The 121,219-nt window shown below is 41.0% G+C and overlaps 4 protein-coding genes across 6 annotated transcripts; 1 reads left to right on the plus strand and 3 right to left on the minus strand.

Annotated features, from left to right (window-relative positions):
- Nucleotides 1-2,768: 2,768 nt before the first annotated feature.
- sin3aa (SIN3 transcription regulator family member Aa) lies at nt 2,769-20,994 on the minus strand. Of its 3 annotated transcripts, none has more exons than XM_063479223.1 (21): nt 20,957-20,994; nt 15,133-15,349; nt 14,660-14,842; nt 14,155-14,261; nt 12,832-13,126; nt 12,459-12,707; nt 11,968-12,120; nt 11,625-11,780; nt 11,408-11,494; nt 10,903-11,021; nt 10,589-10,799; nt 9,889-10,005; nt 9,473-9,711; nt 8,978-9,161; nt 8,271-8,847; nt 7,444-7,613; nt 7,196-7,369; nt 5,932-6,024; nt 5,322-5,416; nt 4,952-5,144; nt 2,769-4,715 (listed from the first exon to the last, which is right to left on the minus strand). In XM_063479223.1, exons 2-21 carry the CDS (start codon nt 15,316-15,318, stop codon nt 4,485-4,487), a joined length of 3,819 nt encoding a protein of 1,272 aa, XP_063335293.1. In that variant the 5' UTR covers nt 15,319-15,349; nt 20,957-20,994; the 3' UTR covers nt 2,769-4,484. The 3 variants fall into 3 exon arrangements, with proteins under 3 accessions (XP_063335293.1, XP_063335292.1, XP_063335294.1); XM_063479222.1 differs by having other exon boundaries at nt 11,408-11,497; XM_063479224.1 differs by lacking the exon at nt 20,957-20,994 and adding an exon at nt 17,839-18,800 and having other exon boundaries at nt 11,408-11,497.
- A 1,989-nt stretch (nt 20,995-22,983) lies between these two features.
- Nucleotides 22,984-53,089, minus strand: ptpn9a (protein tyrosine phosphatase non-receptor type 9a). Its single transcript, XM_063479225.1, has 13 exons — nt 52,498-53,089; nt 39,309-39,452; nt 33,756-33,845; nt 32,403-32,527; nt 31,898-32,003; nt 31,082-31,192; nt 30,096-30,412; nt 29,509-29,596; nt 29,177-29,246; nt 27,041-27,119; nt 26,796-26,946; nt 26,356-26,563; nt 22,984-25,362 (listed from the first exon to the last, which is right to left on the minus strand). The coding sequence occupies exons 1-13, from the start codon at nt 52,528-52,530 to the stop codon at nt 25,172-25,174; spliced, it is 1,713 nt and encodes a 570-aa protein (XP_063335295.1). The 5' UTR covers nt 52,531-53,089; the 3' UTR covers nt 22,984-25,171.
- A 6,953-nt stretch (nt 53,090-60,042) lies between these two features.
- snupn (snurportin 1) lies at nt 60,043-71,871 on the minus strand. The gene is made up of 9 exons (XM_063480985.1): nt 71,787-71,871; nt 70,126-70,290; nt 69,190-69,373; nt 68,689-68,793; nt 63,483-63,579; nt 61,929-62,026; nt 61,666-61,743; nt 61,101-61,181; nt 60,043-61,008 (listed from the first exon to the last, which is right to left on the minus strand). The coding sequence occupies exons 2-9, from the start codon at nt 70,281-70,283 to the stop codon at nt 60,688-60,690; spliced, it is 1,122 nt and encodes a 373-aa protein (XP_063337055.1). The 5' UTR covers nt 70,284-70,290; nt 71,787-71,871; the 3' UTR covers nt 60,043-60,687.
- A 767-nt stretch (nt 71,872-72,638) lies between these two features.
- On the plus strand, nt 72,639-97,849 carry snx33 (sorting nexin 33). Its single transcript, XM_063479229.1, has 2 exons — nt 72,639-75,017; nt 94,772-97,849. The coding sequence occupies exons 1-2, from the start codon at nt 73,598-73,600 to the stop codon at nt 95,023-95,025; spliced, it is 1,674 nt and encodes a 557-aa protein (XP_063335299.1). The 5' UTR covers nt 72,639-73,597; the 3' UTR covers nt 95,026-97,849.
- The last annotated feature ends 23,370 nt before the right edge of the window (nt 97,850-121,219 follow it).

Genomic DNA, 121,219 nt, shown 5'->3' on the forward strand with positions numbered 1-121,219 from the left:
AGAAGTTCTGTGGGCAAAAATGCCAGGCTGATGCCAGATGTCAGAGGAAAATGGCCAGACTCAGCTAACTACTCATCACAATCAAGGTATGCATGTGAGCAGGTGCTAGTGAAGCACATCGGGTTGATCAGATAACCCATATGACATAAAGGTAATGCAAGAGATTTGAAGATGTGGAACAGCATCTCTGAGCGCCTCTCAAAGCCTGAAGCAGATGGGCCGCAAAGTCACACCAGGCACAAAGGGGGTCAAACTTACTACTAGCAAGGAGTAACTAATGAAGTGACCAGTGTGTACTTTTGCTGCACTCCCTCTAATCTATCATATGAGCTAACACCAATTTGGACGTCCATGCAGGAGCAGCAAATATTTTTTATCCAGTCAGTGGATTTGTATTTAAATCCACTGATCTTAACATGTTGCATTTTAGGGTCTAACAGTTTCTTTTTTTGTATTCTTCAGAGTTCATTGGATACCTGGCAGCATTGTGTAAAATGAATTCTGCCAGGTGACAATAATAAATAAAATAAAATAAAATAAAAATGGTCATTTGATCTCCGTAACAAAGAAATAACAAAGTATTCCTGTTGCTATTTTCTGCTTCTTGAATTCCTGCTCCTCTCAATTTAATGGTAAGCTGAATGTTTGGCTTTTTAAATTTCAATCACTTAGGATTCTGTGTAATACGAGTTTCCAAACAACTGAGTACACCAGTATGAATCTTGTCAAATACAGACATCAATCTTGTGAGAGTTTATTGTTTAACCTAAAATGTCTTTTCTCAGTAAAAGTGAGGCTCAAAGTCTAACACCTACTTCCTACAACATCCATCCTGCAAATTAACACAACACATAAATCAAAAGACAGAAAACTTGACTTCATCTGTGAGGCTGCATAATAATTGTCCTTATAAACCCAACACAAGTGACCCCGGGATGCTGGTGGACAGGGTGAGGTCTCCCTCTGCAGGATTTTAGGAGAACTGACAGTTTCATGATGGAATTCTTAAACTATCCCCTTGTGCTAATAATCATGCTAATACATCCTTAGAAAGACATTGTTATCTTAGCAGATGCAATTTCAAACAGCTTTCTTGCTCACTGTATAAAAGCACGCTGAAAGTCTGTGGAGACCTTCAGCCCTATTAACATATCATTTTCCCAGCACTTCCCAGAAGAGCATGGCAGTGGATTATAAAGATTCAATTAGCTACACATTGCGACCTGGATGGGATAATAGAAGGGTAAATTAGCCAATTTAAAAATAATTTAATTATTTAAGTTAATTTGTTGGCTAAAATCTAAAACAGCCTATTATGAGACAGTGAGCTTCTTAGCTGCTGGATCTTTCAAAGAATCAGAGCATGCCTCCCACCTGATCCACTCAGAAGTACATTACAAATGAGCTGAACCCATCTTTAGTTTAAGGAAGCCATGCAATTTTTCCTTTTTTCTTCATACCATCAAAATTTTAACATTTTAAGCACTCACTGTACAACCTGCCACATTTAATATACATAATTTTTCCAGTATTTTTTAACCCTCAGAACTTTTGTACAGGAGACAGCCACGTGGAAGTGGACACGATTTAAAACCAAAGCCTTGCTCTCAAAGCAAAACATTTCTTTAGCCAACTTTAAGCTTAAAAAAAAAGCTGCAAAATTGCTGCAATTTAAAGTCACTGAGTAACAGCAACGAGCACTGCTACTCTGGGTGTTTGATCTGTTTCCTGATAATTCAGTGGAGAAAACTTTAAAATGTGCATTGTGTGGAAATGTAATACCATGCAGGCTAGACGCCCTGTGAGAATAAGTAACAGCATTTGAAAGGTCTAACTTTCCAACCTTACTTCGATATCAGGCTCATCAATGCAGGTCAGGTTTTAACACTTGAATTTAGCTTTTTGCTTAATGGAGAAACAATTATGTTTACATATTCTGGATAATAGTTTGGATATTTCAGTGTGATGAAAGAACATATTTAGAGACTTTTCTGTTTGAGGTGCACTCTGCACTCTGATAGCGTGTCGGCTGTCAGAAATCGGGGGCAGTGATTTTAAGTTCTTCGTCCACGTGTGTTCTCTTTCATAACGGGTCAGGAATACATAACTTAAAAGGTAAAACTTCTCCTGCCTTTTTAAGATGCTGTACAAAAAAGGTCAGCTGATTCTGAGTCAGCTGATCTTACATAGGAAGATCCTGCTTTAGTTAGTGGTGTTTAAAGTGCTTCATTGAAATAGACTGAAAAGTTCCTGCAGCACAGTCAACAATCCTGATTTACACGGTGTAGGTACAAAACCTGCGACAGCTTCTCCTCCTCCAACACCGAGCTGCCCTGGTTATCCCTCATAGGTCAGTAACATCAGTTCAAATGTGTGTGAACATAAAGATCATATACGCATGCAAACTAATGCAGATGGGCTGTATGTCATTAAGACAAGCTTTGATTCCAGGCAGTGTTTATATAGAAATAAACAACTCCAGAGCACTGAGGAGCAACTGGCTGACTTGATTTGTTCAGCCAACTCAAAGGCAAACTGGGGGAGTTTGTAATTTTTGCTGTTGAAATCATTCTTCTTGTTCTTTTTTGTTTTACTTCTTACGGTGCAATACAGGTGATAACGTATTTAGGGAGCGGGCTGTAAAGAAGTACTGAATTTTATGAACTTCCATAATATTTCCCACCAATAAAACTGCAAACCGGAGACTGAAAGATGAGATGAAAGTGTGGAAAAAAATAAATCACTCAACACAATAAAGATCTCTGTAGGCTACAAATGTCATTTTTATTATTACTTTAAATAATGTCTAAATAAAGGGACTAAAGACATGCTCATGTGACTTCTTCCATTATCAAAAATATGGTGTGGGGTGATGTTTGCAGCAGAAATCTATCCAGGGAGGAAAGCGTGCATCACAACGTGAGACTGTGGTGGAGTCCACTGAACTTTAAAATGAGTCCCACCATCACCAAGGACGGTTTCGGCTGTCAGAAATCAGGGGCAGTGATTTTATTGAAAACAAATGTCACACTCAGAAAAGAAAAGATGTTTTTGTTTCAAATAAACGGAAAGACCTGGATACATTTCTACTCCCCTCCCCCACCCCCCATGTTTAACTACAGAAATTAAAAAGCAAAAGACATAAAGGAACACACAAAGGGGGCAAAAACAGCTATTTTAGAATCGACTCCCTTTGGTAAAAACGGTAATAAATGGTCTCGCATTTATCTTTTTCATATACATACTAACTTTAGCCATTTATCACTAAAGTCCACAGTAAGCTTGGAAAGTATTACTAGCACAACAACACAGATCTGTCATAAAAAAGTCTGAGACTATATACACAGTGTATTTACAACATGAGGGCATGAGCAAGATGTGCATGTGTGTGTTTGTGTGTCCGTATTTGAGTGTGTTAAAGCTGGTGTATTGGCGGAGGGCATCTTAAAAAGGTTGACTTCCAGGGCGGCGAGGATTGTGTGTGTTAATAGAACTATATATAATATATATACACAACACATACACTGGAATACATGTCAGTATCTGACATTCACGAGCTATACAATTTTACAGTCTGAGACCAAACAGTGTTGTGAGGCCCCCTCTTTTTTTTTTTCTTTCTTTTTTTTTTTTAAACATTAGATGTAACAGTGCTTTTTTCTACGTTAACCAGACAACGCGGTTTGGAGCTCAGGCACCGTTTCTAATAATGCTGCCATGTGTTTTGGAAAAGAAACTGTAACCCTCTTTCCGTCTGCTTGATGAGACATGATTGTGATTTGGCCGTAACACAGGAATGTCTGAACCAGATCTCTCAGACTTTACCGAGCTCCCCCCAAACCTTCAATCTGGGAAACAAAATTTCTGAACTGTTTCCCCCTTTTTTTCTAAATAAGTGCACTTGTCCATCATATTGTTCTCAGTGAATACTACAGAATAACACTTTCATAAATAAATCCCTGTGTATTTGATTTTGATGGAACTCGATTACTTGGATGGCTTCAGACCGTCTAAGGCTGAACTGAAGCTCAGCCGTGATAAAGTAAAAAAAGCACCACACTCTCTTTTCTTATGTCGCTAAGCTCTGTCGTAAAGGCTCGAGGAAGTTTGTGACGTGGCTCCGAGTGCTGGTAAGAGCTCAGGTCTGCGACTGGAACATGACCATTCCTAAGTTTTGGCACCGAAGGCCCTGGGGAAAAATACATTAAAAAAAAAAAAAATGGGCCCAGCTAAAAACGCTGGTTAAAAAAAAAAAGAAGAAGAAGAAAAAAAAAAAAAAAAAAAAAAAAAAAAAAAAAAGATTTCAGTAATCCTGCCGCCCCGGTTTCAACACACACGGCAGCTAGCTTAATTGTGCTCCCATGTCCGCTTTAAAAACACATTGACGACCCTTCGTCCCTACCTCTATTCCTGACCTGTTTGATATCAGACCTAAAACCCCCAAAAGTCAGTCTGCTTCCGTTTGTCCTCGTGGGTCTGGCTGGCTACGGTGCCTTGCTAGGTGTGCTGTACTTCACACGGTACTTGTTGATGTTCATGAAGTGAAGGACCTCTGGGTTACGGGTGGTGCTGCAGGGCAGTAGGCCTTCACGTCCCTCGCCCATCAGCCACTTGTTGGTCTCGGCGCTCATGTCGCGGGTGACGTGCTCTTTGACCCACGCCTCCACCCAGGCTTGGAAGCGTTTGTGTAGTCGCGTGCTCACCCTCTCGTGTGACTGAGGAAAAACAAGACTGATGTCACGAAACAGATTTGCTACTCACTGAACACAGAAACCTCAAACTAAGCCTAAGCCTTCCGCCCTCACTGACATCTTAGAGCCAAGAGTTGAAACAGAATGAATGGGAGGTCAAAGGTCACTCACTTTCCTCCCTGTATGATAAATACAGGAATGCTGTAACCAAGAAATATTTCTGGCATAACAGCTAAATAACAATACTAGCTGGTAAATACCTGGTGAGCTCGCAGCAGGGCAGTGCGTCGGTACATGTAATCCTCAGACTTAAAGACGTAGACCATCTTGTATGAGTTTAGTTTGAACATGCACTCCATTTTCTCCTTATCCAGCGATTTCTTGCCACCTTCGCAGGCCTCCTTGTCCAGCTGCTCTCGGCCCTTCTGGTACTTCCTGATCCGTCTCAGATTCCTGGTTTAGACAAACGTGATGAGAGTGACTCATGACATCGAGCAGGAATATGTCAGGACAAGTCAATTAGGGTTGTTGTAATCAAAAGCCTCCTGTTTGAATTTTACAGGGCGTGGCCCATCAGAGAGCGATGAAATGTGGAAAAATTCTGTGAAGTGACATGACGTCAGAACGCACCTGGGAAGAAAAACTGGCTTCTGAGCGAGGTGCTCCCTCAGCTCAGGAGTTGTGGAATCTGGGTTTAAGTAGCGTCCCACATAATCAGACCAACGCTGCAAACAGAAAACAAGCACAAAACCCAAGTTTAACACACACATTATGAGTGTGAAAACACGAGCACTGCGCCAGTATTACCACAAGTTTGGCAACAGGTTCTTACTAGTATTTCCACACACTGGTTATCTTGATTACAGGCATTTAAATGACTAGTTTAAGTGAACTGAACTGTGTGTAATAAAATGCCACATTTCAGCAGTGTGGGAATAAAAGAAAAGCTGCTACTGCCATACAAATACTGTTATCAGTGTGAGTACTTAAACAACATTTGTGCAGCATTGTTGCCATTTTACAGTTGATTAGACATCACAGAGCCTCTGTTTATTTAAAGGGGACCTATTAAACATACACACATCATTTATATAATAGCCATGTTTTGTTTTTTTTAATCCTTAATGTGAACAAACCCCCCCCCCCAAAAAACCCAAAAGATTAGATGGATTATTGGCTTAAAAATAGTTCCAGATGCTAATGGACCTTGACACTCAAGATTTACCGTTGTGGTTCTTACCTCGGCCTCCATGGGCTCGTCTGAGTTCTCTTCCTCTGTGTCGAGCAGCTCCACCGTGAGCTGCACTTGTCCTCGGTTTCTCAAAAACATCACCTGAGAAAGCAACAGGACAGACAGTTTAAGACACTTTTCAAATGAAAAATAAGGACTCTACACAGAGGGAACACCAACGATCCCCTTTAAACCAGCACTCTGTGACAGTGGAGAGGAACAAGAAGGCTAAGGAGCGAAGAGAAAGTAAGGACAGAAATGAACATAGTCAGAAAGAGATGGGCTGATCTGATATTTGGATTTCGGCTAAAAACTGGCAAGTAGTTGGACTCAGTGTAGTGACAACAGACCATAAGTCTATGATATTCTCTATCCAAGAGTAAGAAATAATTTAATGTGTCAGATTAAAAAAAATATATCCTGAGGGCTCAGATTACAGGAAATACTGTAACATTTTACTCTTTTATTCCAGTTTTTAGATTTACTGAGCTTCAGATTTTTGAACACATTATAAAAAGAGTGGAAATGGATGTGTTCAGTGGAAGTTTCCATCTCGCTTTCGTAACAAGTCAGTTTGCAGTCAAAGTAAACAGGATGAATGGGTTTTAGGTATTCAACTATAAAACCAGTTGGGTAATTTCTGTTGTTAACAAAATGGGATAAATATTTAATGTAAAGTGAAGCTTTAATGAAAGCGAAGCTGAAAGTAGGACAAAAAGCAAATTTGCTGGTGACAGGTGGCTTTAGCAGCTTTAGTCAATGGAAGCAATAAGTGAGTGCAAATGGTGATCCTTACTCCCCATTACTGCAACCATTTTAGAGGGTAAGAACTGGTTGGTGATTCACACCCTCTTATGTACTCTCAATGAAAAAACCCTACTACAGAGAAGTCATGCTGATAATTACTAAGAAGGCAGATTGCACGTGTCTGTCACAAACCTGGCTGCTGTGTAAATCTCACAGATTTGCCAAGGGAAAGACTGAACGATACTGCTTGTGTTTTAAAATGTGGAGATCATTTATTGACAGTGAATGCACCCAAAATACATAAAAAAGGGAACTCTCCAGTTAGTAAAAGTAGGACGTTCTTCACAGCAACAAATTAAGTTTGACATCTGGACTGTGCAGGAACCAGTCCTGCAGCCTTGTGGAAAATTACTTTTAAGTACCTCTTCTAAACTTTAAATGAGCTAATTTCCATATTTCCAAAGCTTTAGCAAAAGCTGCCGTCATGCCATGGCTAGGTTTGAGAGCGAGCGGCAACTTTATTTACCTTAAAGCAGTTCTCGTCAGACATGAGCTGCTCGGCTTTCCGCTGATAGATCGTCTCTGCGGAGCTCCTGGAGGACTGTGTGGACAAGCTTCCTCCAGTGGCTCCGCTGGCGCTCTCTGCCAGGTAGAGGTCTGTTACCTGGACGCAGATCTCATCACTCACAATGTGCTGGAGCTGAAGGAAAGAGAGTTAGTGACTGGCTGGTAAACAACTACAGCAGCTCTTTCCTTGAGAAAACAGGCCAATACCTGCCGGACGATGCTTTGGATGAGCTTGTCCATCGTGAACGCGATGTAAGCGTGAATGGTGAACATTTCCCTCAGAGAGTCCTCGTACTGAGATGCTTCCATGTTGCCATCCAGCAAATTCCGAACCATCTCCAAGAAAGCAGAGTAGTAATCTTCCACCTCAACGTCCACTGGAGAGAAGAAATATTTAATAAAAACAGATCACCAAGTGGAACAGCATGAGGGGAAAAAACATTTCCACTTTTTGTTACAAAAACCTAAGATAAAACTACTGGAGAGCTTTTCTCAATGTATCTACATGTTACTGACATTTTACTGTTCCTACAGTCACAGCACATTCGTTTAAGAACTGATTTTAACATTTTACATGTTATATTTAAAGCTCTTCATGGCCTAGAGATATACTGGAAATGCAGTCCCTGCAACCAGAGCGCAGCCTGCAGACTGTTTCCACCTCAAGCTAAAAGAAGGTGACCGAGAGTTTGCAGTCGTGGTCTGACTTGCCTGATAAACGGCAACTTGTTTCGTCAGTATCTTCTCTCAAATCACTTTTAAAGACTTCACGTCAAACTCTTGATACGACACTTAGGTCTTGTCATACGTCTTCCATTTTAAAACATTATGCCAAGTGTTCTAAGATTTTACTTTGTGTTTGAACTATTATGTTTTTGTTGAATCTGGTTTTATCGTGTGTGCGCTGCGTTTAAGCACTTTACGAAGATAGCATTGATAGGACCTTTACAAACAGACATGGTACAAAAGTCAGAAAAGGAAAAGCAAACAAATGTAACACAAAATCGGGGTATATGGGGTATACTGTTACTCACTGGGCTCCTTCAGTCTTAGCTGGATGGCTGGATTGTCATTTTTCTCCTTCTTGAGCCCCAGGACTTCCCTCTCCCAGTCCCGCTCTCTGACCTCCTCTTCGATCTGCCGCTCCGCCTGCTCGTACAGCCGCAGCAGACGTGAGCAGAGTGTCTGGTGAAGCCGCAGGAAGACATACCAGTTGTTGTTGACGAGGAAGAGGTTGTAGGCATCGTCGCAGCCGCGCAGCTTCTGCGCTGCCGTGTTGCTGAACAGCAGCTTGGACTTTGAGGGACTCCCGCTGCCCGGGACACCGTTGTGCTTTTTAGAAGCTCCTTCCTCCAGTTCCATCTCCTCTTCCTCCTCCTCCTCCTCTACATCTGAAAGCTCGCCCCGCTGAGAAAACAGCATGTCAGGGATGAAATGATAGATGATCTGTTTGATTTTGTATTTGTCCTCCTTCTGAATGCTGGTCTGCCGCTTCACATGGTGGATGATGAGGGCTGCTGCGTCCTCAAGGATTTGGCTGTCCTCGTAGGACAGTGTCAGGTGGGGGCCTGTGACTGGTGTGGTGGTCTCCTCAGAGCCCTGCTCCTGACGCTGCAGAGCGAGCAAAAAAACCAAACACATAAACAAAACTTCAGTAAAAAATTTTTTTTCTAAAGCAGTGTATAGTAAACCTTTATGCTTGCCAAGTGCTGAAAATGATCACAGAAAGAAAGAAAATGACCTCATCATAGATGCTTTCGATTTCATTGAGCAAGGACTTTGATCGAAGCACTTTGGTGTCATTTTGCTTGAAGTTAATGCCTTGATGGTCGAGAGACTTAAGGTAATACTTCTCGTTCTGCTCCCTCCAGATCTTGTTGAAGCCTCGCTGGGCTTCCCGCCACTCTTCCTCTTTTGTCTTTAACCTGTTTGAAAAGAAAAGTAATGTAAGAACTCCAAATCTGAATGACAATTTAAACAACAATCTGCATCTTTCAGCGCGTGACACAGAGGGAGGTGCCAGATCATTCTGTTTCTCTTAATCCATTTTTGGATCAACCACTCCAACATGATATTTGTGCTCCCTTCCTTGTGTGGATTACTGTGTTTATAAATTGTGGGCCAACTCACAGAATGGATTCATGTTATTTTAATCTTCTAACCTCCACAGAGACCAAGCAACTGTGCAGAGTTAAAGACATACAGTAAATGATTCAGCCCTTGATTCAAGCTGTACCTTTTCAAAACGATGGGGACAGAAACAGCAGGGTTTTTCTTCAAGCCGTCAATGATGTCGGGCGCTTTGTCTCCATATATCCTCTGGATGGCCTTGCGGTGAATGACCTCTGAGGAGCCACCCAGCATGTTGTCCAAGCGGAACTTGGCCTGTTCCTCCGCGGACATGCGGGACAACTTCCGCTGCACCGTCTCCAAGACTCTGATGGTAGCCAGATTGGTCTCTAATACAACATCCAGCTGTTTGAGGACAAGACAGATGTTTTCAGTATAGCCAGTCAGTCATTATTCCAATTTAACTTCAAAATTGGAAAATTTCTGGAAAGGCAAAATAGCATCTATCACAATGTTTTTCCCCCTTCAAGGATATCATCTTTTTGTTGTCATCATTAACACAAGTTACACGTATTAGCTCACCTCAAAACGTTCATCTTCACACCTGTAGATGTGCTCCTCATACTGAGTCTTCTTGGAGCTGACAAAAGTTGAGTCTTCAGACCAAGAGGGGAAGGAGACCCAAGTGTCGTTTAAGACCTGGACACAGCAGGAAAAAACACAAATTAATACAGACGTCAACTCAAACTACATTCATGAGGATGAGGTTGACTGTTAGCAGTAAGCAAAAACGGATCCAACAAACTACAAAAATATGAAATTAACTTTTTTTTTGCAAATCCAATTTTTTTCTATACAATCTTCCAATATCACTCTATAAAGTATTAAAAAGATTTTTTTTCTTATTTTCTGACAGCGTTGCATATTATATTCATATACGTTATATCAACCAAGGAAAGAATTTTCAGCTCATGTACAAGTTATCCCTGTGAGCCTAAAGGCTAAACTCAGTGAGAGCAGAGAAGCTAAATAAGGGCTCTAATGCACACAGCTCAGGCTGTGAGTACAGAAGCCCCTCCCCTTCCTACTGTACAAATCCTGTTTGCAAGTGCGAACCATGCAAACCAATCAACCAGGAAGAAATGATAAGCGAGTTTCAACAGCTACTTTCAGAAATGATAAACAAGATAAATCTAAATCAAAGCAGAAAAAAAAAGGACGACTGCTGTTAAAGAACAACACAGTAGCTTTATGAGCGCCTGGATGTCCACTCCTCTCTCACCTCTTTACAAAGTGGAGTTCTGCCTGTACACTTGGGCTGCTGGTAGCTTTTAGGCAGGGCTCTGTAACTGGAGCCTAGTCTCTTACAGGAAGCATAATCAATCTCCATGGCGATGCCCTCGGTAGCCCGCTCCTTGGGGTATGTTTCAATGTGGGACATTTCACGATACCCCAGGAAGTTTTTGAACCAGTTGAATAGCTCAGGGAATTTTCTGTTTAACAGAAAGATATAAAAAAAAACAACCAAAAAATAAAATAAATAAATCTATCAAATTTACTGCAAAAGTTTTATTTTACGTGATCCGAGTTACTCACCCTAAAAACGGCAGCACCAGCTGCACCAGTTCAGCTCTGGAAATCACCTCCTGGTTAAAGATGACCAGACATCGCAAGAAGTTGTCGTAGGCCTCTGAACTTCGCAAGGCTTTGCGCACCTAAAATATAAAAATCTGTTGAAGTCTTGTGACATAAGTCAAGTTTTTGGGAACAACAAGAACCACCAACACAAAGCCTGTGTTCTTCGGATAAACTAGCAAATAAAGTTAAGTTGCTCTGTGATTATGTTAAACATTGTCTGGACAGAGGAGTGCAAAGGAGGGATAGTGTATATATTGGAACAAAGGCTGGAGAATATGGAGCTAACATGCAGGAGGAAAAGAGGAAGAATATAGAGAAGATTCATGGATCTAGTGAAGGAGGACATGCAGTGGGTTCGTGTGACAAAAGAGGAAGCTAGGGACAGGGTGGGATGGAGGAAGACGATCCACTTTTTAATTCCCCTTTCCTCTTATTCAAACTAAAAAACAAAATACAAACTCACCTTCTCAAAGAACAGAGATTCTGTGCCGACTCCATGCTTGCTGGCCTCTGCCACTGAGGAATCTTTCAAGTTCAGTAACTTCGGCTTCTTCTGCAGCATTCCCAAAACGACATTCAAGACACAGGTTCAATAATTTAAAAACCAAAACTTTCAAACACTTCACATAAAACATGGAAATAAAACCAAATTGGGCTTAGCAGTATGAGACTGCATGTACCTTGATAGGGGGCGTGGCCCCTGGCGTGGGATGGCGACGGATCTGGCAGCCGTTCTGATTGGGCCTCTGCTTGTTGTTGAGCTGAAGCTTTTTGGCAGTGCCACCGTGGTCGTTTCGTACAGACTCGGCCTTCTCAGCAGTGGTCTTATTTAATAGCTATGACGAATACAAAACAGAGATTAAGACACGAGCGCATCAACATGACAGATCACAGACTACGGGGGGAACATTATTCTGAGAGGCTGATTTTAATGAATAAACTTTACCTTTGTGTTTAAGGTGTCTCTAATAAATCTGAACTCATGAGTAGAATACGGTACATTAAATATATGGATTTTCTCACCACTGAACTGTTGGCATCAGGGAGAAACTGCCCAAACTCAGAGAGTAGATCCTCCTGATTCTTGAAGAGCCTGGCCACCTGAGCATAAACCTCCTGTTCAGTCAGAGCTGGTGTGTAGTTTCCTCCAGCCTCCTTGGCATTACGCTGCTCCTTCTGTGGGTGGAGGAACACAAACAAATTGAGTGATTAAAAGTCACTCTACTGGGCTTTTTTAATATTTTTCCTGTCATATATCTCATTACATGAATTGTGGCCGCTTCTGTGTAGTCCATAGTAGAAGCCAGGCTAAAGGACCAAGAGCAGCACTAACAAAAAACAGTAGCTTTCCATACATTTTGACACTGCACGCAGGAACAGTACAGAGCTACAGCAAAAACAGCTGGAAATCAGCATAAAAGGTCCTCTTTAAAAGCTAATTTTAATGTAAATTCAAAATTTAAGCTCAGAAACGCTTTAGAGCTTCACTTTGGCTTTCATTTTGAGACACTGGCCTGGTAAGTATGGAGGATCTCCAGGAAGGCTTTGTAAATGTCGGGCTGGCCCTGGAAGCGGTTTTTGATCTTGTTGACGTAGTTGATGGCATGGTTGAATTCCACTGGCTGGTTGTTCTGCATGGGTGGGCCGGTGGGGGTCCCGCTGAGTGGTGGGTGGAGCTGCATAGGTGGTGAGCGGGGAGAGGTGTAGGCAGGGGTGGACGGATTGCTCTGGCTGCTTGGTGTTAACGCCTGGGGCTGAGGAGGCTGAAACAGGAAAGATTTTAAGTGTACTGAAACACATGCTTCACAGTAAAAAAAAGAAAAAAAAGAAAAAAATTTAAAACCCCACACAACATTCAGTTTCTACTCCACCACATTTTATTCTCACCTTGCTGGTCTTGGCAGGCGTGGGCTGTGTTAGAAGGGGTGGAGCGGTGGTGGTTGCAGACGAGGGAAGCGGAGGCTGAGGTTGGGGAGCAGCTCCCGATATGGGGATATTCTGGACTGAAATGCCATGTGGGGTGATGTGGTGGATCTGACCCGGTGTCGTGACATTGACTAGGTCGTTGGTCTGGACCTCGATCTTGTAGCCCGGAGGCAGGAAAGTGTTGAAGCCCATGATGAGGTCAGGATGACCTTTGAAGAGTTGTGACACTCTGCTGATCACTCCGGGAGTGTCAATACTGGAAACGCAAAAGCAGAAAGAATTTGAAAATTCAGTTATACCTGGGGAGATATCTCGAGTACATTTAAAACCTGGCAACATCTGAGGCATCAAGAGCAGTGTGTACTCTTAGGACTTTAAATTAAACCATATAATGCATCTCTGTAGGTGCTAACTGTACAAGACTTGTTGCTTGTGAAAAAAAATGCCAGCTCGTTTTATGGAGAAGGGGAAAAAAGTAAAATAAACGACTGGTCAAAAACGTTTAATGTCTAGGTCCACGTTAGTGCCACGAATCATTTCGTCTACACAACATTTCATTGTTGTTGTTTACTTCGCTACGCGGCGGCCGCAGCAGCTAGCGAAAGTGCCAACCTAGCATGAAACAAGCTAACTCGAACTAAACTAAGCTATCCTAAGCTAAGCTAAGCAGCAGACTTGGAGGTACTTCTCCCCTGAAATACCATTACCTTCTGTTTGTATGTTTGCAAAAGTGTTTGTTGCTTTTATTCTACTTAACTGCAAACCGTGTCCAAACTCAAGTGACATGACTGAAAAGATCCGCTGACGCTTACTCTAGCTCGCTCAGGAACTTTCCCTCTCAATTTGTTCGCTCAGAGACGCAGTTTAGAAGCGAGAATGTCGTTGCTGTGGTTTAACACGTGTCGCGAAGCTTTTTATTGCAAGTGTGCTAATATAAGGCATCGTCCTCAGCTCGTTAAAAAATATTATCATAATTTCACTCCAGTGCGACCGTCCGTGAGGTTATTGGCTTCAGTATATAGCCGCTACCATTCACGATGAACCGAAAAAACTAATGTAAATAAATTAGATAAATAACCCCAATACTTTTTCCCACTGTATTTAACTGCTCACTTTAATTGTACGCTAATACGATTCAAGCAAAAACCTGCATTATAACTTTCCTGCCATTGAATATTTATTTATTCGTCTGCTCCTGTAGGTAACACGATCAAATTTAAAATTTGCTCTAGAAAGTCGGTCAACTTTTAAAGGATCAATCTTTAACCAAAACCGTGGCCTCACCTTTGGGATTTGAACTCTTTCATTATGTCTAAAAAGTCGTTGTAGACCTGTGGCTGGTTGCCAAACTGCAGCTTCACTTGATCCAAGTAAGACAAAGCGTCTTCCACCTTAGGGAGAGCGAGAGAGAGGAAGGAAAGTCAGCTTTATGTGCCATGATTTTTTTTCCCCAAAACACTGGTACCTGCATCAGCTATAAACTGAACTGAATTTCACAACTGATGTGTGATCTGCCTAAAAAGGGCAGACTTTCTCTACTACCACACATTTTAAATGTTTCAATCTAAGGCATAATGAACCATCACTATGAATGGATCTTATTTGTTTTTACGATCACGGTGCAAATTTAAATAAAAGCTGTGTTTAAACTACCAAAAAACAACAAACTAAAAAGCAAATGACTTAAAAATAAACTAACTTCCAGAGAAGTTCTAATAATGTAGCTTTGTTAATTTCCCCAAACCTCTTTAGCATTTTCAACTGTAAAAGTAAAATTAGATTTACAGACCTTGAGTCTCTGGAACTGCTGCTGGCCCTGTGCAGAGGCCTGAGGAGCAACTGTATGGGTGTGCCCTGACATCACCGAGGGCCCGTGGGACTGCACTGCCGGGCTGTGATGGTGGGAGCCCCCATGGACAGCTGGGCTTGGAGTGTGCCCATGCCCGCCACTGTTCTGGGCCACTGTGGGAACCTGGGAAATCAGAGAGGTTTTATTAAAAGTACAGCAAATAGTACCATGTGGAAGTGCCACATAGTGCCTTAATATTAGAGTTTTATTTAGGTAGTGCCAAATCACAACAACAGTCCCCTCAAGGCGATATAAACTGAGACACATAGACAGAATGTGCACAGTTGACAGGTGGGGAAGCCTGGAGCATGAGTTGTGAGTGCTTAGTAAAGAAAAGTTGCTATGTCCTCACTAAATGATAACTCTTCAAACAAAACGATCAAATAAATCTTGAGTGGGCCAACACGGTGTACCTGATATCCTTGTGGGACGGAGTACTGGACGCCTGCTGTGGGCTGCATGTTGTCAGACACGGCCTCATACACAGCCGGAGCTGGAGCAGGGGCCAGGACACGATGCTGGAAAGCCTCCGCGTTGCCACCGAGGCGCCGCTGCGGGGACGCAAAAACCGTTTCCGGATCCTCCCCACGCCGCTTCATTATGTACGCATACTCGGGAGAGCTGCGAGATCTGTAAATACACAGCGACATATGGAGCCCATTTCAAACTGGCAGACCTCTGAGAAGTTATCAGAATCTATTACATCACACTCACAATTTCATTCAAGAATTTGTGGGAATATATATTTTTTTGCTTGTACTGTGAATTTATAGACACACAAACACACACACAGTGAACCACTTTTCTTGTTTGGCTGTGGCAGAAAATGATTGCATAACCGTCTTCACAGTGCGTAGATTTATTGAAACGTCTGATGCTTTCAGCACCAAAAAGAAGCCTCTACGTTTATCAAGGTCAATAAAATGTGACCATATTGATTCATTAACATGTGATTTGACTACTTTGACAGCATTTTTTTCTCATTAGAAACTATATCCAACTTTTATGCATGAATATGGAGCTTCCTGAGCAGCTGATCGGCCATGTGCACGTTTGGAGAATTCAAGAAAAGCTGGCAGGCAAAGGTGAACTACACACAGGATACAGCACCTTGGAGTGTTGAGTCCCCACTTCGTCTTTCTTTCTTTTTTTTTTGGGGGGGGGGGGGGGGGGGGGTGTCTTTTTGTTGTTTTGCATTGTGCACTTCTGCACCAGTGTTATCCGTACCCTATCTGTACCCGGCACAGCAATAATGCCACAAAGTTACGTTTACTGCAAAAGTTCCCATGTGAGGACGGGGCACATATTTTGTATTTAGTGAATTTTCTATTTTGATTTTATTATGCGTGGGAGAAGCCTGGTTACTGATGTATGAATTTCCTTCTGGATTATTAAAATTATATAAGTTTTTTTTTCTTAAGTTAGTTTTACAAATATTCCTGTCCATATTTAGATTAAAAACATAACACATTTTAGCCAGTATTTTTCAAAGGGAAGAAGACAACTGTACAGGAGTATGGTAAAAATAAAAAAAGGTGTTCACCACTCCAGCAGTTCACATAAAAAAACTGGCTTAAACAAGGACTTGAATCACAAATAATGTAGCTGATGAAGCTACAAAATGTGTGTACCATAATAGTTTAATCATGGGTAATTCACTACTTTCTAATACTGCTCCGTGTACCTGCACTTTATTTAAGTACTTGCATGTTTTGCTGCTTTCAGCTTCTACTTTAGTGTATTTTGGATGGAAATACTAAACTTTAATTTTCGTCAGAGTTCTAGTTTCTTATTTTCTTATTATTATGTAGTTTTCAAATGTATACATAATATACACAGGTAGCGTTAGCTATAATAATACGGCAGTATACAGGCAATTAAATCAGCTGCTACATTAAAGTAATAGCCACGTTAATGAATCGATGAATATGATTTAATTATAGCCCCCCCTCCCCCTTAGCTACACGCAGGCGTTACTGATACACGTTTGGTTGAGCCAAAGTGTATTTTTCTGTTATTTCTGGCTACGGTGCTGACAAAAATACTGGTTAAAATATCTCTACGACAACTTGTGGCTTGTCGCGGATCCCCTCTGCCTTGTCTTATCTGTCCCGTGTCTCTACATGCTACATGGATGACAACGTTAGCATGAACTGAATGTACGACTCGCGCTCCGAGCAGCCAATGAGACACACAGCCTACGTCACCGACAAACAGGTGCTGTGGGAACGTGGAAGTCGGTCTGCCATTCACAACTTCCTCAAGACGACAACTCTCGGTCACTCGAAGGAATGGCGTACTTAAAAAAAAGATAAAAGCGCTAAAGTCAGGCAGCTAATAAAATTCTACACGCGTGTGTCGAGCAAAAGTAACACAATGATAAACTCGAGTGCTCGTGCGCTGCTGCTGCTTCTGACGCTTCCTCTCTGCTCCCACCAGCAGCTGAGTTCCACCGTGCCAGCAAACGAGTCGTTCCGCACGGCCAAAGAAAGCCAGTCTGTGGTATTTACAGACAGAAGCGCAGTGTAGTAACGTTACAGTCCTCCAATATGAAAACGCGGTTGTGTCTATTACACGGTAACAGCCCCACAACCGCGGTTCTCCCGTCCCGTTTACAGGCCTTTACAAGCAGCGACCTCGAGTTACGCTTTCCCCACGCCCGCCATTTAGAGCGTGGCGCAGGAGTTCAGCGCGTTTACACTCCATTTTCCAGCAGGTAAGAGCCAAGAGCAACTCGTACGCAAGGCACCCTGCTGAACGGTCAGGCTAAAATAAATGTATACTGTTTATTTTAATTAACTTTGCTGGGAACTTGTTCTGTCGACGGGAGTTGTTTGCTGTCTGCTAGCAGCTAGCTAATGTAAACAACATGAGTAGCCTGACACCGATCGCTGTCCGGGGCTAGGAGAGGGAAGCACATGCAGCTAAGCCATTAGCGATCTGGTGGGCTCTCGCTGAAACGGCGAATATTTGCTATCGATTTGCCACACTGATGGCTTTAGATCGACTTATGAGTGAACGGCATACAAAGAAGCATCGATCATCTACGTGATCTTGTTAAAACGTCTTCTGACCGGAGGGAGTTAGCTTGCCAACACTAGCTTGCTGAATGAACTCACCCCTCTCTCCCAAATAGCAAGCAGAAGTTCGGTGATGATGGTACGATAATCCGTTCGCTTGTGGTGAAAGGCTACACCACTGACTGGAGAAGACAGAAACTCAATGTATCTGCAAAAAGCAATTAATCGATGGCGTATTACTTGAAATAAACAATTCAAGCTACAAAGTGAGAATCTCCCCTACAAACGAAAACAATCTCCGTTCGGTTAGCTGGGGTGGGCGGGGTTTTCACCCTGGAGTGAAAAGCGGTCCTCCTTTTAGGAGCTATTGGTCAGCCTGTTCGAAGAACCCGGACAAGGGCGGGGCGACGAGTTGGGTTGTGAAATTGAGCTGTCAATCAAAGATTTCTCGAGCAGTTACCAAGCACGCCCTTTTGACTTGAAGCGCGATAATGCCAGCACAGAGCGGAGAGGCTCAGCTGCAATATAAATGGGGAAAGCATAATAGCACCATGTTTAGAGACGAACCTAGAAAGCACAGCCCGTCCATTATTAAAGTATAACACGGTCACGGAGGTGTTAGATAAGGCGCCACATGGGTTTTTATCAAGAGGAATAAGCATGTTACTGACCAGGGAAAAGTTTAAAGAGCATTTGAGAGTTTTTTCTCTTGCTTTGAAGATGAATTTGAACATTAATATTACCAGTGAGACACACAGACGGCAGTTACTGGGTTTTAAATAGCATCCACTGGTGATGTCAAACATAAGACCTGGAGGCCAGAATTGGCCCAGCTAAGACTCCAATCCTGCCCACTGGCCAGCTTTGAGAAGGAATGCATAGATTTTGAACTTTTAACTGTATTTTCATAAGTTTGACAGGTTTTCCAACGATACCCCTCACCCCCAGTTCCATTACTACTAAGCTAAAGTAATTAACTAATAGATAAACAGTTATATTACAGAAAAGTTCGAGTTTCTCCACTATGTACTATAACAATTCTGTGTTTTGTTTTGTTTTTTGGATTCTATTACACTGAGTCCATGGGGGTACAAATACATTTTCTGTGAATTCATGAAAACATTTTATAATTACAGGACAGTCTGGTCAATGAATTGGCAAAACCTTTTCTGTAGAATCTTTTCTGTATTTTTTGTAAAAAAAATTTTTTACTCATCCCACCCACTTATGATCAAAGTGTACAGTATGTTGTCTTCAGTGTAAAATGTGATTGACACCACTGGTTTTGTTCTTTTAACCTCATAACAACAGCAACACATCCACATATATTCCATGTCGTTTACTGCACAACTGATGGATGTTCAATTAATAATAACTACTTAATAAATAAAGCACAAGTGTGATTATTGATATTTCTTTGTTTTTTTTTGACTCAATGGATATATTCATGGAATGATTGGGGCTCTATGGTATGGCTCTTCTAAGATGACGTTTAATTGAAGTTTAGTTCATAGCACACACAAGGCATCAGCATCACATCATACCACATTGCAGCTTTTCTACATGCTATTAATATGCAAGATAGTTTGCAGCATTTTAATGTAAAATATAATGTTTAGATGCAGTGTTCCTTTGGCGGTATTGTGTAAGAGTAGATTTACAGTTTAATATTTTGCAACTTCCCACAAAAAATGTTTTAAGGAGTTGTTTTACAAAAAATAAAAAGTTAGGACTTTTCTGCTGCAGTGGCTGTCATTGTCCAGCAACTATGCATTTAAAATGCTGTGATGGTTGGAGCTACCATAATATAAACATAAATAAATAAATATTTGGAATTTTCGGTCTTTCTGGTTTCTATTTTAAATTAGTTTTTGCATCTATGTATTAATTTTTTTTGTCTGGCCGCTGTTTGGAATACTGCATTTCCCTATTAACGTTCATTAAGTAATCTATCCATCCACCCAACCAATAGATCTCGAAAAACAATTAACTACTTCCTGGAGTTTTGCAGCACGTGACTTTTGTGGGCGGGCTATGCCATTAAGGCTTGTGTCCCTCCCACAGTAAGGGGACGGGGGAGTTGGGGGGAGGCACTGCAGCCAATCGCTGCACGGATCCCGCATTACAAATCCCCTAAAAAGGTGGAACTTCCGAAATAAACCCTCGCCCACGACAGGCGGAGCTGCAACAGCAGCCCGGGATTCCTCCCTCCAGCCCAGGCAGAGGATTCAGCTGCGACCGTCGGCTGCAGCACACACATACACACGCACAGCTTCACTATCCCGAGTTGGTTTCCTCCCCCCCCCGTTATAATTACACCCATCTCCACGAACGCTCCAAATCGAACACAGACGAACAAAAAGCGTAACATTAAAGTGCTCCTCTTTAAGTTCCCATCTGGATGAAACGCGGAGACAGCCCCAGCACCGAGGCGCACAGCTAGCAGGACCAGCCAGCCCCTCTGCACCGTGCACTCGCTCGGTCGACGCTGGCTGCGGAGTCCACAAACAAAAGGGTTCGCGGCACTAAAACACTCACTCACCGCTCACTCGCGGTTTGTTTTACGCGAGTACCGGCGGACTGGGAGATTCAGTGGGGCCTCGGCGGCCAGCACGGCGGCTTTTACGGACAGAAAGAGCCGATCCGGTCGTCCTTACCAAACAATGCCAAAGTCAAACGAAACGAGAACTACGGCGGAGCTGTGTGGCAATACCGGAGCCACGCCATTCTCCGCTTCCCCCCCTCCCTCTCTCGGGTCCCGCAGACAGGACCACCGCGCGTTTTGCAGCTCTTTGTTTACTTCACTAGTCGGGAGTAAAAATGTCTAACCTGTCTCACCACAACAACTACACCCCCTCCCCTCCTTCCCCCTGCCGTTCCATTACACGCTCACACAACGCTGCAGACAAAAATGCTTCGACTCGCAGACAGAGGGGATGCCTCAGATGGTGTCCACACAGCCCCGGGAGGCTGTTTACTGGCCGACATAATGCCATCCCGCACATTTAAGCAGCCAACACCTTATGAAGCTGGCTATTCTGCTGCCGTTTACTCGCGAAACAAGAGCCTCGCAATTCATTTACGCGCACAAAATAATAAGAATGTTAAAAAACGCCACCACTGACACCAGACCGCCCTCAGATCCTTCGCAACAATCACACGCATCGTAACGCAGCGACACTCTTGATATTATTTAGTTTAAGCAGCCGTTACATACCCAGTAAAAAGACTCCTTACTCCGGATTCGTGTTTGTAACAAAATAGTTGGACACGCCCCCTCTCCACTGGCATTGGCGCAAACTGGAAGACACGTCACTCTGCGTTTGAATATGACCCGCTAAAAACCGAGGCAGCATCGCAGGGAAACAGCCTCCTCTCCAGCACACGCAAAACCTGCAGTTCCGATACTGGTGGAGGATTACCGAGGGCGGCGGTGGGGGTGTCAAGCTCATTTTACACCGCGGGCCACACGAAGCTCTACCAGTGAAAGTCGGCTTTCTGTCAGTGTGAAGAACTGGACTTAATCCCGGAGATATTTGAAGGAAGGAGAAAGAAATGCAATGTCAACAATGCTCATCTGGTTTTCTGTATGATAAAGAAATGCTGCTTAAACTGTAAGAAATAAATGTGTGAAATTACTGAAAAGTTCTGTAATTATGCTCATTGCGCAGACTGTTCTGTAATTATAAAGGAAAAATATTTTTGTTTTGTTTTTAATACTGTCTACAATCACAATGGTTTAGTAGATAGTGAAAACAGCAACCTTCCTCTTATTTAATAGTCTATAGCTATATAGTCTATAGTAATCTATTACTACTTACTTTTGGTGTTGTGTGACTGGTTATGGGGGAGCTCTTTATCAACAGGAAAGCTGTAACGCTTGTGAAAATACAGTTAAAACTCTCAAATTTATGTCCTCCTTCACATTTTCCAAAGTCGTTCAGTGGGCCAGACTGGAATTCCTGACTAATCCTGCATTAGTTATTTCTGCACTTTGTAAGCCCCGTATCAATGCTATATAAATGAAGAGATCATATTGTCTCTACGATTGTATTTGTGGCAAGAAGCTGCTTTTTTTTATTTTAAAGCTATGTTTGCTATTAGTTATTACCAATAAAGGCGCAGGGAGAAAATCTGGGTCACTCTGAGGGATCGTTGCTATTTTTGGATAAAAAATAACTGTTCAATTGGGCAAAGATTTGGTCACTGCTTAATTCACATGATTTTTCATATAGACTTAATAGCCAGTTTTTTTAAGATACACTTGTTCAGAATCTGGTAAATCTCTTATCAGCGAGTCATAGGGGCAGCTCAATGCGTTTAGACATGGTCAAGTCAAGTTCAAACTGACATAACGGGGAAGAGAAGTGATTTAAGTGACTTTGGACGTGTCATGGATGTTGGTGCTAGATGGGCTGGTCCCAGTATTTTAGAAACTGTGGAATTTTCTCCATACACATACTAGCAAAGTAACTTTATGAGCTTCTACAATAATGCATTCAGATACTTGACTTGCTTTTTTTAAAAAAAAAAAATTAAGAGTGCTTTTTGAAGCTTCTGATAAATTACAACTGAACTTAAATATCAGTTTGCTCAAGCTTGTGCGATTTGTTGCTTACAATGTAGAGGTCTCAAACTCTTATCAAATGATAAATTTGGTATCAGAGGGTTATACGATTGATTTATTACAGCAAAATGCAGCTGGTGGTTAGAGGCTCATCACTCTCTACAAATATGAAACCAGAGAAGTTGGGTAGTGATGAAAAAAAAAAAATATCCCCAGAGCTTACAGGTGGATGCAGGCATGGTGAAGAGGTTGAAACAACTTAAGCAGACCAAGAGATTGGAAGGGTTTTTGGTGTGAATTGAGGAGAGTGAGGCATACTGGTGTGCACGATGCAATGCAGGTTGAGTTTTCTGCTTAAACTAGCCTGCAGGTTGTGCTCCAGTTAATGTACAGCAAGAACTTTTTTCCTCAAGAAGCTGAGCGCAGTGAAGGGGAACCAAGGCAATAAAGTTGCAGGCCTTATGGGTTTGACAACAGCCACATACCATTAAATCTGCTCTGTTGTGCAGCTTTCAAATCATTATTGAAATCAGAAAAACTGATTCATGCGCACGATGTAAGAGACATCTTTTATTCCTAGCTTTACTTTTATAATTGTCATGTTTTCATTTATGTCATTGCATTAAGTACAAGGCTGAAGCTGTGCTTGTCGACATGATACCATATTCAGTGAAGAACAGTAAAAGTGCAGCTTTGAAAGCCAAGAAACACACCGCCTGTACAAAGACACAGGTTGGCATAGGTTTTTTTATTTAATACAGTATAACTTTAATCACTAGTCATACGAATGATAAACAGGTTATAACAGAACAAATATAAAATTAATGTAGATAATTGTATAATCCTAGCTAATCGTATGAAAACAGCTGTTGAATAATAGAAAAATAAAATAGCGCACATTTTTGTGTTCATCATTGAAAGGAAAAGTCTACAAAAAAAAAAAAAAAAAAAAAAAAAAAAAGTACACACAAGGATGGCAGACAGAAAAAAAACAAAAAAAACAAAACAAACCAAACTTCACTACAAGCAAATTCAATATGAATTCTGTAGCAAAGAACACCCCCCCCCTTCCCTGCCCCAACGCATAAACATAACAGTTTTTGTACATGTACTCAATAATAATAATGATGGCAAGATACTGGGACCAAATGAAAGCACAGATTACATCCACAGTCTGGAGAACTGAAAGCAACAATAATAATGAAAATTATACTTAAGTTTCTGATGCTCACATGGCCCAGAAGGACTTCATAAGATGTAGGCACAGATTTGTGCTTGGTTCAACTATTCTACCGTCGCCGTCTGGTTTTCCCAGTAAAAATCAGCTCGGTTTGTCCCAGTAAAGCACTATGCAGATTTGTATTCATTTTACAGTAAATGGTTTATATTTAAGCATCACTAAATTTACAATAACAATCAAGTTATCCCAGCATCACGTGTAGAGCAAAAGAATTAAGTTTTTCCTCCTCCAATCCCGTTGCCATAACGACCAATCTCAGAGCATGTTGGGAATAGTTATTTCAAAGTGCTAAGACATGTTTTTGTTTTTTTTAAAGAAAAAAAGTATTGCACTACTCATGAGGTCTTAACTGATGTACAGATGCATGCTTAAATGGCATAGTAACTGCAGCATGGGCTGCTCTAAGCAAGTGTGTGAAGATGCATGTGGGGGGCTTAGGAATACATTCCTACAATAATGAAAGCTCAATGGCCCACCTCACTATAAGCGAAGGGGGGGGGAAGGCACGCTCATGGACTGAAATGAATAATGCCATTTGGGATTTGAGAGGATTCATTTTGGATGTGCTTTACTTATTTGGGCTGGAGGAGAATACATTGATGGAATGAAACTGCTTCTATCCTGACTGTGGTTTCACTTCGTGTTTGGTATGACACTCCTGAGACTATGCAAAAGTAGCTCGTACCATCCATTGCTGTTTTCACCAACAACGTCCGCAGCCAAATCGGTCATTAGTCGGTCTTTAGCCTGCCGGCTCCCAATTAGAAAGTCAGTGAAAAAGCACAATCAGTTTTCCCACTGCATTTACCTAAAGCACGCTCTGCATGCCTAAACCGAAGTTCCAGTGGTATAAGCACCCCCCCCCCTCCTGAGGTCTACACGTGAGAAAGGACAGTGGTGGAAAAATATCCCAATCTGACTCTCCCAAAGCTCAAACATTTATCACGACACACTGTTACTCAACATAGACACGCTTCCAAAGTGAACAGCCATGGTAATGGTTCAAGCAATTTTACCCCAAAAATGACAACAACGTCAAGATCTCATTTCCCAACCGCACTGAGAACAATTTGTCCAAGAACACATGAAACAAGATAGCAGCCACAGTTCCGTCTCATCCGAGGTGGCATTTATTATGGCAAAGAAACACTTATGAAACACTACAGCAGCAGTTAAGGAAAATGAAAGAGCAGTTTTTTGGACTGTGTCCATGTTAAAAGGTTCAATGGAATAAACTATTTTTGGGAAAAAAGAAAAAAAAGAAAAGAAAAAAAGATGATCTTGGACCCAATCTCATGCATGCAACACCACTGTGCTGTGCTGAGCAGTTTCTCCACAATGACGTGCATTTTTGGAGACATGTTCAGCAAATAAACAAAAACGTCACATTGCCAGAAATGTCATCATTAAAAACACTATGTCAACAATCAAGCCTTTCATCATCACAGTCTTGGTCTGCCAAAAAACTATGGCCTAGTTTTTATTTTTATCTTTTGTAAAGACAGCATCTGTGAGGAAGTTTCTTTTCCTGGGCTAACTGGTCACAAAACATGGCTTGGGGCTAACAGACTTGACTGCAGGAATCACAGGGCTCATGGACTGGTTTGGAAGGTCATGGCTGAAGCTCACTGATTGGCTGGGATGAGGCCCTGTCTTTGGGCGTGCTCCAAAATGGCATTGTAGCAGAAGTAGTACTGGTCTGGGGTTTGAATGCTGAAGGCCCTCTGTGTTCTCATGCGGTGTACTGTCTGGCACACGTTAAGTGAGCCTACGTCCTGTAGCTGGGACAGACAGATGTCCAGGGCACAGAAGGTACCTGCCGACAACAGCGGGTTAGTGGCAACACTTTAAGATTACAGACACTGAAACGCTATCATGTTGGTTAAAAGCCTTATTCTCATACAGTCTGATAAACATACTCATTCAGGAAAAAAAAAAAGAATATTCAGGTTACTCTTTGCAGGATGTTGCTGTACCAAAAACCTCCTTGTGATTCTTTTGGCTGCTAGCAGATTGCTGCAGCGACCCACAGTCTGCATCATCATGCAAACTTCTCTGAAAATACTTAGCAACTGCTTGCTCAGTGGTAAGAAATTTTGAAGCCATGCAACGCAAACTAGAAACAGAAGGTTTCCCATCAGAGTAAAAGTTGTGGCTTAGTACTGGAGTCAACACCTTTCAAAAGGCATGACTTTTATTTTGGAGACAAACCCTCTCTGTATGAGTATTTGCAGACAGGTAGGCATCTTCTGTGCAAACCAGGACCAACCGCAACAATCTGCTAGTTACCAAAGTAAGGAGAATTTTTGGTGCAGTACTCGCTGTGTGGCTAGTTCACATACTAACAGCCAGCAACCAGTCTCCAACCACTCAGGGAATATAGATTTTGTTTGCGCAACCTGTGGTTGGTGATGGGTTGCTAAGACTGTGTGACTGAGGCCTTTAAGCACAAGCACACCCATCATGTTGGTCACTTTACATGCATCTATTCATGCAAGCCATGAAGGCGCAGGCACCTGCTACAGTATTCTCACCACTAAAACAATCTTGCATCTTTTCAAACGAAAAGATGCAAGATTGTTGCTCCATCTAGCTCTGTATAATCTGTGAACGTGAGCTTCTGGATGACTAGATCATTAAAATAGTGGTAAAAACTGACAGGAACAACACTTGTGTTCAACCCAGCTGCAGCGACAGCAGACATGTCAGTTTGACATCAACTTTGCTGTTGGGTGCAGTTTGTGAGGCACTGCACGGTGGGTATAAAACGGCCCGAAGCCCTAGAAGGTTTTTAATCCCTGGATCTCACCTGTTCTCCCAATCCCTGCACTACAGTGGACCACCATTGGCGGTCCCAGCGGGTGGCCTGTCCACTGAGATCCCAGAGCCTTGACCATTTTTCTCTGTTGTCTCTTCACAGCTCCCAGGAAGTCAATCAGAGTCACTGCTGAGGTGGGGACGCCATAGTCGGGCCAGCTGAGGTACTGGAAATGACTCACTTGTCTCTGTTCACATGTCTGAATACACAAATAAAATTTTACAGGTTATATGCTTTATGATAGAAAATATGTACGACAGAAAATGCATTCTGCTTGTTGAAAACCGTTCAACTGAACCAGGGAGTGGAGTACTTTGAACATTTTGGGGAATGCAAAGAACATGAGGATATCAATCCCACTCTGTTACTGGTGCTTTTCAGGCAATGCCAGATTTTTTGGCCGCAACATTAAGCAAAATGTTTTTTCTCACCTCAGTGTTGTGCAGTTCAAGAGTGGTGTGGTTGTAGTGGCTATGGCGGTCCACCCTCTGGTTCACTACTGCTATGTGGCCATAGACCTCCTGTCCACCTTCCTCCAGAGGCCAGTACTGCCCACACTTTCTCCGACTGCCTTCGTCGGTCCTGCGACAGAGGGTCAGGACGTATTTGACAAAATTAACACCGATTCAACTTCTAAAAATCAAAACAGATACTTGTAGTTCATCAACTCCATTACCTGGTTGTCATGACAATAACAAGGACATTTTGTTCCCAAACCATCCTCCAGAAATCACCGTAGGTCCTGTCTAGTGGTCCTGCACAATACAAACACCAAAGTCGAAGCAAATCAAAATTACAGTGAGTAAAAATAAATAAAATTAAAATCTGATCCCAGCGTAATGAGTCATACTCATTTAACTGCATGGAGTAGCTCCTTAATGAGATACATTAACCCACAATAAAGACAAACATTCAGCTCATTATGTACGACTGCCAAATAATTTTGGTCTTAGCAGTAGTTTCTGAATCACTGAATTACAGCAGTGACATGCCATCGGAAATCAGGATGACATGATCATTTCTGAAAATAAACAGATTAATTCAGGTTATTCCAAAGAACTGGTCTTCATACAGTCAGCAACTGTTACTCCCAGAAGTGAGCAAAGGTTTTCCCAGCATTCTCAGAGGTGACGGCGTATTTATGGACACAAGCTTAAGTAAAATACCACAGATGTCTTCAGGTGCACGGTCATTAGTGTTACTGTTCTTCCCACTGATCTTACAAATGTTCCTAGAAGCCTAGGGATTCCTGTAGTGAAGTAAGAAATGTTGCACTGCAAGTAAAGTTTTGTGCAAGGTTGGGTGGTGAGTGCGTTTTAGTACATGTTGCAAAACCATCAGAAACTGTGGTCGTATCAGTGCATGAGTGATTATTCTCACTCCCGCCTGTTCCAATACAATTCTACCCGAACTACAGTGTTAAAAAGAAATTAAAGGAACACACTGAAAACACATGAGATCTTAATGTGGAAAAAAACACTCTGTACTGTGTTAGGAATGAAAGGATGCCACATCATTGGCTGGAAATGATAATCAATCTACAAAGGGCTGAATTCTAAGAAACCCTGGAAAAAACAAACAAACAAAGGAAAAAAGTGATACAGTTTCATTGCAGCACCTCAAAAGAGTACTCAGTAGTTTGTATGGCCTCCATGTGATTCTATGCATGCCTGATGACATCAGGGACTCACCACCAAACCAGTCACGGTGAACAATATTACAGGCAGCACAACATTCTCCCAATCTTCTCCACACCCTTTCATGTTTGTCACATGTGTTCAGGGTGAACATGCTTTGATCTGTAAAAAGCACGGGGTGTGATGGACCTGCCAATTCTGGTATTCTGTGGTAAATGCCAATCGGGTTCCACGGTGCTAGGCACCTGTCAGGCTCTTATATCGCCCTCATGATGTCTGTTTCTGATTGTTTGGTCAGTCGTGTTCACACCAGTGGCCTATGTGAGGTCATTTTTTAATCACGAAGGGGCAGATACCAGTTCTGATGGGTTAAAGGCCTTCTTCAGCCCTGTCCAGCTCTCCTAGAGTATCTAGCCGTCTCCTGGAATCATCTCCGTGCTATTGAGACTGTGCTGGGGGACACAAACCTTCTGGCAATGGCACACATTGATGTGGAATCCTGGAGGAGCGGGACTACCTGCGCAACCTCTGTAGGGTTCAGGTATCACCTCATGTTACCAGTAGTGACACTGACATAATGCTTTGAGCAGTGTACATACATCCTAGTAACATTTTTCTCCTTGTATTTTTAAGTGTTTATATAAAACCTTACTCCAGAAGAGTTCAAACTTGAGTTAAACTTTACATCGTCTACAGTGTTAGCATGGCTGCAATCTAAATCAAATGACATGGACACTAAACACCCAAATTAGTTCTGCATAAATTCAACAGTGACCCATTCTAGGTAGACCTACATTTAATCAGAAATCTGCAGTAACTTTCTTATTGTAGAGTAATTAGAAATACACCTTTGAAAGTATTAACTTCTGTTATTATAATATTTATTTTATTGGGCAACAAACTGTCCACCTCAGCTTACTGCCATTGTCCACTTATATGCTTCAGTTACATTTATTACTATTTATGACACAGCAGTGGTAGTAACAGTGCCCATTTAGGCTGATGAGCAAATGTCCTCATTTAAAAAGGTTCCCTTGTGGTCACATACTTATTTGGCTGTAGGTTCCACTTAACATTACTGATGATCTCAGTTTAGCTCATTAACAGGACTGCAGTGTTATGCCACTGGCATAACACTGCAAAACAGTCCTTTTAAATAAATTAACTTGTCATACCTTGAGTACCAATGTAGGCATTCTTCTGTTTGTAGCCGTCCATGAAACTCGCATTGATGTAGTCTGATCTCTGTGAGAGCAACAAAACTCGGTCACAAAAGGTCAACAGAATGCCAAACAAATCACGTCAGTTCAATTGTTGGAGCATTAGAGACTTTAGAGGAGAAAATCCAACAGTTTGGTTACACATTTGCTTTATAAGCTAGGTGGTAGGTGTCCAGCTGAGCACTGGGAGTGCAGAAGCCAGTTAGAAGTTTTAAGCTTGACAGCTAAGAGTGACCATGAATGGAACTGATCAAATGAAATGCACATTTTTTAAAAACAGCATTTACCTCATTCTTTCTGGGTTTCAAACGAACTCTCGTCTGATCAAGGCACAACACGTCACCGTAGCGATTCTTCTCCTGATTGTAGGCTGCTCTGTAGACAAAACAAAGGTTTACTGCTGCCGCCTTTTGCGGCTTACAATTACAATAACAGTCGACACACACTGAACTAAAGTTTTGGTTTTCTGGCCATGTGCTACTTAGTTACATGTGACATTGAAGTGAGGTCTATAATTTATAGAAGACTTGAAGAATTTATAGAAAACTAGAGGCCAAGTATGCAAAGTGAGGAAAAAGATGCAGTCACCAAGCACAGCTATACATTCCACTTTATAAATGCCAATAAGGAACAAAACAAAACGTTCTGAAAATATTAGAAAGGTCATCTATTGAAGTCGGGGTTAAAGGACATGCTGTGGAATAGATTACATTACAATGCTACTAATTTTTGTCCTTCCCAGAATGCACGCTGCACCTACAGCATAAAAAGATTACAGGTATTAATAAACTAATCTTTCTGGCAGCTCTGCTCAGCCAGACAGAATCAGATTTTAAAGTGAGCACTGAATGTGCGCCTGCTGCTCTAAACTCACTGTGCACAGTGGAAGGTTCCGGGTGGTGCTTCTTTGCGTAGCTCCTCATACTCCTGATGGATGCCCGAGCGCTGTAGCCTGCCGAGGTGCGTCAACAGCTCCTGCGGGCGCATGGACTCTGGTCCGGGGACGTGAATGGAGGCATCTTCAAAGGGGATGCCCACCAATTCATCCACAGGGTCTATTCTGCCATTCTGGCCCGCCAGTAGCTGCTGGTTCCAGCTGTACGCGTCCAGAGGCAGCAGGCCACCAAGGTGCTGAGGGAGACAGTCTCTGGGGAGGTGCTGGCGCAGCTCGGCCATTTTTACCATTTGAACCTGGAGTTAGGAGAGACGTGGACTGAGATGGATTTGTTTTAACCCCCAAAGAAAACTGCATGAAAGGTCAAAGGCACTCTGCCCGTGAGTTTAACCTGTTAGCACTACCATATCTTGAAGGCAGACTACAATAACTGGATCTCATATAGGGTTTTGTGCAGTTTACATAAATTTGAAAAAACTGCAGTCTTTCTACAGCTGGCATGCAAATAATTGTGTCATCTCACTCAGTTAGGAACCTGCCTATGTAAAATTGACTTCATGATATGGAACCAATAAAAAAAATAAATGCAACAGGATACCATTTGTTTTAAGCCTGCTTTATCTTAAATATCAGTTTTTTCTCCTACTCTTGGCATAAAAATAAATACATCCCGTGCACAGTGGCTCTTAAGAAATCAATGCTAATAAAATAATGACTGGTAATAATGTAGGAGGTATCCTGACTCCAGTGATTCAACATCTCAGGCATGTGTGAGGCAGCAGGATAAGCAGTTAAAGAATCTCATAATCACATGCACAGTTGGTACACTGAATCACTCACTGCCTGCCATTTGAGGAGAAAAAAAAAAAAAAAAAAAAAGAGAAGTTTTTGCCCTTCCCTTTCTTAATAAATTATCATAAAAATGAAGCTGAAGAGCTACTTTGAGAAGTAGTCAAAACATTTACCCTCTCCCTCAGTTTCTCCTTGAGAAGCAGGCTGAGCAGATTGTAGGGCACTCGAAACCACACCGGGGCACCTACGATCAGCACCTTCTTCAGCCTGGCAGGGAACGCCCCCTGGTGGACAAAGATGGTAAATTACAGTAAAGCAAATTCTTTGTTTAGAACTCACATTTTAAATTTTATCCTTATTATATTTATTAATGTATTGTAAATTAAGGGGCAACCTCTCCTGTGTTTAGAGTGTAAACACAGGAGATAGTGCCAAGTTTATCTTATGGTACTTGTGCATCTAGGTATTAAGTACACAGTATGTGTACTGTATGTGACTGAGGACGACAGCTGCTCCAGAGAGATCAATATGTGGGCACAGAATACATCCCGCTGCTGCTGATGTGACCACATAATAGTCTGTGTTATTGACTCCAGCGGACATACTGCTACATGTTTAAAGTGTAACTCACTTAAATGCAGGCAACTGTAAACATAAGTACCACTGCCACTGCATATGGATTAAGTAATACTTTAAAGGCTATCAACTCACACAGTGAGCCACTCATTTGCCTTTTTGGACATTTACTTAAATCCTGGAAGACAAAACATTTATAAATAAATCAGATTACTACTTTCTAAGATGGAAATAAATGTGCAGTTAGCCGTTACTCTAGCCCTGGAAAGGAATGAAGACTTTCAGCTCCTTTAGATCAATGAAAGTACTGTTTACATCTGGTCCTGTGAATAATCCGAGCATGTGCATCTCATTTTTTGGAGAAACTTAATGTTTACAGCACCTATTCACTATACTGCACTGAAATCCCAAACCTTGAGCAAGTTGAGAATCTTCTTGCTGAGGTCCAGCTCAAAGTTTGTGTAGTTGGAGCCTGCCATGTCATAGATGAACACTAAGCCATTCCTCTGAGTCTCGAAGCTGTGACACAAAAACAAAAAGGAAAAAAAAAAAAAATCGGGTTTTTGATATCTTCATTAGGTCATTTAACTACTACCCTGTGCTGTCAAGTGGAACTTATTCCCCACACGGCAGATAAACGTCATTTTGGGGAATTTTAAAGACTTAAACAAGTTCCAGTAAGACTGTCTTTTCATGCACAAAATTTGATTCATAGGATTCCTTCAAAGAAAAGAAAGTTTCACTGAAATAAAGCGAGTGATGTGTTTAGTAAGATGTTTAAAGGCTACAATGCCACACTATGCAGAATTTCAAGGAAAAACAAATACCCAGTACTTTACCCAACACTCTCACCAAAAATTCAAAACAAAATGTGACCGTTTTGTTGCAGCTTCATTCACTGAAATCCACGTTCCTCACCTTTCCACAGCCCGATCCAGGAGGTAGAAGAGGGCCTGAAGCACCACATGGTTGCCTGTCTTGTTGGGGTGATGCAGTTTGGCTGTGTACAAGGCGATGGAGGCCCCTGACGGGTCTCGTACACTCTGAAAATACACAAGCACACAATACTGGCAGGTTATCATTCAGCAGAGCAAAAGCAGTTTGTCACAATTTTCCAGGCAACTGCTGCCCCCCCCGTACTGAATTGGGGATTGTTTATTAGTACTGAGTTCATTCTGTATTGTTTATTGTGGAGTTATGAGCAAGGCGGCAGAAAATAAGCAAGATGGACACGCACACATAGAAATACCAGCCTTATTCTGAATATCTTTATATCTAGCATTCAAGTTTCTCAAATGCATGAATTATGATGCCATTCTTAGAAACTGTGTGGTTTCTGAAGGAGTTTACTAGAGCTAAGTGTGACAACAACACCCAAACAGAAGTGCAAAAATGAAGAATGGAAAAAGAAAAATGACCACAGGGGGGCACTGGTTCACATGCTGGCTGCTGGCAGGCTGCCAGCTCAGAGAAAGGGCTGTCAACAGTTCAACAGAATGAACAATTGTTGTCATTACTGATGCCGCAGGTCTTGGATCTCTTCATTTTCTTCCTGGGGTAGAGACAGAATGCATTTTCTGAGCCAAAGCTGAACTGTGCTGAGAATGGGGGTGCCCGGGGAACCGAGGCTCTTCACTCGAGTGGAGCTGGTGACCAGAGATCCTCCGGAAAAAGCTCCTTTGTAAGTAAATAAGCCTGTATTCTCTGGCACGAGGGCTAAAAATACACCAGACAGGATGTGAAGCCCGCTGCCGAGGCTGGAGAACTCCGACGTCAGGCGAGAGGATGTGCAGCATCAATGCCACTGTGGCACGTCAGCGGGGAAGGAAAAAAGGGAAATGCGGGGAAATGGGAATGTGTGTGCGCGTGTGATTGCATGTGTGTGCGGTGGAAGTCGGCATCTTTGACGGTCACAATTTGGCTGACAAAAGGCCAGATTTATCTCGCACAGGAAACACACTTGGAACGTCAACAAATAGCCTGCACCCCAAAAAGCACATCAGGATGAGGGCTTAGTTTTTGAACATTCAATCTAAGGAATGAAGTAAAGTCATTGTTATTGTTGTTAACGCAGCAGCATTAGAAACCTGATGAAAAGACACACACATACACACTAAACGTCACTGGAATCACTGGGATGAGGTACGTTGTAGAAATTGACTAAACATATACATGCACAATATTAATACACAACATTTCCATGTGGGCACGTTACAGATTACACCTTGAATGAATCTAAAAATGTGGAGGATATTTCAGGAACGCACTTACCAACACAGTGAACTTTCCACTGAGCAGCTCGGACCGCAGAGGCTCCTCCTGAGGCTGAAGTCTGACAATTCCTTCTTTAAGACGCGTTTCCTGAAGAAAACAGATCACAGCAGGTGAAGGCAAGCTGTGGGGCAGCTCTAACAGGCCGTCACTTTGAGGTGAATTCCTTTCTGAACAATAGTGAATCACCTGCCTGGCTTTCCTGCCGGGAGGATTCCTCTCTGCTAGCCCCCCCTTCCACTTTCTGTGGAAAGTCTTAAACTTCAGCTTAGGCGTGTCTTTTCAATTATAGTTGATCTTACAGACTTATTGTGAACAATATTAAACTAGAGATACTTTGGCCAAATTAAAAAGCCTCCTTTAGTTTTAAATGAAGCTTTTCTACAGATTGACGGGAACTGCTGCAGCTCACCGATTTCTCTGCAACCCTTTTATTCCTTTTAAGACTGTAAGCACTCGGGTCTTAATGGTAACGGATGTACAGATTCAGACTTCACTAGACTGCCATTACTCCATGAAATACGTCAGAAGGAAACTGTAGAGTTACATATTAGAACACTCCCTTTCCACAAAAAGCATTCTTGGTTAAACCGTACAGCTTTCCTGAAGTGCTTACTTGCCACTCTAAAGATGATTGAAGATTTATTTATTTATAATTATTTATATAGCACCAACAACAACAGTTGCTTCATGGGCTTTATACTTTAAGGTAAACACTTTAATTATACAGAGAAAATCCCAATAATCAGACAAACCCCTATGAGCAAGCACTTGGCAACAGTGGGAAGGATATACTCCCTTTTAACAGAAGAAACCTCCAACAGAGAGACTCAGAGAGGGGCGGCCATCTGCCATGACTTGATCCAGCTCCAACTATATAATTTATCAAAAGGGAAAGTTTTAAAGCCTAATCTTAAAAGTAGAGAGAGTCTCTTCCCCAAATGGGTCTGAAATCTGCAGGCTCTGCATCCCAGTCTACTTTTAAATATTCCAGGGACCACAAGTAAACCTGCAGGGTGAGAATGAAGTGCTCTATCGGGTTGATATGGTGCTACGATGTCTTTAAGATAAGATGGAGCCTGATTATTCAAAACCCTGCATGTGAGAAGGGTTTTTTTAGTTTTGTTTTTTTAAATTTCAATGAGCCATTGAAGAGAAGCTAATATGGGAGAAATATGCTCTCTCTGCTCCCTGTCAGTGCTCCCACTACAGCATTTTGGATCAAATGAAGGCTTTTTAGGACATCCTGATAAAATGAATTATAATAGTTAAAGTCCTGCTTAAAACTGGCAGTATAGTATACTCACATGTCCACATACAATAACTATAGCTGCCAATGTTTCTTTCTGAACATTGCCCTTAGAAATAAAGTAACAGCTGCTCCAATAATTATGAAACACTACACATGGCTAATATGCACCATCGAGCCTTGCTCTCAAAAACTGACATAGAAGTAACACTGTAAAGCTGGATTTAAGAAATAAGTGCGTAAAGTCCTAAAAACATGTTTAGCGCCATCTTCTGTCAGTATCGAACGTGACGTCATGTGGTTGGTTGGGTCTAATAGACTTGGCTAACATAAACTAATGTTAGCCAACTAGTGGCAGCATTAAGAAAATAATGACACAAACTAAAAATCAGCCTAAGGGGGATCACTTTAGTTCTGTTACTGGCTAAAACAATGATTGGCTGTTCGGATAGCTGTTAGTCGTAATGTTAGTGTTTTTAAAATGAGGACTGTGTGGAGGAGAGCCTTCTCTGTGGTTTCACGATTTTTTCATGATATTTTATCAAGGAAGTGGAGTAATCTGAGATGCTCTGATATTCTGAATGAATCCCGTCACACGTCTTGACAAAACTGATGCTCACCAGCCTCCTTAATGTAACACTTGGCTAGCTTATCTGAAGCTGGTCTACTTGTGGTTAAATAGCTTTTAGTAAAAATTGATACGCATGTTTCTTTAAGAGAATATCGTACCAGTTTTGCACTCCGTCATATAACAATCTGTGGCCTCAGACCGTAAACACAGGGGGTGATCTGCGAGGTGATTTTTTTAAACCGGATACTTGCAAGATGCTACATTTTCTATGACCCACAACTATTAAAGTTTATAGATAGTAGCCCTGACAGCAAAAAGACTTCGGAAAATTTGTCGTGTCCCCATAATTAAACCCCTGCTCATAACCCCCTGCATACTGCAATGCATTTCCTGTTTATTATTTAACATCACAGGGAAAAACATGTTTTTGTGCATTTTAAAACCTCACAGTAGCATCTCAATGTAAAATAGGAAATGAACAAGTGGCAAATTGATCCTTGAGGTTTATCGTTTGCCACATTTGCAGCACTAAACCAGGTTAGATTCTTCATTTTATGGCAACACTTAAAGCCGACCTCTCATTTCTCTAACCCTCCAAACAAACAGCGCACTGGAAACTTTCCCTCCAAGCCCCCTCCCTTCCCCCATTCTCCTAACGAATGACTTGTCCCCAGCCTCGTCCTGGTGCTGACGCAGCATTAAGCTGTGTTAAATGAGCTGCAGCGTGGTAGGGGAGACTAATCCTTCTTAAAGTCACACCGAAGGCGGTCATGAGCGAGCCAGCTACTCACTGGTGAAAGCTACCTTGATGACTGAGATGACTTTACAAGAAAAGGACGGTGCCACAACTACAATCATGAAGAAGTTAGAATTTGTGCGTAACTTGGCTGGCAACTTTTTGTTTGTCGATTTGATAAATGCCATTCTGCATGTTCATATTTGGAGTAGTATTGACATTTAGAGGGTAAAAAACCCCCAAAAACAAAACCATTAACCACTGCTAGTTATTACTGGCTAAGAGGGGGGGGGTCCTGGTTATGCCATTCTCTAGATGCTATTTTCAGATCATTAAGTAAATAATAAGACCTGCAGTAGGACCTGATGCCCTGAAAGTTTCACCTTTATCAGTTTCTGGCTTGATAGTCATTTCACCAGATGTTCTTTCTGTGACACGTAGTGTCAGGTGAGTCCTCAGATTCACCTAATCCTTTTCTCATTTTGACTCACTCTTTGGTGATCTCTCGATATCCCCGCACCAGAAGATTATACAGCCAGCATGCTACAGATATACAGTATGTTTTTAAACTTTTTTCACTGCATTTCTCCCCAGGGAGGTTGCTAAGAGCACAACAAGCAAACAGGAAGCAAAAAAGGAGAAGATCAGCCATGTCTATTTGACATGAATAGCTGTCATTTGCCTTTTATGCTTCAAAAAGGCTCCAAAATACAAAAGACAAGATCACCCCCACCCCACCCCCACAAAGTAAACTTAAAAAAGTCACGTGCCATCTAGTTCACTTGACCTCTAACACAAAGTAGTTACATCCAGCACTATTTTTGTGTTAACATGGTTTAGCATGTACGCCCAACATGTGAAACTTCATGTTCCTCCTTTAGACAGACTTCATAACCTCAGCTGACCAAACCAAAAACTATTTTGATTCGCAACAAGCTTTCTGGAAAGCTTGAAAAGCCTGAATACCGCTTCTTGAAATATCCCCCGATGTAAAATTAAAAAAAATTAATAAAATAAGTGCGTGAGTTGGTGTGTGTGTGTGTGTGTGTGTGTGTGTGTGTGTGTGTGTGTGTGTGTCAGGCCCCGAGGTTTCTGATGCATCTGCTCAGGCCATCTCTTGCTTGGCAACAGCCTCTGAGGAAATATGCTCAATGAAAAGGGGCCTTGTGCTGCCATTTCTGGGCACAGTGAAGACACCCCACACTCATCAACCAAGAGGGATGCTTGTTGTCAACTGCAGCAGATTTTATAAAAACTACACAGAAACCCAGAATATAGCACTAAGTGTACATTTTCTTTGGAACAAGTCAGTAAACTGTAGTTATATGTCAGAAGCAACGTGTTACAGATTCATAACAGTCTGCTGCTCTCAGTTAGAAATCTAAATTTAGAGCAGCTAATAACTGGAAACCATCTTTTCACCAAAACAACTGCAATAAGCTTGAGATGAGTCAGGGCTTCAATTTTTTTTCCTCCTTTAAAGGAGCTAAACCTAACGCAGGGGGCTTGTTTGGTTGCAGTTTGACCCTGGCTGATGGAGGCGCAGCGTCACATATCACATCATTGTCACTAAGGTGTTCTTTCACCTGCTTGTGACCTTAAGCAAAGCAGAGGAGCAGCCTTATAAAAACAGCACCCATCTGCACAGCCCACAGTGACAACACTAATCCAATCTCTGCCTTTAGCTGATCTCACCATTATACCATAAGGATGTGTGCCGGCCTCCCCTTTTCAAATGTGGGATAAATTAGTTTCAGGATTTTTTCTTTATTTTTTTTTTTTAAATATACCTACACTTTGAGATTTTGGAGTAGTCAAAGTGCGAATTAAAACTTGCCAACCACTTAAATTGTGTTTAGTTTGCCCAGCGTTTTCAGTTGAGTTCAATAGATTGAAAACTATTTTGTTCTAAACCTGAATCTGAAATTTATTTATAAAATTTCAGGTGAGATCTGGGGAAGTTTTTTTGTTTTGGTTTTTAATATTGCTGGGAGGGAGAGAAAAAGGGGAAAAAAAAAAACCCCCACTTATACTGAATGTTATCTATTGCGTTTAGGTGTTTCGAGCTCTAGCCACTCCCGTGTGTGTGACACAGCAAACCCAGGTGAAATGAAAGATAACATTGTTCTAGACTTGGTTATGTAAATGAAATCAAAACCTTGCCAGGACAAAGCCAAGAACAGCCTTGTATCAATGCACCCGTTTAACAAGCTTAAACATACATGGCAGGTATGTTTTACACAACCGTAGCACTGTTGATACTGAACTGTTCTGAATTGCATGTAGGACCTGTTTAAATACTATGTACTAAAAAAAAAAACCCCCAAAAAAACAAAAAACAAACAAACAAAAAAAAAAAAACCCCAAAACTTCCAGCTTCATATTCAGTGTATCCTCAGATTTAATGGGGACTTGTAAACTTAGCTGTAGGCTGAAATTACAGTAGACTCCCCTCTTTAACTGAAGGTGATGAATCCACAGCAGCAGAGGGAGGACAGAGGAAAGGGCTGATAATGACTGATGTGAGTTTTTCATTGTATTCTTATGTCAGCATTATCATTTTATTATTTAAATTTTTTTTAAAAAAAGTGTTCCACTGGGATGTTACAGACTTTAAACTGTAGCTCTGTGGCGATGAAACTGTATTCCAATTCTGTAATCTTGGGGGAAAAAACAAAACAAAACACAATTTCCATTTGGATTATGGGAAAATTAGAAAGCAGAATAGAAATGTAAAGATCATATGCATACTTCCACATTTGTATGATCATTGTAATATTAGCACGCATGGCAGATTTTCCCTCGTGTTGTGGAAGCTTGATTAAAAGCTCACATAAATCATTTCATGTTAGCGTGGAAAAAAAAAAAAAAGCAAAAAAAAAAAAGCCAGGATACGCTGCAAGGATGGAGAACTGCCGTTTTAGGTCGCTGAGCTGTTGACCTTGAATATTTGTTCCAGAGTGCTGCAGCAGCATCGTCGTCTCCTGACGCCCTTACCCTGTAACTGTGGAACAGCTCGATGGCTCGGAGGACGTCAAACTTGCGAGCCATGAGGAACTTGACGGCCAATTCCCTGGACAGCGGAGACACTCCATGCTGACTGGTCCACTTGTTGATTTCCTCCAGAAACTGCCTGGTAGCCTGAAACACACACAGATGTTGTCAGAAAACTCTGCTGTCCCAAAATCTGAGGGTCAAGCAGGAAGGAAGTGAAACTGGGGGTTTGAACTTGATACATCCTCAAAGGAAGTGCCATCTACGGCCCCAGAGATTATTTGATGCAATGTTATGGCCTGCTGCAGTGGGGGATATGCTGCTGTACATCCTTGAGAATGAAGTAAAGAATGTAGCAACAAGCAGAAAGAAGATGCAGTAAACATTTACACCAAAATGAACACAAAAGTGGAGTGACACATGCAAATGGACACATGTACATTACGGGGAGACATTTGTTGCTCGAAATAAAACTCGCAGCCTGAAGCATGAGCGGGGGAAGATAACCGAATCCTGCAAACTGGTGTTTATGACATGAAGCTGCTTTAATGACAAGGCTGCACAGACTTTTAATAGTACTTGGCAGTGAAGTTACTTGTCTAGCTGTGGAGCACCAGCTTTTTTAAAAGAAAACAAAACACAACACGGGTAAAGCCGTGTGTCCTGAGCTTGCTCAAACTGAAAGGTGTGTTTGCCTTGTTCAAAGAAATGGAACTGCGTGTCAGCATTATTCTTTCAAGAGAAGATGATTAATTGGCCATCCAACTCTGCATCTGAGGTGAAGATGATAATTGGTTTCTTAGGAAATCTGGCTGCAACTACAGGAAAGAACCTTTAATGGACCGAAACAGAATGGCAAGAAGCGTGAAAACAGCAACTGATGTTATGATTACTGGGGGTTATCTGGCATTAATGCCCAATATTTGCTCCCCTTTTGTGGTCTCTGCTAACAGTAAGGGAAACATCTGGCTCTTTAGCTCCCAAACACTCCATATTTTCATTAGCCTTTTGTTAACTTTGTCTATGTGCCACATGGTGCTGAGCAGGTACAGCCAGCTGAAAACTGCTGCAGCCAAAAATGACACCATGAGTGATGAAAATGAGCCAAAACGCGAACGCTGCATGCACCAACTCCATAAAGCTCTGCACAGCTGCAGGGAACTGCAAACTCACGGCACTCCTCTGTGGGATCGTCACATGTGATACCTATAAATATGTTTTTATAACTTCCTTAAGTAACAAAGTTCTCTCCCTTTTAAAAAGTGTGCTTTCAGCATTGTGATACCTTTAATGTCTTGCTGGCTTCATGCTGCACTTGTAATTTAGAAAAATGTGTTTAACTTCGAGGCCTTCAGCTCATCTTGGAAGTAACTTCTGCATTTAGCCTGCAGTCATTCAGGGGCTTCCTGCCTCTCCCCTCTTATTATATACACTCCCTCAGCCCCCCCTCCCCTCCCACTCTCTGCGTTAGCGAGTCAGCACCAAGTGAATCCTTCAAAAAGGCAACAGGAGGAGGCAATGAAAGCTCACGCTTTCAGAAAACACAGGGTTCCGCTTCTCTGCTCAGGCACGGCAGCAGTGGGGCACGCTCGGGAGACAGGAAGTCAAGTTCAGGGAATCCGCGGCTCTTCAGGAATACAGAACGATCCCTGATGAGCGCCGAGCCTGAAGACAGGATGCCACTGTCTCCCCTCGGCAGAGCTGGTGCTTTCAAAAGCAGGAGGGCCTGCAGCTTTTGCTCTGTTCAAGAGGCCTTAGCATGCAAGGGATGAGGGATGATTGCACCTGACAGGGCTGAGGCCTGTTGACATCCGATTCTCATGGGAAAAAAAAAGTGGAAGGGAAGCGGGGGAGGGTATAATGAGTTATGAGGTTTTCACTGTAGAGAAGATACAATGTGTCATAAAATGTGGGAATGGCCAACAGAGAACAGCAAGGAAAATAAAAATCCTGGAATGAGCCATTAAGATAAACCTGCTGCGATACTTCAGAATGTATGCACTTCATGGTACTTTCTTCTGAGCAGCTGAGGAAAAGCTGCCGACACAAAATTACTGCAAACTCATTAATGTATCCTACACAGAGATGCAAACAAAAAGGGGCCATTAAGGGTCCATTCCTCTAGATGTTTGCCCCGCCACATGCCTGCCTGGAATTCCTGCCACGGAAAAGTGACAACCGTGTCTGCAGATTTCTCTTGTGAATCCAGTATGCCAGATTCCAAACAACAGGGTCTAGGATTTAGAGAGATGGAAAACAAACAAAATAAAAATAAAAAAAATAACAAAAACAATCTGTCCATTATTGGTCCAACAACCAGAAAAACAAGCGAAACCAAAAAGGTCCTGTTTTGGACCACGGAGCTAGGTCCAGTTTACCCAGTGCCCTTTGCAGATCTGTGTGATACACAAGCAGTGGACTTCGGACTAGTTTGTTTTGTTAGATATACCTCCTTCATTAAAAGATACTGGAAATCAGAGGTGGGACCAAGTCATTGTTTTGCAAGTCTCAAGTCTTTATCCTCAAGTCACAAGTCAAGTCTCAAGTAATGTCAGGCAAGTCAGAGTCGAGTCTCAAGTCACTGGTGTAAAAGTCCGAGTAAAGTTACAAGTCTGAAACTTTGAATTTCAAGTCCTTTCGAGTCTTTCAAAAAAAAAAAAAAAAAAAAGAATGTTGCAGTTATATGCTAAATGTAAATATTAGACCATGTAATTTTTAAATCTGTGTTTTTCTCAACACATGACGAAATAGTGAACTTAGAAAATATACACAAATTGTGAAATTGCACCTCTATAAAATGCAGCTCAATTAAACTTAGCTCCAAGAACAATTTTCACCGACAGTTCTGAGATAAGCTGCATGTTATTCTTGGATGCGCTTGTAGGACCGGCTTTAAAATCGCATGACAAAAATATCATACACATTTAAAAAAAAAAACAAAAAAAACAAAAACAAAAACAAAACAAAACAAAAAAAAAAACAAAAAACTGTATCACCAACGTAGCCTGGACAACATTTGCTAGTTAGATGAAGTCAGCTATCTCATCATAGCAAAAGAGAAGGACCACCTACTGTTCTTTATGCAACTTCAACTGTCGGAGAAAGTTGGAAGTTGTTCCATCTCTGTCTGTGATTCTCTTCTTGCATGTTTTGCATATTGCATTTCGGTTTTTTGTTGACTACTTCATAGTTTATGTACCTGAAAAAAATAACTCCTTGCAGCATTTTTGAGCGTTACCCCCCCCCCTTTTTTTTTTTTTTTTTTTTTTAAAATCTGGTTAATTTGATCGGCTGTGCTACAGCTCACGCACACATATGTACAGAGTGTGGTTTGAATAAATGAATTGAATTAATGGTGCACACTTTCTATATAATATGTGTGTTAAATTTTATATTTGGGGTGAAAAATCAAGTCTTTTCAAGTAAACCGGTTCAAGTCCAATTCAAGTCCCAGGTCATTGGTGTAAAAGTCCAAATCAAGTCACAAGTCTTAGAACATTTTTTCAAGTCAAGTCTAAAGTCATAAAATTAATGACTCGAGTCTGACTCGAGTCCAAGTCATGTGACTCGAGTCCACACCTCTGCTGGAAATATTTGCAGGGAAAACTGCGATAAATCTACTCAGCGATAACAAGAAAAAATACAATTTTAACATACTCGTGATGCGCAAGTGGGCTTGACGAGCGTAGTCCTCAGTCAAAGCAAACGCATTTGACGCAACTCGCAACTTTAAAGAAAATGATCCAGATTCATAACATTTATTGGCTTCTTCCTCTGGCCTCCACCTCTCCAGCACATTTCATGACATTCAACGTGGGATGTTTCCTTTGCTTTGGCTCCGAGTACAGCTATTTCCTAATATTACAAATTCTAGTCTACAAATCTAAAAGTACAACAGGTATTTAATATGGGCCTTGTGCTCCTTGTTGTTGCTGCAATGTTAAGCGTTTGTGCTCTTTTGTTGGCCAAAGACAACTTCCTGTCAGATTACCTTCAGGTACACTGAGGTTTCCAAAAACTTCAGCGGTCTGACAGCTGCTCTTAGCCTTTTAAGGACAGCCTGTCAACTCCAGGTGGTGACCCTGTGTTCCAGTAGAAGCCAGTCGTGTTTGGCTTTTCTGCACTGGGGCCATATCCGCCAAGAGTGGAATTTGAGGATGAACCAGTTTGTTTTCATGATAGCGCACCGGATTGCTGTGGAAGACTCACTGCGGAGGAGTGACTTATTCAATTCCTGGAGGATGCATAAATATTTGGCTGACTTGCCCCACTTCTGAAATAACTGGAGATTTTCTTTATTCCTTGAAGTTCAATTATTTAAAAAAAAACAAAAAACAAAAAACAACAACACACCACCAAAAACACACCACTTGATTCGAGCTTATGTGTCCTGCCATAGCCAGAGGGGTTTCTGTGAGCACAGAATGAGTTTGTATCTAGTCACAAGTCATCCTGACTGCAGAGAGAAACATTTTCTGGCCTGACGTTACATAATCCTATTTTTGTTGTGAGTGTTGTTCGCTGGTTGTGGCGGACGATGACACACAATAACTAATTGATCAGATTTGCTGTGGTTGCGACCTGCTGTGTTGGGAGTTAACAGATGAAGTTGTGATTGATTATTAGCGCTAAAAGCAAAGATCCACTTGTACAAACATGTTACAACACCCCACCCTAAAGGGGTCACTGCTACAGGAAATCACTACAGGAAGATGGCTGCTATAGGGAGAAAGGGGCTATAATCAGCAGCAGTCAGGAGTTAACAGATTCAATATAGTAATGAACCATGATATCACTTTCACACCTTTATAATCCTGCACTTTGCATTGTGGAAATCATTACTGATAGCAGCATACTGGCAATGCATTCATTTAGTCAGCATTTCCACTTTGACAACTGAAAGTTGATTAACATACATTATCCTCTACACTCCTATTTTCTGTATGATCCAAATGTCATGCCACTCGATTATTATTATAGTACATTCCCCTACATTCATTGACAACCTTTATTCTATGCTGCTTCAACCCACGTTCTTCTAAGACTAAGGCTCCTGCCACAACTGCCCACCATGCTACTAGCATGCATGTTTTCTTCTGTCCAGTCATCAGTAGAAAAACAGTATTTAGTAAACCAGGATCAAAAACTCTTAAGTGGACAGAAAAACAAACCACTGTTTGCATAAACTTTGCCTGATGAGGGTCTGAGGCCCAACATGTTATAAGTAAAACAAGTCAATTCTTTCTGTGCATGTTTACTTAAAATAAGCTTACAGTAAACAATAATATTTGCTCCATATTGATATAATGGCATCAGAAAGTTGCTGCAGATTTGTCGACTGCACAACCATTATGTGAAGGTGCTCTATTGGATTGAGATCTGGTGATTGTGGAGGTCACCTGAATACAGTGTCACATTCAAGATCCAAGTTTTGTGACATGCTCTGTTATCCTGCTGAAAGCAGCCATCAGGAGATGGGGATGGACATGGTCAGCAACAAAATCTAGGTAACTTAAGGTGTCTAAAGGATGCTCAGTTGCCATTAAGAGACCTAAGTGTGTCAGGAAAATATCCCTCACACTATTATACAACCAGCCTGAAACGGTAATACAAGGGAGATGGCTCCATTTTTTCATATTCTTTATGCAAAATTTTTCCAATTTTTTATTGTCCAATTTTGGTGAACAAGTATCATCTACTTCAAAGTTTAACATGTTGTGGGTTCAGAGATGCTCTTCTGCACACCGTGGATGTAACAAGTGGTTATCAGACAAGCCAACTCACCCTCACCTCAAATTTCTTCTGTTGTCCAATTAGCCTCAATTTCCTCTTTCTTAACTGACAGTTGTGACACCCACGTGGTCCCCTGCCACTGTAGGCCATCTGCTCCAACGTTCAATATGTTGTGGCTTCGGAGATGCTCTTCTGCACACCTCTTGTTGTAACAAGTGGTTATTGAGTCACTGTCGCCTTCCCATCAGCTTAATGTTTTCAGACCAGTCTCTGTATCCCCCTCCCACTTCTCTTCCGCATCCTGATGCTCACTTTGAACTGCAACAGGTTCTTATTGATCAGTTCTTCATGCCTAAAATGCACCGAGTTGCTGCCATATGGCTGATTAGAAACTCTCATTAACCAGCAGTTGAATGGTACATAATGAAGCACCTGATTAATGTGCAAACTATAATTTTCACATGTACCACAATGCTTGGTTATAAGAACTGGTCCTGAATGTTTCAGTACTGACATCAATAATCAGTCCACTGTATTTATAATCCGAGAAGGATTCGTGGTGACTGTATCAGTGTGTCAGCTTATATTTTATGGAAGGATTACTGAAAACAGTGCTGCAGGGGTGTCTGCAGTGTCATGTCACACTTTGATCTTAGGAACAAGGCTGATGCATTTCTTCATCATTCCCCCCCCACCCCCGGATTTCATGGCTGCCCTTCACATGGTTTTTCCAGCATTTATTTGATTACAGATGCCATGCTAATCTATTTACAAATGTAGGACTGCTGTTGCCAAGCGCCTTCGATTCACTTCACTGAGTCCCATTTGGCACGAGTCCATACCAAAACAGGAAGTCAATAACGTCACTATCTCCCTATTCCTACTTTCCCTCACTCTGCTGCTTCCGGGGAGTAGACTCTACTCAACACACACACACACACACACACACACACACACACACACACACACACTCTGTAACTCATAAAGTCCCCCCACCCCCCAACCCAGAGTCTAGTGGAAATACTTTTAACAGCTGCCTTTAGAATGAAGTACCACTACACCAGTGTATACTCCCAAGAGAGCAACCAAACCACACAATACACACACACACACACACACACACACACGGCTGTAGATGTAATGAGGGCGTCCGGTACCCTAGCAGGGGCCCTGGCTCACACAGGAAATGGAGTAGGCAGATAAGGAGCTTTCTGCTGGCCAGATGATGAGGAGTCGGTGGAAAGAGAAAGCACGAGCATGACTGGCACCGAGAAGTAGTATATATGAGAAATCGAGCTTCTGCAAACTCATTGTTATTCCACCACAGTAACTGCACTGCTCTGCTGACGCTGGATTTCGAAATAATTGGGTACGCTTAACAGCGAGATAACTTCAACTGGTTATGTTTAAACCAGAAGCTGATGAAATCTTACATAATCTAATACGACAGCCATACATAAACCCCTACCTTCATGAATGAGTTAGACTGCTGTTGATTCAACTTGAATTTATTTTTAGAGGCAGCAGTCTGTGGTGCTTTTTTTTTTTTTTTTTTTTTTTTTTTTTTAAACTGAATTATATTGAGAAATGTCCTCTACTATCTCGAGTATTATCAGTGACATCAATGAGGTGGAAAAAATACCAGAAACTGTACGACAACCCATAGAGGATCAAACACTGATTTCTGAGAACGGATGGCTATGCTAACTTTACATTTAACACCCCCCCCCCCCAAAAAAAAACCCAACAACTAATCTTTAAATGTAAATAAATGTGGAATGCATTTGTTTGCAAATCATATAAACTCTGTATGTAATTGAGAAAAGCACAAAGACAGTTTTGGGTCTTTGCATTTCATGATGCATGAACTATCTGGACTGCAGGCAGGCCACCTTAGCAGCCAGTCTTACTACTCAACCCTACTGCTGCAATATGTGCAGAATGTGAATGACATTACAGTTCTTGGGTAAACAAAGCCGTCCCAGAAAGAAGGGAAAACCTGTGTGGCAGTAAATGTTTAAAAACCTGTTTATAACATTCATGTCGCCTTCACAGATCTCCAAGTTACCAATGTCAGTGGTCATTGCAGGCTGTATGTTGACAAATTATCCAGATAGCAGCATCCATGACTTCCAAATCAAAATTCCAAATTTTCATTCATCCACGACAGTTTTTCCACTTTGACCTCAGTCCATCTTTTATGAGCTGGGATCCTGAGAAGCTGATAGCATTTCTGGATCTCTCACATTGTGTTTTAACTCACATTTGTGAATGCAGTTTTTGGTATGTCTCCCATAGCCCACGCAGAAATTTTTTTTTTAACTCAGAAGAGCATTTGTTTTTAAATGCAGAGCTGCCCCAGGGCCCAAAAAAGAAAAATCAGGGCCAATAAATATTGGTTTTTGGCCTCGTGTGCAGGGATTTCTCTGGATTCTCTGAATCTGTTAATGATACCATGTACCACAGATAATGAAAAGCCTAAACTTTTACTTTGAGAAACATCCTAGTTAAACTGTTGCCCATGCGGTCTTTTGCAGAGCGCTGAGCCTCTTCCCATCTTCTGACTGAAAAGCCTTACAGGGATGTTCTTTTTATACCCAATCATATTACAAACTAACCTAATTATTTCTGAGATGTTCCACCAGATTCCTCCCTTCCTCCCCCCACAGTACACAGACTTTACAGTCTTTCGTGGCCCCAGTCTCAGTTTATCTGATCATTCATCTCGGTGCTATTTTCAATTACATTTCTATTTACATTTTTACACACATGCTATTTTTTCCTGGAAACAGCCAATACTGAATAGCACATCACAAACACATACTGAACTGCACAACTGTCATGTAGGGCGTATTGTACAGTTGCTTTGTATATCAAGTAGGGCTGATAATGCCTATGCATTAGTGCTGCGCTATACTGCATATTTAGGCAAACTGTATAGGGGAGAGCAATGTGTCATGATTTATGAGATGAGTCACATTTAATTTGAAAAACTCTGAACACATTTTAATGACCACTAAATCATTGATTTACTGTGATCACTTTCCATGATAATTAGCCAACACAACACACCTTTCAGCTTTCCGTGCATTTTGAATGTGCTCCCGTCTCTAAAGGATTTTGGGTCAAATTCTGTTTAATTGTGCGACACGGTATTAATAAAATCGATGTGACAGTCAACACCAAAACGGTCAGACATCCATTTCCAAAAAATAAAACATTTGATAATAAGAATAATTCAGAATTGATAATCAGAGATTTTAATATAATACACCAGTTTTAGGGTGGGCACTTTAGTTATCAAATCTGAGGCAGAGGCTCACTAATGTTGAGCAAACTTTACAAAATAAGTTAAATAACAGTTTGCGAGGAGAAAGAAGAAACATGCACGACACTGGTTCAGTCTCTTTACCACATAGAGGAAGTCAACCAAATCATCAAGCACTTAAAGTAGCATTTTTCAATACAGAAAGTGGAAAATCCTTTCTGTATGCTAGAGCATATAGTTAGGACTGGATCAGGTGATCCTGAATCCTCCCTTTGTTATGCTGCAATAGGTGTAGGCTGCTGGGGGACTCCCATGATGCATTCAGTATTTCTTCTTCAGTCACCTTTCTCCCTATGCTTGCTCATAGGGAGTCATGACTGTTGTAGGGTCTACCTTACAATATAAAGCGCCCTGAGGTGACTGTTGTGATTTGGTGCTGTATAAATAAAATTGGGGGAAAAAAACAAAACAAAACCCTTCTGATCCTGTGCAAGCCATGTTTAGAGCGAAATGAATCCTGTCAAATACTACTATACATATCAATAAATACGTTCTTTAGAGCATCTACTGACATTTTAAGTATGCACACAAAGCTTCCATTAAATGCATGTAAAATTATCCATCCATCCATTCTCTTTCACTTATACTTATTAGCAATGTTCCCTCTAAGCTGCGCATGTGCGCAATTGCGCACTGCTGGCACGGTCTCTGCGCACAGAAAATCTGTGTTGCGCACAAAAAAATCTAACCTGATTTGAAATTAAAATTAATACTTTAACAATTCTGTTTTGCAGTGTTAGTCAGTAAGTGACTGGCTGCTCCTGTATGGGATTAGAACGATGCCACCTTATCCCATAGTCCAGTCAATGATGCGATTCGTATATACGCAGCTAATCAACGTGGTTGACAGGCTATGACAGCGTCCTTATGTGCCGACACCGGTGTTTTAGCTAGCAAAGCGGCGTGGCTGATGTGGAGTGAAGCCACGTTAATGACAACGTGTACAACCATTGGAGATGTGAGCAGGACAGACGGAACAACTGACGGGAAAAGTGTGGACTTTATACCAGTTTTTAAATTGTGTTGATAGGCCACGTAAAACCAGAGTTATGATAAAAATATCTGCAATGTTTGGTTTTCTTCCTGAATACTATCGTTGTTTATACTTACTGCGGGAAGAAACTGTAAAAACGGCGTTTTATAAGGAAAAAGGCTCGAAAGCCTGTGAGCAAAAACAAACTCCACCCCCCTTTCGTATTCGTCCAAAAAAGTACCATGTCGACCAATCCAAAAAATGATATGGCAACGTGGCATCTAGTTGTTAAGCAACGGGGGGGAAGTTTTAGGAGTGACGGCGGTGTTTGAGATGTAAGAGATTTGAGACGTTTAGCGCAAATCTTGTGTAGTTAGTGTGTAGTGTAGTTTTTGTTGTGTGTGTCAGAACAATGAGGCGACTGCTGAATGTTACAGGTGTTACAGCAGTGATACATCTCCTGTTGTCAGGCCTGCAGGTATCAGGCTGTTGTTCTCCTTTATCTCATAGTGGACAGAAATTATTTTTGGAGTGGCACAAATAATTTGTGTGGCATCAGATTTGATGCAGAACAGCTGATTGTTCTGTAAATAGTTTGAAATGTTTTTTTTAAAAACACCTTGGCTGCATTTAAAAAAAAATAGCTGCAAAAAACTTTGTTGTTTGCAAAACTGAGTTACTTTTTTTAAAGAAGTAACTATATAATTAATTGCCCAGCATTGGTCATTATATACTGTATTTTGCAGACAGAGTTACAGGACTCTCTCCCAGACCACAGACTCATAATACAAGTCAGAGCTTTATTTAAAAAAAAAAAAAAAAAAAAGTTGTGTTTTCAAACTTGGAGTTCAAGTTATTTTTACTTCCAATAGTGTTAACATACTACACAGGTCATGAACAAGATTTTTTTTTACATTTTCATTGTAAGTGAGCTAAAGCAGTTAATTAAAAGTAGTCTAACATAAATGTAAATGCTGTAATTTGATTATTTTAATAAACCATGTAACTTGGATGGATTCGATGCTGGCGTGACCACAGTGCACACGTCTGATGTCGCTCACAGTGGTCCAAGGGATCGCTCAGGGAGTTTGTGTGTTCGCTCAGACACGTGAAAAATTAGAGGGAACATTGCTTATTTTAGGGTTGTGGGGAGGCTGGAGTCTATCCCAGCTGCCATAGGGCGAGAGGTGGGCTACACCCTGGATGGGTTGCGTGACTGTCACATGACTAACACAGACAGACAACCATTCAGACCTATGAGGAGTTTAGAATCACCACTTAACATAACCCCACTGACTGCATGTGTTTACACTGTGGGAGCAAGCCAGAGTACCTGGAGAGAACCCACCTAGACACTGAGTGAGAAAAAAAAAAAATCATTATCAAAGAATATGGGCAAAACGGAAGCAACACTCCCTTTATAATTTTGTTGACCTTGACTATAGGTCCACTCTTGCCCGTTTGTTTTCCTCTCTCTGCTGTCTAAACTGTAACAGTGAAGCAGAACTTACAAACCAATGAAAGGCATAAACTGAGCCTCATTTATAACAATATTCAGACTGACTACAGGCTGCTACTGGACGTAAACTTCCTTCCGACTTGCTCTCACCTGGATCAGGAGCTGTACTGTAGACAAACAATGAAGCGCAGAACCGGAATAGAAATCTTTAACAAACTAAAAAGTGTGCAAATAAAGTACATCAGCTCCTTTGCTGGTATATCACTAGTTGCCAGCAGACTAGTGGCTCGAAAAGCTAAAATTAGCAAATAATCTCTGGTGATTTAGGCTACATTAGCTAAGGTTTTTGACACCATTTAGTTTTTCAATCTGCATCACTGATTTGTGTCATGAAATTACCCCTGCATATTCTTTCTGGTGCAGCAACTCAAGTCTTATCTAGAGTATTAATGACAAACCACACTGCTGAAGCAGCAACGCCTCTGTGAGAGACTGAATCATCATGGCACCAAGAACACTGGGCAGTTTTCTTTAGGGGTGGTGTGATGAAATTTAGGGATGCTTGAGCACCCCTAAAAAGAGTCTGAACTCGCCTATGTAAGATACCGATACCGTCGATATTTCGATCTGCACACCTCTACCATTCATGCATAATTCTACTACTACACTCTGTTTTATAGCTAGGTCTGTAAAACATTTCCCATCCTCATATCATTAAATACTTGAAATCGCAGGAATATTCAACTCAAAAATCACAAGTCAAAAAAAGAGCAAACAAGCAAATCTTTACACTTGAGGACCTGTTCAGACATTACCTCAATAAACAAACAAAAACAAAGGCTGGCTGCTTATTTGTCCATCATCTAAGGGATTTATCAAGCAAATCCTTCTGCTCCAATAATCAAGAGTCTCATCATTCCTAGAATAAACGCTCCGTTCTTCGGGCTCCGAGTTCTTGAAGCCTAGAATGAGCCAATAGGCCAATTCCTGTTCTTGGAATAGTTTTCTCAGAATTCTCCCACTTCTCACTACTTCCAAGGCACGAAGTAGAAAAACAGGCCAATAATATCGAAAACGATATGATGACTTAAAGCTGGTGTTTAAGAGTGTGGGGACAGAGTTTGCACGGCTATTTTTACTTAAAGCAAACAACAAAGTACTCAAATATTTGAGAGAAACGCACTTCCTCCATCCTTAACTTAGAAAGTGCGGCGATATGTGCGTTAAAATGTGCTCGGATGGCACGGCATGAGCATGCATGACTCTTTACGCTGAGCCAAGTTTCTACTGTGTACATTTTGTCAAAGACCGGCCAGCGTTTCCGACTCTCGCGGCCAAGCAGTTTCCCGTCAATATCACCGTGTTTAACTACGACACACGAAACAAACATGCCCCCCCTTCCCTTCCATTTTCTAGGGGGGCGATAAAGACAAGCTCGGCCTGTGCTGCAGCCCATCAGCTCAGCCGCTGACAGTGATGCAAAGAGAGCAGTAATGCGCCAGAAATCGATACAATATTTCCGCTCTGCATTCAGGACCGTTTTGGAGCACAGCCACCATTTGCGCACTCGCAGTACACAGGGCAAAAAAAGCCTCCAGGTAGAGTCTCGAGACTGAAAGATTTTTATTTATTTATTTATTGTTAGCCAACATAACCCAGAAACGAAGAAGTGTAAAAGACACGGACTCTCAGGGCCTACCTGCTCTTCCTCCGCTGATAAAGTAGCTGCCATGATTCCCGTCAAATCTTTGACCACTTCTTTTTTTTGTTTCCTTCCCGACACTGGTCCGTTTCATACAGCAGAGGATGGCGGTGATGTCGGTGTGTCTGTCCCTCGTGTGAAAAAACGGGGTTTGGAGGAGGAGGTGGAGGACGAGGGGGGTGTCCCTCTCGCTCACAAACTTGAAGGCATCTAAAAACGCCACAGTTTTCAGCCGAGTGTGTTCGCTCCTGATACCGCCTGCGATCGCGAAGCACGCGGGCCAATTAGCATAAATCTACCAGTCTACAAACTCGAGCGAGCCGCTGATGTGTCAGATTTCACCGAGAAGGAAATTAGAAATGGAAAAGGGAAGGAGGGGAAAAAAGCACGGCGCTCGGAACAGCCTAGACGAGGACTCGCTTCATTCAGCTCGGGTTCAGACCGTGTTTTGCAGCTCCTCCGCCTAACTTAGCACACGTCGGACTGCGGCTGCCCGCTGCCTCCTCCATGCCATGTATCGCAAGTTTTGAAGCTGTGAACCTCGCCTTTATGCTGTGAGACGGTGACACGCGCACGACCCTGAGCACCGCGAGAGACCGCAGGCTTTTCGCTCTGCGTATTGCTGCGCCCCCCCCTGGTGGATAAGTCGACAACATGACGAAAGCACACTGACCTCCGCCTTCATTCATAAAAATAGAAAACTAACAGGAAAAAACGCCACTCTTAGCATCGGTTAAACATAAAAGGATGCTTTACTTGAAAAAGAACACGTGAAAAGTGCGTTCAATGATATGTATTATTATATTATGTTTCCTGTAAGTACAAAATTTGACCTCAGTTAATCTCAATTTAGCTAATTAAGTGAGTAGTTTTGACTAGGGAGGCTATATTTCAAGTGCAATTTATAGTTTTTCAGCATTTATCCTAAAGCACCTGGAACTTTCTATTTTTATAATACTACTAATAATTCTAGCAAGTTTGAATGAACATTTAATGTTTTCTAGAGTTGGACGGATCAATCCAAATATATATAGTATCAAGAGCAATGCTGGCTTTACTTTTCTATCCTCTAAGTTAGGTATGGAGCCCACCAGTAAATTATTCTTTTGGAAATGGAAAAACATAAACCTCAAACATGCACTATGGTACATTTAAACCACAGAAGTTGACCCAAAGTGCATTAGAGACCTGTCTCTGTCACAGTTATGAACATACATGAACAGCTTGAATGTGTGTTTTGTTGTATTAACTAAATATCGTGGAAAGTAATCACAAGTAATCACACCCCTAAATAAGCTGCCTTTATAGGTTAAATGTGTCTGTATCGGTTTTGGTATCAGCAAGTCTGGCCCTGTAATAACTTACTTTCTAATATTTCTAAGGTAATGTAGGTAGGTAAAGAAGCAAAAGGTGTAAACGTCTAGCAGCTAGTGCCTTGCTAGCTGACTGAAAATATGTCTTTGCACGCTAGCTATATTTTCAGGTGAGGATGCAGGGCTATTTTTAAACATGTTAACTAAAAAATAGAATCTTAGTAACACACCTTGTTAAGTGTGAGGAGTTAACTGAAACTGATGGCTATTTTATGTAAGGGCTAGTGTAATTAAATTATTAGCTTAGCATATTTTAGCGTACAAGGTAGAGCTTTGTTAGCCCATCTTCTCTCCTCTGGTAAGACAAAACAATAATTTGAAAGTCTGGAGGCACTGCTCATTTCTTTATATTTTGCTTCCAAGGGTGCACATTTTCTTTTTTTGTTGTTGTTGTCGTTGTTTTTTTGTTTGTTTTTTTAAGTAGTATTGAGCAATAGTTATCCAGGCTGCTAAATTTTTCTTTGGACATTGGCTGGTTTCTCATTCATTTTCAGTCCAGTCATGCTGTTCATACATGTAACAGACAACTTAGCAAAGAACCAATTTTAATTTGTTACGAGCACCCTGTTGCAAAATCATACCAGTTGTTTAAGTTTCCTTAGTCAAATCTATGAAAAATGCCAACGATAACACAGTTTGACAGGCATTAAAATGATTTTCTGCATAAATAAAGTTATTCCCAAAGAGCCAAACACTTGGCATATCATGGCACGGTGTGCAGTGTCTCATAAAAAAAAAGACTAAGAAAATTGGACAAACAGAGGACATAAGAAGAAATAGTTCACCCCCCAAAAAACTAAACAAAACCCCAAACAAACAAACAAACAAACAAAAAAACCTATCCACAGCAGCAAAGACCCGAGACAGGATCTGAAAGATTCATTTGGCTCTGTAGTTGATCCATCCACTGTTCATCAAAACCTTTTCAGAAATGGTCTCAGTGGAGCGGTGGCTGCCAAGAAGCCATTCTTAAAGAGAGAAAATGTGAAGAAAACTCTGACGTAAATACTGAAAATTAGTGGCAACATGTCTTATGAAGAGATGATTCCAGATTTGAACATTTTGGTAAAAATGGTCATCAATAAGCACAGAAGAGGTCATGTAGAGGTACAACAGTGACTTTGTAAAGACATTTGTGAAATGCGGTGGAGGCGCTCTCTTAGTTTGGGGCTGCATTTTAGCCAGTAGTGTTGGACATCTTGTCAAAATCGATGGAATAATAAACTCAGAACAGTACTGTCAGATTGCAGTACCATCTGGAAACCATATGATTGGCATCAGCTTCATTTTTCAACATGAAAACGATCCCAAACACACTGTAAAAACATATCTGGATATTAAAAAACAAACGCACAAAAGAATGGAACGCCATCAGTCATGGATTGGCCTCCCCAGAGCCTCAACCACAACATTATTGAAGCAGTGTGTGATCATCTTAACAGAAAACAGAACAATAGACAGCCAATATCCAAAGAAGAGCTTTGAATGTCTGTCAAGGAGCCTGGAGAACTATTCCTGAAGATACTTAAAGAAATGACAAGAAAGCTGCCTCAGAGAGTTCAAGCTGTGTTGAGGATAAAGGTGGCCATACCAAATATTGACCCTCAAGCTTGTTAGAATTGTACTTACTTTATATACCTTATAAATTCCTCATATTCCATGCATGTTTGCACATAATTCAATAAACTGCTCCACCTATTTCTCATTTTTCTTGCAAAATATAAAGAAATAAGGGGTGGCTCAAGACTTTTGCACAGTGCTGCAGCTAATTTGTTTGTTGGACTCAAAGCTTTATTCCTGATTCAAGAACTTTAAATACTATTAATGAAGGGTTAACATTCCTTTTATTCTTTCCGCCATTGAGCTGGCACTGCGACCTCAAACAGCCTTTTCTCGGTTAAAAACACAATTAATCCAATGAGCAACACCAGAATCACCATTAGCCAGTAAGCACCATAGGTAGGACTAACAGCAATGTCATGGTGTTTGTTGAGTTTGTCAAGCTGTGCATTGCAACTTTCTTAAAGGTACATGCAATCTGAAGCAGAATGTTATTGTAATTTTCAGCCACTGTAATCTGCATTCATAGTGTGCAACTTTGTGCACATTTTTCATCAGCTATGAGTCTACATCACAGATGCACTCCCCAAACCAGCAATTCACATTATTAATGCATTACATAAAGTGGGAAGACACAAATAATAATATGAGCAGGCCCATCCATAATAGTTGGTTGCACTTATAGCAGTTTAATTAGTCAAACTCTCAACTCTTGCTTCCTTCTTGCTACATTATAATCTAGTAGAGTTTACAGGAAATGTATGACATCATAAGAATTAGAAATTACCCAACAGCACGATAAAGTCACTGTAACATGAGCCACAGACACAATACAGGTCTCCCTTGGAATATTATGGGCTGCTCATATAGTTCAGCAGGGAGGTTATTTCGAGCGCAGCCAGGAGATTGCATATACCACGAAGCTATTGAAGGCGATCATTTCACGCCTTTGGGTGTTTTAAAGAGACTGCAAAGGTAAAATGATGCAAAACAAAGTGAGAGGCCGGGCTTATCTCAACATAGGTAGATAGAGAAGGCAGGGAAGATGGCAGAGTGTTTGTCAACGTGCTTCTGTAGGCCATCAAATATAGGAACACTAAAATGCACGATTATTCCCCCCCACAATAAGCAAACTTGAAATACTGAAGCGTGAGAAAGTCTGGCTTGAAAACCAAAGGGAAAAGGGAGTGGACAACAATAGACTTCCTGTGAAACCAGCTGACATCATCCTTTGGGAAAATGTGATTGGTAAACCTTTAGCCCTTCCCCTTCATAGTGTCAATCTGACTAAAAGGAAAAAAAAAGGACGCAGTAAACCGTTTTACATACGCAGTATTGGACGCAGTATTGTTTTACATAATGTGGGTTAATGACACGAGCCACTTCAGGCTTTATACATCAAGTCTAAAATGGGTGCTAAATGGATTTTGCAAACACACAAACACACTTAGCCAAACTCTGTGAACCCAGTGCTGCATGAAGCTGTATGACGTTAGTGCCGTACGTGGGAACTGTGGAGATTTAATGACCTGAACAACAGTTTACACTCTTTTACTAACGTGGCACACAGATGAAGTTTGCTCTCACTGATATTACTGTCAGACGTGCAGAGAGAGAGAGAGATGTGCAGAAGAAACACAAATCTGCTTCACTCCTTAAATGTCTTGTAACAAGGTTTTCGTAAAGATCAGAGCATTTGGGGGGGGGGGGGGGGGGGGGGAGAGACTGACAGCACTATGAAAAGTGTATCTGTGAATTGGCAGGTGCTCGGTTCCTGGAAAGTACTGCTGAGTCATATCGGAATTCTTGCAGTAACCGCACATCTCGCTTTGCTCTGTTTGACATGTCTCTCAGTACAGAGGTGAAAGAGGAAGTATCCGACTGTACTCGATGAACTGCATTTGTCAATTTGCTCTGGATTACACAAGGCGTATTCTTTAGATTTTTGCAGAAACCTTTAACCGCAGATGCAAGAAAACTGGGGAATTAACTCTGCAAACACTTGCAGAAACGTTGCTTTTTTGCAGTTTTTCCAAATTATGGTTCATTAAAGAAAAAAAAAAATTAACTGATTCATCGTCACAAACCACATCATGCTTTCCAGGACTTATCGTGTGTAAATGTGGTATGCTGATCTTCTTTCAGCTGCATTGTACACTTAGTGATCTACGTTTCCCAGAATCAGTCTACCCCAGAGAAGCGTTGAAACGTGTTATTTTCACCTGTCAATGTTCCACGTAGGTGGCGAGAACAATAGTGATACCGCTGTAAGAGCAAGACAAGGAGAAAATTATGTTCTTTTTCCAGGTATAGAAAATGTGAGTGTTGATACAAATACATGACAGTTATGCTGGTCTATGGAGGCATCAAGGAGTGGATATAAAAGTGCCATTTTTATAAGACAATTCAAAAAACGAAACTATAACATGCTGTTTTTTTTTTTTTTTAAAGATTAGCATGCCCTGTTTCAAAGTCTATTTTTGTTACCAAAGCTTTATGCTCCAGTATCCTGTCCCCCTACAGTTGAACACACTTATCATGCATCATCTCTCCTATTATTTGGGTCAACCCACATCACTATGCCAATACAGAGCTGCAGGACATCTTTTTCAGGTTATGTTTTTCAGGCTGGGGAACACAGGATGGTAGAACTTTTAGAACATCTTTAGTAACACAGGACCTTGAAAAGTAAGAGCTGGGGCGCAAAGAACTCTGGGTAGAAACATATGGCACAGGACCATTTTTCATGTCTCACTGTTGCATCAGGAAGGGCATCCAATGAAAAAACTTGGCCAAAATCAAAAATGAAGACATTTTTGGAGGCTTGAGTCCTGTTTACAATTGACATATAATTAATAGCATTTTATAAAAAGATCATCAAACCAAGAGTCAAGCATAGTAATGATAGTGTGATGATTTGGGTCTGCTTTGCTGCTTCAGGACCTGGATGACTTGCCAGGTTATCTTTGTCTAATATTAACATTTCTTTGATGATCCGAAGCATGTAAGTGTGACAAATATGGAAAAAAAAGAAAGCGGGAAATGAGGCAAATAGATTTTTCACAGCACTGAACGTGAGGCTGGACACTAAAGGCCGGGTCGAGAGATCGAGTTGAAAAGGACGTGCAAGAAGGCTAGAGTAGTTTAAGGACAGAAACTGAAATTCGCTAACAAGTGAAGTTACCTTGTTGGGAAGATGGAGTACTCTGAGGAACTGATAAGTGTAGAAAATGAGAGTGTGAGAAAGACGGATGGAGGACAGTTAGTAGATCATGAAGTGTAGATGATTAGTAAATGAAAACGTGAGGGCAGCTACAAAGAGGATGAAGTGGTGAAGTGAAGACATGAGGAAGAGAGTGCAGGCAGGATGTGGTGGGTGTAGACAGGTGTCAGGGGTGATTTTTGACAGAAGGATACAGTGAAAGGAAAGGTTTACAAAGGGGTAACGAAACTTGTTATGATGTGTGGTTTGGACACAAACTGACAAAAAAAATATATGAAAAAACAGAAGGCCGAGCTGGAAGTGGCAGAGTTGAAGAGTTGACCACAGAGACGATTCGTGTAGGTAGTAAAGGAGGACATGCGAAGGGTTGGTATGTCAGAAAAGGAGGCTGGAGATAGGGGGAGATCTGCTGTGGCAACCTCTAAAGGAAGCAGCCAAAAAAAAGATTAAATAATAATAGAGTTTACATTTTTGTTTAAACATTTTACCCAAAATATGAACATTAATGTAGGCCTATAGTAACAGTCAGCAGAACGGCTGTGTGTTTAGAAACCACAACTTGGAGATGGTTACAGTCTATGAAAAATGATCTGCCCATCAAGGAAGTGTAGCAGTATTTCATGGGCTAAGTCTTTTTTTTTGCTGGTGGAAACAGAGAAAAGGTCAGGGCATTACTAAAGTATACATGCCCCACCCTCACTGAATCATGACTGTGGATGACTACTAATTAAGCAACCTTAAATTTAATTTACAGAGAAATTATAAACGAATAATTGAAAACAGAATCGAGGTACTTAAAAAAAAATAAAACTATGGAAGCAAAGGGTGAAAGGTATTCTTTCTTAGAAAGACACTATCAACATCAGACAGCCTAGATGTGGTAACCTCAGGCAATCGTCTGTGGCGTGCCTGCACAGAGGATGTGCTGGCACAGGTTGCTGAAACATAACCCCAACAGACACTTTCACGTCTTTTCCTGTTGACAGTTTCCGCCCTCCTCTTCACGGTTACGCAAATGGCTCAGTAAGCCAAATGTGGCTCAGCTCACAGGAGAAGAGATGCTCATGAATACTGCTAATGAGTGCTCTCTCAGTATTACGAGTCATACACTGGAACATCACCTATACTGACAGAGCAATCAAGTCTGAACTGTCTGCCTAGGGCTTTTAAAAACAACACATTTTATGTATCCACATTAACATGTATATTTTTAAGGTTATCAATGATGCCAGCTTTTCAGTGAAGGACTTATATTACAATGAAATATGTCATGTTTAGCTTGCACTAATATTTTGACAAAATGTCTCAAATCAAACTGATTTAGTCTTTTAACAAAACTGCAAAAATCCAGCAGTCTGTGGTAACAAAGTGAATAGCAAAGCAAAGGCAGATAAAAAAACATTTATTTAGAATACACAGTTTAAAACATTTCCTAAGCAATTTCAAATTCAACATTACATTGTAAAAACCCATGTCCCTGTTGCTGATAAGCACTAACTAACAGGATGTGACCAGTCAGCATTACCGCGCCTTCCAAATTGCTGAGTGTTCATTCTGCAGACTCTGTAGCGTTTGCTCAGCTAATGAGCGAACTGCTCCAAAAATTTCTGCAATAAACCTGCATAACCCTGACAACAGTAAGGATGAGATGCTTCTTTTCAAGACCCTGCTCAAGTGAAAAAAAAGGTAGATCACAACCTTCACTGTGCTGCACTTCGGCCATTTATGCGAACACGTTTCTCATTCTATTCTAACTGCAGCTGCAGACGTATGATGTTAGGAATATGCATGTGGTGAAATACTGCGTGAGCAAAGTCTTTTCTAGAAGGTACAGCCGGTAAGTGTCAGAACGTATTTTCTACAGCACAGGTCCAGTAATCTGCACTCTGAGGACGTCCAGAGCAGTGCCGGATTAAAATTAGCCATGCTTTGCAATTGGTCAGATCTGCAGAACCATTCAGAAGACATTCTAAAGAACCATATATGGGCTTTCACCACCATTTAGAATTTGCATCTCGTTAAGCCTCCCAATCAGATCTCCATATATGCTTCTCGTATTGGTGTCTGTTTCAAAGAGTTCAGAGCGTCCTCACTGCCCTGGTTTGGAGTAGACAGGTACTCTAACTCATAACCTCCGCTTCTGTTGGCCGGGCGGACTTCACTTGATGTTTTCTTATGTTCCAGTATCTGCTGTAGCTGATGGCTGGCATATTCCGGCTTCTTGGTGAGAGGTCCTGCAGGAACTTCTATACCCAGGATGTCAGTGACCATGTAAGGGCGAAGCCAGCCGACCAGAGGGGTGCTGCCAGGGGTGTAGTGGGTCTGCCGATGGTAGAAGAGGAGACCATCCACCTGCAACCGGAAAACCAGAATTAAGGCAAACATGAAACACTGTTTGCATTTAAAGAATAACTGGAGATAAATGATTCACAGTCTGCTCTTACACTGAAGCTGTACTCTGCTGCCAGGGCTGCCTTTATTGATTCTGCTGTGCAGTCTGTGCTCTGGAGCCCCACAAACCGGAACTGTGGGACCAAACAAAATCAGAGAACCACACTGCTAGCTCAAAACACAATTTGCCCTCTTGTCACATGTGAGAATTTGCCTTCCAGTGATGAATCTACTCAATAAGCACTGAACCTGATTTAGCACAGATTTGGCAGTTCCACACAAACACTTAAGATGAATAGGTGGACCTTGAACTCAAGCTCTCTCAGGCTTCCACAAACATCCATAACCTTAAAGATGTGTCACTTTAGGGCGCATTTAATACAGAAATTGGGGGACTGATTTTCTTTTTTCTCCACGGCCTGAGGAGTTCCGCGTTTAAGTTTGGGATTTTATTCAAACCATGTGTGGAAATAATCAGCAAGGCACAACAAACACAATTTAGACAATGTGCGACTGTGTAAACACGTTGCAGTGTCCCAATTAACAAACAATAAACTTGGACTTTAAAAAAATGGAGGCACAAAGAAAAAGGCTTTGATTTGTGGTGCTGGTACACACAGGGTTGCGTTTGGTGATCTCCGATAGGCTGTCGGTCTCCTGGACTTTGGACTGGAGCCAAAAGAAACGGAACTCGGTCTGTTGATGAGAAACCAAGCAGTGAAAACAAAAAACTGCTTTTCACCTTCTGAGCCAATGAACTGGACAACATGGCAACCCCCCCAAAAAACCCCAACATAAGGCACATCTGTGTCCCAGACTCTGCTACTTATGCAATTAGACAAGCATTCCTGGATTGCTGCAAGATTAGAAGACAGTCTTACTGGGCAGTCGTAGACCGGGTGGCCTCTCCAGCACATGACGTCCAGAATGTAGTAAGTTCTGTCCACCTCGCTGTAAATGCAGTCCAAGATTGTGTAGTCTGCATGCAGCACATTACAAAAAGAAGATTTAAACTCTTATTACAACTTCATTCTCAATGAATAAAATCAAATAAGAAGGTATAACTTCATATTACAAAGGACCAGATATTCACTGCTGTGAAAAAGTAGTTACTCTTTTCTTGATTTCTTGTTGTTTATTTTGCATATTTCACAGACTTACATGCTTCAGATCATCAAACAAAATATAATATCAGATAAAGATAACCTGAATAAATACAAAGTGCAGCTTTTAAATAATGATTTCATTTATTAAGGGATATAAGTTAGCCAAACTACCTGACCATCTGTGACCCAGTAATTACCCCCTAATCCTAACAGCTTGTGCAACAACTGCAGCCAACTGTTTGCGATAACTCATAATAATAATTTTGTCTCACTCTTCTTTGCCAAAATTGTTTTCATTCAGTCACATTGGGGGTTTTTAAGCATGAATGGTCGAATGGTCTGTAAAGTCATGCCAAATCCATTCCAGACTTTGACTAGGCCACTCCAAAACTTTCATTTAGTTTGTTATTTAGCCAGTCAGAGGTGGACTTGCTGGTGTATGGCTCATTGTACAGCTGCATAATCCAACGATTTTTTAGACTCAAGGAATGAACCGATGGTCAGATATTCTCCTTCAGGATTTTCTGGTAGAAAAGAGAATTTATGGCTCCACTAATTACAGCAAGTCGTTCAGGTCCTGAAGCAGCAAAGCAGACCCAGAAGATCACACTACCACCACCATGTTTGAGTGTTGGTCTGATGTTCTCTTTATGAAATCCAGTGTTAGTTTTACACCAGATGTAACAGGACTCAAACCTTCAAAAAAAGTTCAACTTTCATTCTGTCAGCCCACTGAATGTTTTCCCAAAAGTCTTGGGGGATTACAAAGATGTTTTGGTCAGCAGTGGTTTTCTCCTTTGAACTGTTTGCTCGGGCTCTTTGTTACTGCTTTGTCAGGTTTTTAAACTTGTCTCTTTTCTGTAAATGCCCCCCTTGAAATCAGGTTTTCTCAGTAATTTCCGCTTTGGTAGTTTTAATCTGAGTAAAAATCTCTTCACAAGAAATGCAGTGCTGCCTAAACTAACGGAAATATCTGAAACTCACATTCCATAGTTTTCCTTTCTTAAATGATAATATCGTCTAATCAAATGGAAATCGTCTGCACTTGTACTTCATACACAAAACTCCAGCCTGACAACTACTTGCCTAATTCCATGTAGTGAGCTGTACTGATTGTCCCACTAATATAGGTGGAGTTGAAAAGGATGTGAAAAAGCTTTGTGATTATCACATTAAAAAAAAGGCCTGGAAGCTGTTTCGATGTGGCTGAAATGAAATAAACTCACAGGTGAATGGGAGAACCTGCTGTTTGCGGAGCACTTCCTCGTGTTGTTAAAATGCCTAAGTGGCCCATTATAGAGATCCAAATACACAGTCGGGCCCACCTACCTTTTCCCATAGCAGAGTTGTGTCTGTTCCCACCAGGCAGCAGGGAGGGGAAACGGTTCACACAATAGCCACTTTTGGTGTACGCTGCAGTGGAACCCTTTAGAAGAAAACCAGAAACAATACAGGAGGGAAGAAACCACTGTTATCATTTCATTTGCATGTCTCCACAATTCTGTCAATGTGAGCATTAAAGAGCAGGAGTTAGAAACGGCTTTAACAATGTTTATGTTCAACTGTTAAAAGGGAGAAAAATAACTAGAATTGTATTTTCCTATTATGCTTGTCCTTATTTTCTCCATACATCAAAGGCAGCTATCAGACAAGTGCAGTGCATTTAGAGCTCCGCATGTAAGGTCAGCTCATTTAAAAGCAATCATAGAGATAATAATTTACATTCACTGGCCACTTTATTAGGTATACATTGAGCACAGCTACACTGCTTCAATCTGACTGGAAGGGAACAATAGCTCAAATTATGACTCGCTACAACCAAAATATGCAGAAGAGCATCTCTTCCGGTCAGCATGACGTTGAGCCTTGAAGCAGAAGGGCTACAGCAGCAGAAGAAGTGTGATGAATCTCAATTTGTGCTGTCACATTCAGTCGATGGTGTAAACACGAAAGCACAGATCCATATTGCCTTGTATCAAGGGCTCAGGCTGCTGATGGTGGTGTAATAGTGTGGGGGATATTTGCGGCATCTGAGCATTGTTTGAGACACCACAGTTGACCCAAGGACTGCTGCTGACCCTTTATAACTACAGCGTAAAGGCAGATCTGACGGCAGAAGCAAGGTGACGTAAAAAAGCAGCGAGTGTATCATCACTGAATGTGTCACAATATTGCATTTCCTTGCAAAATCCCTATGATCAAATTAACTGCTCGCCTCTGTGCAATAAATGAGGCAAAGCTCTTCACATAAGTGTAGCAAGAACTTTTATGACTCATGTTGTCAGTTTTTAATTGTAATGTAGTTGTAATCAGTCATTTAACGCACAGAGAGGTAATCATATAGAGAAGGAGCTCAGTTTTCACAGCACAGTTTCACCAACAGTATGAGGACCACAGTCTTAATCAAGCGTGAATACTTAGTCTCATTCACCCTTCCTCGGGACATGGAAAACATCTTCATCTTAATCTGGCAACCTTTTTTTGTTTGTTTGTTTTTGGTGCTGATTCAGGGAATTCATTGACAGCGAGCTCGAGCCGTGATATAATGAACAAGGAACCAGATGACTGTAGATGCCCAGTCATTATGATTTTCTCCATGGTTGCATCAGAGGGTGTGTGGTTTCAGTAACACTAGTACAACACTAGCTTCTGGGGGCAGTAAGAGGGAAAATGGGGGCAGTTCAGTTTCCTTGACATGACAACAATTTCAAGGAATCTTATCCAAGCATTTGACAGCCTTGCCATTACTCATGAACATCAACATCATCAGGTAAATTGCATATTTAAGGCTAAATCACATAAACAGCTGAGGAAAAAAAACTCCAAGTGCACTTTTTCACAAGAGGCTACGATAGCTGCTTTCACTTCCCTAAACTGATGTCTTGGTGACGATATTGAAATTTCTACAGAGGATATAAGATCTTAAAGGGTTTGTCTGCGGTTGGGTTTTTGACTTTCTCGTTTCTCATGAATCAACAGAAGTCGTCCTGGGGATCACCGCTCCCCCTGCCTCCACGCAACTTGACTCCAATTTTGCTCGTCAATTTGGAGTTTTGTCACAACACAGTTCATTCTCAGAACACCTTCTATTCGACATACTTTTCCTCACTGCTGGTTAATGAACTGCATCTTATTTCAGATGATCTTTGCAAAACAAAATAATAAAGATGAAACACTTAGTGTGCTGTAATCACGCTCCTGATTTTTTTATTTTGTTTTAAAATCCTTAGTTGGTACAGCAGTGCACTCCTGCTCCCTCTTTAAAGCTCAAACTCACTATTTATTTGAGCTCTGACCAAATCATGCTGGTCGTCAACAAGACTTATCTAAAGGAAGAAAGAGGTGTAAAAAGGCATCCACAGGTGAACCTGCAACCTGCTCTTCTCACTGCTCCTTTTTAGGGTTAAAAAGGCATATTTTAAAGTTCAGTTACCAAGTTTTCTAAACTTAATGAGCAATAGTTTTAATGTATATTGGTGATCTCAATATACACCACACTAGGGCTGGGCGATATGGCCTAAAATTCATATCGCGATATAATTTGAAGCATGTGCGATAACGATATATATCACGATATATTCTTTTCTTCTGTATAACGTATTTTCCACACTATAAGGCACACTTAAAATCCTTTAATTTTCTCAAAAATCTAGAGTGTGCCTTATGAATGAATTCTGGTTGTGCTTACTGACCTTGAACCGATTTTGGCGTGTAGAAATCTGTTAAAAAATGTTTTAGTACAACTTTGGTAAGCCTGCTGATGGACTGCTTGATGGATTGTCAGAGCATTACGGCTGCCGTAGTGAGGAGTAATCTGGGTCCAAAACTCCGTCCCCTTCAGGTCCCAAAGTCAAACGAACACTGAGAGTTAAAAACAGTCTAAATTCTTTCATCTTTAATTAAATCATCAGCGTTGCTGCTTTATCGGGTGTAACAATTAAGTTTAACATCCATGCATCCGTGAAAACAGAATTTATTAAATTTAACGGAGTTAGAAGTTAACAGGAAGTTAGCTCGCTAGTTTATACCTAAACATTTCATACCATGTTCTGACTGAGAGATTTTTGAAACTAATTAAAACGTACAGCTCTGCTACCACTTCCAACATAAATGAAGACAGAAAACTAAACAGCAGTGGCGTTTGCAGGGTTACCGAAGTTAGACTACCTGGTATATAATGTTGTGCTACGCGATTGCTAGCGACACAGCTATGTTAGCATAACATTAGCACAGTGAAGCTGGAGGATGAACGGCAACTTTTTTTCCACTCAATAAAAGTTAACGTGAGGGATTCTGGTGGTTAGGGACACATGCAATCGCATAGCAGGATGCTATACACGGGCCAAACTTCAGTCAGGAGAACATAATTTACTGATGATAATGGTTGTAGCCGCTGTGATACTTTCTACCAAAACAGGCGCAGCTTGATGACATCATCAACATGCGCTATCGCGATAGAGCGATATAGTCAAAATCTCTATCGTTGGCCAAATCTATATCGTTTCTATCGTATATCGTTTATATCGCCCACCCCTACACCACACTAATATTGTTTATGACTTCTGCTCTCCTTCTCCATTTTTTTACAGCCTTGGTACAGCCAGGATTATATGCACAGCAGTAGAAGAACACAAGGGAAGAAAGAAGGGACAGAAAGAAAAACTCTAATGTTTGGATATTAAACATGCATATCAGGTATTTTATCTCCTCTGCACCTCTGAAGCTCCCGCTTTCAAACTTGCCCTGCTTTTTTGTTGTTGGCAATAAGGATTGGACTTGATAAGAACTCAGTGATTCCAATTCTCTTATCGCTTCTCATTGGCTCGGTTTTGGCAGTCCTCACCATCGGTAAGCAGCAATAAAGAAATTACATTCATGCAAATTAATTGCATGCTGTGGGTCAAATGTTTGTGCATGTTTGTTAAAGGTATTTCCCCTTTTTGGTGTGATCAGTGTTGGAGTCATTGCTCAAAAAAGTCATCATTAAACATATAACACAGAACGCCTTTCTTAAAAGTAATCCAGTATATTATTTAATCACTACCAGGAAAAACTAATTTTTTATACTGCAGGTTGCATTACTTTCATGCTACTCTGTAAAATAGCTAAAACACCGTTTCATGATCACTATTTAACAATATAAACCTGAGGCTACAACCACACACCAACACAAATCCTTAATGAGGACACATCTCTAAGATCTTTCTCTTAGTACAATACAAAGCTGACCACACAGAGCGAAGATGAAAACCAGCAGAAAAAAGCCATCGCTACAGTGATTCTGCTTTAGAAACGGGAACAGGTAGCAAGGGAGGCTGCAGCCTGACTGCTCATCTGCTCGCTACCTGTTGAAGTTCAGGGTCTGGCTGCTGGGGTCGGCATTCAGCTTTCACTCTGGGTTCTTGGCTAGCTTAGTGTTAGCATGCTGTCTGTGTAGATGCTTGCAAAGAACCGAAGTTGTGTAAGCAGCATAATGCAGTTGTTTCTATCCTTGGTGCAGTTTGCACTTTACCTTTATCTTGTCCTTTTGTACAATAAAAATAATATGTCTATATCCATACCATGGACTGTGTTGCTATTTCCCTCCTCTGACACATGAACTGAAATCAGCTGTGAGTGCAAGAACTGATAAGCAGGACTGATATGCAGACAAACAATTCCAAGGAATTGGACTGCTGGGAAGAGGTTCTACAAGAATTGGTTCTCAATTCCCATCCCTAGTTGGCAAGTTAAATGAATGGCAATGCAAACACAACACAGTCAGCTCAACTTGCAAATTGGGTGATGATGGATGGATGACCTGTGCTGATGACCTACTTGAGCTCAAATCAGCATGCTGCCACAAGTTTAAAGAGGAAACCCACCAAAAAACGCTCAAGAAGATCCCTTCTGATTATTTTGTAGGTATTTTTCAGCTTTTAAACCAAATTCTTCGCTTTATTTTGTCACTTTCTAAATGGAGAAAAGTGGTATAAGCATGACACATATTAAAAACCTCCATGTTGCTTTTTTTAATCATTTCTGGAGCACGCAGTCATCTTTCTAATTTAATCTACTGATTCTAATCTACTGACTGTGACTCTTTATCGCAGCTCGAGGAAAATTCTCCCAAACTGTTTGCCCACACTATTAAGATATTGGGCAGCGTAGCTCTGACAAGGTGGCTCATTTCAAACACAGACACAATCCACATCGTCCTCTGCAATACCACGAAGGCAGCGTTGAAATAAAAAGCAACAGATGCAAAGTACAACAATCCTCTCCAAACACACTCACTTTAGCACTGCACTCAAACTGCAGGAAATACTGACTGCTGTTTTTCAAAGACTGATACGACTTTTGATCAGGACTGGAAGATGACAATCTGATGATTCAAAAATTCAGAAATCAGTAAGCCTTCTGTTTCAGTCATCGCTGTGAATAGTGACTACAAAAAAGGAATGTTTAAAGAGATGCCTTTAAAGTTACTCGCTAGATTCTGAAATTCAGAAACAGGCATCAACATGGAGGCAAAGAAAAGAAGAACGGCTCCTACCTTAGAGGCAACAATCAGAGATCTTTTGCCCACAGGAGAGACCACCATCAGCCAATCAGTGTCCAGCTCTGATGGTACATCCACTAGCCACTCTGATAGCATGAGCTGACGAGGAAAAGGGACATATCACCTTCATCAATACTTTATTTAAGCCTACAAGAATGACAATGAAAATGAACACAACAGTGTGAGTTATTACAGAGTTTCATGTTTGGTGACCAGGAGCCCCACTTTATAATAGACTGTCATGCCACATTTTAGCTAGCTTTAGTATTCAGAAGTTAGTACACCAAAAAAGACACTTTTCTTTCAGACTCGGAAATAAAAACTTTCCCACACAAACAAACTCTTTTTTCCATGCTTTGTTTGTTGGGATCTGGCTGCTCTATTCTCCAGACCAGAGGTGTAACTTTAGGACTCAAGCGCCCTCTGCTGGAAAAGACAGGAATACAACAAAACTTCACACAGAATGGAAGCAATGTCCATGCATCAAACACTGACCTGGTTTGCATAATGTTTTGGCAGCTTCCTCCTCTCGATCTCCATCTCCTCCTCTTCTGTGTTGCCATCCTGTGCTCGTTCTCCCTTCTCCTGTTTCTCCATATCTTCCTCCCCATCACTGTCTGCCCCTGTCCAATCCCCATCAGCCAGACGCCGTGCATGGTTGACATAGTTTAACCTTTTACTAAAATAAGAAATGGAAAAAGAGTCACTGGGATGCTTTTGCATGGCGCAGTGTAAACATATAGTGTTTTACACCTGTTTTAGCTTATCTCCACTGGTTGCCAGTGAGGATTTGAATGGAGTTCAAGAAAAGCCATTCATGGTTTGGCTCTTTCCTACATCTCTGACCTCTTACAACCCGATTCAGCTTCCAGGTCCCTCTGGTGAGCTGATCAGATGCTTGGAAGTGTCCCATGCTTTACATTTACCAAAACAAGCTTTATAAATAAATCTGAGTTGAGTTGGGGCTGTGATGGTATGGGGGATATTTGTTGACACGCTCCTTCCCCCTTAGCGCCAACTGATGCATGTAAAACGCCACAGCTTGCCTGAGTGTTCTTGATGAATATGTTCATCCCTTTATGGCCACAGTTTACTCATTTTCTGATGACACAGTGCAAGGTAACACATCATGTCATAAAGAATCATCTCAAACTGGTTTCTTGAGCATGACGAGTTCACTGTACTCAAATGACCTTCACAGTGGTGAAGAGGATTTGTCTCCTGGACAAAGCCGACAAATCTGGAGCAACTGTGTGACACAATCATGTTAGTGTTGAGCAAAATCTCTGAGGACTGTTTGCAGTACCTTGTTGAATCTGTGCCATGAGGAATTAAAGCAGTTCGGAATATCAAAGAGGGTCCAGGAAATATGTACCTAATAAACTGTCAGGTAAGACTATGTAGATGCTAAATAATGAGCTGGATGATTACCTTTTTTGCCAATCAAGAAAACGCTGCCGTCGCTCACTCTGCTCCAGCACACTGTACTTGCTTTTGTACTGGGCCAGCCGAGGGTGGGGGCAGGCTGTACTGTTGGGCTCCTTGGACACAGCAAAGCTGGCCGAGAGGGCTTGGGTCAGGTCATCCATGGGGGCACTGAAAATCAACACACCAGTACTTATTTTATATTATAAGGAAGAGTGGTTAATAGGTCTCAGAATTAAGACTACAGGCAACCCAGTGGCTTATCTGTTTCTGTGTGCTAGAGCTCTTGTACGGGTTAGCTTGAAAGATTAACAATATGTACTTCAAGGTAGTCATTATATTCTAATGCTCAGTGTTTGTTGAGATGCACCAGTGTTTATGTGCTTTTAATTAAGCAGATATCTTCTGACAGTTTGGTTGCGCATTTAAATTTAAGCCATATTTAATGATTCAGGCCTATCAGCATGTGTTCAAAGATAGTGTGATAAAGAGCGGAAAGAGTTTCGATGTCTTGATTTCCCTTGAAAAAGGGACACATCTACCTATCACTGAATGTTCATTTAAATTACAATGTTGGATTGTAGCAACTTATTAAAACTATATGAAATAATATGACTAGTGTCCCACTTTCTATTTATGGTCACGGTTGTTTTGCCTTTTGGCACATTATTTGGCCTCAACATAAAAGTAAAGTTAAAGTAAATTAAAACATTTTTCTACAGCACCTTTCAAGGTAAATATCAAAAAGTGCTTCATAACAAAATGCCAAAAATAAAACAACATACAGTTACCCATAAGCAAGTTTGTAAAGACGAATTTGTAGCTGCTTTTTAAAAATATCACCAGACCACAGATCTCAGTCCAACTCCCCACCACGCAGTGGCAGATTTAGTTGACTTCACACATAACACTTTAACGTATTTATAATTAAAGTTTGGGGATTTCGTTTCCAAATTAAACTCTTATTTTTCCAAAGCCCATGAGTAATCGTTTTACATATTCATGATCTTAATAATGACGTGACTACTTGTGAATACTTCTTCATAATCTGTACATCCTTAATAATTCATCAGCTAATTTCTACAAATTAAGTATGTCATGGCCGATTATTTGACCTTCATAAACCAGCTTTAGTAGCAATGTTAACATCCAGTCCAATTTGCCCCCCACGATCACCGAGAGCTAAGGATCATCCTGTATGTACTCTAAATCAAATATAGTCTATAGAAAGTGCGGGTACGAGTGACTTTGCTTGTACATCATTTACACACTCAACTAGGACAAACATGTGCTGATTGACGGGATTTTTTTAAATTTTATTTTAAGCTTAATATTGCACAGGTAATACCAATATAATCAAGCACCAAACGCCCTGGTCTAGTGGGGCATCTGTCTAGATTGTACTTCGCGGAAAAAGCCCAGAAAAGCCTCCTATTACGGACTACTACAACTGGCCAGTCACATAGCTTAGCTGCTAGCATTGCATCGCGCTAAACCTGCTAGCATGCTGTGGTTGCTAACTATGCTAGCAGTTAGGAACTCTGACCCTAGCGCGTTTTGCAACAAAAACGTGCTTTCGTACAAACTATACACAAATACTGGACTCAAACGCTATGCAGTAAACTTTATGAGATGTTAGTTTTCACAAAGCTAGCGTAAACAGATACCTTCGACATTCAGGGAGGATGCTGCCGAAACGTCACGCTGTCATCATTTTTGCCGGGTGGCGTTTTTCAGTTGGCCGACAAAAAAGCTCAACCTAACCCGGAGTTTGTTTTTTCACACGATAGAAATGATATCGGTAACTTATGCGGAACTATTACAAAACACAAAAAACAAAACACTCTCAAAGTTATCCTAGCAAATTTGGCGGTGCTATACGTGTTAAATAAATAAAGTAGGGTAAAAACAACAAAGTTTAAATGTAGGGGAGTTAAAAAGTATAATGGAGGCCACATAAACATGTACTGTATATAAATTCAGTTTAAACGCAGCACTTAAATGAGACTATCACGGCTATATTGTTGCTCGGTTGGACAGTCTAACACCTTATGTCTAAGAATTTGTTGAAGCTTTGAAATATATACCATGTCAGCGTTATTGTGGTAGCCAATAGGAAGTAAGTTTCCTAAATTATAAAGACTATATTTAATAGTAGTAAGCATCACTGCAATAACAATAATACACTAAATCGTAATTATCGCCAACATTAAGCTTAAGTATAGTGTAAAGTATAATTTATTATTCTTTTTTATACTTTTTAAAATTTAAGTTGGCTTTCTGAGTTCATAGTTTTTCCATTATTTTCAGAAACCTGGTATTTATTTTCATTATTCAAGAAAAAATATACAAGAATAAACAAAACAAAAAACCCAAAACAAACAAACTAAACTCGAAAATACAAAACTATAATATTCCTGGTAACCCATGACATAAATTGTGCTTGGATGTTGTAATCTTCTGTGTATGTAATGCTCCTTCCCTCCTGGAGGGGGCGGCGTTGAGCCTGTTCCGCCTCTTCCAAACAATATAAAGGAGCTGATGAAAAAAAAAAGGCGAAGTTGCCTTCAATTGTCTGACCGCACGTCATGGAAAGAGTTACTTTGTTGCCGCTCGCAAAGGAATAAACTCCAAGAAATAGCAGCGGCTCGTGGCGTGTGCTGATACTTTGTGGGCGCGGATTGTTTTTTGGCCGTTTTCTGCTTTGTTGCTTTTGCTGAATCCAAAAAGGATCGACTGAAGATGCGCAGGAACCTGTTTACAAGGAACACGCAGCAAGTTTCAGTGTGAGGGAATGCGGCGTTTAAAAATGCACAGGGATACCATTACTCATCCATCTGTTTTTCCTTCACACCGGGCCACTTTGTCCTGGAAGTAGTCCCATCACGGATGGTTTTAAAGCTCGGTAATGAGACACAATTGTACAATAAGTTTACAGCGAGGCTGAAGCCCACTTTGAGAGGATTTTAAAACGACCGTCGGCGCTTGGAGGAGCTCTTCGGTGAAAACACTTTTGGTTTTGAACCTGTTGTGTTTGTGATGAGAAAGGAGGCACGGGGTCCTTCTGTATTGAGAGGCCTATTGTGTTACAGATCTTTTGTAGCTTAAAGTTCTTGTTAGACCTGCTAGTATAATGCAATAATAGATCAACAGCCTCAATGGGCTGAGTATACTAATTGTTACCCTAGGCCTGTTTCAGACTTTTTTATTTTTGGCAGATAGAAGTAATAGTTTTATGTAACTTTTGACAAGCTCTGTGTTTATTTAGTGTCAGATCATTAAATTTACATAGGTCATATTGTGCTGTGGCACACACGATCGAACAGCTGCGATGCCATTTGATATGAGTTTAAATATTACAGTGAGCTAGTGTCAAATGTTTCCAATGTGGCATGCACCGAGACAGCAGCATCGATATAATCTAAGCACTATGTGCATGTAGAATTCTCTGGTTTTGCAGCCACGGGAGTAATCAAAGATGTCAGTGAAAGCCAAAGCCCTCTATACTTTTTTAAGCGAAAACAATGGGGAGATTAGCATCCAGGAGAATGAGGAACTGATTATCTTTGACGAGAACTCAGTGGACGGCTGGTTTCAGGGGGAAAACAGCCGAGGGGAGAGGGGTATCTTCCCTGCATCTTATGTGGAAATTATACGCAGTCGCTCCAACTCTAATGTGACCGACTGCTCCATAAGCCCAGCGGGCTCTTTAGGAAAGGACTTCTCCACTCCAAACACCTCGCTCCATTATCCACAAAATGATTATGACGATGACGATTATGACGACTGGGATGACTGGGATGACAGGTCCACTGTTGTGGATGATGCTGATCACACCAGGAATCCTGGAGCCAATGGACATGCCCCTGAGAACCCGATGACCAACAATCCCAATGTGCACTATCGACCCAAGCCGGCATCCAGACAAGATAGTATCACCAGTTCTAGGAAGGGCAGTATGGTGGGCAGGAACTTGAACAGATTTTCCAGCTTTGTCCGCTCAGGGGTAGAGGCATTTGTGTTGGGTGATGTCCCCATGATGGCAAAGATAGCTGAGACTTACTCCATTGACATGGGTCCCCTGGGGCCCCGGTGGAAGGAGAATCCAAAGCCTTTCTCCTGCTCCATTGAGGATCCCACCAAACAGACAAAGTTCAAGGGCATCAAGACCTACATTTCGTACCGGGTGACACCAAGTCACACAGGGCGTCCCGTCTACAGACGTTACAAACACTTTGACTGGCTGTACAACCGCCTGCTTCACAAGTTCACTGTGATCTCTGTGCCTCACCTGCCCGAGAAGCAGGCCACGGGGCGATTCGAGGAAGACTTCATTGAGAAGCGCAAGAGGCGACTGATACTGTGGATGAACCACATGACCAGTCACCCAGTCCTTTCCCAGTATGAAGGCTTTGAGCACTTTCTCATGTGTGCCGATGACAAGCAGTGGAAATTGGGCAAGAGAAGGGCGGAGAAGGACGAGATGGTGGGCGCGCACTTCATGCTAACCCTTCAAATCCCCAAAGAGCACCAGGACCTTCAGGACGTCGAGGAACGGGTCGACAACTTCAAGGCCTTTGCCAGGAAGATGGACGACAGCGTGATGCAGCTGACACACGTCGCCTCGGAGCTGGTGCGCAAACACCTGGGTGGATTCAGGAAAGAGTTCCAGCGTCTTGGAAATGCCTTCCAGTCTATCAGCCACGCATTCACGTTGGACCCTCCCTATAGGTCAGATGGACTCAACAATGCCATCTCCCATACTGGCCGCACCTATGAGAACATTGGAGAGATGTTTGCAGAGCAACCTAAGTATGACCTCTTCCACATGCTGGATAAGTTGTCGCTCTATCAAGGCCTGCTCGCCAACTTCCCCGACATCATTCATCTACAGAAAGGTGAGCCTGAGAAATTTTAACGTATCAGAGAATTTTCTGATGAATCTGTGCACGAAAAAAAAGCAAAACAAATGCCACAGGAGTCAAAAATCGTAATGATAATTGCATCCATATGCTGGGTACAATTATCAATACGGTTGTTCAAACAAACAAATCCACACACTGGGCCACATAATCAGCTTTTCTGTCATGTCATTTACAATTTGAATTTATCAGAAAGCTGTGCTGAAGGGTAAAGGATTAATTGGTTCAAGATGTCATTTTGTTAACCTAAATTTTGTGACTTATCCATCAGCAATCAGAGAGCCAGCATCAGCTGCAACAAGAAAGCGTTTCATTTTGCTAACTGTTAGGAATAATATACAAAGTGTCTGCTAATAGGAACATGGTGAGCTGACAGCCCACAATCATGTTTTGTTGCTCAAGCCGTGCAGTTTATTTTGTTATGGATGGCAGACGAGGGCAGGCCTTCCATAGCTCCCCTTCCCTCATGACAGACACAGACACGCAGATACACAACACCTGAGCCCAAGAGTAAATCATAGTGTTAGTCTGTTATATTTTTCACTGAGGGGTGAATATTAAGTTGTTTATTTATTTATTTTTTGACGGATGCAGTAATAAGAATCGTTTTAGTAATTTTATGTGGAAAAATGCCAGATATTCTTCAGTTTGAGTTTCTTAATTGAGAGGATTTACTGCTTTTTTTTTTTTTTTTTTTTTTTTTTTTCATCAGTGAAAAAATAAAAACAACAGATTAGTGTAATAATTTAATGGTACAACAGTCAGCCATGTTTACTTGGTTGTCATTGACAAGAAGTGGTCTATGTAGTCAGTGTAGTCACTATAAGAGGCATGTTATCTGGTAGGTTGTCAAGCTAGTGTTACAGTATTTTGGTTCGTTTTCCAGGTTTTAACTAACAAATTAGTGCTGACACACACACACACACACACACACACACACACACACACACTTTTTTATCTCTTAGTTAAGACATTGAATTGATATAACGCTTTCCCTAGCCTACTCTAACCCTAACCATCAAAAATGAACGCCTAACCCTCAACCTTCGTTGTAATTTACCAGTCTTCAGGAATAGTTCTCCAGACTTCTTGAAGCATATTCAAAACAGTTCTTTGCATGTTGCCTACCTTTTGCTCTCAATCTACTTCAGTATAGCTGAGGTGTGTTTAGTGTGTTTGGGATTGTTGACATGCTGAAAAATGAATTAATTGCTAATTAGATGCTTTTAAATGGCGACTCAAACTCTAATGGTCCTTTGGTGTGTTTGCCTTTCCTTTGGTTTTGACAAGATACCTAACACCACTGGCTAAAACACGGCTACAAACCATTACAGAGCCTCTGCCGTGTTTTACAGATGGCTCTCTGTTATGTCTCTCTCTTTAATCAGAGATTTCAAATCTGGTTTCATCCCTCCATAAAACCTGTTCCCACGGACTTTCAGTTCAGTTCTAATTTGGCATACCTTTGCTTTTTCTCGATGTGTTCCTTCCTTAAAAATGGTTGGTGCACATACTATTTTTGTGGTTTAAGATTTTTTCACAGTACTGTATGCACTAGTATATAGTTTTTAGTATATTATTGCTTCTGTTGAAAATGTGAAATACACATTACCCTTTGCACAAGTTTTCAAAAACGATGCCGTTGGATATTAGCATAGAAGTGTGCAACGAGTACATTTATTGACCTGAAATCATGAAACGCACCATTGTTTTGTAACTGTGCTGCTCCTTATTTGCATATGCAATTTTCTGTTTGTGATGCCTAATTTTCTTAATCCTACATGGAGTTCTGGTAAACTTGGAGCTTGTAAAGTTTTACGCCCGAGCAGAGCACAGATAAATCAGCATTCTGTGTCAGCTCTCAAATAAACAACACATCAACCGATTGGAGTTTGTTCAGGAGGAAGGAAGGGGCTGCTACCAGTGAGGAAGGAGGAACGCTGTTGGTAAATGTTATTATCTCCCTTCAAACAGCTGGTGCGTATTATCGCAGAGGTCATTCGTGTTACAATACAGCTAGTTATACGAAAGCACTCCACCCAGGAACAAAAGAGAAAATGTGAGCCGTCTGAATGAAATTAAAGGGCCAGTCCACCAAGACACCCCCCCCAAAAAAAAAGAAAAAACAAAACAAACAAACACGGGGAACCTTTCAACCTCAGAGTATCAGGTCATGCAGATAGTTTCAGTGTTATGTATTGAGATTGGTCGGCCTCTGATATTGAAATTTATAATCCATTCACCTCCACTAATAGACAATATAGTAAACAGAATAAATAGAAGAAAACCGTGTTTACTCCAAAGAATCAAAGTTGTTAGGCCTGGCGTTCATTTGCTCTTTTGATACTATAAGTTCATGTGGAATACCTGAATGGGGGTGATTGACCATTTCAGGTAAGATGTTTTTGTTTAGCACTCAACATTAAGCCTGGATTATTTAAACCACACAGTTTCCAACAAATTCAGATTTTATTTGTGTTTGTGGCATCTGTGCGTACCCATGTGTGTTCATCTACGTATGTACAGCTCCTGCAGGGTGAAGGCTTGCCCAAGTTTTTTAAATAATACCTTTTGAAAAGGCAAATAATGTATTCACTAAATGCTACATGACAATAATGAAACAATATAATGCTGCTTCTTTAGTGAGACTCTTGCGGAACAAATGCCAGTGTTACCATCCTGTTCTACAGCTGTAGATGCAGTAGTAAGTAGTACAGTAGTTCCTCTACTCTTTTGCAGGATCATTGAGCTCGTGTAGCAGCACATGTGCCAGTTCCCTAATGGGTAAAGTTCCCCTCCAGCTTTTAGCAGACCTTCGACTACCAGACATCTGAGTATGCACACTCAGGGGATAGGATCCTATCTGTAGAAGCAGCTAATTTATAACATGACCACTACAACAGAAACCTGGCAACCAGCTTGCCTGCTGGTCAGCAGCGACTAACCTTTCAAAATAAAAGCGAGGAGCCTGTCGACTCGCAAATGGATTGTGGGTAGGTGTCGCTGACAAACAAAATTATATGTTAAAATTATTTGCCTTGTATCCTTGGGCTGCTGCTGCTGATATAACTGGGCTGCCCACCCCAGTAAAGTCTGCGTGTGAGGAAACACTGTTGTAATAAAAGCATGATGTTGGAATCTACATAAAAAGTTTGATTTGGCAGCAGTGTCTACAAATAGTTCTCACCCCTAGCCAGGAGGTGATAAATACTGTAGGACACTGTATTTTGTTCAGGCAGAGACCCTTTTCCCTCTGCTGAGTCTTCCCTGCCGGTCCACATAACTCCCCTTGATGTGACTTGTGTTCTGCTGAACCAGATACAGCTGTGGCAACAGTCGGAACACAGAGATCTGAGGTCGACCTTTTCCGGTGCACTCCTCCTCCTTCATCCCTTATGGCTTTTTCTTTATTCCCTGCCTGCCTTCGCTGAGGTCTACAGGAGCTGATTTTTAACTGTGATCCGTGTCAGGATGTGAACTCCAGGAATTTTAACTGGTGGTGGGCAAGCGGGCCACGAGGGTTGCGTGAGGAGAAGGTTTTGGGCAGTGTCAGGAAAATCTGAGGGTGTGCTCCATTTGTGTTTTTATCTGAATTGAACAGACATTCACTTTTGGTTTCTGCCTTGAAATCAGTCTGCAGCCAAAGCTGCCGCACATGCTTCAACTACGTTTCGCTATCCTTCTTTACATCTTTTTCCCCTTGTCCCACATCTGCCCATATCAGAACTCTCTGACTGGGAAGTTTCCTTGGCTTAGATACAAGAGAAGGTAAATCTATCCTGGTTTCAAATGCTTGATCTCCTAACGGTGCATACCGCTGTGCTTTGAACATCTGCCAAAACAAATCCCTTAGTTAGACCTTGATCTCATTTGAATACAATTGAAAGTCTTGATGTGAAGAGTAAATAACATTGCATTGTTGGACAATAAAGGCCTTCTGAGGGTTTTGTGTGAGGCGGATCTAAGCACTCCCAGCTACAGTTGGGATGCCTTTTACAATCACTTGCTTGTTAGTCATCCTGGCCTCTGAAATTGACTTCGCTCCTTCACTTTGAATGATTGGAGTCATTGTGCTCCCTCAGCGTTCATCAGGTCTTAAATATTACATGTGTGATTTTTTTTTTTTTTTTTTTTTTTTTTTGTGTCCAGTGTCTGTGAGAATTTGGGTAGAGATCATGTTCTGTAGATTCTGTACCTGGCGACAATCACTGCACTGATCTTACACAAAAGCCACTCTTCAGGTGTTCAATACGTATAAAAAGAAAACACAATAGAGTGAAACCAACGCGCTCCACAGCGAGGGTATCGGACCAGATGATCCGGTCACATGTTTTGTAAGATGAGATCAGGGGTGTTGGCTCTGCATGAAATCGGGATCTGCATCACCCGAGAATGACATGTAGAGCAAAGTAAGGCCACGATCACCGTTCAGTTGTAAAACTGAGCTGTTCAGTTTGTATTTTTATTTTATTTTTTTTAAAAGGAGTGGACTTTTTGTCTTTTTGCTCCTTTAGCAGCTGCTTGTAGTTGGATAAAACCTGCTGTGATCCACACCAGATCATTATGCAGTTTGAGAATGAACTAGCTACCCTGGGACGCCTTTAGCAGGGCAAGAGGTTAGTTGTCCTCCATATGGCAACGCATAACAAAACCACATGCAGGCTCTTGCATGCGCATTTTTGAATGAAAAGATATTTTGCTTTCCAGCTCCGGGGAAATGTGTGTGCCAAATGCCCTGTTGATTTGAGCAGATAACACACAGCCATCTAACTTTTAGTTCTAGTACTTATAAGACAATCACACAGCTCTTTGGTTAATATCCAAAGACTTGACCAGGAGCATGTACGGCGTTAATATGATCTGACAAATCTGTCGAGGATTAACATTCCATATGTTGGTGAAAGCCCAAAGCCAAAGGCAGCGTTTTCTGCAGGTGCACAAACAGCAGTCTGTGCAATTAGCCTTGGATTTCGTTAGCATACAGTGGACAAGTTATGGCAGTTGTAATTTGGCCGATTATAGTTCCCTTTTCTGACTGTAGTGACTCTGGAGAGCAAAGGTGTTTTGCTGCCGTTTGCTCACTCATAAATCTTGACAAAGGCTAGCACCTTGGCTTCACACACACAGCTTATCCACATGCTTCTGCATTCCTGTCTGTGCTGGCCCAGTGCAATGTTGTTTCACACTGAAGGAGATCACAGATGTCTCAGAGTCCTCAGTTTTTACCAGTGCCGCCTCCTTTCTTCTCCCAGAGAAGCACAAATTCTGCAGCCTTAGTCCAAAAAAAGGCACAAGTTACAAGTGAAATTAGCTTATATGGAAAAGATTGGCACCGTGTTTAACAGCACACAGCGTGACCGCTAACTGTGAGCGTAATAGCAATAAAGTTTGAGACCTCTCTGTCAAAAAGTGAAAATTATGCTCTACAGATATTCCATAATTCAGAATACCAAGGAGGGTGTGCTAGCCAGGCTGGCTTCTCAAGTTTAAACTTGGCGTGTTAGTGTGTAGCTACAAAGGCTGAGTCTTCTGCTTCGGCACATTGATCAGCATAAGTTTACTGCAAATGTGCCATAATCAAGTTTCAACTTGGCAGGAAGACACTGGTGTTAGAGTTATAAATTTAGAGTAAATGTTACTTACGACTGATCTAGAAATCGCACCAGTACCAGTCGAATATCCCAGTAAGACTGGCCAGTGTCCTAGTGTGCACTCTACCAAGACACTGAAAAGCTCACCTAGATGCAACCATTTTATTGGCATCTGTACTTTTCCTGCTGTGACACATGGAAAACCACACAGCTGGTCACACTGTCAAGCATGGGTAAGAGCAGATTGAATTGTAGAGCTATAACATATGTGCAGTGTTTTCTGTTTTAATTTATTTATTTTTTTAAAAGTCTGGTAAACGATTGATGGTGCTGGGCAAGTTGCACGAGAACTGTAACAATACGTTTTTCCCCTCCTTAGTCGTAAGTTATAATATTTGCTTATTGCTCTGTTTATGACCAGTTCCACTTCACTGGAGTAATAATTTACCCCACAAGCGGAGTCAACTTTTAGTCAAACTTCCAACTTTCAGACCTGACAGGCAGAAAAACTTCCTCATATCTACTTCACTTAAGTTTAGTTAAGTGAATTTAGTTCCCGTTGCTTAGCCAGAGTGCACACATTGGTGGTAGCCTCACTATTAGATCCTGTGTTGTTTATAACTTACTGCTGCTTTGCCATATCAGAGAGAGATGAATGATTTTTAAATGTTTTATTATTGCAACGGCTTAAACTTGAAAATAGGATGACAGTGTTCTTTATAGGGTTTCAACCTGGAAACAAGGGGTGGCCCACTGTTATGTTGGCTAGTGTGAAATTGGCTTACTGTTCCTGTTTACTATTTTTGATAAACTAAGAACAAGACGAAGGTTTATATTTAATACTGGGGCTTTTCCATATATTGTCAAGGATAACTGGTATACATTTTACTGTGATGTCACTGTATAGCTATGCCATGCGTTTATGTTCATTTAAAAAATAAAATAAAAATAAAATAAAAAAAAATTATACAAGCCCAGAAATGTTTGACATTGAGAGCTGTGTGTCATCCTCTGATGATGATTTAGTAAAACTGGAACTACTTCAACAATTTCCAGCACATCGCAATGCTTTCCAAAATATGCAAGAAAACTGTCCCCGCTAAAGGTGGAAATACCAAACATGTTTAACCGCTTGAGTCATAAACATACTGTAGAGTACAATGAGACTTTGATGGAAGAGTTGCTAGCAGTTAAGATGTATGACCCAAAAGCACACAAGTAACTCAACCGACATTGGCTGAAAGACTAGCTAGAGTACTAGCTACAGCACTAGCTAGTACTGTTGCTATCAGCTAATGATGTATGACCCAAACGCATACAAATAACTCAACCAAGCATGGCTGAAAGACTAGCTAGAGTACTAGCTACAGCACTAGCTAGTACTGTTGCTAGCAGCTAATGATATATGACCCAAAAGCACACGAATAACAACCAAGCTTGGCTGAAAGACTAGCTAGAGCACTAGCTAGTTGCTCTCCAAATGGAAGAGCAAATGGTGTATTGTGTGTAATACAGTTTAATATGTAATGTGTAATATTGGGTGTCAGAAATATCATTATCACACATTTCTGTGATATTTTCTTTAGGCTTCTACTCAGTGCTGTTTTTACCTGTTCATCTGACATCACCTATGTCCATAAATCTAGTTAGGCTGAGTCATTGTTTGCACTGCTGTATCTGAAGGAGGCTAAACATGATTCGGTGCTCCCACTGGCAAATATAACCAATACTTTCTCTTCATGCTGGAAGTACCCAATGAGTCTCTGTGTCTCCTTCCTCTCCCTTTGTTTTTGCAGAGTTACCCATTTATGAATTTATCAAGCACTGCTATTCTGTTTGTACCACTGCCTAACCAGTGATTACATTACAGAGGAGAGAGCACGCTACAACTCGAGTGGAACATGCAACTGTACAAAAATCTAAATTATACTATATCTTTTTCCAAATTGTAACTTTTTTCCAAAAACTCCTGAAAATTAGAGCCACTTGGTAGCAACGATCCTTTAATCAAAGCCTTGAGTGCTCACTACTCTAAGTGAGCACTTAAGGCACTTTTTAATAAAAGTCATTCACCCAGTCACACACACATTCATACAGTGCTTCATCCTTTGACTTTGTGAGCTTCCTAACTATTATGGACACATTCCACTATGATGGATGTCTCAGAGGCATTTTAGGGTTCAGTATCTTGCCCAAGGTCACTTTGACATGGAGACCTTAGGAGCATGGATTGAAATGCGGATTAGATGGCCTGCTCTGCCTCTGCCTGCCTGTCCTGGCTGCTTGGGTGGCTCACCTTGCCCTCTAAAAGCTCTGGTCTGTCTGTGTCTCTATCTCGGTATGTAAAATTAATCTGAAATAATAAATGTGATGTTTTTGGGTCTCTACCTGTTCGCAACAAACTCTTACTCGGTGTAGGTTGCATTCTGTTTTCTTGCCTTTTTTTGCTTGCATTGTCATGAATAAATGGAAACTAAAAGCCATTGCCATCTGTATTTGTTCATAGTTCGGCTGTGCTTGGAATAAGATACACCAGTTAGCTCGGAGAATGGTGTTTTTGCCCCGTCTATAAAGCTGCATTACAATTTCTACATCAAATCCAGCTAAAGTACAGCTGACGTGCCACTAGCTAACATGTAATCCTCCTTTTTCTTCTTTATCGTTCTGTCTTTTATAAAAGTTTTTAGTTCAAAGGTGTCATTCTTCATATAAGTCTCTTAATTTTCTGCTCCACTAATAGAGATCGGAAATTCCGTCAGCCCAAGTTAACTTGTCTAGATCTAAGTATTGGTTTGCCAATGTATCTTATTAGCCTACTGTTACTGTTTCAATATATTCCACTTGGGAAAAAAACAAACGGAAAAATGATGTTCAACAAAGAGTTTAAGAACTTGACAAATGTTATAGCTTTATACTGTTTTACCTGATATCCTTCTACTTATGTGCACTAATTATGGATGACAGTAGGCTTCATTCTTTGATGATTTGGTCATTCTCTTACAGGCTGTCAAGTGGGAGATAAACTCCCTTTGTCTGTCTATTTCTCTGTTGTGACTCGTTGTGTTTGCAGAGACACACCTAGGCCAACGCACATCTATGGCGCTAACACGTCTTGAGTGCACCGTCTTGCTGTGCGTTACATTTCACAAAAGACAACTTTGGAAAATGCTCTGACCTCATTCTCCAAATATCAGCCAAAGTTCATGTGTGAAATCTACTACTGCATGTATGACAACAAAAGTATACAATCTGCGGCTTATTATATTGATTTTTTTTTTTTCCACATTCTGCAACCGATTACAACTTCGGGTGCTGGGGTGGCTGCAGCTCAGGAGGTAGAGCAGGTTGGTGGTTCAGGCTACGTCCACATTAATGCGTTTTTGTTTGAAAACGCATCGTTTTCTCTCCGTTTTGGCCTCCCGTCCACACCGAGATGGCGTTTTTCCCAAGGAAAAACGCAGCGTTTTGAAAACACTCTCGAAAATGCATACATTTCAAAACGGAGCTGTCCCGTTGCAGTGTGGACACTCGAAAACGCAGACTTTTGAAAACGATGATGCATTTTAGTCATGTGATGCAGTCATGTGACCAATTAAACAAAGATAGCGGGGGGCATTACACAGCAGTTGTTTTGTTTGCTCTCAATTTTGACAGCCCTATTAAAGATTAATATCAGTTTGTACATGCTCCAGATAGCTTTTCTTCAAATTATTTAATTCTCACTTGCTTTTTGCAACTTTGTACTTTTGTGTTACTCGCAGCAACAACTCCACCTCATTGTTAGTCCATTTAAAAAACTCGGTGCTTTTCTTCGACCTTTTGCCGCAATGTTTCAATGAGTAAAGTAAATAAACGGCAGACAGAAATGAGGCAGGCCGAATCTTTTTGCGCTTCACGCATGCGCAGTACTGGAACGTAAACGTTTTCGGCCGATTCAATGTGGACGCACAACTCTGTGAAAACGACTGAAAACGCTAGTGTGGACGCAGAGGGTTTTCAGACTAAAATGCCGTTTTCAAATCTATCCAGGCTAGTGTGGACGTAGTCTCAGTCACTGGCTCTCTGATACATCTATCGGAGTGTGAACATGTGTGAATGTTTGCCATAAATAGGGCTGCCACGATTAGTCGACTAGTCACGATTACGTCGACTATCAAAATCGTTTGAAGCTTTGTAAGATCCCAAAAGACGCAGGAATAAGTAGTAGGATTTAAGAGTGTAATAACGGACTGAAACAGAAGATGGCAGCACTGCATGTACAAGGATGCCAGCTGCCGTCAAACCCCGAAGAAGAAGAAGGAGCAGTGTCCGGTATCGTAGCTGTGTCCAAATTCAGGAACCGCATCCTCCTGTGCCCGCATTTGTAGGCCGATTACGTTACAGCGACACGACGAAGACTGTATAAATTCGAAGACTCCGACAAATGCGGCCCACAAATGCGTCCTTCATTTCCCCAGATTTGAAGGATGGGTCGGGTGTATACTTCGTGGCCCAACCTATCCCAGAATTTATAGCGCGGCCCTGCTCTGTTTCCAACAATGGCGGCAGCTACTTAGTTTTAATATTACTCTTATTATTCTTTCTGGGTCACAAAATAAACGTTTAACATATTTTCAGGCGAGAATGTAGCTGTGTAAACTTGAAATATCTGCTCGATAGCTAGCCGGGGTTCAAGGCTCACTAGAGCCGGTGAGAACACTGGACTCCCGGCAAATCGTTTTCAAACCCACCGCCGTCTTTCGCTACTCAGGTTAAACATGATATATAAGTCACTTAGTTAACTTAAAAATGTTATTGTTTGGCTTTTTTCAGTATTTTATTTGTTCCTGAGTAAATCGGTTTGGCTGAGATTAAAGTTATAGTTTTTACACTGCTGAATAAACGTCAAGCAGACAACTGATTATCAGAAGTGTGAGATGCTCGAGAAAATACTCCGGTGTCCTGTTATATTTTAGATAGCAAGGAGCAGACGGCTGAGTTTATTAAACTCCACCGAAACAATCTGCAGATTTCATTAAAATTTAATAAAATATCATCTTGTCTTTATTTTTAGTTAGCACATACCTTAAACACTTAAAGCTGTAAGCTAAAGATAGTTATATAAGAGCAGATGCATGCTGGTGCAGTAAGCTGTACGTTTTACGTCCAATGGATGCATGATCTGATTAGTTGACTAATCGCAAAAATAATCGGTGACTAGTCGACTATCAAAATAATCGTTTTGTGGCAGCCCTAACTGGAAACACAGAAAACTTAAGCATAGAAAAAAGTGCTTGTATGACTGGGTGAACGAGGAATGGTGTAAAGCGCAGACAGATTGCCAGCATGTTGCCGTCAGTCTGAATGAGTCTGTATCCATGTCGAGCAAAACCTGAGGGGGCTTGACTCAACTTGAACAGTATGCTGGTTATAACTCTATAGAGCTGGGGGGTTGATGAGCAGAAATGTGATAATTAAGTATGAATTTATGTTTAAGAGCAACAGATATGTGATTTTTGACCATTTATCACAGTTAATTGCTCAATTATAAGAAACAGATGGCAGATTGCAGACTGACTCCATCTTATCTCATTTTGCAGGAGAATAAATAACTGAAGTAAGATAACTTTGTCTTATTGGATAAAAGGATTGAACAGCTGTTGACAGCTTTTAACTTTGAGCACATAATTTGCTTTTTATATGATTTATATGATATTACAATACTCAACATGTCACAAAATGTGAAATTAACAAAAAGTATTGCAATATCATTGTATCGTGGGCTGTCTGATGATTCTCACCCAATAACTACCATAATCTGCTAGTTGATATTTTACTTAGTGTGACCTAAAACTATCAACTGAGCCCCTGAAGTCATCAAGAAAGTGTTCACTAAGGTCCCAAAGATGCCAAAGTTTGAGGGCCATTTGAAGCCTGAGGAGCTGACCCCTACTATCCTTTAAAAAGAATTTAGTTTTAAGACATTTCCAAAGTTAACAATGGACTGTGGTGGTTTCCAGGTTTTTGTTTTGTTACTATGTCTAAGCTTTAATTGGTGCTGACTAAGGTAGGCAGTCCACAAAGCAGGGATGAATTTATTTTGACCACGGGAACAACCTTAAAGTCATACTGGCCAGACATTCTTCATCAGAACTGCATGTCTTACTTTTTCTTTCTTTTAAATTTCAGCTGCCTCTGCCATTGCAACACTTCCAAGTAGACAAAAGTAAACACTCCATTTATTCCACAGAAGAAGAGCTGACACTATTATATATTAATTTGATGTCACAACCAGAAACACAACAGAATGCCTTAAAACCCAGAGGGATTTCAAGGCAACCCGACTCTTGTCTCACAAATCTTAGTAATAAATAGTTATACAAAGCATTAACTGTGACATCACGGCTCCTAACTGCTCATTAGTTTTGCTTGATATGCGATGACAGCACTGATGCTGTTGTTGTCTGAACTTTTGTGAGGTAGGCCGAGTTTGAACAGCTAAGTTGTAACAAGGCCAGACATTTTGCTCCAGTTGGCAACTGGAAATGCCAAATATTTTCATCCTCGTCCAGTCCAACTTTTGATTTCACGTCGACATACAGATGTCGGAAACCCGACTTGAAAAGAATTGAAATAAATCCCTTTGAAGGGGAGCGTTGTGACTTAACACCCCACCCCCACCCAGCGAGAAGCAGAAGTGTACATATCTTTCTTAATAAACGAGTACATCATGCTAGCATAAATGTTTGGCACGAGGGTGGATTTATAACTCTGTCTGTGTAAATATGAAATATATAGTCGTTTAAGATTAGAGTCTCTCTAAACATTAAAAAGAAGAACAGCTGTTGAACACATCAGGGCATGGCTTCAATTAAGAGATTCAGTTTGCGCTTTGGAGCTGTTGAAAGTCTTTTGTTGTAGTTCTGCGAGTGTAAGTGTTGTTGTCATGGTTGAAAACTTATTATCCAGGGTGCAGAGGAATTTTGGACTATCACTCATTCTGTTTTATTTTAAAACTGTTCCTCATCCTCAAAGTACTGAAAAAATTCGAGACGTTTGCTTTTTGTGTCTGTGTCCATGCATTGCATTAACTTTAAAGATAACATTTCTGAGATGGATAAAGGTTGGTTGTGAGCACATTCCAGCTCAGGTCATTAACTCCAGCTCCGTTTTATCTGTGTATCTGATTGGCTGCTGTAAACACTATTACATTTCCTGCTAACTCAGCAGAGGTTTTTTCTTCATGTTTGTCTATCCTCGAGGCTTTTAAGGCCAACTTTAAACGCTGGCAGATATCGCAGAGTCCTTTTGACCCCGTCAGACATTCTTGAAGAAATGTCTCTTCTCTTTTTCTTCTCTATTTTCAGCTTTTCTGCACATGATGTTCCCTTCCCTTCCTTTCCTGTTTTTTTTCTCCCCCTCTGTTCCTGTACCCTCCTCCATTAAGACTAAATGTCAGTGTTTATCTTTGTTTTCAGATTTCTGTGCTTTATTACCTTGTTTGAATAAAAGTCGTAAGTGCTTCTACAGGCATGTTCTGGACTGAATCAGCTTAAAGGCTTTTAATAGCAACAGACTTGGAGCTGAATAGATAATAGTTGTTTTTTGTGATGTCATTGAAATATAGAGTTATGGTAAAACACGTGAGCATAAGTATTAGTAGTAATTTGAGTCTGTATCCAGTTTTCTATAATGCATCCATGATGAAACAAAATACAGCCCTGATAACAAAGTATTAAGGGGGAAAAGGAAATGGCACAGTATACAGGAAGTGGCCCTAGCATATTGAAGACTTGCTAGCGCGCTAGGTTTTAGGTTGCTGAGCAGTTAACCAACTAGACACTTTCAGGTGTAACTATAGATGGTATAAAACATGGACATAGCTTCCTGGTTAGAAAAAAAAAAAGCTAATGTGAAAGTGCCTTTTGACCACCAGATGGCGATAGCTGTGGTGACAAAAAGTCTATGGGAAAATAGCTTTCTGTTTTGAACTTTGTAAACACTTAATGGGTTGGTGGTCACATTATGTTTTATTTTATAAACTTTGGTCATATATTTCTAAATGGAGGATTACCTGTGGTATGCTGATTGGTGAAGGCATTTGTTAGCCAATGAATATGTGATTTCACAGTACAGCATTATATTGCGTTTTTGTTGTTGTTTGTTTTAAAACAAGATGGCGACGGTAAAAATGCTAATCTCTCAAGGCTGCACTAACGACTAACTAACAAACAAAGCTAACAAAGAGAGCAACCGTATTGATAGAGATGGTGGAGGCTAGCATAGCTCGCAGCAACTAGTAGAACACATAAACATTAAAGAAACTAAAACATAGTACACAGTACTACTGGTATATATTTTTTTCCAGGCAGTATGAAGATGGACATGTGTAGCTTCCAGTTCTGAAAAGTGAGATCAGTGGGGGAACGTCTTAACGTCTGCATTCTAGTTAATGGCCACCAGGGGGCTGATCTTTGCGCTTGTAAAGAGACTTCTGGTGTCCTCGGCTCCTGATGACTTTATTGATTTATTGAGTATATTTTTTAAAAAAGTCCAAGAGTCACTTGTCACATGTGGTTTCAAAACCCATGGGTGGCAACCACAACGCAACTTTACAAATGAAAGGTGGCATGATTATATAAAAGAAAGGCCCCATCCTTCTATTCTAACATCTGTGGCCGTTCCTCGTCACAAGCATGTGATGACACTGTTTGTGTAATTACACAAGTTCCACAGTGCACTTTGTTTTTTCTTTTTTTGCCGTTTACATTCTCAAAGCTGAGAGGCCAACAAAGAACAAATATGTCATGAGTTCACTGCGGTGCTTGACACAGACGTCAGCCCTTTTTCTCACACACACACACACACACACACACACACACACACACACACACACACACACACACACACACACACACACACACACACACACACACACACACACACACACGGCCCATTACTAATGGTCAGTGTTTTGTGGTGACAAGCCTCACTTGTCCTCAGTTTAGAAATATTTCTGTTTACCTCTGTCCAGTATGAATAACACAGACTAATCTTATTCAGGCACGTTAGTCCTTCCGGTGTTTGAAATCTTTGAAACAGTATTTCCAGATTTGTTTGTTTTACTGTCCGCCGAAGATTCATTTTGATTACGCAGACTCAGAATGGCTTTCTTGTTGGTATTTAAACTTTTAAGGCTTATAGACGACTACTCTGGTACCACATACAGTGTTATACAAGTCAGTCAGTTCAGCGACTGCAGCACATTTTTATGGATTTTAAAATGTCATGTCGTCACCTGCAAGATATTTTTCCTTTTGCTTTTCAGAGAGAGAGTAATTTGCCAATTCTGAGTCCTAAAGGGAAAGTGGGGGTGTTGTGTGTTTTGTGGTTTTCATTGCAGTAGTGATGTCATTACATACTGGAGACTGCACATTTCACATATTATCCCAGTACAGTTTAACACACACACACACACAGATACATGCACACACGCACACACACACAGCTCTAGAGAACTGCGAAGAATTTCTTTAAAAAGGGGAGGCCAAATTAAACCTTACTTTTAATAGTTCTTGAGGAAGTGTTGATTTTGTAATAACAGGGTAATTTTTGTTCAGCTCAGTGCCGCTCAACTTAGTGCTGGTAGGGTGGGGAAAAAAGCTAATTATTCTTTTAGAAAAGTGTTCACAACTCCATAAATTAGCTGCAAAAGCTGGCTATTCCACTGGTTTTCACACTCCACCTCATATTCCTCTGCAGTGACTGTGCATGGTTGTGGTAGACCTGTGACTGGCAGTTTGTTACTTGGTGACTATTCAAGTATTTGAAAATCATGGTCATCCAACATGGGTCACACGTTAGTGCACTGCTTAGTGTTGGCAACAGGCCAAGTGTCACCTCTGTGTCACTCTGGATTCCTCTCACAGTCCAAAGACATGCATGTCAGGTTACCCAGCTATAGGTTTGAATGTAAATGTGAATGGCTGCTTATCTCTATGTGTTAGCCCTGTGATATAGCACCCTGCCTTTTGCTCTGTGACATAGGGATGGGCCCCTTTCATCACTATTGTACAGTCAAATGTTAATAATATAAAGCTTTCTATACTATTCCAAGAGTCACATACCTTTGATATAAAGCTTTTCTACTCAACTTGAGCACTCAAAGCACTTTATACAACAAGCCTCATTCACCCATTCATGCACACATTCACACAAGCACTTTTTCCTGGTCAAAGGTCTTTCTATCTGATATTTACATGCATTGACACTCTGGTGAATGCGTCAGGAGCAACTTGGGATTCAGTATGTAGTTCAAGAATAGTTTGGTATGGAGACTGGAGCAGCTAGTGATCAAAACACCAGCCTTTCAATTGCTACATGACCTGTGGTACTGAGCTGCACCCTAAAGATAATGAATTCTCAGGTCTAGTGTTGGTCCTGTGACGTGTGTTTGTGGCAGTAGTGAGAATGACTTCATTCCTAACTAGGGATACACCAACTCAGCTATTTCCACTTCCAATCCAACACCATTACCCTGGCTGTGGTTAAGTATCTCCCAATACTGAGGTTGTTGCTGTGGTGTGGCTAAGTAAACACAGAGCAGCATAGAACTGAACTGAATGAATCAGCTTATTTTCACCGATTGCATCGCTTATTGTGTCCGATCCAACTTTTTGGGTCAGTATTGGAACGATATCTGATCCATTATCAGACTGATGCATCCCTACTTGTATTTTATCCCAAACCAAAATCTCTTCCCAAATCAAAACAAGTTGCTTTGATGCCTAAACCTAACCCTAACCAAAGAGAATGTAAGTAGCTGGTTTCTCATGCTTTCTTTAAAATGCGTTTAATGCGTCTGTTAGAATTTTATAAAAGCCATTCACATAGTATTTAGAGATCACAGTTACGATTCATGTGCAACAATTTACATAGTATAGTTCTACATTTCTAGCTACCCAGACAAGCTGATTCATTCTATATATCACCAACACGTAGTGCAGCTGTGCAGCAAACCAATAAACTTTGTCTTTAGATTTATACACACTATCCATATCTAAAGAGGCTCCACTTCAGTTTAAAGATGACTGCACTTCAGGATTTAACAGTAGGGCTGATTTAAATCTAATGTGACCGGAATCCAGATGACACAGAGTTAAAATTAGACACACTTGCCTAAAAAGTGCTGCGTTTTAATGTCTGGATCATAAAGAAATCTGCAGTCTCTGGAGAAAAATACCAATGACAGTGCTTAATAAGGACACAGTAATAGTGAAGTATACAATCAAAACATGCTGTAAACACGGACTTTCCGCTCTCAGTGAAGACATGCGTTTCCCGAATTTGCCCTGCAGTGACCCCAGGCTAAGAGAGAGGCTGTGGGAATGAGGAATGTAGCAATGTCTATTATCTCAACTGTCTTCACTCATTTCCTCTTCATTCTAAACCTCAAATGTATAATTGCATTTATCAAAAACTGTGCGACCTGACCGCACAGGCGTTCACGCTATAAAATATGTTTCAAGACAATAGAAGTAGCGTGATGGCAGCAGCAGTGGATCACAGCAGGAGGTTGCATAATCCTTTTTACTTGTGGCGATTCAGTCAAAGCTGTTGGAAGTGCTGCTACAATATGGACGACAAGCATTTAATCGCTTACATGAACGCAAACAAACCAACCATCTTCAGCTAGTTATTCTATTCACCCAACTCCTTTTGCTAAGGAAGAATGATTTTATGCTGCTGAATTTAAGTTTTCTTGTTGTCAGCTGCCTCTCGTTTTTGTTTCCTCCTTCTTTCTTTCACTCGCTCTGTGTCCAAAGCCTTCTCCAACCCCTTGTGGAGCTCTAATATCTCTCCAGCACACGCCCATTAATCTGTCACATGTGAAACACTGTGGTAGCTGGTCTGGTTAGGCAAGATAAACAAATCTAGCAACTTTCCAGACCACTGATTGTGTATCAGTGAGCATATGTAAAACCTACAGGGAAACAGTATGACACTTGGGAACTAGTTCAGTTTTACTTCTAGCCTGACGCACTTCTTTTTCATTTTGTTCGTGGATTTCGTGGCTTTAAATATTCTTGTGTTTAGCTGTAAGCAAGATCCTCTTTGTGGCGAGATTGTGCATCAGCTGTGCCAAGAATTTTAAGAGAGGAATTGTTTTTTGTTGCTTTGGAAAGCTAAGCAGCAGCATTTTACTATATAGTTTTGCAGGAAGTCAGAGAGGACGTTTAGCTGCAAGGAAGAGCACGTCAAGCTGTTGTGGGATTCTTTATGATTTCAGTCTCGCACACACACACACACACACACACACACACACACACACACACACACACACACACACAGAGCTATGAGTGCCTTTCCTTTATGTCCCGCAGACATGCTTTCTTGTGCTGCACATTTTCCTCTCATGTGGAAAACAGAATACATAAATGTAGGTCAGAGCTAGAGACTGCAGTCCACATGCCTCTTCTGCTGGAACCGGCTCCAGCTGCTATTCATGCTTTCCCACACTTCTGCCAGGAGTTTCGAATGAAATGCCGTGTAGCATGACCTCAGATTTACAGTTAATGGATGAGTGTCAGGCAAGTACTTACAAAGCAGAACACCTAGCTTGTCCAGACTAGTCCTGCTTCCTGATTTCGAGCTTAGGCTTTTTGAGGCTGACGGTCTGATGGGAAATGCAGCAATGGCGACGTGTCATCGGACTGCCATGTTCGGCAATTGGAAAGTTACTTCATAGCAGTCTGGGTGAATGTGGTCCCGACTAGCAGTAGGCACACTGAAACTAGACGTTTGGTATGCAGTGAAACAAGAAGTGATTGTGTGGTTTCCTCGGTGCGCTACCTATAAAGTGTATAGCTTACAGTAGTTAATGTCTGGGGAGAAGGTTACAATGTTTATCTTGAGATATTAAAATCAGCATAGCGATATAGCATGTTGTACTATAATGGCGAGTAATAAAAGTCTGTGACTGTTTCTGTGCTGTATTTATCTTTTATTACAGCATATGGGGTTTTTTTTTTTGGTTTAAAAAAAAAGACCACAGACAATTTAATTGGGAGGTGAAAGGGGTTGGCATTTAAGGATTAGATTTAGCAAATTAGACAAAAACATGGTGTTTAGCATGCAGTAGTGTTCTTTTATTTGCTTGGTTTATCATTTTAGATTTCTGCATCCACCCAAAAACAATAGAGGTACTGGGAAATATGTTGCATGTTTTAAATAAGTCACTCTGTATAATTCTACTAGCACTTTCACGTTTCACCCAGAGCTATAAAGTGATTCCTAAGAAACTATTGAGCTGTTTTCTGCAGACTCTCCAGAGCAACCAGAGCTTAATTGTCTTACTATAATGATTTTAGTGTATATGTGTGTATATATGTCTGCATGTTGCGCACCAAAAACGGTAATTCTTCACCCTCAATATACATAAAGCAATCATTTTGAGTAGAACACAACTAAAATAAAAAAACAAAACAAAACCCAAAAGGTTTATTTTGTCCAACTCCTCTGCTTATCCAACTCAGGGTATCATTTTACATTGTACTTGTGTAAAAAAATTACAAATTTACATGTAACCAATTCAGTTAAAGTCAGTATTTATTTATTTATTTATTTTGAGACATCATCACACATACAGCAATTATTAATATCTGTGTGTGTGTGTGGTGTTTTTTTTCTTTTTTAAATAAGATTTATTATAAATCCCCATTTTGATTGATCAGCCATATTGATCATCGCTCTAAATTGAATGTCAAGTTCAGCGTAATGAAAGCTCGTTATGTGGCGGTCACCAAAATTCCTCTCTGTAATGGAGTTTTGTTGGAGTCGCTATTAAATACAGAGTAAAACATTTGAAAAAGTGTTGCAAGCCTGGCAAAAAAATGCCCACAGGGCATCATCTTTGAGGTTTTTGTGTCATTCGCTATTACGTCTGAATGAAAAATGCAGTTCTCAGAAGCTCGGAGAGTAAAATCAAAACAAACGTGCGTTGCCCCACACGCCACAGAGTTAATGAGAACCTATTGGCATTTGTATGAACTGGACCTTTTAACTTGTGGTGTTGGAGCTTGGTTTCTACCCTGGTACTCCTTTGGCATAAACACAAAATGACATGTTTGCGCCTTTTTTTTTTTTTTTTTCTTGACACAGGTGCCTTTGCCAAGGTGAAGGAGAGCCAGCGGATGAGTGACGAAGGGAAAATGGACCAGGATGAGGCTGACGGCATTAGGAAACGCTGCCGGACTGTGGGCTTTGCCCTCCAAGCGGAAATGAGCCACTTCCATCAGCGACGAGAGGTGGACTTCAAAGACATGATGCAGGCCTACCTCAGGGAGCAGATAGCCTTTTACCAGCGTGTTGTCCAGCAACTGGAGCGCACCCTGCGCATGTACGACTGTCTGTAAAGACACCGGACTGCTTTCTGGGTCAGGATGTCAAGAGAGAAAAGGGAATGCACACACACAGGGGGAAAAGGAAATTAAAGTCTTGACTCTTTCATCAGTGGTTCAGTTAAAAAAAGCAAAACACTTGCAGATGAATGAAGCGTGGGTTACTGGAAAGACCTGCAAAGCCAGTCACTCCTTCACTTTGATAGATTCAAAGTTTATGTTTTATTATTATTTTTTTTTTTGTGTGTGTGTGTGTTTTTTCTTTTTAAGACCTACTGTATCTTTTATTTCTGAAATACACAGCACACAGCATATTGTTTATTTGACATAATTTAAGGTGTTGGTTACATTAAAGTAAGAGTATAGGTTTCATATTCATAGTGGATCTATAGTAGAAACGGGTTCTGTTTTTAAAGTCGTCCCTTTTCTCTTGAGTGTTGTGTAGCGTGGCCTCCACCGGTGATTGATTGAAGTCACATCCAGTGTAAAATGTTTAAACTTTTAACTAAACTTTCAAGAACTTTCATTAAACTATCCAGAATGTCCTCATCAGTACTTCCTGGCCAAAGAAGTGCACTGTACGCTCAAGAGGAATTAGCCTTGTCGATTGCTCGCGTGGCTCAGGCGTTTCATACTTCACGTTAGTTACTTTAAAGAAAAAGACAAATGGCTGTCTAAACTTTGCACCATGTGAAAAATGTACTGATACCGTGTAATTTCGTGAGTCCTTTTTTTGTTTTCTCCGTGACGTTTGTGCCTTTAAGGGGGACCGTTGTCTGTCGTCTGCAGTGTGGCTTGTGTTTTACGGGGCGAATTGTTGGAATGAGCTCAGTTACGAGACAAGTTTGCACATGTTCTTTTTTTTATTATTATACTTTTAGGTCATCCTGGGTGTGTTTGTGTTGTGTGGGTTAAGGAATGTAACGCTGTGCAGATCAATTCCCTTGTCCTTGATGGACAAAACAATGTTTCTTTATATGTAGCAGCAGGTGTATCTGTAAGTTTCATATGAAAAGTGTTCAGGTAGTTTAAGTGGAGCAACTTGTAATCATATAGTTAAAACGAGACCACATTCCTCCCATTGTATTACCAGAGTTTTGTGTTCATATTAAGCATTTTACAACACTGAATGCTCACAAAATAATACTTAGTCTCTTTCCTATAGCCATAGCAAAGAAATGCATTAATTCACTTCCTTGGCATTAGTTGGATGAGGAGATTATTAGCACACTGGGCCTTACTGCACTCCCTCAGTTAAGAAATATGCAGTTTTAGCTTCTAAGCAAACTTCCAGCTGATTGGCTGTCCCTAATAAACAAGATTTGACCAGCAGGTGGGCGGGGCTTCTAAACTCATAGACAATTAGTAGTGTGATACTTTTTTGGCGTCAATCTGATAGAAGAAAATACAGGGCCAATATATTTCCGATACCAAATACCTTTAACCTACAAAGGCATGAATTTGCAAATTTTGAATACATTTTAATTACCACTACCACTACTCTGATTACTGTGATTATTTCCACAGTAATTACTTGATACATCAAAACACATCCCTCATCCTTTCATGTATTTTAAAACTTTTTCTTTTTTCTGAGACCTGAAATGTTAATGTTCCTGTCTCTAAAGCACTTTTGGGTCAACATCTGTTGTTTAAATGTGCTTTAGGCTATAAATAAAATAATCGGGAACCTGGTAGCCTGGTGCTGTCCCATTGATGATTAAAATGAATGTCTACATTCCCATAAATTAAAACTTTTGAAAAACTGATGTGGAAACATTAATTTCTGATTTTATTAGTTGTTTTGTTGTTACCTCTTGAACAGGTAGCCCATCAAATTGCCTCCTGTAAAACCAACTTGTCCTTAACCCTTGTTTTTGTACTTATTAAGCAAACCAGATGCAATGTGCTGAATATAGATTATTGCAGTGCTTGCAGATTTTCTTTTCTTTAGTCATAGCTAGGCTAGCTCTTTTCCTTCTTTTCCAGTCTTTGTTCTAAGCTAAACCAGGTGCCAGCTAGAGCTTCTCACGTAACTGACTTGACCAGAGAGTGGAACTGATCCTCTCATTCGACTTACAAATCAAATACGTTTCTTATTTTCCCAACATAAAACCGTTACTTTAACAGCAAGTGGCTGTGAGGGCTAGAGGTCCACTTACTCATCTGGTTTAACAAGAGAACATTTTCATGGCAACTTGCGGTTTAGACGAGACTATCTTTAGCATTACCTCGAGGGAATGTTTTCTGACTCTGCTTTGGGATTGAACAGGGGTCGATCTAGCGGTGGTGTGTTTGGGTGTGGGTGACAAGTGGAATGAATTCATTTTGAAAATCTGCTGCAAATTTTAGTCTTTTAGAATCTTATTATGAGTGTCCTGTAACAAAAACAAAAAAACATGCTGACTCGGCATGCAGGTTTCCCGGCAAACGAATGCTCTGTTGTGTGTGTGTGTGTGTGACTCAGATACCGGTACTTTTCAGTCCACAACTGCAGCCTTCGACTGCCTGTTGTTATCTAATTTTGAACAAATTTTTGCGTTTCATACGTAAATTGTATTTTCTTTTCTTTATTTTTTTTTAATTTCTGTCAGAATCTACACTCATGACAGACCAAAGATGTGTTAGATTTTTTTACTGGGGCACTCGGTTTTGTTGTGAAATGATAAATGCTCTCTGGTTTTCTTATTCAGTCTGTTTCAAATATTTGGAAAGACCAAAAAAAAAACAAAAAAACAAAGCAAAAGAGAAACATTCCACAAAGAAATGATCACGGACACCAAAAGGCTGGTGCAGGATTTGGGGAATACAAAGACATGCAAGGCAAAAAAAAAAAGAAGACCTCTTTATGTTCCAAAGCTGCACGATAAGTTAAATGAAAGGCATTTCGCACAGATGACTGTTTCTTAATACGGATGTTTGACTTTGTGAGTTGTAGGAGCTCTGTGCTTTAGCTTCTTCCTCTGAAATACCAGATGGTGATTTTTTCAGTAAGGAATGTGTCACTTGATTAAGGGGAAGAGGACGTATAAATCTTAATAAAAAGTCATGATGGTAATTGCTGTCTTGTTTTTGTCGTCCATTCAGAAGTCACGCCCTGCACTAACATTGTTCCGCACATATTTCATCTCCACTATTTAGCTGTTGCGTTTCTATTTATGTGAATAAATAGAAACGAATAAAGAAGCTGATAACTAAAGCCTGCATTGCTTGTCCTGTCTTCCTCCTCTCAGCCCCCAACCGGATGGCTGCCCCTCCCTGAGCCTGGTTCTGCTGGAGGTTTCTTCCTGTTAAAAGGGTGTTTTTCTTTCCCACTGTTGCCAAGTGCTTGCTCATAGAGTGTGTTTTGATTGTTGGGATTTTTTCCATATTTTTATAGGCTCTTTTTTATTGTGTCCACTCTGTGCGTCAGGATATTGGTGATAACAGGATCTGATGACACATGCAAACAGTTTTCCCCCAAAAGTAACCAAAACAAGCACTGCCAGGAGCTGTTATCCCAATTTTCCAGTTTGCGTAAACATACGCAGACAGTGAGATGATAACAAAATAAATAAGACTCAAACAAATGTATGAATATCCTGGCTAACCATGTGAAAAACTGGGGTTAGGGAATCTTTTGATTCAACAGCTGCTGAAGGTCTACTTACGGTGGGGATCCCCTTAACCTTTTGCATTTACACACATTCTGATGAACATTTTATGGAAAGTTTTCTTTAAAGAATGAGGCTGTCCCGTGGAGTTGATTCTCTTGAGACATTGTAAATGCCAAACTATCGCCTAAAGAAGTATTACAATACATTCAAGTGAACCCAGGCTTTTCTCTTTAATGTGTTCCAGATGTTTCGGAAGCGAGGATTTCATTTGGACAGTCAAATCAACATGTTGGGTTGTTAAAGTGAAGGAGTTGTTGGCATTAATCTTAACAATCGTAAGCTCCCTCTTCTGTTTTAACCCCAACGGCAGGTGTCTTAATGACACTACTTTGTTAACCTTTAAGTTCCTCTGCGATGACGTCCTGCAGAGTGATGCTAACAGATTGCAGATACACCTCTGGCTGTCAAGAGCAGAAAAAAAATCCAGATGTTAAACCCAGCGCATGGCTTGGAGGCTAGTGTTTCAGGCTTGTGGGATGATGTCACCGTCATGATACGTACCAGGAATAGACATCACCCAGGTTCACTGAGAAACCTAAGACTGACAGAAGGATGAAAACCTAAGCGCGAGGCATTAATCACTGCTCTATAATTCAAGTCGTGAAAGTAAAAGCATCTTCAGAACAGTTAAGTGCGTCTTCCACACTCCTGATGGTTACCGCAGCGCATTAGCGAAGCAAAAAGGCCTCAATGGCAGTAAAATGACACCGTGGAAAAAAGTTTTAAACCCTATTGCCAGAGCAGTGCTAACAGTGCACTTCTGAAGAAGTGCACTTCTCCAACGTGACTCAGTTTATGTGAGTTAGGAAGTGGGGTGAAGGGGAGAGGAGGGGGTGAAAACAAATTGAACTTTGCTTTCTTTGAGGTTTTTTCCGTCAGACGCAGCTGAAGCCTGGATGAAGCCTGGATGAGCTAACCACCTCTTTCCAAGGAGAAGGACACAGTCGAAGTAGATCCAGCTTTTTTTTTTATCATAAAAATCTTAAAGTGGTTGCAAACATAGCAGTGTTTCAGTTTTCACATATCTGTTTCTACAGGTACATGCTTTTGGAATCATCAAGTCACCTTTACATTACAGCTCATACTTTTTTTTTCTTTTTTTTTCTTTCTCTTAAAAATCCCAAAGCAGCTCGCTTGGCTCATCATTGGGAAAAGGTTGGACCTCTTTAAGGTCCAGAGTGGTGCTGCAGGGGCACATGGTAAAAACGTTATGGCTCAAAGTGCCAGCAGATGTCTATTAAAAAAAGGAAAAAGGAAAAAAAAAAGGGGGGGATGCTGAGTGAAGGAAAGGTTTCAGCGTGCAGAGTCTGGGGAAGAAAACGTCTCCTCCAGCCCCACAGACAACATACCTCAGAGGACACTGCATGCCCAGAGTTCTCATTTGTTTCCCTTAATGAAAAAATCAGTCAGAACTGCAGAGCACAGAAGCTAATGTGTTTTATGTCCCAGCAACAGCACAACCAAACGTATATCACACATGTTTAAAATAAAATAATAAAAAAATCTGAGATCTCACAGTGAGCTGGGAGCGAGTTTCCCTGGAGTTTGCAATCGTGTGCGCAACGCATTTCAAATGGATACACTGAGGATGCTGCTGCTTTTGTGAATGAGCTGTTTGACTTCTGCAGCCACTGCGATGACATGGACTTGACCTCTACGGTGCACAAGGATTACAGCGTCCTCCTCTTCCTCGAGCATCTGAAGGAAACAAAGGCAACAGATGGTCGAATCAAAACACATGGTGGGTCTGGTAATCCCTCTTCCGGCTCCTCCCGCTTGCTGCTGGGGCCAACGTCACAACTGGGCCAAGAAAAAAAAAAGAAGCCAACTTTAAAGGCAGATTTGTGCCTCCATGTATTTTCGTTTTGGGAGGCAAATCCTGGATTACAGATTTAACTTTATAGCCAGATAAGTTTGCTCACATTCAGTTCTGGAATTCAAATATAGAGACTTTTTTTCTGCTCAGACTGATTGATTTTAATGCAAAAATCTTTTTAAAAAAATTAAATATTGACAGTTAAATTGATACCTTGGGATCTCTTTAGGGTTGTCCCAAACCCCTACACTAGGACCCAGCAGCTTAGCACTGCTGAGGATTTCAGTGTGTTTAACACAGCCACCTAAAATGTGGACTCACATCTTTAACAAGTTGGTTCGAAACGGCTCCAGAAACTATATTTGTAAACTGACACATGCGTGTGGGAGCCACGCTTCTCAGCAAATGATGACTTATGTATCGCGAGACTAAACAGTGTACAGATGTAGTCAGCAAAACTCGCCGTTTAAAGTCCTCCAGTGTTTGACGCGTCAGCTAATAGTTTCATTAAGAGATGACGGCGAGATGTGTGCAGAGGCAGGTGTGGGTTGAGGCTGATGAAAATATGGCCACTGCAGTGTTTCTGAAACATATGGGAATTATTTTTGAAGTACTCGCCTTCTGGGAAATTCTGAGGATGAGTCATGATAAAAGAAAAGGAAAACAAAAAAGGACCTTAAAGGGTCACTCCACTGATTTTACACAATCATTTCTGCTACTGTGGAACATAAGAGGGAACTTTATTTGTTCATTAGTGAGCATAAAAGTATCAATCCATCAATTAATGTAACAAAATGTTAATTACTGGCACTGACATATACTCACCGGACACTTTATTAGGTACACCTGTTCAACTGCACATTAACGCTAATATCTAATCAGCCAATCATATGGCAGCAACTGCATTTAAGCATGTAGACAGGGTGGAGATGACCTGCTGAACTGTTCAAAGACAGCATCAAATTGGGGCAGAAAAGTGATCTAACTAATGTGGTTATTGCTGGTGCCAGACTGGCTGGTCTGACTGTTTCAGAAACTGCTGAGATGGAATTTTGAGACGGGATCTGCTGGGAGTTTCTCACACAATCCCATCTCTAGGGTCTGAAAAAGAAAAAAAATATCCAGTGAGTGACAGTTTTCTGGTTGAAAATGCCTTGTTAATGTCAGAGGTCAGTGGAGAATGCAGAGACTGCTTTAAACTAATAGGAAGGCGACAGTAACTCAAATAGCGACTCGTTTCAACAAAGATATACAGCAGAGCGTCTCTGGTCACACACTGTGTCAAACCTGTTAAAACTTGTTAAAACTCTGGCTGGTCTGACGAGCCATGATTTCTGCTATGACCATCTACATGGTGGGGTCAGAGTTTGGCATATAATACATGAAAAAAACTACTTTGTATCAAACATTCAGGCCGCTGGTGGTGGTGGATGGTTAACCACCACAGCCTACCTGAGAAGTGTTGCTGACCATGTCCGCCCCTCTATGACCACAGGGTACTTATCATCTGATGCCTGCTTCCAGCAGGATAACACAGTGTGTCACAATATTAAAATCATCTCAAACTGGTTTCTTGAACACCACGATGGGCCTCCACTGGGCTCCACAGTCACCAGATCTCAAAGATTTGCATCATGGCAATCGGCAGCAACTGTGCAACACTATCAGGTTAATATGGACCAAAATCTCTGTGGAATTTCAGCATTTTGTTGAATCTATGCAATGAAAGCCTAAATAAAGGGTGTCCAACTTGGTACTGGCAAAGCGTACATAATAAAGTGTCTGCTGTGTTTAGTTCTTAGCATGGCTCTTTCTCAGGCTTAATCTTTACCTCTTTGTGCTAAATCTCTGTTTGCCTTTGGCTGCTGTTCTGTCTAGACTTTTGTCTTTTTATGTCTCTCTGTCTGCCCTCCTTCATCCCTCTGTCTTCTTGCCCTCCACTCAAATACTGATAAGGGGGTGGGGTGACCTAGACTTCAGCCTGACTGGTTCCAGATGCATCACTGTGAGAAATCAAAGTGTTTTTCAGATGGTGAACGTGCTTTCTTCTACCTGGTAGGCCCTGCAGATTAGACGTGTAGCTTTGCCACCTATAACAGATGTCAAGTCTCCTCAAGCCAGTAGAAATCGAAGTCTTTGTCTCTGTTGCTGCACAGAATGTCAACCTTGAAGAAGTAAAACTCCAGTTTGCTGCCCCCCCCTCTCTCTCTCTCTCTCTCTCTCACACAGACACACATTATAGATACCAACACGGAGTCTAGAGGTCACGTCTCCATTGGCTTCCACATTTACTCTCCTGGTCCTTTTTTTTAATACTTCTTACTAAAACAGCGTAGACTAAAGGCTGGTTGAGAAAGGACATTCCAGTGGGCTGGACTCAAAAAGCTTCTACATTCTTCTGGAAAGTCCCATTAAAATCTTTTGCCTTGGTTTATTTTTTTCTTCTTTTTTTCTATGTGTGTTTTTGGTAAGCCATCTGACCAGTCAACACAGCCTTACCCTCGGTGTGACAGCGGTAATGTCCCAAAAGACGGGGTTTATCATCGAAACCCAGTATCTTTTCTTACTGACAGACACTTTAATATCTGACTTACTTGTTAGTCCACTCAGCAGTGATACACATGAACAGTACGCTGGCAAAAAAATGGAAAACCAGAAATCCAACAAGTCAGACTGATGTACAGCCTGGAGCAACTACACAAAGAAGAAGTGATTCCGCGAGCCAGAATCATATTTCATCTGAACTAATGGTCTGTAAATGTGTGCTAATGTGACATCAGAATGCAGTTTGTGACTGGGTTTTGGCTTCTGAAAGACATGTGTAGTAAATACTCATTGCCATGCATGTCTCAGTGGTGTCACATTAAGCTTTATACACTGTGTAACATCTATTTGCTTTCATTTGTAGTTGTGAGAAAAAAAATGTCATTGACTAATCTTGCTAATCAAAATGTTTAATTGAGCTGTTTGTGTGTGCTGCTGCTTTAAAATGATAAGAACCTTGTTCCTTTCCATAAGCCCAAATAAGTAACACTTGCTTTAATGGTGTCACATGGGAAAGACCTATTTCTCAAGACATGATGAAAGATCCAAAGATCATTAGATAGCAAGCGAGCCGGGCTTGAGGTAGGTCAGGAAACCAGAGGGACTGCTCGGGAAACGACAAATGAGGCTTAGGTCAGACAAATACAGGGCACGTAAAATGTTCTGAGATCGGGCAAAGAGCCGCTGTTGCATCCAGACTGCTCTCTCTCTAATTCAAACAAAATGTAGACACAGGACTGCTGTGTCATCACATGGAAACTGCACTGATGGTAGTTCTAATTTGGGTACTTCTGTATCTGTTTAAACCTTTCACTTGTTATTTTAAATCCAGCACCAGATATTTCCCTTAGCTCTAATTTAGAATTTGGCCTGTTATTCAAGTTCATGTGCAATGTGCAGCAGTTCCTTACTGCCAGAGAGCTAAACTGCTAAACTTCAAGCAACAGTAGTTTGTAACAGTGAAATAAAAACAACAGCAGTTTTTTAGGTATCTTTGACTTGTGACTGTTTTGTCTTGTTGACTCAATCTTGACCGTGTGGTTTCCTAATGCACTCTTTTTTTTTTAATGAGGTAGGTAGACTATTTTTTTTTGTCAGACTCAAATCCAGGGGCAGGCCTAAAGGGAGGACCTGGGGTGGCACTGTCCCACATGAAATTTGATTGGCTCACTGTTGCCCCTCATTTTAGTGATGTTGTCATGACAGTGAGGAGATTAGAGATGGGATCTTGTTCATGCCCCCCCTCAGTGCATCACTGTAAATATATATTGATGTAGTGTTTAATAATGTTACATGTGGTAAGAGCCTTTGTTTAATTGTAGTTGGAAATGAAAACATTTATGTGAGATACCCTTTCCTTTTTTTAAAACTTTATTTGTTATTTACTCCATCCATCCATTTTTTTCTCATGCTCATCCAACTCAACATTGAAAGAGCTGGAGCTTATACTAGCTGTCACATATAGCTAGGTTCCCAGTCTGTTGCAGGTTTAACACTCAAAGATACTCAAAAGCAAAAGATGTTCCATCAGAGAAGACTGAACAAAGCAACACAATATTGGTGCTCTTTATTTGGTGACTTTGTTGACTTGATTTTGAGTGCTGCAAACTGCCTGGACTTCTTTAACTTGAACAATGTGTTTGGACCTTTCCCACACTTTTAGATATACAGAGTGGGCTGCATTTACTGGAGCTATATGGAAGCACATTTGTGTTTGGAGGACAACAAGCATGTCGTTCTGAAATGTTCTCGAAAAATTATCATCATCGCCTTCAACCTGAAGGCTTCTGAACAGCTGCAAGAGACTGCCCATCTAATGAGCTGTCAAAGCGATAAAAAGTTTCAGGATCCTGCATGAGTGCCAGACTGATTTTTTAAATAATACCGGATTCAAAAAGTATGTTTAAAAAATCACTTCTTGTCAGCTTGAAAGAGGGTCATAGTTGCCTGATGAGGCCCCCCAGTGTAGGGCAGTGTTTCTTATAGCAGTAATAGCATGGTGGTTTGGTGGTTAGCAGGATTGGAATCCAGGCTTTCATTCTCCATGTGATTGTGTGGGTTCTCTTTAAATACTGTTTAAGGGGCTACCTCAGCTCTCACCTTTTGACAGTTGAGATTGATCTGAAAGTCAAAGTTTAATTCAGTTCAATAGGATTCACTTTTATTTCTATAGTGCCAAATCAGAACAACAATCATGTTAAGGCGTTTTATATTGTAAGGTAAAGACTGAACAATAGTAAATGTAATGATAATAATCCCATATAGAGCTATTTAAAACTATGTTTCTCACTGCCATTGTTTGTATTGACAGCACATATCAATAAGGGGAATGGCATATGGGGATTCTAAATATCATAATATTTTATGACTTTGTTATGTACATTACACCAACAGCTGATAACTATTTAAATACATATAGTAACAATAACATATACTGTAGCCAGATAAATACAAAAACAACAAATGTGCAAAGAATTAAAACATTAAAATTGATCCCACTGACAGGCAACAAGCTATAAAGGATTTGGATATTTTAGGCACCATATTTTGCACTTCATGAGCCTCGGAAAAACTGAAATCAGTGCTGCTCATTAAGAATAATTTTCTATCCACTTATTCTTCTCTGCACTCTATAAGAATGATCTAAAGGAAAAATCGAGTTAACCAGCCGCCGCTTTCTTCTATCCACAAAACCGCTCTGACTAAATGTCAGGTTAATGAGAATTATGTGTTTCCATCAAACAGGATGAAACACCCAGTCTACAGTTTAGCAATCTATAACTCTGTGTGGGCAGAAAAGCAAATAATCAACTCTTGTTTTCTGTACTTACACAAAACCAAACCTCTCTCTCGTCATACTGAAAAATGGCACAACTCACTGGGCTGTTACCACTCTTTGTTTTCAATTTCAAGGAGAGAAATTAAACGAAACGCCAAGTCACCTAATAATGGGGATGCCATTAAATCTGAGATTGTATTCCTTTTCCTAGGAAACTTTTGAATGTGCCATTAAAGTCTCTCCCTGTCAACCTTTCTCCCTCTGGATTTCCAGTCAGCCGGTAGAAGTTCCCTCTGGAGACAACAGCCATTTCCTCAGAACAGCCTGCATTCCTGAAACACTGCCCAATCCCTGTAAACAACATTCCTGCTATGGGAAACAAAAGCCACAAAAAACATTATCTCATTGTCTGAACTAAGACTTCAACCATCCTTTTTTATTCTACAGATTATCTTATACACTAATCAGTTGCACCTGCTTTTGCCAACATTCTCCTGAAGTTATCAGACAAGTTAGAGTGCAAAGACTGAAGTGATGTGCACACCACGTTTAGCACAGATTCTCATAGAACTTCATTTTACACATTAGATGACTAAACTGACAAAACTCCCACCATGGCAACAGAAATAAGTAGGCTAAAGGACACACTTAGTCTTTCCTGAAACTGTTGCAAGTTATCCTCAGGCTGAGCCTCGTCGGTGTTGCCGTTGATGAAAACTGAGTGCATTTTAGCGTAAAATGTTTTGAAATTCAGATATTTCCTAATGATCTTGTTGCCTGTGATGCTTATCTAGCATTTCTATAAACTAATTTGAAAGTTAGCCGCAGCTTTCCAGAGAATTTGTGATTACACAGTGGACAGATGTGGGCAGACATTAATGTCTGCACCCACTGTATTTACAGGCGAGGGGAAACAAAGACAGCGGCCTGGAAGAAAATGGAACGATTAGCTGGAATTCATGGCGAGACTGAGCCGACACACACATGCAAATAAGCAAACAGACTTCACACAGGAGACATGTTGAGTGTGTATGAATTGCCGAGTCTGTATTACTGCATGCCTGATGTTTGTGGCGTATAAAAGTAATTGAACTAACCTGACAGTGTCAAATTCACCAAAAAACTTCTTTTTGCATATGAACACATTTGAAACCTGCAGAAACTATTGAAGGTAGGTCCTGAGAGGAATGTCTGTCTCTTCAGCTGCTGAGGGCTCTCAGAATAACTAGTCCCTACAGTTTCACACTAGAAATGAAATATATTTAGAATGGTTTTGATACTTTTGGACCATATGACATGGAGTTAATACAGATCATAAATCCTGGTTTAAATGCTTTGACTGTTTGTCCCTGTCCACCTGTGGCTGAGCAGGTACTGTGCAGCAGTTCTTCTTATTTTTAGAGCATTTAAAAAACAGCTGCTTGCTACATCCAAAAATGACACAAAGTGAGAGGGAGTGAGAGCGCACACAGTTTGATGGAACATGCTGAAAATTATTAAACATAATTTTCTGACTCATTTTGGGCCATTTTATTGCCAGGATAAACAGTTTTATATTACAGACATCCCCTCTCCAAGATATTTGTGCAACAATGGTGTAAAACAAAAGAGAAAATTATTAACTCGTAGATCATTACACAACTGTTAGAAAGCAATACAAATATCAGAAAATCTTCCAAACATTTTGAAACAAAGAATTGAAAAACACTTGAAACGTATTTCCTTATATGACTTGATACGGACTTAGGTTCGAATTGTCTGATGTCATGTTTTATTCATTCTCATGTTGTAAGACGCTGCTGTCATTCTGTGTAAAACTTTCCAAAACAGTTCTTCTGTGCTGTAAAACCGAGGTGCACATTGTATTTTAAACACACACTTTTGGTTTTTTGGTGCCCACAAGAACCCTGCATCTTGCCTTGTTCGATTCAATCCAGTTCTACTTATATTGCGCCAAATCAAAACAACAATTTGCCTTAAGGTGGTCTATATTGTAATGTAATGAACGTAGAACAATACAGAGAATGCCTTGACAATTAGATGACCCCCTATAATCAAGCACTTCGCTACAGCAGGAAGGAAAAATCCCCTTTTAACAGGAAGAAAGCATCGGCAGAACCAGAATCAGGGAGGGGCGGCCATCTGCCACGACTAGTAGAGGTGATGGGGTTGTCACATAATGTTGGCCAGAGTGATATATTATATTGTATTGTCCAAGATAAGATTTTGATCTGGAATGCGAGCTGTGGGTGTCTGCTTTTTCCTCTTCTTTTCATACTTTTAAGATATCCCATCACTGGCTTGCCCTATCTTCTTGCTTGGATTTGCACAGACTTTTATATTTAGGACCACATTTCAACTTGCCCCTACACCTGGAAGTGCTGGTTGGACAGAAATTTGATACTTTCCCAAACACTCTGATTGGTTGGCATCATTTAAGTTCTCATGTACTGGCTTAAAAAACTTTCTGTTGCCCTGGGGTAATGCTGTGCTGTACAGGGTTAAAGTTTAAGGCTATGGCGTAACAATAGCCATATTTCACAGTATTTAGATTTGCTGTAGCAGGAAAAGCCAAGGTGGGGCAAATGTATTAATGATTACGCAAGTCCACTCAGCAGCTTTCTCAGTGAATCATAATAGTGCAACAGACTCTGCATTACAAAATGGGATAGTCATTTAAATGTTAGCGATTGATCCACAGCTACACTTTTTCTTCTAAGCTAGACATGACTGCAGAAAATTTCAGACCAAGGAAGCTGCAGTTTTTGAATGCAGTTGATGAATTACACATTACTGTATTCCGTTTCATAGATATTGAAACTTCAAAGGTACAATCTCATGTACCTTTGTGTAAAATGTGTAAAATCTCACCACTACATGTTACTAGATTGTCGACTGCAGTCAACTGAATTTGGTTTTCTTACCTCTCTCAGTTCAGGTGCATAACCCTAGCTACGTTAGCTACTGTAGGACAAACAAGTCTGGCCACCGTTCTTCTTTGAGAGCATTTTTGTTATATGAGTATATTTGATTATTTTTTTGAGTATATCTTGAACGTTTCTGCAGGTAAGTGCTGCGGTTTTTGCCCCTGTCAGCTGCTGTTAGCCTCAATTTGGTGCTTTTAGCTAACATTAAAAAAACTTTCTTTGAAGTGGATTTAACATTGTTGCACTCAGAAACTATTTAGAAAGTGTGAATTTTAGGACACTTGAGCCTAACATTAGCTGGTGTAATGTTAACTTATAACCACCTGTTGTTGTTGTTTAACCGGCTCACTGTCAGCTGTCCAGAGACAGGTTTGCATGTCTAATCTGCTGACAATAAGTAGTTACAATAATATCTGGAATAAATGAGCATGTTTATGCATGTTTTCATGTGTTACAGTCCTGTACAGCCTATCTCCTGGAGAGACCTATTTGTGGAGTACGGTGAGCAGTGCTTTGTGTTTGTGTATCACTAACATTATTCTTGTGTTTTTGACTGTGCATCATTCACTGTAAATAAACTCACCGAACTGAACCTTCAGTGAGTCCAAGTATCTGGTGGTTTCCATGACAGTGAATATTCTACCTTCTCTCTGTTTTTTTGATTTTATCTCATAAATCAAAAAAAATAAAGGCATAGACCTCCATGAAAGTAAATGTCACTGCATGTAAATAAATATGAAAATACAATCCCCTCCCAATAGACAAGCAAACAAGAAGACAGGATGCTACAATGTAGCTGTGCAAACACAACTGACAGCTGATAACTACTTCAAGGGAAAGAGAGGCAGGTGTGCTTGCAGGTGAGGCTCAAGTAACTGCAGACGAGACCTTCATCGTAGTATTCTGACTTGCCATAGCAGGGATGGAGGCATGGATTCGTGTTTTTAATGATCTCATATAAGCCTAACGACAACAGGCATTAGTGTAGCAACTTTATCTCTGTACAACTAATGGGCTAGTACCAACAGATCTGACTGCACTGAATCACAATGGTATGTGCTTGATCGTAACACTGAGTTCTGTGACTTTGAGTATTGTATGTAGCTGCTTTTTTTTTTCAAATAGAGTGCAGGAAAGAAAAAATTGTTGATATCTAGAGGTTTAAGAACGGGCCAAAAAAAGAATTCAATTCAATTCAGTTTTATTTATAAAGCACCAAATCTCAACAACAGTCGCCTCAAGGTGCTTTATAGCAGCGGTCCCCAACTCCCGGGCCTCGGACCGGTACCGGTCCGTGAGTCGTTTGGTACCGGGCCGCGAGAGTTGAGGCTCAGGTGTGAAATGTATGGTTTTCAGGGTTTTTATCGGTTTTCAGCGTTATTTTGTTATCGTTTTTATCGTTAACTCGGTTTTCCTGGGTCTTTTCACGTGTGTTATGAATAAATCTTCTTTTTTTCGGTACCGGTACTAGTTTTATTTTGTTGTATTTATCCGCGACACCTTAAAGACCAGTCCGTGAAAATATTGTCGGGCATAAACCGGTCCGTGGCGCAAAAAAGGTTGGGGACCGCTGCTTTATAGTGTAAGGTAGACCTTACAATAATACAAAAAAAACAAATCATATGACCCCCTATGAGTAAGCACTTTGGCGACAAGGGGAAGGAAAAACTCCCTTTTAAAAGGAAGAAACCTCCAGCAGATTCAGGCTCAGGGAGGGGCGGCCATCTGCCGAGAATGATAATAAAAATAAAAAAATCTATCCAGTTATCGATAATGAATCAAATCCTGCATATATATTTTTGAGGCCCAAACCACTTAAGAATCTTGCCTTCGCTTTCATTTTGAGTGTAAGATGAAAAACAAAACAAAACAAAGAACCACAGGCATCTTTTAGACAGGCTCTGGAATGATGATTTTAACAGTGACAGTCATCCATACACACACTTTAGCAAAGCTATCTCATACCAAACTTGCTCCTCGCTGGTCTCCCTCTGGACAGATAATCTGTTTGAGAAACAGAGCAAATGTCAACACTGAAAAACTAACACTAGACTGTAGAAATGATACAGCCAAGCGTAACTAAAAGGTTTTATTCCAACAACACAGACGTCCACGCTTTGTGATTCACTGCTCTCTGATGTACAGTACTCATTGCTTGATGTTTCCACTTTAGTGTTATTGACCACACTGTTTTGGGAAGAGTGTTACTCAGTTGCTTGTTTTTAATGGTGAATATGTATTGTTGGAATGAAACACTGGAATGTTTTCATAGTCAACCCCTCCATCATTGAACACAAACTCTGAGAATGAAATGCATCCAACTGGGACTTGTTAACTGGTATGAAAAAGTTTTGGGCATGAGTTTGTTCCCACTGTTTTCTTAAATATTGCCGAGGGACAAGAAACACAATAGAGTGTTAGTATCTGAGACTTAATCTCCACCAAGGAGGTTATTTGTCTGGTTGCCTGTTTGCTAGAAGCAACCCTCAAAAACATTATGGATGAACTGGCATGAACGTTGTTAATGGAGGCGGGACTTTATTTTTAAATGAGCTTTTGATCTGTGTGGTGTGTGGTGGTCCCTGTACAAGTGTAGGACGAGCCTGGCTCACATTCTCAGAAGTAATCCAGACTTATTCTTCTCAGACAGAGGCTACGTCCACACTAGCCCGGATAGATTTGAAAACGAAAACGCTCCGCGTCCACACTAGCGTTTTTTAGTCGTTTTCACAGAGTTGCGCGTCCACATAGAAATGGCTGAAAACGCTTATGTTCCAGTACTGCGCATGCGTGAAACGCAAGAAGATTCGACCTGTCTCATTTAGTCTGCCGCTTATTTACTTTCCAGCTCTTTGAAAAGTCGCGGCAAAATGTTGAGGAAAAGCATAGAGATTTTTAAATGGACTAACAATGAGATGGAGTTGCTGCTGCGAGTAACACAAAAGTACAAAGTTGCAAAAGCGAGTGAGAGTTAAAGAATTTGAAGAAAAGCTATCTGGAGCATGTACAAACTGATATTAATCTTTAACAGGGCTGTCAAAATTGAGAGCAAACAAAACAACAACAACAACAAAAAACAAAACAACTGCTGTATAATGCCCTCCGCTATCTTAGTTTAATTGGTCACATGACTGCATCATATGACTAACATGCGTCATCGTTTTAGAAAGTCTGCGTTTTCGCTGTCCACACTGCGACGTGACAGCACCGTTTTCAAATATATGCGTTTTCGAGAGCGTTTTGAAAACGCTGCGTTTTCCATGAGTGAAAACACCATCTCAGTGTGGACGGGAGGCCAAAATGGAGATAAAACGATGTGTTTTCAAACGAAAATGCATTAGTGTAGACGTAGCCAGAGTTTGTAGGGGCTGCCAAGTGCAGAGGGTGTTGGATTTAAGGGTCTTAGGATCTCACCCCTGCTTTTTGCAAATGCTGTGTTTTTGCTGGCTTCACTGAGTGATGACCTCCCGCTTGCACATCCCAGCTGTTTCACACTCTGCAAGTGTGAAACAGCTGGGATGAAAACTTAACCCCACCTGAAGTTTTCTCTGCTGGAAAGCCCCACTATGGGTTAGGATTAGGAATGAGTTGTGCCCCAAGTGGAGGAGTTCACATAATTTTAAATCCTTGAAATCCTCACCTTAGGACACAGCTCATTTTTAAAAATGAGGAAAGAAGGGAGCGCGAGATTAACAGACAGATTGATGCATAGGTTTCAGTAATGTGGACAGTGTACTAGTCTGTTGTTGTGAAGCAAGAGCAAAGCCGTCTGTCTACCCACCTCACCCCTACAGTCATGAGGTCTTAGTAGTGACTGAAAGAAAAATACAGCATGAAAAGCACAGACAGTGACTGCCTGGACACTTTTCGTTGTTTTTAACACTTACTTTCACTTCAGCTCTTTTTATACCTTTAACTGTTATAACTTCGTTCCTCTCCAGGGCCGGGTGACGAACCAACAAGAACACAACCAAAACTGCCCCAGAGACCAGTTGTATGACATACTTTGCACTGCTTCCATCTGAAAACAGAGCTTGCTGCAGGTAGATGGGCCATCCCCGGACAGCCAGCAGACTGCAAACACACTATGCATGAATTCTGCTTTAGATTTAGGTTAAGTTAAGGAGCTCTGTCAGTTGGGAGGGGCTCAGAGTAGAGCTGTTACTTCTTCACATCAAAACAAGTAAGTTGAGGTGGCTTGGGCATCTGACTGCCTCCTGGATGTCTCCTAGGCGACATGTTTCGAGCATGTCCGACTGATGAAGAGACCCTAGAACAGGTCGAGCATACGGTGGACAAATAATGTCTCCTGGTTGGTTTGGGACACCTTGGTGTCCCCCCAGAAGAGCAGGAAGAGGTGCCTCAGGGAAAGGAAGGTCTAGAGGTCTATGTTTAGAGTGCTGACCACATAACCCAGAGAAGGAATAGCGACAGAAAATGGAATAAAATGTTCAAAAATAAATATCACATTCCCAAAACATGATCACAGACTTATCCTGATCCTTCTGGATTCACAGACTCAATACTCAATGGTAAACGGGGAAATTTCAGCTTCGGAGAAGATATGTTGCCTTGAACGGTTTATACTAGTGATCCCACTTTGAGTTCTTAAAAAGAATAAAAGTAAGAAAACAAACAAAAAGACCTCAGTAACTGTGACACTATCTAAGGACTTAACAGAATACTTAACAGTAGTTCGCCGTAGACCTCTAGTCCCTCAGTATCCGTTCAGTGTAACAGGCAGACTTTATAAAGTTTCTCAGTTACTCTTTAGAGGTGAAATTCAAAGTGGGAAAATACAAATCCCAGATAGCCTTATCAAAGAGTCTACAATAAGAGTGTGACCTACAACACAGGAGTGAATGAGCTGAGCCTGGTTATCTGGTAACCTCACGCTCTGTGCAAATGCTGGAGTTTAAGCATGGACCAAAGGGAAGATGATAAGAGGGGAAAAAAAGAGACAAAAACGCTAAATCTACCCTGGTTGCTCAGCCATGGAGGCATGCCAAGTTTGTTTTCCTGTCTTGTTTGCAGCCCGTGATTTTTGTTGTCTTTGTCCTCCTCTGACTCAAGCAGTCCTCAATGGTTTGAGACTAAACTGTGAACAGATAGTGCCAGAAATTAGCCACATCCCAGCAAATCTTCCTCACCAGCAATGAAAACACCCACTCACTTTGTAAACATGTCACATTCCTGGTGTCTAAACTGTCAAGTGAGCTCACAGGAGATGTGTTAGTATGATTCAGGCCTGTGCAAAGTGCACATTGTTTTCCTGTGCCAAAACAAAAACAACGCCATGGTAGAAGCGAGGACAGTGCTGTTATATATGCATTCATATTAGAGTGTAGGACGCTGCATAGCTGTCATTGACTTTTCTCGACATCAAATCATTTCACCTTTTCTGTTGCAAGTCGAGGTGACCAGGGAATTTCACAAGCTTTCGTTTCTTCTTTTTGAGCCATTACTTTGAGGATTTTGCTACTGTAAATCACAATATGGCTTGAAGGTCGATGTTTGCTTCAACTGGTTTCACATCACCTTCACATCATCTGACAGAATGGCATTAAAAAAAAGTTATCCATAAACGTTTCTCACATTCAAATGGGAAAAAACATGAACTACTAGGCTGCACATTTAAAAGTTTGTTAAAGGGTTTTTTTCCAAGGCACGTCTACAATACTGTCATGATCACTTGATCTGTTCTCAGACTTGTCAAAGCTGGAGCTAAAAAACAACATTTTACAGCTGTTTTCACAGGAGAACTCCCCTTGAAAACCTTTTATATTTTGCACTGGTTGCAAACATAAAGCTCATTGTTTGGTAAACAGATATTCAGTCCACACTCTCGACTGCTTTTAGAATTTGATTAAAGAGCAAAGTTTTTCCACCCACTGGATGGTTCACATTGTTACGTGGTGGCCTGCGGAGCGACGCCGGTGATGAACAGCAGTGGAAGCAGACATTGCTGTTGAATTTCCAGAAGGGTTCTCGCTTAAAATAACTTCTTACTTGGGTCCCGCATACCACGTCTGGGCCTCCGCCTCCACCCTGCTCCTGCACCTTCAGATCCACCTCAGGACCGCACTTCCTCGGGTTAAGTTACAGATCGGTGCGTTTCATTTCCAAAATCGACACAGAGTTTGCACAATATTTCTCTTCTACAAACCCACCTTTGACTCAGAAGCAAACTGTAAAAATTTGTAGAACAGCATCAGGGAAAGAAATTTTTTTTGTTCTCTGGTGAGGTAAACCCCCCCAAAATTGTTTTCCATTTTATTTTAATGAGTGTGTCTTAAAACTGATGAATTTGTTTTTCTTGCTCCATGCAGTGACACAATAAACCCTGGAGGGAGAGCTCCACCCCACCCCAACAATCACACAACCCAAATCTGATAACCTGAGTGACTGGGAGCCACCCCGATGATTCCCTGTTGGGGTTTTGGCCTCTGTTCGTGATTTCTGGGGTGGGACAAGGAGGTGAGGTGGACTGAAGATAAAAGGAGGCTTGGTTGCAGCTCTCTGTAGTCTATCCCACTCCACTGTGGGGTATTACACACACATGCGCACACTCTCACACACAAAACAAAACAGAGATTTCCATGACAATAGTGTTCCAGCCAAAGGGAGTAACAAAGCAGGACAACCACAGTGCCTTTCTCACAGGCCAGGGTACTTGCTCAGTCCTGGCTTGGAGGAATCATCTGTTTTTCTGGTCAGGCCATGAACCAGAGAAGCCATTTGAGTGACTTCAGAGGGAAGCTGCCCTGCTGGTGGGGCTGTGTAGTCAGCTGAGGAATGAACTGTATGGGATTAGAAAAGACTGGAGGTCAGTTGCTAAAAACATGTTTGCAATATACAGTAGGTTGTCCTTCCTGTTATTAACTTATTAACTACATTATATCCAATAAGCTAACTGCTAACGTCTTGGAGCTAAAAAGATACTGAGCAATAAAAGGTAGAATTATTCTGTTTACATGGACAGTCAGGGATTATGAATTACAGCGGCTTTGCCAACACAACTGGACAATTCCAATGTGCTGTTCCCAGTTATTCCCAAATTCATTAATGTTGACAGTGAGTCCAAGGATTTCATCCCGATACCTTATAGCACTCAGGGAGTTGTTGCCTAGCCTGTGGAGGTCTGTGTGGCCCTGCATGGAAAAGCCTCCCCAAACCACCAAACTGGTCTTTATGAATAATGTTCCAGGCAACATAATGTTCTCCAGCTTCTCCTGACACATGCAAATCTGTCTCATGTGCTCAGCATGAACCTGCTCTCATCTATGAAAAGCACAGGGCACCAGTGGTGAACTTGCCAATTATGGTATTCTTTGGGAAATGCCAATGCCAGTATTCGTCCTTGCAAAAAGGAAGAGATGCCGGTCCTGCTGATGGGTTAAAGACCTACAGCCCTGTCCAGCTGTACTGGCATAATTGCCTGTCTCCTGGAATCTCCTGTGCTGTGCTACTGTGCTGGGAGATACAGCAAACCTTCTGGCAGTAGCATGTATTGATGTGTCATGCTGGAGGATTTGGACTACCTGTGTAACCTCAGTAGGGTTCAGGTATTACCTCACGCTACCAGTGGTGACACCGACCCTTGGTAAATGCAAAACCAGTGAAAAAGAGACACAGAAAAGATGAGCAGGGAATAATGTCATTCCTGTTTTGGGGCTTGAAAAAAAATGTCATTCCTGTTTTGCTGCGCCTCCTTTCTGAATTTTAACTAACCAGATCAATATCCCAGAAGTTTAAGTGATTTGATGCTTTACTGTGATTAAAAACGTTCCTTTAGTATTTTTGAACACAATATTAAATCTGTTACTATCTCCAAAATCTAACCTTTGCATGTTTTCTTGGGCAGGTCTCTCTTGAAATAGAGATTCTAACCTCAGTGATTTTTATTAAACCTGGATAAATAAACCACAATTAATAAAATAAATAATAAGTATATAATTAACAGAGCAGGCTGTAGCTAAAACTTTAGGGAATTATCATCATAGCAGAATGAATGCCAATTTCTAATTGATATCATCCGCACTGTTTATTGTCACACACTGGGCAGCACTAAGCAATATAAAACTATCATCTGTTATCTACCAGCTGTTTGTGTGTGAATGAAAGGCCTTTCTACTCTCAGGACCAACTGCTACAACAGGGTTGTGTTTCACTCCTCTGGCCCCGGCCCAGCATGTACCGACTATACACGTGGCCCATGGGGACCACCTCAAAACCTCCTCTGACAGCTGTGGGCAAGTGCAGAGTCGCTGTTTGTGTGTTCAGACCGAATCTTAGGCGATACTTTTACAATACGGACACATGTATCGAGTATCATTTATTTTAGTGCCGCATGCATGCAGTTCATTCCTTCCATTTATCATTATCATTCCAGGAGAGATAAATAAGCAATAAATCAAAACTGCAGGAACTCCCAAAGGAATTTGAATCTTTGCAATAACTCAGTGACTTTCAGTTCCATGTGCCAGGGTCTAAATTAGGTTCTAATGACCTTAAACAGTCCCTGCTTGAGGCCAGTAAAAGTACAGAACTTGGAGTTTGGCGGGCAGTGCTGAACACTTCTGATTGGTCAGGTACACATCTTTGTGTTTTTCCACCGCTTACTGGATTCAAGGGGAGCAGCTGCCTGTGAAAATGGCGGGTAAAAACAGCACGGACTAATTTTGACTAATCTTTGCAGGTCTTTGGACTTTTGGGAGGGAGGAGGATATGCAGACAATCATAGTTCTGCAGAACCCCTGCTTACAATTTCAGAGCACTGTGGATGGAAACACAGTGCATTTGTTTAATTTCTGTATCTGCAACCCTGAAGGGAACAAAAATGCTAATCTGACTGTTTAATCATGGCAACAGGGTATGAGCTGCAGAGTATTCATTCAGAAGAGGTCAAAACTCCAGCAGCACACCTGCCAACAGGGTTATAGCTAATCACATCCACATTTATACCATATCCTAGTTTAAATCCTGTCTGGGTTTTATTCTGACGCTGATCAAAGCCACAAAGCTGAAATGTGTTGGTGGATGAAGCTGTTCTTTGTACTGTAATTGTACTGTACTGGAAGTTTGGCCTCTTCAAAGGCCGACGTGTGTCACAACTGTCAGCACTGGAGTGGGAAATGTCATGGGAAGGTGGGAACAGCACGCCCTGAAAGGCATTCAGTATCAATACTGAATGCTGGTATTGGTATCGGATCTATACTGGTGCAAGAGGGTCGATACCTTACAGTACCTACAGATTAAGTTCAGTACTTAGCCCACTGAACTGTGTTAATTATTGTTATTCTTTTGGAAATAAAAAAATATACCTCAAACATGAACTATGAAAAATGTCCGGACCTTTTTGTGTTGACTGACCTCAAATCAGCTTCTGCACATTTACATTGCAGGTCTCCAAAAAATTCATTAAAAGCTGAAAGGTGTGTTTTGTTGTATTAACTAATTATTGTGGAAATTAGAATGATTTATTGGTCAGTGAAATGTGTTCAGAATTTTCAAATGAATGAGGATTCATCTCATAAATCATGACACGCTGCTCGCTCCTATATAAGCTGTCTTTATAGGTTAGAAGTATCGGCAACACTGGCTCTGTATTCCTTGGTATCAGATTGATACCAGAATGAGCATTACCACACAGCACTAGCATCCAGTTTAGGTAAGTTCCATTGTTGTGTGCTCTTTGCTGTGTGTCGACAACTGCTGGAGTCTGTAGATATTGTAACCTGAATAAAATCCAAAGCAAACAAAGTGACTCAGAGCCTGCTTATAAGAGCTAAAGCCAATGTCAACACAGTCCAACTCAGTCTCTTATTGAAGGTTAACACACAACGTTATGCTGTTAAACAAAAAGAGGCTGGAAATAATGCTGACTTAACTAGTTGAAGCTTTCATTATAAATTCACTTTATCTACAAGTTTTTAATAAAAGACTGGTCAAGTTTTGGACAGACAAGGAGAAGATCATTTCTCCTTTTCTTCTTAAAAGACAAACAAGCAATTTTGCCAAAAATTCAAGTGCATGTCTTTGCATGTTTTTCAGATTTGGCAACTTTGACTGCAGAAAAAAGGGTGTGTGTGTGTGTGTGTGTGTGTGTGCGCGCGTGTGTTTGTTCTCCAACTCTGCATGCACAACAAAAATCTGATGTGTCACTTTTTCTAGCCCCGTGAAATCGCAGTTGAACTTCAAGCATTTCTTTTCTTTTTTTTTAATGGTATCTCAAGAATGGTAACGCCTTCCTCCCTCCTTCATGTGTTTTCATTCTTGTTGGGCTTTTGGGAGGGAGGAGGAGCCAGCTTGTTCCAAACCAAGCAATTGTTGGCTTACTTTCTTCAGCCTGGCCAAAACTTAAAAAAAGGAGTCCTGCTTTAAGAAACATCTTTAGGTTAAGGTAAAGATTGTGAAGCAGGAAGAGGGGATCCTGTGGTTACAGAGAAACAGCCTCTGCTCAGATCTGTGGGTGGTGTCCACTTAGCATCAGGAGAAGGAAATGATTTCTCCCACAAAGAGGGTTTGCATGTTTTGGCAGCAGTGCTGAGATCTACAACACCGCAACCTTTTTGGTGCCAGAACTAAAATTCCTTCTCCAACAAGTTTGTTATCAACACTACAGGGCAGCACATACACCCCCCCCCCCCCCCCCCCACACACACACACACACAAACTGGGGGTTTCAGTTTGAACTTAGGGTTTGGCTCTACACACACACCAATCCAGATTCCTTTTCATCATTTCATTTTCAGTTTCTTCAAGTTTGTTTTCTAAACTGCTTTCGGTTTTGGGGCAGTTCTTTAGCAGTCCTCATTTTTTTCTGTATTCTTTTAAAAAATACATTTATCTTGCCAGAGCGCGCGACCTGTCATGCGCGGCGCTCCTCTGAGTTATGACCTAAGCACACACATGTGGAGGAACAGCTGTGCCAGGTAGCTTATGAAACCTGCGTGACGTGAGCTCGAATCCGAGCTGCAGCGGACCAATGAGAAGCCGGGAGAAGACAGCAGAGCACATGAAATGTAAGGAGCTCAGAGAAAGCATGAATGCAAAGGCCATTCACTGGAAAGAGTGACGGATGGAGACAGAGTGAGCTTTTAAATGTGAGCTCACAAATTCAGGAACACTTCAGCCCTCCACACTGGCCACCTGCACCCTAACGCCGCCTGGTGGCCAAAAAGGGAAACATTTCAATTCAATTTTATTTATATGGGCCAAATCACAACAACATATAAGGGATCAGTCAAGGAACTTCTCTCTGGGGTAATCTCGTTAAAAATAAAGTCTCTTTGTAGAAATCACTTTGTTTATGCCTGTAAATATCAAAACAAGCACAAGAGCAGCAACGCAGGACGATTTGATTTCACATTTATAACTGGCAAACTACTTAGTGGGAAAGTGCAGACTTCCTCTATTCCAGCATGCAGCAGAGTCTGGTTGGCCAAAATGAAATTTAAACGGCTCACTTCAGAAATGCATAAACATCTGTCATAAACATTTATGTTTATAGTTTTGCTTTATGGTTCAGCTTAGAGCCCAGTGATCCAGTAGTGTCCAAGAGTGTAATAAGCATTAACTTAATATTAATGTTAACTAAATATTAACTAAAGCATGTATGAATTGGGGTTACTGGTAACTGTATTTTGCAGTCTTGGCACTTATAAAAGTCAGACAGAATAATGAACACAGTTTTTTTGCGCAAACATTTTATTTCCATTAGTACTGAGAACAAAGTCCGAGACATACTGAGGCTTTAAAGGACATTTCTACTGTTCCAGAAACAAGTTTTCTCCTAATAGCGCTATTTATTTTCGTGAAGGCACCTGCAGTTTACAGATAAGTTTCATCTCTGACAAAATACACATAGCCTGAATATGAATTGATGCGTGGGGAATGACAGAAATAATAAATAATGAATGAGGAGAGGAGGTGGTGATGAAACCTGCAGTAAGCAGGAAACAGAGAAGTGACGGGCACCTGCACAAACACACACACACACGCACGCACACGTCATATCTATATCATTTCAGTCTAGCTGAATGTAGTTACATGTACATACAGAATACCTTATGATGCAAAACATGATATACACTCTCCCCTTGCCACTTTATTGGTTATATCTGTGAAATCTATCCATCCCACTGCAACAGCTGTGCCTATTTTTTCAGTGTTTTTTGACCTCAAAGTATTATGAAAGCATGGGACAAATATCACCCCACAGTATGTGTGTGAGAGCTTTGTAAAAGTGTAAAAGAATCAAAGGCTGAAGTCTTTTACTGGACTGGAATAAATCTCACAGTGTAAATAAAGTGGTCCACGGGTTTAGATTTCAAAATGTTAATTGGGCCCAAAACCGTACTCTAAATCACAATATTTACACATAAAACAGGAAAAGATGCTGCAGGAGGGAAACTAACTTTTCATTTACTCAGTACACTACAAAAATAGACGATCAATAGAAGAAGAATACTCCATTGTATATTCA

Source organism: Pelmatolapia mariae, linkage group LG7 (genome assembly GCF_036321145.2).
Source record: "Pelmatolapia mariae isolate MD_Pm_ZW linkage group LG7, Pm_UMD_F_2, whole genome shotgun sequence".
Taxonomy (NCBI): domain Eukaryota; kingdom Metazoa; phylum Chordata; class Actinopteri; order Cichliformes; family Cichlidae; genus Pelmatolapia; species Pelmatolapia mariae.

What these genes read in the sequence shown, in the direction of transcription:
- snx33 (XM_063479229.1), top strand. Translation starts at nt 73,598, where the DNA reads ATGTCAGTGAAAGCCAAAGCCCTCTATACTTTTTTAAGCGAAAACAAT. An exon ending in CATCATTCATCTACAGAAAG is followed by an intron (nt 75,018 to 94,771) that starts GTGAGCCTGAGA and finishes TTCTTGACACAG; the next exon opens with GTGCCTTTGCCAAGGTGAAG.
- snupn (XM_063480985.1), bottom strand. Translation starts at nt 70,283, where the DNA reads ATGGATGACCTGACCCAAGCCCTCTCGGCCAGCTTTGCTGTGTCCAAG. An exon ending in CTCTGATTGTTGCCTCTAAG is followed by an intron (nt 63,580 to 68,688) that starts GTAGGAGCCGTT and finishes TTTCTTCTAAAG; the next exon opens with GGTTCCACTGCAGCGTACAC. An exon ending in AGATCACCAAACGCAACCCT is followed by an intron (nt 61,182 to 61,665) that starts GTGTGTACCAGC and finishes TTGGTCCCACAG; the next exon opens with TTCCGGTTTGTGGGGCTCCA.
- ptpn9a (XM_063479225.1), bottom strand. Translation starts at nt 52,530, where the DNA reads ATGGCAGCTACTTTATCAGCGGAGGAAGAGCAG. An exon ending in AGCTGTTCCACAGTTACAGG is followed by an intron (nt 33,846 to 39,308) that starts GTAAGGGCGTCA and finishes TGTTTTCTTCAG; the next exon opens with GAAACGCGTCTTAAAGAAGG. An exon ending in AGATTCTCAACTTGCTCAAG is followed by an intron (nt 31,193 to 31,897) that starts GTTTGGGATTTC and finishes TTTGTCCACCAG; the next exon opens with GGGGCGTTCCCTGCCAGGCT.
- sin3aa (XM_063479222.1), bottom strand. Translation starts at nt 15,318, where the DNA reads ATGAAGCGGCGTGGGGAGGATCCGGAAACGGTTTTTGCGTCCCCGCAG. An exon ending in GGGCCACGCCCCCTATCAAG is followed by an intron (nt 11,498 to 11,624) that starts GTACATGCAGTC and finishes GGAATGCTGCAG; the next exon opens with AAGAAGCCGAAGTTACTGAA. An exon ending in CCCTGCTGCGAGCTCACCAG is followed by an intron (nt 4,716 to 4,951) that starts GTATTTACCAGC and finishes GTTTTTCCTCAG; the next exon opens with TCACACGAGAGGGTGAGCAC.